This window comes from Panulirus ornatus, chromosome 1 (assembly GCF_036320965.1).
Source record: "Panulirus ornatus isolate Po-2019 chromosome 1, ASM3632096v1, whole genome shotgun sequence".
Taxonomy (NCBI): Eukaryota; Metazoa; Arthropoda; class Malacostraca; order Decapoda; family Palinuridae; genus Panulirus; species Panulirus ornatus.
In genome coordinates, this window is record NC_092224.1 from 36,070,992 (window position 1) to 36,213,880 (window position 142,889).

Consider the following 142,889-nt stretch of genomic DNA (forward strand, 5'->3'; position numbering starts at 1 on the left):
TCAAATTCAGGTAGGTTGCAAACCTTGTGGTTAGTCATCCAAATAGATTAAGAAGAGTAATGGTCCCAGAATAGGAGCCTCTGCCACTCGACTGGTGATCTAGAAAGTGTGTTGTGTCAGTTTCCAAATCAAATAAATAACGTATGTTTTTGGGTATTTAGAGGCCTGAGTAAACATAATGGAGGATGCTCAACCAACCAGCAAAGAAAGGGGATAATCCCATCACGTGAGAATGTAAAGACGGCGGTGGAGTGGTCAGTGTAATCACCTCTTTGTTTACACTCGTCTTGGGCTCATCACTTCACATTCGCTGCTATCGAGTTTTTGAGACCCGTGCGTTGTCCGCATTTACCACTGCCTCTCTTTTTATTCCATTCATCTACCACTCTAACTCTTTTAATATAGTTCTTTCTGTATTTTTCAATACTTTCTACCTTAATTTCATGGTATGTCGCTGAGATCGCTCTATTCCTGCATCTTTCGAAGACGCTCCATCATAGTATATAAACCATGGGTTCGACTCTCAGGCGGTCACGAATCCTTTGTCTCGTCCGACGGGCAACGGTTAAGTGGGTTACCGACTCTGCGGGCAGCAGCAACCGTTCCTGGGTCCCATCTGGGTGTCGCCAAGGAAGTAAGGAAACACACCACCTGAGACACACACACAGGTGTCATACCGGAAAATACTGGCTTTTGGAGGTTTTGGCGCGTTCTTCAGGCAAGCGTCTAGAGATCTCGGAATCGAATCCTGGACAAACGTAATTCACTTTCATCTATTATATATATATATATATATATATATATATATATATATATATATATATATATATATATATATATATATATATATATATATATATACTGGATGTGGAGCCAGTGCTTGGCCAGCAGCGGTAGTGAGAGGTCTTGCCAAATCCCTCTCTTGCCTTGCTAACTCTGGCCTCCGTCTATCGGGGTTCACTCCCACATGCACCTGCGCAACATCTCGGTTCCGTCCCTTTGTCTCTTCCTGGGTCTGCCTCTAAGGTCCCCCCACATCACCACTCGTTCAAGCTTTTCTTATTTATTTCCTTCCTTCCACTACAGAGGAGGAAAATACTGAGTGGATATTTTTGTTTTTATGCATTTCCCGAATATCAGTTCTCTGTCATTAGCATGTACGTGTGCACCAATTATCCGTCCTGTTCTGATTTTTAGCTCTGGCCAAGATTGAAATTCAAATTTGTTGGTCTATCATATTTGTGTCATATATATAGATATATATATATATATATATATATATATATATATATATATATATATATATATATATATATATATATATATATATATATATATATATATAATTTGACGATCACAGTACTTCGTGATTATCTTTAGAATGGGAAATCGCAGTTTGGTAGGAGTTCGAATAATCTGTTCTTAACAATACTCATCATGTTTCACGGAGGAAATCCGCCTCATCAGGTGTAAACAATTCACATAGTTTCAAATACCAACACATGCACAAAAGCCTTACATTCTCTTACCGCCATACCTGAGTTCTACTCTAACATGGAGGTAAGAGGATGCAAGGTCTTTGTGCCTCTGTTGGGATTTGAAACTATGTGAATTGTTTACACCTCATGAGACGGATTCTGAATAAAGTATCTGAACTCCAACTGAAGAGCAATTTTCCCTTTAAACACACACACACACACACACACACACATATATATATATATATATATATATATATATATATATATATATATATATATATATATATATATATATATATATATATATATATGTATATATATATATATATATATATATATATATATATATATATATATATATATATATATATATATGTATATATATATATATATATATATATATATATATATATATATATATATATATATATATATATATATATATATATATGACATGTAAGGGGCATTACCTTGTCAGGTGGGAGTCAGCCGGGATAGTCAAGTAAGATATATGATCACCAGAGATCTTATATTCATTCCATTGTCATATATCAGGATATCTGAACTCCTTTTTTTTCAGTCCTTGGAAAAGACGTTATACGATAATATCCCATTGTACGAAGAAGCCGAAGATGCGAACAAAATCAGTAAATAAAGGATTCCTAAAGCTTGTTTTCCATGCATACCTCACCGAAGCCTTGTCTTCCGTGCCACGTGAAAGGCACTACCATGGTTTGAGCCTCTCTCACCTTCTGTTCCGCCTTGTGCTGGATTGAAAAAAAAAAGCCTTATTTAATCAGCGGCCATATCTGTGAGAGGCAAAGTACATGTACTGATTTGGTGTGGGCTTACAGTTAATTCTTAGTTTAGTACTATTTAACATACCTAGCTGCTTTTAGGAATGGAGAGGACTGTTGAATGTTCTCTGTCCACCTACAGGAGATTTATTGCTCTTTCTACTCCCCATTCATGTACATGATCTTAAGTCATCTCCCTCACAGAGTAGCTTAGTCCACCTCTCGCCTAGCTGGCCGCCAAAATAAACGAAAATGCTCCACTTTAAACGGTCTGTACATCCTGTCATTTGCTTGCTCACAGTCCAATATCAAATACAACTGGTTTCTCTTACTCATTACCACTCCGAAAACTATTCGTTCGTAAGATGTCTCATAATATAGGCTTCGCCCGTGTTAAAGTATAGTTTAGGTTATCGGGAGATATGTTCCTGTAATTAAGACAGCACATCTTACTTCCCTCCTTTTGTAATGACGGTCCTACCCTAAATATCAGTAGTTTCGCTAATTTGATCAATTCTATCTATTGTTTCTCCTTTGTTGCGTGGCCGAAAACTGTAGATTTATGTACCCTTGCTTTGTGAACGCTTTCTTTCTCTCTCTCTCTCTCTCTCTCTCTCTCTCTCTCTCTCTCTCTCTCTCTCTCTCTCTCTCTCTCTCTCTCTCTCTCTCTCTCTCTCTCCTTTACAAGGGACGGGCTTATTTCCTCTCTTGGATTACGACATCCCTACGAGAAACAAAGTGTTAGCTCACGAATGGGTTCGTACCCAGGGTCCCCTGCCGGCCGGGACGACCTGCTATCTGTTACACCACGACCATGACTTGTCACTTGGCAAGGGTATCCCCCCTTGTCTGGCAGTGGTGTAGTGCTCCTATGAGTGTATTTCCCCACCTGTCTAAACACACCCAGGAATGTGTGTCGTTGCCCTTAATGACACTCACAACACTGCACCGTCGCCCTACGTCCTCACCGGTTATACCCACATGAAACAAAGGATTCTCTAATACCAAAGAATCGAACCCAGGGTCTTCATGCCTTTGTGCTGACCAATACACCATGGCCAACTTTAGTCTCCTTAAGATGGGATCAACTCTGGGACACACATAGTTATATATATATATATATATATATATATATATATATATATATATATATATATATATATATATATATATATATATATATATATATATATGACCACAGGCAGAAGTATAATATTTGGGCATGGACGTCAATAGCCAGCAGGAATCCCAGGGCAAACAATGTCCCCTACCTCCCCTGCCCCTCTCTTTTCAAAGGATTGGCCCAGCAACGTTCTCTCTCTCTCTCTCTCTCTCTCTCTCTCTCTCTCTCTCTCTCTCTCTCTCTCTCTCTCTCTCTCTCTCTCTCTAACTTTTTTGCAGAACTTACTATAGAGAAAAATCTCAACTTTGGAAGCAACGGATTCATACACAAAGCAAGATGGATCGAGTGCATGATGTTAAAAATAGCTGTAAGCGGTGTTCGATAAATTCAAGAACTCAGGACCGGAGCGGAAAGCTACTCTCTCCCTTCCCAAATTATCCCTCTCATCGGGCCTGTATCCGAGGATGGGTCAGAGTGAATGTCACCTACGTAGTTCCTGCGTCTCGTTAACAGCTGGATCGTAGCGGGAGGCTAGGAAATCCTTGCCTCTTGCAGACTCAGTCGTCTGTTCCTCGTTGCTTCCTTGCCAAGGCGGGAAAGGCAAGCAGGTACAGTATAACAAATATATAGATATATAGGAAGGTAGATTATCCCTGGGGATAGGGGAGAAAGAATACTTCCCACGTATTCCCTGCGTGTCGGAGAAGGCGACTAAAAGGGGAGGGAGCGGGGGGCTGGAAATCCTCCCCTCTCGTTTTTTTAATTTTCCAAAAGAAGGAACAGAGAATGAGGCCAGGTGAGGATATTCCCTCAGAGGCCCAGTCCTCTGTTCTTAACGCTACCTTGCTAACGCGGGAAATGGCGAATAGTATGAAAGAAAAGAAAAAGGAAGATAGATAGATAGACAACCTGTATACGCGTTTGTATATTCACACACACACACACACACACACACACACACACACACACACACACACACATATATATATATATATATATATATATATATATATATATATATATATATATATATATATATATATATATATATATATATATATATATATATTCTCTGGGGATAGGGGAGAAAGAATACTTCCCACGTGTTCCCTGCGTATCGTAGGCGACTAAAAGGGGAGGGAGCGGGGAGCTGGAAATCCTCCCCTTCCGTTTTTGATTTTCCAGAAAAGGGAACAGAGAAGAGGGCCAAGTAAGGATAATCCCTCTAAGGCTCAGTCCTGTGTTCTTAATGCTACTTTGCTAATGCAGGAAATGGCAAATATGTACGCCTTCGTCTTTCAAAGTCTTTTGATCTCCTGTATAGCTCTAACCTTCCTGCATTTTCAGTTCCCGACCACTCAAAATATTTTTCATTCCTTCCTTCCATCTTCAGTTTGGGTATCCCCCTTTTCCTTTTCCTCTCTACTTCCGATATATGATATTAAGCTCTATGTCAACCTCTCCTCACTTATTCTCTCCGTATGTCCAAACCATTTCAACACACCCTCTTCAGCTCTCTCAACCACACTCATCACCACACTTCCCTCTTACTCTTTTATTACTTACTAAATCAAACCGTCTCTCACCACACATTGTCCTCAAACATTAATTTTCCAACAACTGCACTCACTCCGCACATCCTTATCTTTAGACCATGGCTTGCATCCCATTAATTCAGAGCAACCTCAAAATGAAAGTCTTTCCATGTGCAAACAACCACACAATTCCATGGCTCACCAAGAACAGAATGTCCTCATCTCCACAGAAGTCTTCAATCACTCTTTATACCCCAGACAGACAAGAGTCCAGCTTACATCCTCCATCCACTTCCTCAGTAAACTCAGACTTGGAGAGGATATCTCAGTGGGGTAGACGAAGTCTGGTTAAGTTTAATGCCGCCAAGACCTAGTTTCTTCCCATCCCTCTATCCAAAACTCCTCACAACTCTCGTCTCTCCTTTGACGGTTCTGTAATTCAACCTCTTAACTCAGTGAACCTACCCAGTATCACTGTAACATCCTTTCTCACTCTGAAACCCCACATTACGGAAATAGCTAAGTCTGCCTCTAAGAAACTGGAAGTCCTGTTTAGGTGACGAAACTTCTCGTCTTCTGAACTGTTGGTCCGTTTATGTTCTCACATCTGGCTGGAGTGGTTCTTGCTCTGCATCCTTACTTTACAGACTTAACTCAAAAGCTGTCCAAATTATAAACTCTCCCAGACTAACTTCAAAACTTGACCTGCTTGCCTTACGCCACAATGTTAGTTCACTTTCCCTCTTCTATAGGGATTACTTTATTTTGCGCCAAAGAGCTGGCTGCTTGTGTTCCCCCACCACTAACTAGACCATGCAATGCTTAGCAATCTGCTGTATCACATGATTACAGTGTGACCTTTGGCAACTCGAGGGTTGGCCGTTTTGATAACTGTTTCTTTATCTATACCTCGAAGCTTTAGAACACTCTACCTTGTCATGTCTTTCCCAGTAAGTATGACCAGGCACATTATAAAAGATAGTTTTTCACTTCCTCCGAGATTCGTAAATACTTTCCCTTTTTTTTTAATCTTTCATACTTCTCTCTATATTTCAATGAAGGCCCGGCCTTGACGTGGACTTTTGTCCTTGACTGGAGCCTCCAACGTAAAACACTGACCTTCAACTGCCACCCATTGCACCATTCCTACTGCCTGGTACTCGTAACAGTGTTCACATATTGATCCTAAACTGTCTGAATGGTGCAAAAATCTCATTGTCATGAGTGACAAAAATTCAACAAATCGATTAGATAAAAAGTACTAAGCTTGAGAACTACAAAATCGCCTGTATGATCATAGAATAAGACGGGGGATCCTCAGAAAATACCATGCCCATTTAGAATGTGTTTTATGTGTCCATAATTTCAGGCGCCCATTTCCACAAATTCGCCATTTTCAACACGACTGGCAGCGCTTCTAATGTAGGCTCATCACTCAGTTATGTCATGTGTATAGATTCTGTCTGTTCAAATGGTAAATCCTATGATCCTCGATTACTTAAGAAAGGGGGGTGGGGAATCAATTTGACCAAAGAAATCATGCCAACTTACCTCAACAAAATTCCATTGCGAACTGTTACATAAAACTATTTCGCTTCCAGCCTCACTTCTCTTATGAGGTTTAGGTAGAAAACATCGTGAGCCAGTCTGAACACAATGGGTTACTCACACTTTGAAATTCCTGGAAATTTTCGAGGACTTTTTCTGTTTCGAGCAGCATATTGGGAAACGAGAAATCTCATTCCGTCCCTTGTGGGCAGAAGAAATCTCTAAATCGTAACAAGAAATATTTGTATTATCAGTATATGAATATATCCATCGATTCATTCTCTTTAATGAAGTTTACCAAGTATCTACCAAAGGAATTTATATATTCAAGAATAATTCACTTGGGAAAGTTTCCAGATAAATTATTCATTTTCTCTTGTAGCACTAAGAGCACGATAGTTTGCAAGGGTAACTAGTATATCCAGAACTGGTGACTACACTTCAAGGTGATGTGCTCTAGCAAACGAGGAGGAAGCAGCTCTGACAAGGGTAGGTGAAAACTTTCTGTAAGTTAAGAAATTATTCAGATAAAGAGAATGACAATGAACAAAATTTTTGCATCCAGCATCATGAAAGAGTCGGCCCCAAACCACACACTGTCTTTAATAAGCCGATGTCTTAGTGGGAAAAAAACTCAAAATGATAACGAAGGCGGGTTGAAGAGACTATTCTGATAGGATGAACGGCTGAAACTGGTACCTTAATTCAATTCCTCCTTATCAAACCAAAGATAAACGTCTACATTTCTCTTCTTTTGACCTCTATTCTTTCCGCCTGGGGCCATTTGATGGTTCAAAAGCAATTCTGGTCAGAGTTAGATAACTTCTAAGACGTCAAAACACTTATATGTGCTGCATCTATAGAATCACCTGCAGAGTTATGCGTCAGCAGGTCGGTACAAAGTTCAAAACTGAGTGGAGGACTGATCCCAGAAAGTTGGAGATTGGTAGTGGAGTCTTAGTTTTATTACCTACGTCACCCACCACACATCTTCTTCAGAGGCTGGGGCCTTTTAATCTATATATCTTTGTTTTGATTCTAAATCATTCATTTTTGCCGTGGGAGAGGGGAGTAAATCGCCGTCAACGATCATCGGGTGGGTGTTAGAGGCAGGCGAAGAAATCCACTTTTAAAGAAGTGTCTCTGGGGAGACAGTAGGAAGACCACCTATAATGATGAGGCTTTTGTGAATATTATATTGTCTACCGAGGCAGAAGGGGAGTCTGATATTGTATCAGTATGATTCGACTGGCCACAAAAGGACCCAAGAGTCTTAGCGACTTCTGATGTAGATCTTGGAAAATTTTGCTTATGGAACAGACGGAGGGAGGAAGCCCAGTTTCACTTAAAGCATCGTTGGTGGAGGCATTAGTGGAGATGACCAATGTAGACAAGAAACTCATCAGCGATGAGCCTGGAAGGCAAAAATCATACTTCGTTCTTCTACATAACTGATAAGAAGTTAAAAACGAGACTGGACTGTAAAGTGACAGACTTAAAAACCATCAGATAGTCACGGAATCCCAAACAGCTCCTCTTTGGCCAGGGTAACTAACCATTCCTGATGGGGTGGAGTTACTTTGGCATAGACTGTCGGTGTCTGAACAGCATCTTATTCCCAACGCGGCAGGGATGAAATCTCTCTCTCTCTCTCTCTCTCTCTCTCTCTCTCTCTCTCTCTCTCTCTCTCTCTCTCTCTCTCTCTCTCTCTCTCTCTCTCTCTCTCTCTATCTATCTATCTATCTATCTATCTATATATATATATATATATATATATATATATATATATATATATATATATATATATATATATATATATATATATATATATATATATATATATATATATGGTTTATTGGTGAGTCCCTGAGCGAAAAGATCACCAAGACAGCCTTATCAGGTACTGAAGAAGGAGTATGGGAGTTCAATATATTCCTCCAGCAGTGTTTACCCTGATGAGTGGGGAGCTGATAGGCGGGACGTCCCTTTTGGATAACTACTAAGATATCTTGATACACATACACAAACGCGGGATAAGTGGCCTGGCAGTCCCAGCGGACCTACTGATTACCGATCAGATGGTCTGGTGTTACTGATATCATAGGGTATAAGGTTGAGGACCCAGAGATAAAACACCCCAGGAGTATCTCTCCTGGCAAAGATTAAGGATGTCACATAAGTGCAAGTAAGGCCTCTCTGAGACCTTACGCGCTACTACAAAGACCTGATTCCCCAATTCAGCCAATGACTATACACGTATTTAGTCTTTTCCATTAAGCTACTGAGGCAACTTTGCATATCTGCAGTACATTCTTTTACATTTACATTTTTCTTTCACGTGGGATGGTCATTATGAAAACAACGAATACTCCAGGTAAGATTAGATGGGGGAATTAGAAGCGTAAACTTTCCATAAGTGTAAAAAAATATATATATTTTCGCAACCACCCTATTCTGGCTACTCCAGATCCTACTGAAGATGTACAGACGTGTTAAAAATGGATGCCCCGAGCCATCTCTCCCTAGGAACACAAAAAATTACATTCAATACTTCACGTCCGCCGGACGTTTTGTGTCGAGGAAGGCAGTATATAACGACTGATTAGGAGAGATAAGTTGTGTAGACTGTCAGGAAGTTCGAAGAGGTTTCGCATGGATTGTCCTTCGTGTTAGAGAGCAGCTGCGAACTATTTATATAGTCACCAATATTATTCCGTTCCTTTCTGTCGTTTCTGTACTTGTGGGAAGATTCAAAGACCACTGACGCACGCCTCTGATGCATTCTGAACAGTTAAGAAGCCTAGGATGTTTGGATGTGAATGACGTCGCTTGGACAAATCATTCGCATTGACAAATTCATAAACATGTCTAGGATTTCCAAAATCCAAAACCTGTTGATTGTGCTTGTATGTGACTGGCTATTATGAAGCCCTGGACAGCGCAGCTCTCGAGGTGCAGTTACAATCAGGCTTGACCAACCCAACCTACAGGAAAACTTGACAAGTGCGCAGGAGGTCCAACCCATTTTCATGCAGTCCACCCATGTACCATGTTTTCACTACTATGTGTATGCACACACACACACACACACACACACACACACACACACACACACACACACACACACACAACCTAGCCTAAGCCAGGTACCCATTTGTCGACCAGCCCCGAGGTATGGATGATCATCTGGGTTGGTTGTGGACCGACTGCTGCTCCAAGAAATCCAACCAAAACGGGTACTACCCCGTGTAAGCCCGTGCTGACTCATGGTCAGTGGCGTTAACCACTGCATCGTGTGTGTGTGTGTGTGTGTGTGTGTGTAATACATATTAGTAACTATCTATACGTAGTTTGCTAATTTCATGTTGTCGTCTGATTGCTCTCTAGCCCTACATCTCCCGACGAACTGTTCAATGTTCATGTCATCGATCTATCTTGGAAGCTTAAAGGATGTATCTAAGTCAACCTTCTTAGGTGGGTAAAGCAGTTACTCTAGCCATTCCACGTAACTCATCTCTCTCAATTCTGGTACCATCTTTGTTGACCTCCTGTGGACCGTCTCCATTAACTCTTTGCTTCTTTAGGTTCGGTGATCTGACGAGATTTTTTTATGCTAGTTTTGTCGTTTTTTTTTTTGTAGGGTATGAACAGCTTGCTGAATATTTTCCAGTCCATATACTTGAGAGCTATTCTGATATTTGTCAGCGGACAATATGGATTTCTAAAGTTATTCTGATATTTGCCTACAGATAGTGTGTCTTTTACAAAACGCTATTCTGATAGTCGCCACCAGACTGTGTGTCGCCTTAACTATTCTCCTAATCTGGGACTTTAGGGATGATGTCGACTCCCAAAACCTTCTCACACAAAATCCTAAAGCTTAATGATTATATTGTGCGTCTGTGGTTATCAAGAATGGGCAAAACGAATGGAATGGAAAACTCTCCCGTAATACAAAAATAGTATTTACACACATGAATTCGACGCACTTGCACGTACAATACACTCGGCAAAAAGAAAAAAAGTATCGTCCCGGATGGGTACGATGAATATCGAAGTGGGCGATACAATTCGTGTCGTCTCGGTAGGTTTTGTAAGCAAGAATGCGAATCAAATTCCCAAATAATGACAGTAGCCCCAATTTACAGTTATGTCCACCTAAATATGAAATCAGTATGATATCTATTGCGGCAAATAACAGGAAATGTCGCTAGCAAGCGATATATCACAATATGAAAGCAGGGTTACCAAGTGGGACCAGACGAATGGACATTTCTTAAAATACTTCGTCCAGGGTGTCATATTGTTTCACACAAAACGTGGCAACATACTTTTTACACACACACACACACACACACACACACACACACACATATATATATATATATATATATATATATATATATATATATATATATATATATATATATATATATATATATATATATATACACGTGTGAGAATTTCTTCTGGTAACACAAATACTAATGCATTGAGCCTCCGTAGTGCATTGTATAGCGTGGCGACCCAGCAAGGGACGAGATTACTTAAGTAAACACTAAAACTCTCCTTGCACGAACGTTATCAGTAATCATGGTGTATAGGCACTTAGAAAATTGAAGGGTAAGGGAAAAGATGATCACAGTTTTTAAGTTCTCATTCGGTGCAACCAATGATGTCTCGACAATGCAAATCTATTTAATGTGGGTACGAACCGATAACAGTGACTGAAGAAAGAAAAATAGAGATACTTCTACCGTAACGGGGTAATGGAGAAACTGAACAAACTAAGTGAATAACCCTAATGCAGAATTTCAAGACTATTTTGTACAATAAAGTTGAACGAAAAGTACTACGCCTGTAAGACTCCTCAGCCTCATACGAAATTACTATAAGTAATCACACTTATACAGACGTCCAAAAATACTTGCACATCATTAAATGCTCTAATGTGCAAGTAAATCTGAGGTGGATATTATTCTGAAAGGATCATAAATGGCATTTGATGACATAAGGATGCTTTGGTTAGTAATGCACCAACGTTTATCCCATCAATGTCAAACTTTTGTGACTAAACGGAAGTGACATTCTTTTTCATTTGCATCATGTCCCTAATCAATAAACGAAGATACTAATTCCAGTGCGCGATGGTAAACTGTCTGTCATATTTTGAAGCAAAGCTAGAGGAGAGTTCACTGAAGACAGTCAGGGTAAGATGGAATCAATACAACCACGCCCCCTGCATGCGCACCTGAGGAAAGAAAACTGTGGGAAATATATTCCCAAGTGAACAGTTCTTTTTGTATTCTATGTTATATAATCATGAGTAGAAAGTGTGTCATTCTTTCCTTTTCAACGGCACATAACTGAGATGCCACCATATGTACATGCGATTAAATATTGTATAACTTTCCTCCGTAATTGTATCTACAATGCTAGTGGTTTGTTTACGGCAGTGTTGCCGCAAGTAGTCCAGCACAGGTTAATGGAACACATTGCCCTACAGATTAGTCGGTGTGGTCCAGAGATAAGACTGCGTGGCTGTGAGTTCATGAATACATGACATCTGACCTGTTTTATTAATTTAAGGGCTTGAAATGCAGTTAGTCAGTGAATGAATGTCTTATCATGGCCTGCATGCAGTTAGCGCTTGCACTTTTGTTTACTATTGGCATGATGTTTGTTTTGTCATTTGTCTATTGTAACATTATAAGCTTCGAGTCCTATAAACAATATATTGGTTACTGGTACCAAAATGCTTAGTAATTGGTACTCTCTTAATGATACCGTTTTGCCCCTGTTGCCGTGATATACGAATATGTTCCTATCGAAGTTATGATAAGAGAGATAAGGCAGAGTTCGGTTATCTTTTGTGCCGATAACTCCTTAATGAAATCAAGGGCAGTTTGATTCAGATTAAGAAAGGATAACACCAGTGGCAAATAATTGTGATTACTTTGTACTTTGTTCTCTGGAAAATAATTAAATGTTGACTTTAAAGGCTCGTGTCACTGTCCGTGACTAATTAACATGAAGACAAGTGTATTTTGCTGTTGTCCCACAGGAAGATATAATCTCAGATGACTGCTTATTAAGAGTGGTCATGATCATTTGGATATTAAAACTTTCACAATTAAACTCGTGTGAAGCATGAAAAGCCCTTCTTTCCAAACAAATAGGTTAAGGTCATCAACTGCTTGGGAAAGTAGCTGGCATGAGCGAGTTACTCCTATGCCGCTACTTTATCAGGATATGCTGACATCTTTGTATCTGTTAACATTATTCCTGATTTAATGGTTTGGATTGGATATATACAGCCCCTGCAACATTACACACACATTCTCAACCCATGTCCACTGTGTTAAAGTGAAGCATGGATTGCCATTGTAATGAAAGTGCTCCTTACTTTTTTTCTTACTTTCACATTTCCTTAAGTCATTGTGACCATTGTCTCACCTCACCACCTCCATCCACGAAGTTTCATTGTGTCTGAGCACCAATCATACCTACAGTATCTTCATTTGAAATACCCTTGTCCCTGATGAGTTCTTTACCTACACTGTTAAATGCAAAATCTGTACTTCATTTGAAATTCCCTTATCCCTGTTGAGTTCTTTACCTTTATTGTTAAATGGAAAAGCTGTGCCTGTGTTCAGTACCCCTTAAAACAATATCATGCTTTGCTGTGGCAGGCATTCAAACCAATTGAACTGATACACATGTTGGCAAAAGCTTAGCATCTCAACATATAATAAACAGAGTGGAGATATATTATGCATGCCATTCATGACTCTTTAAGTCAGTGTCAAGACAAGGTTCAAAATTGACTATGTTAAGGGTACATCTTTTAGCACACTTTTGTGTTTATTATTGGGGTGTGTTCCCCTTTAGATACATCTAGAGTAGATAGTGTGATAAGGAATAATTAAGACTGTTGATAATTTTGAAATTGGACACACTTTAATTAGGTCATATCATATGCATTCAGCTTCTTATTTTTGAGTTATGATAGTGAGAAATGCATGAAATATGTCACTGTAAAGAGAATACTGCACTATCAAAGTGGGGACATAATAGGTAATGTAGTTGTGCCCTTATTTGAAGGTAATTGAAATTATTGATTTAATAACTGATCTTGTTTTTATAGGTACATCATCCGTACAAAAAACAGTTTGTGCTAGCAACCCCCAAGAGAGATCAGCTTACTGGATGTTGTCTCCACTATGCCTGTGTCGTCGTGCATGGAGCTCTTTTATAAACTCAGACAAGATCCTTATTGTCAAGCGCATTGTCGAGTTTCTCACAAGCTTAGCTCCTCTTACAACTTTGGTCATCATATTACTCCTCAGTTATTACTCATATCAGGTATTATCATAGTCTCATTAGGAGTGATATCTTGGGATTGTTTGTACTTTTTTACCCTGTGTTTCATCATTCATTAATAGTATTGCAAAGAATTCATTTATCATTACTGTGGATGAATAACCAGAGACTGTATTGATGTATAGAATAGGTCTTCTACAAATGATTAATATGCTCCCTCATAAGTATGCCTCACCTGTTTGGTCTTACACCTTATCAAAGCAAATATAACAAAGCTGCACATCAAACAAAATAGACCACAGAATATAACAATGCTGCAAATCAAACAAAATAAACCACAGAATAATCAGTGGCTATTTGGCAACCATGAACAGCCGACACTTACTCAGCAAAACAAAAATCCTCCCAGCACAATCCCTTCTTGATATGTTTGGCACTCATTTATTTACAGCAGCAGTAGACCCTTCCCATTCCATCAACTCCATAACCATCTACCAAATCTGAAGACGAAATAAAAAGCTTACCCCCACCTCACATGCCTTTCAACCTATATTCACCAATCCCCACCCCTCAACAACTCAACATTTACAAAACATACTCATCAAAATTACTTGAACAATTACCTTCCCAACTCAGTCTTAAGTACCACCCCACTAGACATACACACATCTGAAACCACACTCCCTAGACATGTAAGTTACAATTTCTCATATGGGATTGGGACGTTACCCATTCCTACAACAGTACCAGTGCTGATTTCACATATTCCAAGACCCTTCATGTCTACAATACAACTACCATAATGAAGTCACTGAACACATAGTTCAGCTGACCTGCACTCTTATTCATATAGACGCACACACTTCAATATGCTTTGTGACCTCTAGTTCTGGTAAGTGGATATAGCCAGCTCCCTGAGCAATGCAGGAGCACCATATAGATAGAAGGGACTGATAGGGTTGGAAGTAAGAAAGTTATATATTATTATCAATTATTATCATTATTATATTTGATGGCCATTTCCCATGTCAGCAAGGTAGTGCCAGGAAACAGACAAAGACAGACCCATCCATTCATATACGAACATATATACATACATACACTTATACGTACATATACATAAATGTACATATCAACATATACACATATACATACATGTACATAGATACACATGTACATATTCACACTTTCTTGCCTTCATCCATTCCCGGCATCACTCCACCCCACAGGGAACAGCATCACCTCCTGCACCAGCAAGGTAGCACCAGGAAACAGACAAAGAAAAGCCACATCCGCTCACATTCATTCTCTAGCTGTCATGTGTAACGCACCAAAACCTCGGCTCCCTATCCACATTCAGCCTCCACTGACGTTTCCATGGTTTATCTCAGACATTTCACATGCCCAGGTTCAGTCCATTGACAGCACATCATTCCCAGTATACCTCTTTGTTCCATTTAACTTTATTTCATGCATGCCTTTTACCCTCCTGCATGTTCAAGCCCCAATCACTCAAAATCTTTTCAATCCATTCTTGCACCTCCAATTTGGTCTCCCACTTCTCCTTGTTCCCTCCACCTCTAACACATATATCCTCTTTGTCAAACCTTTCCACACTCATTCTCTCCATATGTCCATACTATTTCAACACACTTATTGTTCAGTTGCCCAGCACTTTCCCCAAGTAGGCACACACAATATCACTATACTTAATGACCTGTGTTCCTGCCGGGTGGATGATGTCAGTTTCCCCAGTGCAGTAGGAGCCCCCCAGAAGATAGAAGGGACTCCTAGGGGAGTAAGTATATATATATATATATATATATATATATATATATATATATATATATATATATATATATATATATATTTATATATATATATACTTAGAAAAGCAAATGGATTTGTATGTAGCAATTATGGACCTGGAGAAGGCATATGATAGAGTTGATAGGGATGCTCTGTGGAAGGTATTAAGAATATATGGTGTGGGAGGCAAGTTGTTGGAAACAGTGAAAAGTTTTTATTGAGGATGTAAGGCATGTGTACGTGTAGGAAGAGAGGAAAGTGATTGGTTCTCAGTGAATGTAGGTTTGCGGCAGGGGTGTGTGATGTCTCCATGGTTGTTTAATTTGTTTATGGATGGGGTTGTTAGGGAGGTGAATGCAAGAGTTTTGGAAAGAGGGGCTAGTATGAAGTCTGTTGGGGATGAGAGAGCTTGGGAAGTGAGTCAGTTGTTGTTCGCTGATGATACAGCGCTGGTGGCTGATTCATGTGAGAAACTGCAGAAGCTGGTGACTGAGTTTGGTAAAGTGTGTGAAAGAAGGAAGTTAAGAGTAAATGTGAATAAGAGCAAGGTTATTAGGTACAGTAGGGTTGAGGGTCAAGTCAATTGGGAGGTAAGTTTGAATGGAGAAAAACTGGAGGAAGTAAAGTGTTTTAGATATCTGGGAGTGGATCTGGCAGCGGATGGAACCATGGAAGCGGAAGTGGATCATAGGGTGGGGGAGGGGGCGAAAATCCAGGGAGCCTTGAAGAATGTGTGGAAGTCGAGAACATTATCTCGGAAAGCAAAAATGGGTATGTTTGAAGGAATAGTGGTTCCAACAATGTTGTATGGTTGCGAGGCGTGGGCTATGGATAGAGTTGTGCGCAAGAGGATGGATGTGCTGGAAATGAGATGTTTGAGGACAATGTGTGGTGTGAGGTGGTTTGATCGAGTAAGTAACGTAAGGGTAAGAGAGATTTGTGGAAATAAAAAGAGCATGGTTGAGAGAGCAGAAGAGGGTGTTTTGAAGTGGTTTGGGCACATGGAGAGAATGAGTGAGGAAAGATTGACCAAGAGGATATATGTGTCGGAGGTGGAGGGAACGAGGAGAAGTGGGAGACCAAATTGGAGGTGGAAAGATGGAGTGAAAAAGATTTTGTGTGATCGGGGCCTGAACATGCAGGAGGGTGAAAGGAGGGCAAGGAATAGAGTGAATTGGATCGATGTGGTATACCGGGGTTGACGTGCTGTCAGTGGATTGAATCGGCATGTGAAGCATCTGGGGTAAACCATGGAAAGCTGTGTAGGTATGTATATTTGCGTGTGTGGATGTATGTATATACATGTGTATGGGGGGGGTTGGGCCATTTCTTTCGTCTGTTTCCTTGCGCTACCTCGCAAACACGGGAGACAGCGACAAAGCAAAAAAAAAAAAAAAAAAGATATATATATATATATATATATATATATATATATATATATATATATATATATATATGTGTGTGGTTTCGGTGCATCATGCATGACAGCTGGGGACTGGGTGTGAATGAATGTGGCCTTTAGTTTCTTTTCCTAGCGATACCTCGCGCATATGCAGGGGAGGGGGTTGTTATGTCATGTGTGACGGGGTGGCAACGGGAATGAATAAGGGCAGACAGTATGAATTATGTACATGTCTATATATGTATATGTCTGTGTGTGTATGTTTTTTTTTTTTTTTTTTTTTTTTTTTTTTTTTTTTTTTTTTTTATACTTTGTCGCTGTCTCCCGCGTTTGCGAGGTAGCGCAAGGAAACAGACGAAAGAAATGCCCCCCCCCCATACACATGTACATACACACGTCCACACACGCAAATATACACACCTACACAGCTTTCCATGGTTTACCCCAGACGCTTCACATGCCTTGATTCAATCCACTGACAGCACGTCAACCCCTGTATACCACATCGCTCCAATTCACTCTATTCCTTGCCCTCCTTTCACCCTCCTGCATGTTCAGGCCCCGATCACACAAAATCTTTTTCACTCCATCTTTCCACCTCCAATTTGGTCTCCCTCTTCTCCTCGTTCCCTCCACCTCCGACACATATATCCTCTTGGTCAATCTTTCCTCACTCATTCTCTCCATGTGCCCAAACCATTTCAAAACACCCTCTTCTGCTCTCTCAACCACGCTCTTTTTATTTCCACACATCTCTCTTACCCTTACGTTACTTACTCGATCAAACCACCTCACACCACACATTTTCCTCAAACATCTCATTTCCAGCACATCCATCCTCCTGCGCACAACTCTATCCATAGCCCACGCCTCGCAACCATACAACATTGTTGGAACCACTATTCCTTCAAACATACCCATTTTTGCTTTCCGAGATAATGTTCTCGACTTCCACACATTCTTCAAGGCTCCCTGGATTTTCGCCCCCTCCCCCACCCTATGATCCACTTCCGCTTCCATGGTTCCATCCGCTGCCAGATCCACTCCCAGATATCTAAAACACTTTACTTCCTCCAGTTTTTCTCCATTCAAACTTACCTCCCAATTGACTTGACCCTCAACCCTACTGTACCTAATAACCTTGCTCTTATTCACATTTACTCTTAACTTCCTTCTTTCACACACTTTACCAAACTCAGTCACCAGCTTCTGCAGTTTCTCACATGAATCAGCCACCAGCGCTGTATCATCAGCGAACAACAACTGACTCACTTCCCAAGCTCTCTCATCCCCAACAGACTTCATACTTGCCCCTCTTTCCAGGACTCTTGCATTTACCTCCCTAACAACCCCATCCATAAACAAATTAAACAACCATGGAGACATCACACACCCCTGCCGCAAACCTACATTCACTGAGAACCAATCACTTTCCTCTCTTCCTACACGTACACATGCCTTACATCCTCGATAAAAACTTTTCACTGCTTCTAACAACTTTCCTCCCACACCATATATTCTTAATACCTTCCACAGAGCATCTCTATCAACTCTATCATATGCCTTCTCCAGATCCATAAATGCTACATACAAATCCATTTGCTTTTCTAAGTATTTCTCACATACATTCTTCAAAGCAAACACCTGATCCACACATCCTCTACCACTTCTGAAACCACTGAAACCATATATATGGGGGCCAGGTGAGGATATTCCAAAAAAGGCCCAGTCCTCTGTTCTTAACGCTACCTCGCTAACGCGGGAAATGGCAAATAGTTTAAAAGAAAAAAAGAAAAATATATATATATATATATATATATATCCACTTCCGCTTCCATGGTTCCATCCGCTGCCAGATCCACTCCCAGATATCTAAAACACTTCACTTCCTCCAGTTTTTCTCCATTCAAACTCACCTCCCAATTGAATTGACCCTCAACCCTACTGTACCTAATAACCTTGCTCTTATTCACATTTACTCTTAACTTTCTTCTTTCACACACTTTACCAAACTTAGTCACCAGCTTCTGCAGTTTCTCACATGCAGCAAAAGTGGATCATAGGGTGGGGGAGGGGGCAAAAATTCTGGGAGCCTTGAAGAATGTGTGGAAGTCGAGAACATTATCTCGGAAAGCAAAAATGGGTATGTTTGAAGGAATAGTGGTTCCAACAATGTTGTATGGTTGCGAGGCGTGGACTATGGATAGAGTTGTGCGCAGGAGGATGGATGTGCTGGAAATGAGATGTTTGAGGACAATGTGTGGTGTGAGGTGGTTTGATCGAGTGAGTAACGTAAGGGTAAGAGAGATGTGTGGAAATAAAAAGAGCGTGGTTGAGAGAGCAGAAGAGGGTGTTTTGAAGTGGTTTGGGCACATGGAGAGGATGAGTGAGGAAAGATTGACCAAGAGGATATATGTGTCGGAGGTGGAGGGAGCAAGGAGAAGAGGTAGACCAAATTGGAGGTGGAAAGATGGAGTGAAAAAGATTTTGTGTGATCGGGGCCTGAACATGCAGGAGGGTGAAAGGAGGGCAAGGAATAGAGTGAATTGGATCGATGTGGTATACCGGGGTTGACGTTCTGTCAGTGGATTGAATCAAGGCATGTGAAGCGTCTGGGGTAAACCATGGAAAGCTGTGTAGGTATGTGTATTTGCGTGTGTGGACGTGTGTATATGCATGTGTGTGGGGGGGGTTGGGCCATTTCTTTCGTCTGTTTCCTTGCGCTACCTCGCAGACGCGGGAGACAGCGACAAAGTATAAAAAAAAAAAAAAAATATATATATATATATATATATATATATATATATATATATATATATATGCGCCCTTCAGTGAAGTTCCCATTTGCTCCCTAGTCTTACGCACTTTATTTACCTCCTTCCAGAACATCTTTTTATTCTCCCTAAAATTTAATGATACTCTCTCACCCCAACTCTCATTTGCCCTTTTTTTCACCTCTTGCTCCTTTCTCTTGACCTCCTGTCTCTTTCTTTTATACATCTCCCACTCAATTTCATTTTTTCCCTGCAAAAATCGTCCAAATGCCTCTCTCTTCTCTTTCACTAATACTCTTACTTCTTCATCCCACCACTCACTACCCTTTCTAATCAACCCACCTCCCACTCTTCTCATGCCACAAGCATCTTTTGCGCAATCCATCACTGATTCCCTAAATATCCATTCCTCCCCCACTCCCCTTACTTCCATTGTTCTCACCTTTTTCCATTCTGTACTCAGTCTCTCCTGGTACTTCCTCACACAGGTCTCCTTCCCAAGCTCACTTACTCTCACCACCCTCTTCACCCCAACATTCACTCTTCTTTTCTGAAAACCCATACAAATCTTCACCTTAGCCTCCACAAGATAATGATCAGACATCCCTCCAGTTGCACCTCTCAGCACATTAACATCCAAAAGTCTCTCTTTCGCACGCCTGTCAATTAACACGTAATCCAATAACGCTCTCTGGCCATCTCTCCTACTTACATAAGTATACTTATGTATATCTCGCTTTTTAAACCAGGTATTCCCAATCATCAGTCCTTTTTCAGCACATAAATCTACAAGCTCTTCACCATTTCCATTTGCAACACTGAACACCCCATGTATACCAATTATTCCCTCAACTTCCACATTACTCACCTTTGCATGGGCGCAAATGGGGAGGTGATAACAAGTAGTGGTGATGTGAGAAGGAGATGGAGTGAGTATTTTGAAGGTTTGTTGAATGTGTTTGATGATAGAGTGGCAGATATAGGGTGTTTTGGTCGAGGTGGTGTGCAAAGTGAGAGGGTTAGGGAAAATGATTTGGTAAACAGAGAAGAGGTAGTGAAAGCTTTGCGGAAGATGAAAGCCGGCAAGGCAGCAGGTTTGGATGGTATTGCAGTGGAATTTATTAAAAAAGGGGGTGACTGTATTGTTGACTGGTTGGTAAGGTTATTTAATGTATGTATGACTCATGGTGAGGTGCCTGAGGATTGGCGGAATGCGTGCATAGTGCCATTGTACAAAGGCAAAGGGGATAAGAGTGAGTGCTCAAATTACAGAGGTATAAGTTTGTTGAGTATTCCTGGTAAATTATATGGGAGGGTATTGATTGAGAGGGTGAAGGCATGTACAGAGCATCAGATTGGGGAAGAGCAGTGTGGTTTCAGAAGTGGTAGAGGATGTGTGGATCAGGTGTTTGCTTTGAAGAATGTATGTGAGAAATACTTAGAAAAGCAAATGGATTTGTATGTAGCATTTATGGATCTGGAGAAGGCATATGATAGAGTTGATAGAGATGCTCTGTGGAAGGTATTAAGAATATATGGTGTGGGAGGCAAGTTGTTAGAAGCAGTGAAAAGTTTTTATCGAGGATGTAAGGCATGTGTACGTGTAGGAAGAGAGGAAAGTGATTGGTTCTCAGTGAATGTAGGTTTGCGGCAGGGGTGTGTGATGTCTCCATGGTTGTTTAATTTGTTTATGGATGGGGTTGTTAGGGAGGTAAATGCAAGAGTTTTGGAAAGAGGGGCAAGTATGAAGTCTGTTGGGGATGAGAGAGCTTGGGAAGTGAGTCAGTTGTTGTTCGCTGATGATACAGCGCTGGTGGCTGATTCATGTGAGAAACTGCAGAAGCTGGTGACTGAGTTTGGTAAAGTGTGTGGAAGAAGAAAGTTAAGAGTAAATGTGAATAAGAGCAAGGTTATTAGGTACAGTAGGGTGAGGGTCAAGTCAATTGGGAGGTGAGTTTGAATGGAGAAAAACTGGAGGAAGTGAAGTGTTTTAGATATCTGGGAGTGGATCTGGCAGCGGATGGAACCATGGAAGCGGAAGTGGATCATAGGGTGGGGGAGGGGGCGAAAATTCTGGGGGCCTTGAAGAATGTGTGGAAGTCGAGAACATTATCTCGGAAAGCAAAAATGGGTATGTTTGAAGGAATAGTGGTTCCAACAATGTTGTATGGTTGCGAGGCGTGGGCTATGGATAGAGTTGTGCGCAGGAGGATGGATGTGCTGGAAATGAGATGTTTGAGGACAATGTGTGGTGTGAGGTGGTTTGATCGAGTGAGTAACGTAAGGGTAAGAGAGATGTGTGGAAATGAAAAGAGCATGGTTGAGAGAGCAGAAGAGGCTGTTTTGAAGTGGTTTGGGCACATGGAGAGAATGAGTGAGGAAAGATTGACCAAGAGGATATATGTGTCGGAGGTGGAGGGAACGAGGAGAAGAGGGAGACCAAATTGGAGGTGGAAAGATGGAGTGAAAAAGATTTTGTGTGATCGGGGCCTGAACATGCAGGAGGGTGAAAGGAGGACAAGGAATAGAGTGAATTGGATCGATGTGGTATACCGGGGTTGACGTGCTGTCAGTGGATTGAATCAAGGCATGTGAAGCGTCTGGGGTAAACCATGGAAAGCTGTGTAGGTATGTATATTTGCGTGTATGGACGTGTGTATACGCATGTGTATGGGGGGGGGTTGGGCCATTTCTTTCGTCTGTTCCCTTGCGCTACCTCGCAAACGCGGGAGACAGTGACAAAGTATAATAGATAGAATAGATATATATATATATATATATATATATATATATATATATATATATATATATATATATATATATATATATATATATATATATATATGAAATGATATGGTGTGAGACGGGGGTTAATTGTGTAAAGAATGAGTGCTAGAAATGCATTGTTAGCTCAGTTTGATTGAGTGGGCAGACCATAGTTAGCTGAAGTGGTTTGGACACAGGGAGAGCCTGAACAAAGAGAGACTTAGTAGTGGGATCTATGGTTTGGAAGTGGAGGGTGAATTGAACCACTGTGGTACATAGAAACAATGTGCTGTCAATGAGCTGAGAGAGGTGTGAGAGGATCACCTGTGACATGGGGAACCAGAATGGAAGTGTACGACAGGGAGAGGAATGGGGAAGAATGTGTGGATTGGTGTATGCTAGGGAGACATTTAAAGACAGGGTTAAGTGGAGTCTTTTACAGTGGCCACACCTTTGATGGGAGCTCCAGAGGGAACAGACATCAAATATGGATAGGTAAATAGATGGGATGAACTAAAACAAGATAGATGAATAAATGGAATAAACTAGGGCAAGATAAATATATGGATAGGAGAAGTGGGAGACCAAATTGGAGGTGGAAGGATGGAGTGAAAAAGATTTTGAGCAATCGGGGCCTGAACATGCAGGAGGGTGAAAGGTTTGCAAGGAATAGAGTGAATTGGAACGATGTGGTATACTGGGGTCGACATGCTGTCAGTGGATTGAACCAGGGCATGTGAAGCGTCTGGGGTAAACCATGGAAAGTTTTGTGGTGCCTGGATGTGGAAAGGGAGCTGTGGTTTTGGTGCATTATACATGACAGCTAGAGACTGAGTGTGAACGAATGTGGCCTTTGTTGTCTTTTCCTAGCGCTACCTCGCGCGCATGCGGGGGGAAGGGGCTGTCATTTCATGTGTGGCGGGGTGGCAATGAGAATGAATGAAGGCAGCAAGTATGAATTATGTACATGTATTATATGTATATGTCTGTGTATGTATATATTATCCCTGGGGATAGGGGAGAAAGAATACTTCCCACGTATTCCCTGCGTGTCGTAGAAGGCGACTAAAAGGGAAGGGAGCGGGGGGCTGGAAATCCTCCCCTCTCAGTATTTTTGATTTTCCAAAAGAAGGAACAGAGAAGGGGGCCAGGTGAGGATATTCCCTCAAAGGTCCAGTCCTCTGTTCTTAACGCTACCTTGCTAATGCGGGAAATGGCGAATAGTATGAATAAAAAAAAAAATAAAAAAATGTATATATATGTATACGTTGAAATGTATAGATGTGTGTGTGTGTGGATGTGTATGTATATGCATGTGTATGTGGGTGGGTTGGGCCATTCTTTCATCTGTTTCCTTGTGTTACCTCGCTGACATGGGAGACAGCAACAAAGTATAATAAAAAAGAAAATAAATGAACTAGGATATATGAAATGGTCAGTTTAAGCTATTGGATTAGTCCATGGGGCTTGGCTGTGGATGGCAGATTCCTCTTTCAGTCCAGCATACATGACAGCTAGAGATTAGATTTGTGCAAATAAGGCCATTTTTCTTTTGACCTTGAAGCAGGAGAGGCAGTTTATTATTAAAATGAGTTAAGATGTGTACAGTATATGTATTTTTTTTCTATTGTTATTTTTGCTGTTTTCTATTCTGATTATTTATAGATACATCTGTAGTTGATTACTTAATTTGTCTATATGTACAGTGTATATATGCTTTTATAATCCATACATTTTATTCATATATACAAGTTTTTATCGAGGATGTAAGGCATGTGTACGTGTAGGAAGAGAGGAAAGTGATTGGTTCTCAGTGAATGTAGGTTTGCGGCAGGGGTGTGTGATGTCTCCATGGTTGTTTAATTTGTTTATGGATGGGGTTGTTAGGGAGGTAAATGCAAGAGTCCTGGAAAGAGGGGCAAGTATGAAGTCTGTTGGGGATGAGAGAGCTTGGGAAGTGAGTCAGTTGTTGTTCGCTGATGATACAGCGCTGGTGGCTGATTCATGTGAGAAACTGCAGAAGCTGGTGACTGAGTTTGGTAAAGTGTGTGGAAGAAGAAAGTTAAGAGTAAATGTGAATAAGAGCAAGGTTATTAGGTACAGTAGGGTTGAGGGTCAAGTCAATTGGGAGGTGAGTTTGAATGGAGAAAAACTGGAGGAAGTGAAGTGTTTTAGATATCTGGGAGTGGATCTGTCAGCGGATGGAACCATGGAAGCGGAAGTGGATCATAGGGTGGGGGAGGGGGCGAAAATTTTGGGAGCCTTGAAAAATGTGTGGAAGTCGAGAACATTATCTCGGAAAGCAAAAATGGGTATGTTTGAAGGAATAGTGGTTCCAACAATGTTGTATGGTTGCGAGGCGTGGGCTATGGATAGAGTTGTGCGCAGGAGGATGGATGTGCTGGAAATGAGATGTTTGAGGACAATGTGTGGTGTGAGGTGGTTTGATCGAGTAAGTAACGTAAGGGTAAGAGAGATGTGTGGAAATAAAAAGAGCGTGGTTGAGAGAGCAGAAGAGGGTGTTTTGAAATGGTTTGGGCACATGGAGAGAATGAGTGAGGAAAGATTGACCAAGAGGATATATGTGTCGGAGGTGGAGGGAACGAGGAGAAGAGGGAGACCAAATTGGAGGTGGAAAGATGGAGTGAAAAAGATTTTGTGTGATCGGGGCCTGAACATGCAGGAGGGTGAAAGGAGGGCAAGGAATAGAGTGAATTGGAGCGATGTGGTATACAGGGTTTGACGTGCTGTCAGTGGATTGAATCAAGGCATGTGAAGCGTCTGGGGTAAACCATGGAAAGCTGTGTAGGTATGTATATTTGCGTGTGTGGACGTGTGTATGTACATGTGTATGGGGGGGGGGGTTGGGCCATTTCTTTCGTCTGTTTCCTTGCGCTACCTCGCAAACGCGGGAGACAGCGACAAAGTATAAAAAAAAAAAAAAAAAAAAAAAAGTTTTGTATGAATATTTGTATGTATGTATATATTTGTGCATAATATTCCTGTCTATCCACAGCTTCTGGAAGCTAGTGGTGTGAACACTGTTATCGTGTATTTCTTCTCCGTCGAAATTTTTGGAAATTGGTTGCTATTTTTCTGCACAAAGAGCTACATTGACAAATCTTCAGGAAATAGGTAGTGTGTTGCTCTCAGTCAATTTTGGTTGTACATGTCTTAGATATTGTTTATACTAAACTTATTTTCTTTCCTTTTGATTTTTTTATGAACTCTGCATGTTTCAGGAATTTATTAGACAGTGAGTATTCATACCCTATGGCTGAGAAAAATAATTGCTTTTACTGCCACAGGAACCTCTGAAATGCATGCTAGACTTCCATGCAGCTTCATTCAGTTTGTGTTGTAAGTATGTGAACTACACACACATAATACAACATGCATTGACATCGTACAGAAAACTAGATAACTGAAAATGTGTCCAAAGCAAGGGAAAATACTTTTTATGATAGCCATGGCACATGCAGCCTAAAGATCTTTTTCAAGTTTTCCTTTTTCTTTTATCCATTTGTTTATCTATCTCTCTATCTATCTATCTATCTGTCTTTCTATCTCTCAATCTTTCTATATCTCTGATGCCTATTTCCTCTGGGAACTCCCATCAAGGGGGTGCCCACAGCAAAAGTCTCCACTTATCACTGTCTTTACATAACTCACTTGCATATCCAATCCATGCAATTTTCCACCACTTTTCTCTTTCCAGTGCTCTTCCACTTTGTTTCCCCTTTTCATAGGTGGTCTTCCTCTCACACCAACCCCTGTAATTACTCTCCTTTGAACTACCCATCATGCACTCTTCCCATTTACCCAAACCACCTCAAAGTATTACGTTTCACCCATTCTACCACCCAAAGTTTATTCCCTGTACATTCCCTTCCTTACCACATCTCTCATACTCCCCATTATTTCCTTCTTCATTCCACCTGGTCATACCACATGCTCCTCTCAAATAGCACACATCCACAGTCTGGATTCTTGACCTCTGTGACTCATTCCATATCCGTGTTTCAGGTGCATAGGTTAGGATTGGGGGGACTTTGCTGTCCCCTTAATCCTTGCCTCACTTCCATGCTTACATCTGTCCTTTTTTATTTGATTAAGGAACCCAATGACTTCTATCCTGTACTGCTGTCTCCTTTATCTCTCCTTCCATATCACCAAACTTACTCAAGATAACTCCTAGATACTTCCTTCACTTACCTCTTCCAATCTTTCTGCCCTCATATTTATAACACTGTTATAGATATGGAATGCTTTATGGGATATATGGTATTGGAGACAACTGCTGGATGGAGTGAAAGCCTTCTAGAGAGGAGCAAATGCATGTGTAAGAATGAATGGAGAGTTGAAAGTTTTTGGATACATTTAGGTGGGAGGCATGGCTGTGTGATGTCACCATGGCATTTTAATACATAAATGGATGGAGCAACAAGAGAGTTGAAAGCAAAACTAGGCAAAAGGGGTGCAGAGATAGAGTGTGGCAGTGAGATACGTTGGCTAGTAGCAAGCCTTATTGCAGATGGTACTGTGTTAGTTTGCTGAGAGGGAAGAGGAGTTGTAGAAGGTTGTAAGTGTGTTTTATGATGTGTGTAAGTATAGATGATTGAAGGTAAATGCAAGTATAAGTAAAGTAATGGTGTTTGAAAGGAAACGGAGTGAAAGTATAGATTTTGTAAAACCATATAGAGTGAAAGAAGAAAGTGTACTAAATTGTGCTTTGAATTTTGGAGAAAAAGACTGGAAGAGGTGAGAGTATTTAGGAGCTGTCTTGGGTAAGTTTAGTGATATGGAAGGAGAGATAAGGGAGAGAGCAGTATAGGATAGAAGAGTCATTGGTCACTTGATAGAATAATGAAGGGTAGAGGTGTAAGTATGGATTAAGGGACAGCATAGTCCCCCAACCCTGACCTATTCAGCCAAAACATGGACATGGAGTAGAATAAGTCACAGAAGTCAAAAGTCCAGGCTGTGGAAATGAGCTATTTGAGAAGAGCATGTGGTGTGACTACATGGAATGAAGAAAGAAAAGAAGGGGTGTATGAAAGATGTGGTATGGAAGGAATGCAAAGAGAATGAATTGTGGAATGGGAGAATGGGTGAAATGTAATACTTTGAAGTGGTTTGGGCATCTGAAAAGAATGCAAGATGTGGAGTTTACAAGGAGAGTGTATGACAGTACAATTAAAAGGGTTGGTGTGAATGGAAGTTCACCTGTGACATGGGCACATAGGGTAGAGAAATACTTGAGAGAGAGAAATAGTGGAAGAATGAGTGGAATGGTGTATGCAAGGGAGGCATGTAAGGACAGAGATAAGTGGAGACTCTTTTGCCATGGTCACCCTTTGATGGGAGTTCCCAGAGGAATGGATGTCAGAGATATAGAGAGATAAAATACACTTTCATCTTTCACTATATATGGGTTTTGCTAAATCTATACTTTCAGTCTGATTCATTTTAAACACCACTGCTTTATTTTTACTTGCATTTATCTTCAATTGCCTATGCTTACACATATCATAAAAGACACTTAAAACTTTTTGCAACTCCTCTTCACTCTTAGCAAACAATACAGTATCATCTGCAAACAGGCTTGTCACTAGGCACCATACCTTGACCCCACACTCCAGCACTGCACCCCTTTCCCAAGTTTTACATGCATCTCTCGTATCACCCCATACATTTTTTTTTTTTTTTTTTTTTTTTTTATACTTTGTCGCTGTCTCCCGCGTTTGCGAGGTAGTGCAAGGAAACAGTCGAAAGAAATGGCCCAACCCCCCCCCCATACACATGTATATACATACGTCCACACACGCAAATATACATACCTACACAGCTTTCCATGGTTTACCCCAGACGCTTCACATGCCCTGCTTCAATCCATACATATACATATACATGTTAAAAAGGCATCACATAGCCCTGCCTTACACCCACATGTATAAAAAACTTTCACTGAACTCTCCATTCACTCTTACACAAGCATTTGCTACTGTGGAGAAGGATTCTTACCACTGAACTCTCCATTCACTCTTACACAAGCATTTGCTATTGTGGAGAAGGATTTCTTACCATCCCATATGTCTTCAACACATCCCATAAATCATTCCACTCCACTCTGTTATACGCTTTCTTCAGATCCATAAAAGCTACATACAACTTCTTACCATTGGCTAGATACTTTTCCATGGTTATTTTCATTACAAAAATCTGATCCACACATACCCTTCCTTTCCTAAAATTCCCTTACTTGTCACTTTTCTGAATTCATTCACTTCCATCTCTACCAATTAACACCCTTACATACACTTTCCATGGTATACTTAACAGACTTATTCTCCTATAGTTGCTACATACATCCTTAGTGCCATTTTCACTGAATAAAGGAATGATAATTGCTTCCACCCATTCCTTAGGCACAACCTTCTGTTTCCATGCTAAATTACATATCAAATGCATCCAAACTATCACACTTTCTCTTTAGTACTTCACCATTTCAGCCATAATCCTATCCACTCCAGGTGTCTTTCCTACCATTAGCCTTATTATTTCTATAGGCCCTTGCACTTATATCCTTATATCCTTTTCCTTCCCTCCTCCATACCCATACATATAACAAATGCTGATTCATCTTGTCTCACATTCATCAGTTCTTCAAAATACTCTTTCCATCTTTCACTTACTCCTTTTGATTCAGCAATTCCCCCTCCTTATCTCTCACATTAACATTTCCACTCTTACATCCATCTTTCTTTTTTTTTTCACCTCCTCCTAATACAATTTCTTCTTTCTTTTTCTTTCAAACTATTTGCCATTTCCCGCGTTAGCGAAGGTAGCATTAAGAACAGAGGACTGGGCCTTTGAGGGAATATCCTCACCTGGCCCCCTTCTCTGTTCCTTCTTTTGGAAAATCAAAAAAAAGAAAAAAAAAAGAGGGGAGGATTTCCAGCCCCACACTCCCTCCCCTTTTAGTCGCCTTCTACGACATGCAGGGAATACGTGGGAAGTATTCTTTCTCCCCTATCCCCAGGGATACAATTTCTTATTTTTCCCTAAAGTTTTTACTCAACTTTCTTCCAGAATCTTCATCTGTTCTTTCTTTGCTTTCCTCTATCAGCTTCTTAATATTCCACTTACACATCTTATATTCCTCTCTACTTTGCTGACTTTCCACTTGTACATTCCTTTTGAGCAATTTACTGTATGCCTTTTTCTTGTCTCCCACAGCATTTCTAATTTCATCCATCATTTGTGCATTTTCCTTTTTATTCCTAAATCTCATGACTTGTATTCAACTACAAATTCTGCAACTTTTGACAGTCTTTCTGTAAACATTTTAAGTGCCTTATTCACACATGACTCTGTCCTCTCATTTACTGCACCTCCATCTAAACTTTCAGTCACCTTCACTACTTTCTACAGTTTTAACCATAACTGACACGAAAACTAACAACACCACCATTGTCACCATCACCACTTCCTCTACAATTTTTGCCACAAGCACTATTACAGTACTACTATTACTAACACTGCTATCACTGCCACTGTCACCACCACTACTACCATCATCATGATCACAGTCATCACCATATCATGAACCACATTATTCCAGATATGATAAATTAAAAGAATAGCAACAAATACTGCAGATGCTCTCATAATATTCTGTCAGTTTGTTCACACTGCCTCTTTCAGGGCTTGTGATGGCATTATTGCTATGAAACTTACTTACTTATCCCTGCATGTTTAAAGATGGTACATTTCCATTATTATTTGTAGATTGCCAATAGATTTCTTCAGTCATGTGGGTCTTTCAGGTCAAGATGTGCTTATGCTTTCTGGCATAACAGGTTACCATAGCTGCAACAACTTCAGCTACCTTATGCTTCTTAAATTTTGACTACCTTACGCTCCTTAAATTCTGACTTATTTAAGGTACTGTTGGGACTAAAGGAGTCATTAGGCCAAAAACAACAACATAGCAACATTAATGTGAGTATAAAAACATTTGTTTCCTATCATGGAAATTTAACTTCCCCATGCATGGTGTTAGGTTATAAGGCAAAGTCCAAAGTTATCTGTGTAGTACACTTAAGGGATGTTCACCTTGTAGTTTTATTCTTTATTACATTGCTTTGAATTCCCCATGCACAATATTAGGTTATGAAGCAAATCCCAAAATTTTATGTGTATGTCATATATTGTTGATGTTCACCCATTAGCTAATTCTGATATCCCTGTTCACAGGTTATAAGGCAAACTCCAAAGTTATCTGTCATGGCCACATATAAGATGTTAATCCAGTAGTTCAGCAGGATTTCTTTCCATTTACCTGTGTTTGTATTTATTTTGAACTGAGTTATTTCATTGGTGCTGTAGTAGTCAGCAGAATTAGGGCTACAGAGTGAAAAATTACTGTTATGTGTATTATTTATTATAAACTATTCAAAATATATTTGTTTGTTTTTTGGTTACCTTCTTTTTGGCCATAGCCAGTGATGATTTCTTAGACAGTATCTTGGATATACTGTCCATTTCCATTTCTGTGTTCAACAATATTTTTTTAGTACCATGTTCCATTATGATATACCTTTCTCTTATTTACCACTAAGATGACAACTTGATTTTCTTATAAGTATGGCAGCCAACTTGGTCAAATACCCTTTTGACCTATATCTGCTTCTTGATAACAATAAAAGATTCAGGCCAATATTATAGTTTCTTTGGGACACATACAAAAATTTATGTGCTAACAGTTGTGCTTATATGATAACTTTGTAGCTCTCATTGATCAGAAAGTTGTATGTTCATTTTTTGTTGATTTACATAAATTGCTCTGGTGATTTCTCAGAAACTGTTCTCAGTTGAAAAGTTAAACTTGTTGGAATGTCATCTTGAGGGCATTAGCAGCCAGAATCATCTGGCTGTGCTTGTATGATCCAAGCTGACTATATCTCCTTATCCTAGTCTGGGATACGAGAGCAAGGTTCTCCCTGTAGATTATTTTACTGCTAGGAATAATTCATCTTGGTCCCACATCTCTTAACATTTTTGTGATTTCAGGCCACAGAGCTTTTTGCAGCCCTTTTTCATTTAACTCTCTTCAGACATGCCTTCATTTCTATATAAGAATATTCCAGCACTCACTCATTAGATAACTGGGTAGATAACCATCACTTAGTCATCAAATATACCATAATTGATCAGCTGTAGCATGCTAATTGTAACTCGGTGTTCTCTGATACAAACATTATACTTGTATATATTATAGTGCATGATGTACTGTTAGGGTTCTCAGTGCAAAGTAAATTCTAGGAGTTACACAAGCTACCTGCACACTCCCACCCACATTCATGTACTGTGCTTACTAACTCCCACATTTTCCTACCTACACACCCACTTATCTATTATTCCCACCAAAAACATTGATTTTTTCTTTCACTTTAGTGGATACAACAGTCGTTCTTGTAGAAATCTAAGTGAAATTCAGTGATGTCCAGAGGAAATGATGATATCAGCTGTTACTTATGTGTATGCTGTTAGCATCGATGTTATTTTTGCTTATATTGCCTTCTCTTCATTACATTCTGCTGCTCACCATCATCCTGTGGTAATGGGGTTTTGCAAGAAAGTGTTGAAATAGAGATTGCAAATGAAATACGGTGATTATGTTCTAGATATAACCGAAATGATGAGGCAACCCCTTCCTCTTTTCACATGTTCACATACAAATATACTCTTGTGCATGCTGACAATGAGAAACTGTTTATTTTAAACATAGTTATTTTCTCCAAATGTAGTTGTATTACCTAATTTCTTCTTTAAGCTTTTCAAATAATCTGGAGAGGTGAAAATATAATGCTTATCTTACTCATGTATTTTTTGTTCCAATTTCTGAATTATCTTGAGCAGTCTTTCCATTTCTGAAATAGTCCTAATGTTCTTAACTTCTTTATTTTTCCATTCATCCCTACTTTGGGCTTTTTCAGAGTCATATCCATTAAAATCCTTCTATTTGTAGTACTTGACAGCAGCATTGGTTTGAACTTAGTCTCTAATATGATTGGCATGTAAACACCACTAGCAATACTGCTGTGAAATATGGGCATATATTGTCCAGAAATTTAAAATCTTTCTTGAAAAGTGGAAATTGAAAGTTAATATATTTTGCACCTTCTTTCTCATCAAATATATGTTTATGTTGTCAGTTTATTCAGAAAACTTGTTCAAGTACTGCAAGAAGATCTGAATTATAAACTGATGATTAAATCATGAGGATACTACCCATGCTGATTATACTTGTCAATGGGCATCCAGGTCCTTAGCTATCCTGTCTCTATTTGTTTTTTTTCTAGTTTTGTTATGCATATAGTTGGTAATGAAAAATGGGCAATGATTTATTCCCAGAGATATGTTGGCAGAGGTAGACCTATCAGAGAAATTGTAATTTCTATGACCTTTGAAAGAATACAAAAAGGATAGCTATAAGACAGTCATATGTTTGATGCCTTTACCTTCCTTGAGCTATAAGAACCTCCGATTCCTTTTTCTAAATGGGTATTCTGTAGGCAGACATCCTTACATGTAGGGCCATGTTTGGATCCAAATTCCATACCTTTGTCTTCAAGATGAATTAATGTCTCTTGACTGAACTGCACTTCTGTTTCTAGAAGCAATAAGCAAGTTTTGTATTGCCTGCTTGGTACAGCAGATTTCTATGGGTCATTTTTCCAGCATCATCTGCCCATACAATCTTTGTTTGTCCATCCATCATCTGTCTGTCCACCTGCTTTCCTCAGGCCTTAGTTTAATGAAGATGCACTTAATTTGATCCATAAGAGTCAAGTAAGATGCATCAGACTTAGTACTTTACTAATGCAGTTTTTCCCAACCTCTAGAGAATTGAATTGCTTAAGACAACATAAATTTAGATTTTACCCTAGTGATGCCCTTAATAGAAAAGTTTAAACTGGAACTTAACCTGGTTCATGAATTGATGAATTGACCTGACCCATAAAGTTTAGGGTGAATGCATCAAACTGTATGCCTTTAACAGTTGCTTCCCAGTATCTAAGGATATGCATAAGACCCATATCTGTGGTTTGGAATCTGCTTGGTTTTGTTTCTTACAAAAAAGTTTTATGTGGAACCTAATCTAGCTCAAAACTTGAAGAAATTTGCTCCTTTAGCTTTGGATCTTTAATAAAGATTTTATATTTTTTTCCAAATTACTATATTTCCACCCATTCTTATTTTATTCGCAGTAATTAAGCAGCAGATTAGGTGACACAAGTGTTCCACTAAACATCCTTCTTGTTCGTTTAAAGAGATTCCTTTGAATATTCATTCATTTTGCAAAAAATGAGTCTTCTCAGGCTGCTAGTATAGATATGCATGTACATGTATCATGATATTCCAAAATGATATGCAGCAGATCTCTTGAAAATTACACTTGAGAGTGAACTAGCTTTACACACTGCAGAGTTTGCCAAGAAATACCAAAGTTGCGAAAAGCTAAAGACCAACAGACTTACACTGTATGACTATTTCATTAATATCCCTATAAAAAGATTATGATAGTAGAGGAAGTTCAAGAGATGGAGCAACATGAATGTACAACTCCCTCCTCTTACAATACAAACAGGTTTATCTTCATTTCTGTTCTCTTGGTCTGTCAGTTTTCTAGAGAATTTCCAAATGCTGCAGGCATGCATAAATGCAGACTGTATGTGAATCACTCCATACCACTCTTCTTGTGTAATGCCCATTCATCAAAACATTTAACAACCACATTAATAGTAAACATCCATGATGCACTCCCATATTTATGTCAGCCTATTCACTTACCCAACAGTGGGTAGAAGATTTCCACACTGAATATCTTTAGGTCAGAAGTATCCAGGAATTCCCATCAAAATGGAGCATGAATCTCCAAAGGTCACTTTTTTCTCTCAGTGTCTTGCCAACACCCACACTATTTATTCCTCACTGTTCAATTTTTAAGTTAAGATGGCAGTGCTGCAAGCTATAGCATGTAATGCCACAGCTTACTGCTTAAGTGTATATGAATATGTCAAATACCACAAGCAAAACAATAAAATCTCCCATAAAAGTGCTGAAGCGAACAAGGAAATACAAAAAATTAATGCCAAACTTAATTTATCTTTTTAAAGGTAAGATTACAAGCTTCATATTTCAATCATAGTGCTGATCCACAGTGGTACCATGAACTGGAAAAAACCTACATACTCACAGGAAAGATCAAAGAAAAATCAAAGCTTTCATTTATTTTTCAGAACCTGTACTTGGGGAATGATATGATATTAGTACTAAGAGGTATAAGTTTGTTGAGTATTCCTGGTAAATTATATGGGAGGGTATTGATTGAGAGGGTGAAGGCATGTACAGAGCATCAGATTGGGGAAGAGCAGTGCGGTTTCAGAAGTGGTAGAGGATGTGTGGATCAGGTGTTTGCTTTGAAGAATGTATGTGAGAAATACTTAGAAAAGCAAATGGATTTGTATGTAGCATTTATGGATCTGGAGAAGGCATATGATAGAGTTGATAGAGATGCTCTGTGGAAGGTATTAAGAATATATGGTGTGGGAGGCAAGTTGTTAGAAGCAGTGAAAAGTTTTTATCGAGGATGTAAGGCATGTGTACGTGTAGGAAGAGAGGAAAGTGATTGGTTCTCAGTGAATGTAGGTTTGCGGCAGGGGTGTGTGATGTCTCCATGGTTGTTTAATTTGTTTATGGATGGGGTTGTTAGGGAGGTAAATGCAAGAGTCCTGGAAAGAGGGGCAAGTATGAAGTCTGTTGGGGATGAGAGAGCTTGGGAAGTGAGTCAGTTGTTGTTCGCTGATGATACAGCGCTGGTGGCTGATTCATGTGAGAAACTGCAGAAGCTGGTGACTGAGTTTGGTAAAGTGTGTGGAAGAAGAAAGTTAAGAGTAAATGTGAATAAGAGCAAGGTTATTAGGTACAGTAGGGTTGAGGGTCAAGTCAATTGGGAGGTGAGTTTGAATGGAGAAAAACTGGAGGAAGTGAAGTGTTTTAGATATCTGGGAGTGGATCTGTCAGCGGATGGAACCATGGAAGCGGAAGTGGATCATAGGGTGGGGGAGGGGGCGAAAATTTTGGGAGCCTTGAAAAATGTGTGGAAGTCGAGAACATTATCTCGGAAAGCAAAAATGGGTATGTTTGAAGGAATAGTGGTTCCAACAATGTTGTATGGTTGCGAGGCGTGGGCTATGGATAGAGTTGTGCGCAGGAGGATGGATGTGCTGGAAATGAGATGTTTGAGGACAATGTGTGGTGTGAGGTGGTTTGATCGAGTAAGTAACGTAAGGGTAAGAGAGATGTGTGGAAATAAAAAGAGCGTGGTTGAGAGAGCAGAAGAGGGTGTTTTGAAATGGTTTGGGCACATGGAGAGAATGAGTGAGGAAAGATTGACCAAGAGGATATATGTGTCGGAGGTGGAGGGAACGAGGAGAAGAGGGAGACCAAATTGGAGGTGGAAAGATGGAGTGAAAAAGATTTTGTGTGATCGGGGCCTGAACATGCAGGAGGGTGAAAGGAGGGCAAGGAATAGAGTGAATTGGAGCGATGTGGTATACAGGGGTTGACGTGCTGTCAGTGGAGTGAATCAAGGCATGTGAAGCGTCTGGGGTAAACCATGGAAAGCTGTGTAGGTATGTATATTTGCGTGTGTGGACGTGTGTATGTACATGTGTATGGGGGGGGGGTTGGGCCATTTCTTTCGTCTGTTTCCTTGCGCTACCTCGCAAACGCGGGAGACAGCGACAAAGTATAAAAAAAAAAAAAAAAACTAAGAGTTATGTGAAAAAAGAGACTAAATAAGGAAAAATGCCTCTCACTTGTCCCACCTATACCTAAGGAATGAGGTCCCACACCAAACCTACCAGGCCTGTGCTATAACTTCAAGTGCAAGGTTAGGAGAGAGGTCTATTGGGTCAGATGTAAGACCTTTTTCATTTATGTTAGTGGGTCAGAGGAGAAGCCTTGTTTCTCATCTAGTTTTATATATATAACTCTTTACATTGGTTCTGAGGCAGTCTTTTTAAAGAGGTTCTGACAAATAACAAAACTTGGGAAGATGTTTCATTTGTCAGGTGAGTTATGAAGACTGCTAAAGTAATATGGATTCTAAAATTATGACCATCATTGTAGCAATCCAAAGCATTGTCAGAGTAAACTTGCCATGAAATGATCTGCAAATAGCTTGGTAAGAACACTATAGTAGGTGATGAGATCTACAAATGTCATAAAATCATTCAGAAAATACAAAAAAAAAAAAAGATATAGTACAAATATCCTTTTGGTAGGAGAGAAAATTTTGCCTCTATATTTCCTGGATGTCATAGAAGTCAACTAAAGGAGGTGGGAGCAGGGGGCTGTATTTCAGTTTCTAAAAGACAGAACAGAAGGAGCCAATCAGGGAGTACTTATCCTCCTCAAAGGCTCAGGCTGGGGTGTCTGAATGTGGATGGATGTAATCAAGATGAGAAGAGAGGAGATAGGTAATATGTTTGAGGAAAAGAAATGTGGATGATCTACCTCTGAGTGAAACAAAGCTCAAGGGTAAAGGTGAAGAATGGTTTGAAAATGTCTTAGGAGTATAGTGAGAGGACAAGAACTAAGGAAGGAGTAGCAGTATTTCTGAAGCAGGGGTTGTGGGAATGTGTGAAAGAGTATAAGAATTTTCTTGGCTGATGTGGGTAAAAATGAAAGTGATTGGCGAGAAGTGGGTGATCATAAGTATTTATACACCTGGCAATAAGAGAGATTATGAGGCAAATCTTCTGGGAGCAGCTGAGTGAGTATGTCAGTAGTTTTGATGTAAGTGACTGAGTATTACTGATGGGTGATTTAAATGCAAAGGTAAGTAATTTAGCAGTTGAGGGTATAACTGGGATGCATTGGTGGAAATGATGAACAACTTGTGGAGCTGTGTGGTGAAAAAGGACTGGTGATCGGTAGTACCTGGCTTAAAAAGAGGGAGGTACACAATTATTCATATGTGAGTAGGAGAGATGGTTAGCAGGCATTACTGGATTACATATTGATTCATAGGCATGTAAAGTAAAGACTTTTAGATTGGATGTAAATGTGTTGAAAGGAGCAGCTGGTGAGATGTCTGATCTCTATATTGTAGAGGCGAGGGTGAAGATTTGTAAAGGTTTTCGATAAAGAGGAAAACATGTCGTTGAGAAGGGAGAGGTGAGAGTAAGTGAGCTTGGAGAAGAGACTTGAGTGGAGGAAAGATTGAGTGTAGATTGGCAAAGGGTGAGAGTAAATGAAGTAAGGGGAGTGGGTAAGAAGTAGGAGATATTTAGGGAAACAGAGCTGGCATGTTCAAGAGATGCATGTGGAATGCGAAAGGTGGGGAGTGGCAGATTAGAAAGGGTAGTGAGTGGTGAGATAGAGATAAAGTTGCTAGTGGTTATATAATAATGAAAAAGATCATTTGGTTTCTAAAATGGCAACCATCACTGTAGTGTCACAAGCATTGCCAGAGGAAACTCACCATGAAATGACCGAAAACTACACAATAAGAATGATAAGATCTCTTACAAATATGCAAAAATGAAATGTCATACAAAGAATATGAATATCAAAATGTAGGTGCATTTTGAGATGGTATTACAAACTGCATTTCCTAATATAATTTTGCTCTTTGAATAACAACCATTATCATAACATCATCAAGGATTGCCAGAACATTGAACATACTAGTGAAATCTAAAAATTACACTGGGTATATGAAATCACCACAGTTGAAGTTAAGAAATGTTCAGATCTCAATCTGGGTCAATGGTTAAATTGGTATCTGTAATTCATGATTTGCATACCTTATGTTGGTCTCAAGGAAATCAGACTGGGGATTTTGTACTTGTATTACTTTCACACATGCATTGCTTCAGCTGTAAAAATTCTTATAGAATATACATACCTATTAACCATTTATCATAATTTGCAAAGTAGGATTCTAATGAGATTCCTTATCCACAGTGAATTGGCACCTGGTCTGTCCCATGATGACTGCAAACAGCTTCGCTACTGTCCAACATGTAAAATCTATAAACCTGAGCGCAGTCACCATTGCTCCTTGTGTGACCGGTGTATTCATCAAAGAGACCATCATTGCTTTTTTCTAGGAACATGTGTTGGAGGATACAATCTTTGCTATTTCATCCTGTTTTGCTTTTATGCATGCATTGGGTAAGTTCACTCAAATGAAAACATATATGCTGTTTGAAAAATATTTCAGTAAAATTGGGTTGGGGATTCCCATTACTGCAAAAGTTGCATGTGGCCTCAGATATCTGGCATGTCTTCAGCTACTTGCATGTTATTTAGATTCATTTGGCTGTGAATGTAATATGAGAGGAATGAATGTAAAGAGAAAGGAATGGGAGAGAAAACATTTTAGGGAAGGGTAACTTATGTAAGTTAGTTTTTTTATGACAAAAGTACAGGGTTGTGGAACATTTAAGTGGGATGGATTGAGGTGAGTGAGATAAGTCTTGTTAATTTGTCTAGGAAAGGTAGTTTTGGGAACTTTGATGAAGAAGTGCTTTGCAACAGATATGGAAGCTTTATGGTAGATATGAAATTCATTTGTAATAGGTTTGAAATAACAATATTTGTTGCATGTGCACTGAACAGTGATTCAGAGGAAGAAGACAAGGATATTTTTGGTAGACAAACAGAAAAAGCAACTGAGGAAGTGGTTCTGGGAGATAAGCTCATTTTGATGGATGACATCAATGAATGGGTAGAAGATGGTGAACGGACAGAGTTGAGTTTAAAGTGGTCTTACTTATAAAGTCTACCAGGCAAGCTTCAAAACATGACCTACTTGCCCTATGTCGCACTATTGGTTCACTCTCTCTTCTGTAGGTATTATGTTACCAAGAGCTGGTTGCTAGTGTGGCCCCACCACTAGCTAGACCATGCAATACTCAACAAGCTGTGGTTACTGTGTCCATTGGCACCTCAAATGGGGGCTGTTTTTTATAACTGTTTCCTTCCCTGCATCTTGAGAGGTGTATTGACTAGATTTTTGCACTCATGTAGACAGCAGAAGGTTTTTGATTTCTGGGTGTATGTGAATGACTCATGAATGCTTTTAAAGAGCTTCTCCAATGGAAATAGTGTTTTTATATGAATGATTGGTGGCATGAATGAGTGTTTCAAACTAAATATTAAAATGTGTCAAAGTTATGTATTACCACCATAGTGGTTTGATATAGTTATGGATGGAGCATTACTTTAAATGAGAATGAGGTAGAGTGATTTCACTGTACTGTGCTACTGTACCATGATGGAACAGATTGCAAGATACCACAGCTTTTTTATGCAGATAATGTTGTTCTATAAGCAGTCAGAGGAGTTGGATAAAATGGTAGATTACTTTTATGACTTGTGCAAGAAAAGAATGTTGAAAGTGCCCCATGTGAACCCAGCCACTCAAATGTCTTTGTGATGTGAGGCCTGCCTTGTTCAGGTTAATTAGAAAATGCATGGAATGGCATATGGGAGGGAGGCATGGAAGGACACTAATAAGTGGAGACCCTCTTGCCATGGCCAAACCCTTGATAGGAGTTCCCAGAGGGAATGGGCATCAGAAATATAGATAGATACATTAGAAAATACCATTCCTAAAGAGTTGAGAGTACTGAGTTTGAGTAAGCTTTGCATTTGTCCTACTGCAAAGCCATGATTGAAAAGTCATCCATATATGTCAGACCATTCACCTTCACTGTAATGATAAAAAACACTGATGCAAACTTACACTTTAAAGGCTATAGCAGCAGACTGCTATCAAACTACTTGCTGCATGGTAGTCATGAATGAACCACTGAAGAATAGTAAAATAATGAGTGCAGAACAGACAACGGAAGATGTGGCTGTGGTCAGTAAAACCATATATTTGGGTTCATGACAATAACCTTGTATCTTGAGATGTTGGCAAATTTATCATGGATGCAGGCACAGAAAGTGACTAGCCACAGGGCAGTACTGGGATTAAGCATGTTATTCTCATAAAGAATGAAGTCTGTCAGTCTCTCTCTCTTTCCTCTCCTAACTGGGAAAGTGTGTCAGTGAGAATACAACATAATTGGGAAGAAGGAGATCAATCTGATTGGAACCCATTAATGTACTCCCAGTAGTTTTGCATGCCTCAAATAACAGAAGATTAGAAAACTATTGACTTGATAAGGGAATGATTACTAATGTTGGCTTGTAGAGATGGAATGGACATATAAAAAAATCTAAGTTTGTATTTGAGAGATAAGAACTTTGCAGACATAGGTAAAGACCATGTCTCTAGTGAAGGGCAGAGTTAGGGTGTACTGTACATATGTGTGATAAGGTAGATGTTTGTATGGCTTTATCATACCAAAACAGTCTTTTTTTTTCAATTTTCTATGAACACCCTTATATGAGAAAAGGAAATGGCTTTTGAGATACAGAGCAACAGATAGACAGTAGATGTATATTTTTTTTTTTTTTTTTTTTTTAATACTTTGTCGCTGTCTCCCGCATTTGCGAGGTAGCGCAAGGAAACAGACGAAAGAAATGGCCCAACCCCCCCCCCCATACACATGTATATACATACGTCCACACACGCAAATATACATACCTACACAGCTTTCCATGGTTTACCCCAGACGCTTCACATGCCTTGATTCAATCCACTGACAGCACGTCAGCCCCGGTATACCACATCGCTCCAATTCACTCTGTTCCTTGCCCTCCTTTCACCCTCCTGCATGTTCAGGCCCCGATCACACAAAATCTTTTTCACTCCATCTTTCCACCTCCAATTTGGTCTCCCTCTTCTCCTTGTTCCCTCCACCTCCGACACATATATCCTCTTGGTCAATCTTTCCTCACTCATCCTCTCCATGTGCCCAAACCACTTCAAAACACCCTCTTCTGCTCTCTCAACCACGCTCTATTTATTTCCACACATCTCTCTTACCCTTACGTTACTCACTCGATCAAACCACCTCACACCACACATTGTCCTCAAACATCTCATTTCCAGCACATCCATCCTCCTGCGCACAACTCTATCCATAGCCCACGCCTCGCAACCATACAACATTGTTGGAACCACTATTCCTTCAAACATACCCATTTTTGCTTTCCGAGATAATGTTCTCGACTTCCACACATTCTTCAAGGCCCCCAGGTGCTTTATTATTGTGAAGTAAATTCAATGCTTTTGTTTATATTACTTGATCATGATAAATCATAAAGGAATGGTATTTAGCACCACACATTCCATCAATATAACTAACTACTTCTATTTATTACAGGTGTATTTATGCAGCAAGTTTACTTCATGGTTATTACTCGGGGACTTACTTGCGAGCGTTTTGGTCATCTGAATTTCTGTATTATTTCTACCCCGTCACACTTATCATGTGGTTATTGGGAAAGGTAGGACATGATCTCTGTTGCTTTTCTCAACATAGATGAATTAGTAATCACACATGTTTTTTGTCAGTCAAGGAAATTTAGAATAGAAGTCAAAAGATGTATCAAGCAGCTACTTAGTTACTGGCATCAGAGGGACCTTTTTCATATCACACTCCCACTACATATGCACAGTTGCTTCTGGTTCTACTTCATAGACTGAGTTTCCCATACTGTTCATAAGTATGTCAGATCCTGATGTGCTATTGAGTAAACTATACAGGTGATATGTTTAGGTCTATAAAAATTTGCTTCAATTAGACAGTTCATGCACTCTGCCACAGTACATACTTATGCATGCCCTGGTTTCTGTTGATATGGAGTTTGAGTTTTAGTTACCCTTCCCAAGTTATTGGCTTTTTAGTTTTGCAGCTAAGAATTACTCACCCCATTGGAGTTCACCCCTCACCCACCTCATGGTTCACTTCCACTTCCATTTCCATGGTTCCATTCACTGCTGTGTCCACTCCCAGGTATCTGAAACACTTCACTTCAACCAATTTTTCTCCATTCTGATTCATGCCCCAACTAACCTCTCCCTTAATCCTGCTACACATAACAACCTTTTATTTATTCATATTCACCCTCAACTTCCTCTTTCCACACACTCTTCCAGACTCAGTCAAAACTGCAGTTTCTCACCTTCCAGGCCCTCTCATCCCTTACAGACTGCATACTCACCCCCTCTTTCCAAGACTCTCACATTTACCTCCTTCACTACTCTATCCATATGTAACTTAAACAACCATGGAAATACCACACGCCCCTACTACAGACCAACCTTCACTTAAAACCATTCACTTTCCTCTCTCCTACTTGTACACATGCCTTACGCCTCTGATAAAAACTTCTCTGCTTCTAGTAGCTTTTCTTCAAAATGTGTTTTCTTAAGACTTCTGCAAGGCATCTCTATCAACCCTATCATATGCTTTCTCCAGGTCCATAAATGCCACGTACAAATTCATCTGTTTCTTCAATTATTTCCCACTCATATTCTTTTAAAAGAAATGCCTGATGCACACATCCTCTACCACATTAGAAACCATAACTTGAATATATTTTGAAGTGTTTTTTTTCACAGTGCTTCATCATTGTCTGATTTTTTGGCATCTGTTTTAATTACTATCATTCCATTCTTTGTTCTGTGGTAAATCAACCATAGTTGTTATTGTTGTCAGAATGCATTAAACTGATCCCTGACGTGTTTGTTCAGAGCAGTCACTTTCTTTTTCATAGAATCTTGTGGTTATATACTTAGATGCCATCGGTTCTGAAATTCTGGTTTACTTACAGGCACAGTTAGCAGAAGTGGGGTGGGTGACGCTGTTGTACGTCTCTTCAGCAACGGTCGTATTTACTGGATTTTGTGTAGTGCAACAACTAGTGTATGTCCTGAGAGGTCAGACTGCTTATGAGTACAACAAAGTAAGTAGATAAGGAATGCTTCCATATTTGCTGAAATAGATAAGCAAATATAGTCCAAGCTTGATTATCCATTTTAATTGAGTACTGGATATTTCCAAATTATCAACAACAACAAATATCAAGTTCACTTTAAAACTACTGCTAATTTTAAAAGAAAAAAAATGGCGTGGAAGCTGCATGGTTAGTGCCATTCTGTTCTTTTATTAACCACTCTCACTTTTATGAGCTGATAGTAATTATCAGTTTGTATTCTGATTTATATTTTTATTCCTGGGCAGCATTTTAACTAAAGAATTGAAAGCTGAAAAAGAGGGTAGTTGTTTGACCCAAGGTTAGGTGTCTGGCAATAGGCAGAGTGTAAGATGGACAAAAGTGATTACTTGAATAGTGTGTGGGAGGGTGGTGATCAAGGGAAAGGTGGCTTGTGCACAGTATCAAATTAGGGAGGAACAGTGTGGCTTCAGGAGAGTAGAGGATGTGTGGACCAGATTTTTACTTTGAAGAATATGTATGAGAAGTACTTGGAAAAAGAGAGCAAAATTATGTGACATTTATGAATCTGAAAAAAAATTGTATGATTGTGTTAAGAAAGTGCTGCAAATACACAGGATGAATGGGCAGTTACCAAATGTTACTTAATGCAGTAGGGATTTTTTCCAGTATGTTAAGGCATGTACACGAGTAGGAAGGGTGATGGTGGGCATACATCAAGGATGTGCAATACCAAATTGGTTACATAATCTGTTTATAGACAGTGCGACGAGGGAACAGGATACAAGGATCTTAGAGGAAGAGGCTATTCATTGGTATGCTGGGGGTTCAGGTGTATGGAAGGTGAATCTTCTACTGTTTGCAGGTGACAGCTGTAGTGATACACTTCGGAGAAACTCCAAAAGCTGCTGGTAGAGTTTAGGAGAGTCTGTGAAAAGAGAAAGTTGAGAGTGTCAACAAAATTAAGGTAATAAGTTGAAGTAGAGGGATGAGAGAGGATGATTTATGTAGAAGTGTGAATTGGGAGGACCTGGAGGAAGCGGGTTGCTTTAAGTACCTGGAAATGGATGTTTGAGTGTGTGTGATTAGGTTGGAGCTGGAGGAAATGGAATGCCTTATGTACTTGCAAGTGGATGTGGCAGGGAATGGGAAAAAAAAGTGAGTCATAGGGTAGGGGAGGGGGCTAAGTTCCATGGTGCATTGAGAAATGTATAGGAATAAAGAGTATTGTCTGTAAGGACAAAGTCAGATTTTGTTGAAAGTATGGCTTCATCATTGTTGTATGGATGCAAATCTTGGGTCTTGAACACAGAAGAAAGAAAGGGGACATGTTATGATGAATGCCTGAGGAGAATACATGCTGTGAGGTGACAGAAAGCACAATTTGATTGAGAGAACTGGCCAGGGTTGGCTGAGATAGTTTGCATATATGGAAACAATGAGCTAAGAAAGACTGCTTGAGAGGCTCTACATTTCAGAAGTGGAGGGATGAAATGGGAGGGGGAAGCAATGAAGGGGATAGAAAGTTGATAAGAATGAGGTTTTTGATGTATTAGGGCCTGGACATTCCGAAAGTTGAGAGACCTGCATGAAATAGAAGGAATTGGATCATTGTGATACATGAGGGGCAATATGCTGTCACTGGACTTAGCAGGCATATTAAAAGGCCAGGGTAAATCATATAATAGTCTCTAGGGTGTAACTTTAGATGGTAGGCTTTGGTTTCATTATATTTTTTTCCTGATACTGCCTCCCTAAGTTGGGAGAAACAGTAGGATGTAAAAGAAACTCATCATTATCCCTCCCTATCCTCAGAGATGTGATTATTATTAATTGGTGGGGATGGAGATGAAAGTCTATTATCCTCATATTTTCAACAAGAGTAGGCAGCTGGAAATCCTCCCTTCCACTATTGTCATTTTCTAAATTTAAGAACAATAGAAGAAACCAAGTAAGGATTTTTCCATGGATGCTCAATTTTATTTTCCTAAAATTATTTTTTTCTAATGTGGGAAAGGCAGACAGGTATTACAAAAGCAAAACTGCAATTACTGTTGTTTTTACAGACAGCTGCATGATTGATTTGTTCCTGGTAAGGAGTATGGTTGGTAGTATGTATGATGTGGAGTCTAACTTGAAGGTAGGAGGGAGTTTGTTAGATCATATGACAGTAATTTGTAGGATGAAACTATTTGTCAATCATTCCCACTTTGGTCAAGATGCTTTTGAGTGAGTTAAGTCTGTGGCATCTCATTTTTGCAAAATATTTTTGTCTTCAACACAGGTCCTCAGTGGCTTTTAAGGAAATAGTTAAACTAGGTCTTTGCCATCTTTTATGATATATTCTTCTATTGGAGGGAGATATATTGCTTTAGCTTTGTTCTCTTCTTCCTCTTTTTCTTCCTAACAAGCACCTTCTTGTTCCTGTTTATTTAATGAAGATGCATTTGACCTGAACACATTGTAAAAGGTGTTGATGTGAAGGGTATATTGAAGCTGAGGATGTAATGACAATGGCCTTTGACCAGACCCATAAGCATGCAGTGAAGATATGTTTGTAATGAAGGGGAAGGTGTAGGGAAGATTAGTTAGGATAGTCTTTGACCTGACCTGTAATGGAGCACAGAGATAAGATTGTAGTGAAGATGAGGTTGTAGAGAAAGAGGCTCTCATCTGACCCTTATGGGTCAGGTTGGAGGCTAGTGATATCAAAAACATACCAAATATAAAGGTGTAGTGAAGATGGCCTTTGCCTAGACCTGTTACAAAGGGTAAAATGAAGATAAGGATCTAAAAAAGATAGCCTTTGACGTGATCCATGAAGTAAGTTCAAGATCATTAAGGGTATTCTGAAGATGAGTTTAGTTGTGTCTTTCTTTGTAGTGAACTTAGTGGTGAGTGAAAGAGCAGAGGGAAAATACTGCATTCATTCACAAATTTTGACATTTCTGGTCTCTGACTCTTTACTTGAGGTTGACTAAGATGCCTTTTTATTCTAAGTTTATGAAGTTTTAGGGTAAGAGGTTGCTTTATTTATATACTATGGGAGTTTTGCATTAATCTTTTGTTGGAAGATATTATATCAAGTTCTTATTAGGGCTGGATATTGAGAATAAGGTCAGTAAGGTAAATTTTTTAAGGAAGAGAAAAAGAAAACATACACTTTTGTAAAGAAGTGATCATTGATTATGCTGTATAGATCGTGTAAAGAATTTATAATCCTCATGACTGTATATATTAGAATTCTATGGAATTTAGAAATGAGGGCCCACAGATAACGGTCTGAATATGTCATAACCTTGACAGAGTATACCTGGTGCAGGTTCTAGGTGTTATTTGTCTGTGATATAGAAATATATAATATATAAATAATTTGATAAACTGAACTGAAATAGTTGCTTAGGACTTTACAAAAACCATTCTTCCTTAAACTTTTCAAAAATGGCCAACAAATATTAACACCTTCATGAGTACATTGTTGAAACCCATTTGTACTCAAGCTTATAAAGTTTACTAATCTAGTTTCATGTATTGATTCATGATTAGCAGTGGCTCTATTAGATCCACTGTTATTGTAAAATGTTCATAGCTTTTCAAGCTATCCCATGATATGATATTTAGTTGTTACCAACACCATATAAATACTCAAGTGATGTACTAACACTTCCTTATCTAATTTCTGTAATATTCTCATGTTCTGCATTAAGTTCAGTAGCTTTCCTTTTGTAACACTACACTCAGAACTATCACTCATACTCCTTTAGGATGCCATTATAAGGAAGGAATTCACTGAAATGTAACACAAAATGCTGAGGAAAGCATGGAGCTTAACTATCATGCATTCAGATAGCAAGAACAATAGTATATGCTTTAACAGTAAATGATAAACATAGCTGCTAACTCCAGAAACTCATGATCCAGTTTGGTGGTAATTTTAAATGTGCTGGGCTACTGATTTTGGGAGTTTTTTGGTTTCAGAAGGTCAGCTTTTTGAAATTTGACTCACACCTTAGTTTTCTTCTGCAGCTAATAGTGGAAGTTCATTACTTAGCTGAAAGCTCTTTTGAGTGGAGCTTTAAAGCTGTTGTTAGAGACAGATTTTATGTTTGGTCAGGGTTTGCATCATGACAGTATTTTCCACTCATAGAAAATGCTTTGACTGAAATGATTTTGTTCATTCAAAGACTAGTTCATTATTCAAAGATAAGAATTCACCATTGATTAGATGAACATTGAAGGTTCTCCAACTTGAAGTTTTATAGCAGAGTGCATAATAGGGAAATACTCAAAACTTACAACTTATTGCTTAGTTTGAGATAATCAGTTTCAGAATTAAAAAGAATTTTGCTGATAAGTAAATTCGTGGCTGGGCTGGGATATCAGTAAGGCAACAGTATCCTCAACAGACCTTAACTTGGACATGTTTATCTTTATTTTGGTACCTTCAGATATTCTTATTAGGTAGATCCTCCTCCTATGCAGGCCATTTTGATAAAGACAACATAGAGTAGGCAAATGCAGGAATTTGCTTGGAAAATCAGCATTGAGATTGTGAAAAGTATGTTTTTAAGGTAATCTTCATTTGCCCTTAGCTGTCATCCAGCCCATTTTCCCCATATAATAGTTAAACCACCTCTAATAACCTCTGTGATAAAACACTGGCAAATGGCCTTGTCTAGACAGTGAAAAATTTTTCATTAATGTGATCATTGGAAGTGGGCAATATTACGTTTATAGATCTTTTAGGTAACAATGATGAATTAAGAATGTGTGAAATTGTGGTGCATTGGATTTACCCTTTAATGTATTATCATCTTTAAGTAATCTATTCATCTACACAAAGAATGAGGTGTTTGCTTGATTCTTTGTGTGTTTAGTGTTGTGAAATTAAAGTTCAATGTATGATTTTACTTAGCAAGGTGAATTCAGAAGGAGCAGGTACCAAATCTGAATTTTTTCATCCATATGATGTCCAGAAATGTGCTTCTGATATCTTTATATTACAGGGTCTGCTTATGGTACATCGATCAGCATTCCACAACTTTTTACATGTATTTGGCCGCTATTGGATTCTTCACATTCTCATCCCTTTTCCAAGGCGGCGCACAATCACTGACCCCCGAAGCTTTCTTAAAATTGTTTGAGGGTGTGCAGAAATGTATGTAGCTTGTTAATGACTGTTTTGATTGCACTTGATTGTTCTGTGAGCACAGTATTACTAAATATTCATAAAACCTAAGTATTGAAGTATATGGAGTTAACCATTGCTCTGATACTGTTGGATGAGGAGTGATGTAAAAGATTCCGAGCAGTATTTTGTAAAAAAAAAAAAAAAAAAGTCCTAAGCAGGTAAGGAAAAATGTATAAATTTTCTTCTTTTATTTATAGTTTATGCCTGGATTGATATTTATCCTCTCAAACACTCGTGCTGACATTTTGTGGAAATTAGCATAGTGCTTGAGATTACCTTCCATCCATAATGATCTTCCACATAATCTTCGGCAGCTGGCATCAGTTGAAAATTGATATCTTCACCTTACTTTAAATTTATTGATATCATATTTCATGCTGTAAGTCATGGATGTAAGTTTTGTAAATGGTTTTATTGCAAAATTTGCTACACAAACTATGTTGATTATGAGTATATATATGCATCATTAAGCTTTAATGTGCCACTATTAGAAAATATACAAACATCTATTTTTGTTTTCACATACAGATACTTTGTAGATCAATATAATACATATCATAACACTCGTCAAGAACTTTAAAGTTCATTTTCAAAGCTTATTTTGATATTACTGGTTAGCTGGAATTTGACAAAAGAAATTCAGTAATATGGGAAGAAAATGCAAAACAACAGTCAGCCCCTTTCACATGGATAAAATTTTGTTATAGGCCCTGTAGTGTCCTAGCGTCTTATTTTGAAAGAAGATTCTCATCACCCAAACATCATCAGAATTTTTATTTGCTTTGGAGTACCTCTTACTTTTCATTGATTGCAGAGTGCTAAGATACCTAGATAACACCAAACTTGTATAAAAGGAAAATGGTTAACTCAGAATTACACTGTATTTGCTAAAACATATTCCTCATGATCACTGTAATTAGCCCAGGATCCCTTAATATTGGAATGCCTGTACTAATGTGATTTTCCTAGAATGCTTTAAAGAACCCATAAAGGCCCCTGAATACCACCAAAATTCTGTTAGGATGCTCATTTTGTGTCATGTTTCAAAGGTATATGGTTGAACTTTAGTAAGCAATTCCTTAGATATATGATATCACGTACTTTGATTGAGTTTTTTCCCATGAAGAAAGTCATCTTTTACCACTGGCTGGGAAAACCTTGTTTCATCTTCTGCATTGTTTTCACCTCATGACTGTCACTTTTGGTCTTTGTAGATATTGAATCTGTATTGCTTTTTTCTTAAGATATGAGTAGTAAGTATTGATCTATTTTTGGGACATTATCGACTAGCTAGGCTAGTCAGGCATTCACAAGTTGATTATATTGTTACAATGGACTTCCATGATTTGCTTGTTATACACTATTCTTTTAAGTTTTGCTTTGTAATTTTCGTGTTACATGTTCAAGTTTCATGGATTTTAGATAGACACAAATCAAGGGTTTTCATTTTGGCAACATCTAAAGACTTACCTTGTGGTTTACTGTTTGACTTAGCTAGTCATAAATGTATTATATATTGTGTTGTAGCTGAGGCACCTTGAGTATGGACCTTTGAACTGATGGTCCTACCTGAGGCATGCATGTGTTTGTCTTGTCCTTACAAAGTATTGGTGTCAATCAGAATCCTGAAATGTTGGGACATTAGTTCACCCAGTTCAAACACATAGTTCCTGCTACAGCTACCATTTTTTGATGTGTCTGTGTGACATATATTTCTGTGGAAATCATCCCATAATGCTTCATCATTGATAATGGGTGGTGGAGACTGACTCTGAGTTCTAAGGTGTACCAGTGATACAGGAGGAAAGCAAATTGGAGGGTCCAATCTAAACTCAACGGTAAATCGACTTAACAGTATACTGAAGACTTGAATGAAACAAAACCGTAACTTTTGTTTTGAAAAGGCTCCGATGGATCATGGACAAATAGCTTTGGAAGTTGCATGAGGCTCCAAAAGGAACTTAATTATCTGTTCTCAATTTAAAAATAGCTTGAGCTCAAGTTGTGTCTCTGGCTGAAACAGAACATTTCCTTTTGGCTTGACTGCAGTAAAACTTTGGTTAATAATTTTTGAAACCTATTCAGAAATTTGTTGTTTTATATTTAAGGTCCATAGTATTCTAATTCTCTTTGGGACTCAAACAAACCAGCTGTTTATTACATCATCCCTTTCTTTTCCTTTATCCTATGTAAAACACCATATTTTGAGACCTAAAAGTAATGGACCAGAGGCACAGACTACAGTGGATTATTAGTGATGCCGGTTGGTGGCTAGGAGGTGTCATCATCACCTCTGCACCAATGACATTATCCTCCTCTGGGGAATGGTTATATGATTGTTGGGTTTCTGTGAACAAGCATAAGCTGATGTCATAAATATCTAGATAGTCAGTGGTGGTGAAATCCTGGTAGATACACTCTATTTAGTGGGCAAAACTGCTTGGACCCTCATGTGATTAAATGCATTTTTTGCTGTTTATAGGTGGTCTGCCTCCATTATAGGAATGGTTTTTCACTCTTTAGAACTTGCATTTGATACTCGGGAGTAGGTAAGTGTTTTGTAACTGATTTGCATTTGATACTCGGGAGTAGGAAAGTAGTTTGTAAGATTTCTTTTTTTTTATTTAGATTACACTATATATCAAGCTATATCAGCTTAATGTTTAGTTGACTAATAAGTAGAATTTAAGTTGGAAAAAATATGTCTAATCAGTATTTTTCAGTGAATTTAAGATTTACAGGCAAAATAACTGTTCTGACAGGTGGCTATCAGTAAAGTGGCAGCCCCCATATGGAATATAAATGAATAACCAACAATTCATGCTGCATTACATTTAAGTAAATATTCTGCTATCACATGATACATTAAAGTTTTGTAGAGTAAATAAGCTAATTGTTGATGAGACTATCAAAAGCATAAAGCTTTCCTGGCATCAGTACATGCAACAATATTGATTTCAGATCAGTTTGTACAAAGGAATTGCATCTAAATGTCATGTTAAGACTGGTTACATTGCATTACATAAAACTTTACAGATTGAATTGAATACATGGTAATGTTACTTATACTAAAAACAATATTCATTTAACATTAAGGTTATATATATGCTTGAGAGACAAGTGAGTTATAAGGATTCAAACTCAAGCAATATTATGATATTGCAGTAAGACAAAATTTTGAAGTTATTGTTATTGTGACTGTGTACTTAAGTGTAAAACACAAGTGAGTTATAAGGAATGAGAATCTAGTTCTAAACTTAACACAATCAATATGATTGAATGTAAAATATATGGGTTATAAGGTATAGGAGTTAAACCGAATGATTTTACAATTTCTTAAAGAGGTATTGTTTGCTAAAGGTTATCCATACATCTTTGAGAAATCTTGAAGGAAGGACTACTTTATAGATTTTGGTGTTATTTTGATGCATTTTATGGAACACAGTGGAATTCTGGAGGAGCTCCTGGTATTCCAAGGCATTTTGGTATTAAGGGACCCACATAAACCTTGGCTAAGTTTTGACAGGGTTATTCATCAGGTAAAACTGGCAAAAAAATGTATTTTCTTAATTTCTTGATTTTCTTTAGATATCTCATAGAAATGATATGTTGTCAAATGAGTCAATTTTTTGATAATGCATATTCATGTAGTGTCAGTAGAGATACAAATATGGAACTGCTTCCATTACATAACATATCTTCGTATCTTAAAGAGTTAAGAAGTTGAGCAAGGTAGGAATGATAGAAAAAAAAGCATACAGCATGAAAACCATTATCCTAAAGTAATGTATATGTAGAGGTCAAAGATTAAAGACTGTTGATACATGTAGTACTTATAATTCTTCTCTGATTTCAAAAATCTTGCCTTGCCCAACACCATGTGGGAGCTGGATGTGTAGTCTGAGTATCAAATAGGTGCTTTAGTGTAAGTTATCACTTTACAGTGCAGGGATCTTATTATAGTTTGTCCTTATTAACTAAAACTGTTCTTTATGCATTATTATCTTCTATCTTTCATTAGTAGGATTTGTAGAAAATTCATATACATAAGTGTTGCTGGAATCTTCCTGCTTGTAGTTATACTGCGAGTGGGAAGTCAGCCTCAGCTAGGCTGTATCATAGTCATTGGATGGAAAGAGGTACAATCTTATGAGGAGCTTCACACTCAAAAGCACAGCCTTGAAGCTGCAGAAGCCCAATTAAAGGTCCTTGGACTGTATAACAGAAATAATTAAACTGGATACATATACCATGTGAACACAACAAAATTACCATAGTAACCTACACTACAGCTTCCCCTCATCAGGCACATATGTGATTTACACTGAAATGACAATGTTATGAAGCAGTGCAGCTGTAGTTTGGAGTAAGAGTATTTTGTTTTGTTAAGGAAGCTTTTTAAATGTGACAGATTCTTTGCCCAGAGTTTAAAAACAGCACAAGAAGAGATAATTGATATACCACTAATACTTTGTGTGGAAGATCTTTTGAATTTCCATTGCAGTTTGAAACAGCTGTCAGTATTGCAATCAGAATTCATGCCATAAATGGTATGAGAATTTTAGTTGTTCACTAAGTTATTTTGTGCTGTTAGTACAGGCACACCACTGATTTTCCAGCAACTGATGGTTCGGCGCCTCCTTTAGTCTGGACAAAATTACGTGAGGGAACTTGAAATTACCACGGCCACCAGAGTAATTTACTGGGAGGTCACAGATGGTGTTGTGTGTAGGGCGTGCTTATTTACATTCTTTACACTGCACTTGGTGGTGATACCGCAAATCTGTGTGATTCTTAGCTTATTTTGCTTAAATTTAACCATAGCTCTGGCTTCTAAGACATATGAGAGTGTCAGTCGTGGTGTCAAACATAAACACCAGTCCATATCGATCCAAGATCAAGTAGAACTATTGAAAAAAATGGACCGTGGCTTTTCGGTGCATAAGCTGTGTGACATCTACAGTATTGGTTCATCAGTTGTTTATGATATAAATAAGCAAAGGGAGAAAATATTGAAATTCTATGCAGACAGCGATTCCAAGAAGCAAATGATGATTAGAAAAACTATGAAAGATGGTAAGAGTACTGAGAACAATCGAGTGATGATGCAATGGTTTCGACAGCATTGGAGTGATGGAGTGGACTTGTCAGGTAGCATGATAATGGACGAGGCTAAGTTGTACCACACAATGACCATTTGGCAATTACCCTCTTCTCTCCCCCTCCCCCCCTGTAAATATTTTACACTCAGAAAACTTTTTTTTTGCCAACTTAAATTACAACATGAGCGTGACTATAGTGAAGGATGGATTCAAAGATTCAAGAAGCGTCATGGAATTTCCATGAATAAAGTGAGTGGAGAAAAGTGGTCTCCCTACCACAAAGGAGCTGCCAAGTATGTGGACATATTTGCAAAACTTGTAGCTGATGAGTACCTCAGTCCTGAGCAGGTGTATAAAGTATTTCATTTATTTATTCAATTTACATTTAATATTTGTTTAATTTAAATTTCTAGCAGTCCATGGTATACTTAAGACACATGGGAGATGTATAATTAGTGGGTTAGAGGTGTGTTGATGAATTATTATTACGTGGCCATGGTTGGTCCAGCAAAATGGTTAATTCAGCAAGGCTTTGGAACCAAGAGTGCCAAAAAATCGGTGGTGTACCTGTATAATGAGAAATCATTTATGGCTTTAAAGAAATTTTGACAAAACTTCTACTGCAAATGAATTATTCAAAGTAGATTCCTCACAGTTATTTGATTATCTCATTGTTTTAGAGAATGATTCTTATTCCTTTTATTGTAAAATAGATTTTTTCTATATATCCTGTAATTATTAGTATGGTGAAATGCAACTTCACATCAGTTAGTCCAGATTTCTCTATGATTTCAGCACCTATAGCATACATATTATAAGCTTGATAGTTGAGCTGTGTTGATTTGTAATTTTAGCAAAAAAAAAAAAAGGTCTGTTCTGCTAACAGAGAATGACATTTATTCCATTTGTGTTTGGTGTTATGGAGCTTTCATTAATTCAGTAGGGTAAATACCAGATGATTGTATGATGATGATGCTATGCTTTTTTTTTTCTTTTTGTCCTGCAGTTCCTAGAAAAGAAATGTTGCTAGTCATGATGAAGACATTTTGTTTTGGCTTTACATTCCATCCCTTTTCATCACTCATATTCAAAATAACCCATTTTGTTTTGCTGAACCATTACCATTGCAAAATCATAAGTATCATGTGTAAGGATGTATTGACAACTAGATGATGTGTGATCAACATTGTAATTGATATGTACATAATTATATGTTTCCCGAAGTATGACAATGGCAAATTGATGAGAGTATTAGAGTGAAAACTCTTATCATATAAACAGATTTTATACTATAAAAACAGAGGCTAGGTCTCTTTTGTTTTTATTTAGAAAACAATCACTTCTAGTCACGTAGGAGTAAGTTAATGAAATAAAAAAAGAGCAAGTAACTTAGCTTGGAGCATATCATGATTTGTAATACCACTCCTATACTTGTACTTTAGAGATGGAGTTTTACCACTGTTTGGTTTACTGGATCTTTACAGTGAAAATGGAATTTTTCTATCAACAGTCAGAAGAAATGGATCATAGTATAAAGTGTAGGTACAGATACTAGAGACAATTTATATTTTTATCATAAAAGCCACTTTTTGACAAAGCATGAAAGGCAGGCATTGCAACAGTTTCTCTAAGCACACTCTGAAACACATATTGTAATTCACTCAGCACACTTGCACCATGATTATCATAGATGTTTGTGGACATAAATATCCTTGTCCAACTGCACAACAGCATATCATGGAGTTTCATGTACTGCACAAAATTATTGTGACAAAATATTCTTGGGTTAATTGTATACTAATGCTGAACACCCTCTAATGGAAAAAGATGTGTTTAAGATGTTGATTATTGTGTATAAGAGTTGTTTAAAGGTTTATTCCAATACTTATACATTTCCCTTTTTCATTAGAGAATAAACTAGTTCTCAGAGATTTATAATACATTTTGCAAGTCCAGTACAAGAATTACAGATGTTTTTGCATCGTTAACATATGTCAGTGTACATAACAAGATATATTTTTCCAGAAATAGGCGAAGGAGCTAATGCAGCTGAAGAGCATAGTTTTATTTAATTCTTTTCATCAAAGAAATGTATTTAATCCTTTGGATGTGCATTATGCTTTCACAGGCATATCCTATTGATTCAATTTTTCTTTTAGAAAATGAAGGTATTACTGCAATTTCACCATTAAAAGTGAAAGTACTGTTATATTTTTTACTACTTTTCTAACAAAGAACCATGAGGTTTCTATACTTTGCATTTGATTTCCTTTGGAAGCATGTTAGACGATGAAAAATATATTTCTTTTATCTTAAAATTGATACATATAGCAACCCAAGCTTATTTGCCCTGTTCATTTTGTATGTGAAAATTTTCTTTTATAGCTATGAATAGAATATCATAAACTTCTGCAAAACATTTTAATCCAACTTAGAATGCTAGAAACTACAATAAAGAGCAAAACTGAGATGTCCCTTATAATATTGCTATAAAACACAGAATCTGATGCCATTCCTGCTCAGTTTCCTCTGTTGTCATTAGTCTCTTAGTTTTCTTATTTACATTGTCTTAGACAGAATGGGAGAAAACTTCTAACTAGAAATGTCAGAGTTCAAGGGACACCAGTCACGGTTAAAAGAATACCACCTTTCATCTCTCATTAAAACATTGTAAGTCATCAGAACATTTTCTTTCATAGAGCAGAATTATAAACAATATATATTCATAGAACATATTATAATGTTTATAACTTACCAGATCTATGGTGAAAATGCCAAGTATATGTAAACTTTGAAATCTGCCTGCACTGTGACCATATGGGCTACAGTTGACTACTAAGTGTTCATCATACTGTTTACCAAGTGCATCTGGAGATGGAAGGCCTTATTAGGTTATGGCTTTCACTGCTTGATTAAAAAAACAATGGAGGTGGCTGGAGTACAGGGAAAAAATTTTGACAGTGGTACACTACAGTCAACCATTGCATTCAATTGTTTTAAATCTGGAGTTGATCAGAGCCAAGCAGCACATCCAAAGGGTTAAGACCCCAGTTTACCAAGTTTGAGTTGGTTAACTATGTACAGATCTGCAGGGATTTGGAATCAGATTGGAATATTACCTTTAAAAAAATGTTAGTGCTGTGTTGTGCTTATAGCTATATGAGGATATATTGATTATGCTTCTTACAGTCCATATTTGATGTTACTAGGTTTATGTCTGCACTACTGAGAGATGAACCTTGCTCAATTCATATATATTTAGTTTCCATTTATTCATATAACACATGGCTTGACTCCCTCCAAACGTCACAAACTTGTATATCCTGAATTTCTCAGTGAAGCATTGTCAACACTGCTGTGATATTTTTCATATCATTCCTTTAAGTATATTGTATATAAAGTATATTAGTTTAATGAATATAGAATTGTTTGCACAAAAGCTAAAAATTTATTTCCAAACAAAGTATGTGTAAATATTTAGTGAATTTACTTATATTTACAAAAGTCATACACCTGAACCCCACGCACAGTTAGGCTTGCATGTTTATAGTGACATTTCAGAATATTAAGTCTTGTTGTTGGCATTGGTGCTTTTATCTTAATCTTATATCTACACTAATGTTAGCTTTTCACTTACTAAATGTTCCCTGTTAATGAGATGTTTATTAGTGTCAGCACTAAGACCTTTTTAATCCAAGGCTTGCTAAGTATTGGTGATGTTGGTTTGAACATTACATCATTTTGCTTTAGGTTCATTCATACTCCAGTTTATATGAATTTAACCCCTTTACTATTCTGTCATTTCTTAATTTTTTATTCACAGCCACTTCTCCACATGATTATTGAATTAATTTATTATTCAGAAAGCCATTTAATTCTGGGTTAATCCTACTCCAATGAAAATATTTAATCCCTTTGATACCATTTCGTGGTATTAGTGGACTTGCTCAGCTTATTGCAGTACCACAGGCAAGAAGCCACCTTTCACAAGTCTGTATCATTGTCAGCAGATGGAAGAAAAAGAAGAGTACAACAATAGTGAAGACCTTTTTGCTCCAAAGGAGCCTGCCCACCTTACCCTGTTTTTGTGTGCAGTGCATCTTCAGAACCACAGAAGCCCCATAAAAGGTATCTAGGATTACATAGGGATCTCTCTTTCATACATGTTCACCATGCCCAGCCTGAGTGTAGTAGTCACCAGAAACAGGCAAGAGGCTTAGAAGGAAAATCCTTGCATGGCTCCTTCCTGTTCCTCCTTTTGAAAAGTAATAACACAGAATGGGAGGTTTTCCGGCTCTCCACACCTACCCCTTTTATTCATCTACTGCCTCATACAGGAGCTATATCATTATTATTCTTTCTTCCCTGTCCCCAGAGGTATATTACTCTTAGTGATTATAATGATCATGAGAATAGCACCGTTATGTTGTGAATTAGTTGATTCTTACCCTTATGTGTTTCATTCTATAGACAGGCTGGATGCAAAAACTGTCTAGAACAAATTGCTTAGATGTGATTTTGATGCCTATGTAAAGCAGACCTTTCCTTGTAACTCTGTATGTCAGTAAGGACATTCTCTGAAGAAAAAGGGTAAGAAGAATTAGACTAATTGTTTTTAACTAATGGTTCTGAGAGTAATAACATAAATGATGGCATGTGATTATATGGATATGTGAAAATATTGAAGCAACATCTGAAACAGTTCATGTTATGCATTCACAATCCATAAAACAAGTTAATTTATAGATCAGGCTGGGTACCCAGTCTGGATAATGCTGTATATTGTGGGGAGATGGTATCCATAAAACCAGTTCATTTACGGGATCAGGCTGGGTGTATGGATAATACTGTATATTGTGTAGAGATGGTAACTGATAAGCTTTTTCAAGAATTTTACTTGTAGAAGTGGACAGCAGTGTAAAAGATCAAAAGAGTGTATCAGATTGAGCTATTAAGATAATTTGGTCTGTGTATAGTAGAAACTACAAGATGCAGTGGGAGACAGAGAAGGGAGCAAGTATGGAAGAACGTAAGCATATGTATTCAGACCAGAATTTTCTTGATATTAAAGGATCTCTATATTTTGGTAGCTTGTATGTCCCTTGGTATTATTCTTCACAGTTCATGGAGGAAAATCCATACCTTAAGATTCCAATAGCTTGGACTAATTAGGAGTGACCCCTGTTCCAGGTTAATGTAAACTTAAATGAAAAGTTTCACCCTACAGATAATGTAGTATGTCATGTGGAGAACTGAATATATTCCTGTTATATGCTTTACACTTTGCAGACAAAAACAGATACACCGAAAACACACACAAATAAAAAATATAGAGAGAAAAAGGCTAAGGAGGAATATAGTGGAGTCCTGTGTAGTGAATTCGTTGATAGTCATATTTACACCAAACAACAATTGCAACTTTAAAACACAGTTTATGATAAGTATACTTAAGAAATATATCGGAACAGTAGTTGAATTTTACACTGTGGTAAAATGATCAGTGAAATTTGCACTAATAAGCCTACATTACACTGTAATCACTGTTCACTCTCAATATTATTCTAGGACTTTTTGATTGGACTTAAATAAGTTAATTGAGCTAACAGGTTGTATATATGCTCAATCCTCTGATGTTAATGGGAGTAGACTCAACAAGGTAATTAAGTGGGTAGTTCTTGATCTACATTGTGTTCCAAATGAGTGTTACACAGAAGGATACCACCTGATAGATTATGTACCATTAAAGATACTATAGTTAGTTTAGGATGATGCAGTCAGAACTTCCGAAGGATTCTTTAGACACAGAAACCTCGTAATCATGCCAAGGAAGTTTTATGGGTAAATTGCTATTGGGAAGGTGAATAAAATTACAGACTGCAAGATCAATGATTGGCAGAGGATATTTTAGGAAATTTATGGATGCTTAGATCAAATTTTATCTGTGATTATCACAGATAGATATATAACAAAAGAAGAAAGTAATATTCAGCATTCATGGATCTAGAAAAAGCTCATAATAGATGTGAATGGAATGCATTGTGGGAGTTTCTGAAAATTCATGAAGTACTAGTATGAGTACAGTTGTTAGAGGTAACAAAATCATTATGCCAAAACCAAAAAATATGCTCTACAGTGGATAGTACGTGAAGTGAAAATTTTGAGATGGGCATAGGATGGAGACAGGACTGTATGGTTTCTTCTTGGCTTTTCAAAACATGTATAGATAGGACCATGACAAAGATGAAAGCAAGAATAAGAAAAGAAATAAAAAAATTTGTGCTGAATAGAAAGACTGTCATTAGTGACTTACACAAGTAATTGTTGCTAGCAGAGTCAGGAGAATTACACAAGCAATTGTTGCTAGCAGGGTCAGGAGAAATTGTTTAAATTAGTGAATGAGTTTACATTAAGTGTAGAGGGAGGAGGTTTAAGGGTTCTTGCTACTAAAAGCAAGGTGATGGTTTCAGAAAGGAGGAAGAATATAATGGTAGCTTTTAAAGTGCTAAGCAGAGTAGAAAGAAATAATGAGCAAAAGTTCAAGTTTCAGGTGGATGACGAATTGTTGAAGGAGATTTGAGAATTTATGCTTTTAGATTAGATACCGTATAAGCATGACCTAAGAAAAGAAAAAAGTGAGACAAGCCAAGGAAGGAAGGTGACAGAATCCTAGAGGGAGAATTGTGAAAGGGAAAAATGTGACTGTGAATATATAAAAATAGGACTACAGAGCAGACAGTTATAGGAATTGGGATCCCAAAATGAGTTATTTGAGGGAAGCTTGCAGTGATAGCAGATGGGATGAAATTAGTAATGTCTACATTTGTAGGATATGTGGTGTGTTAGAGAGAGAGAGAGAGAGAGAGAGAGAGAGAGAGAGAGAGAGAGAGAGAGAGAGGAAAAAATGAGGTGTAGTGTTGGAAAGTGAATGAATATGGATGTGTTTTGATCATTTGGAGAGGATACATGACGTTAGGTTAGTAAGGAAAATACATACGAGTGGGAAAGAAGGAAATAGAGTGAGGGAAAGAGAACCAACATCAAAGAAAGATAAAAGAAGGGAATGCTTTGGGGAGATGAATTGAGAAGGTGTTTGGGAATGGAGTATGCAAGAGAGGTATGTTTAAATAAGGCACCATTAAGATTCTGCTATGATCCCATTCCCACATCCAACCCCACCCTGAGGGAGTTAATAGGGCAACAAAACATAAAAGATATAGGTCTATAGATAAATACACAAGTCTCATATGATATGAATAATTGGGGAATGATCATGCCTTTTTGATCAATATAATTTGATACTCAGTTGGTTTCCACAGTGATAGAGACAATAAGAAATAGCTACACCCAAGATTAATCAAACGTACAAGTATGTGAATTTTTAAGTGCAAGTATAAATCAAAAATAATAAAATGACTTTGGTAGATTTTTTCACAGTTAATCACCATTTTCTGTGTAGGAGATAGTGCCAGGAATATATGAAGAATGGCCTCATTTGCTAACATATGCACTGTAATTGTCATGTATAATGAGCCTAAACCAGAGTTCCCCTATTCAAAGCCAAGCCCTTTCTGAAATCTGTAAAACAACATCTGTTATCAACATTTGCAGTTGATTATGGTTTATGTAATAAAAAGAATAATATATCAGCCATAAATGCTCATAGCACCAAAAAGGATAAATTAGTTTGCTCTGTCACCTGGAAAATAAAAAAAAGTGCAATTTTTGGCATAAACGTAAATTTTTCTGTTTCGGCTACAACTGAGTAACACTCATTTCATACTCTAATATGTACAGTATTCTACCTATGTATCTATGATATGCATTTTATTGATTTGTGTATCTGTTGTTTTTAACTCTGATTCTGTTTATATGGAGTGGATCACATACAAACATGAAAGCCCCTCAAGTGACTCACTCAGATCTTGTGTGATGGCCTTCATTGGGACGTTTTGCCTGTACCATATCAGTCATTATATAAAAAAAAAATGTGATTTGCTCAGACAAACAAAGTTTGCACTTCTTGATAATTCATGTAGCACAAGTTTATTCATAAATGGAGCTTTATGTCTCCATTTTCCAAACTAATTCTGTAAAGATGCACATGCCATGGAAATGAAATTAAGTTCTTACTTAAACATTTCTTTCTGGAGGCATATGTAAATGTAGATATAAATTCACATTACTTATACCAATACCATCATAACTAATCTCAAAGTTTTTAATCAGTTTTGGCCAAACAGCACACAGATAGAAGATTCAAGTCTGAATATCCATAGTCTGATAACATCCAAATTTTGAATGCCTGTGCATTTAAGATTCCTCTCTAAATTATGCATGACATTCCGGAGTCACTGTTCTGTCTTCCATGTGCTGGAATAACCTATGCCATCGCTTCATCACTGTTTTCTTAAAGTCAGGGCAGTAGTGCTTTGGATTCTCGTGAGCTGTGCCAAAGTATGGTGCATAATCTTTTTGAAATATCACAATCAGTAAGAAAAAAAATCTCCCACAAAAGTGCTAAAGTGAACAAAGAATTAGAAAATAAAATTATTTCAGATACTAATGTCACCTATTTTTAAAGACCATTCAGAACACAAGAACAATATAGAGAGTATGTAAACAAAACTAAATGAGGAACAAGGCCTAATGCCTCACCCACCAATATGTAGGAAGCAAGGGTCTCTAACCAACGCACCAGTTACCAAGGAACACTGCCTCTATCCAGAACCCACATGAGAGGGAGACTTGTACATACAGATAATATTTAAAGGCCACACTAGCCCCTTAGTGAAAGTTACAAGATACTCAGATGTCATTATGGGCCCACTGGAAGGATCATTATTTGTAATCTGAAAAAATCTATAATTTGAGCAATCTTAGAAAATACTCACCAAAAATCTGCTTTTGATCTAGATCATGAAATATAAGCAAGAAGTCTGATGATATTCTAAAGTGTATTCCTCACAGATGAATAATTAATTTGGTGCACTTTCAAAAACATTTAGCATAATTAAGATTTATAGCATAGGGTGGGGGAGGGGGCGAAAATTCTGGGAGCCTTGAAGAATGTGTGGAAGTCGAGAACATTATCTCGGAAAGCAAAAATGGGTATGTTTGAAGGAATAGTGGTTCCAACAATGTTGTATGGTTGCGAGGCGTGGACTATGGATAGAGTTGTGCGCAGGAGGATGGATGTGCTGGAAATGAGATGGTTGAGGACAATGTGTGGTGTGAGGTGGTTTGATCGAGGAAGTAACGTAAGGGTAAGAGAGATGTGTGGAAATAAAAAGAGCGTGGTTGAGAGAGCAGAAGAGGGTGTTTTGAAATGGTTTGGTCACATGGAGTGAATGAGTGAGGAAAGATTGACCAAGAGGATATATGTGTCGGAGGTGGAGGGAATGAGGAGAAGAGGGAGACCAAATTGGAGGTGGAAAGATGGAGTGAAAAAGATTTTGTGTGATCGGGGCCTGAACATGCAGGAGGGTGAAAAGAGGGCAAAGAATAGAGTGAATTGGAGCGATGTGGTATACCGGGGTTGACGTGCTGTCAGTGGATTGAATCAAGGCATGTGTATGGGGGTGGGTTGGGCCATTTCTTTCGTCTGTTTCCTTGCGCTACCTCGCAAACGCGGGAGACAGCGACAAAAAAAAAAAAAAGCACACTAATGTTGGCAGTAATAATGAATACTTCTTTTCCACACTTCGGTGTTTTTCAAATGTTCTTGGTATTCTCATATCAGTTTGTTTTACTATTAGTGCATTTTTTATACGTAATTGAGTTTCCTGCACTGGTGAGGTGGTGCTAGGAGCTGATTAACAGTGTCCTTACTTGCACATCTCCAAAATCTGACTGTCATGAATAAATAACATGCTTAAACAAGAGTGATTTGTAAATATATGCAGTATAAGTTGCAAGGAGGAAATGGGTGAAAGATTTTTTTTTTTTTTTTTTTTTCCAAAGGAAGGAACAGAGAAGGGGGCTGGATGAGGATGTTTCCTCAAAGGCCCAGTCCTCTGTTCTTAACGCTACCTCGCTGACGCGGGAAATGGCGAATAGTATGAAAGAAAGAAATATATAAATACCACAGAATCAAATTGGATTCTTGCTGAAACATTACCTTTTGTTCATCAATGATATTGTTTATCAATACTATATATGGAATGATTCTGATTAAGGAAAAAATTTGGGTACAAACAAAATCAGATTAGTTACAATATGCATACCCATGTAGCTCACATGTCACATCACAGAAATAAGATTCCTAGGATTACGAATTATTTATTCAGCTTTTAACCTTCCATTGTTTACTAGTCGTGGAGTCGTCAAAGTGTGTTGTACAAGTACTATCCTTATAAACTTCAAATAATGTCTCACTCATTTCCATGTTCTGTTTCAAAGGTTTAGACTGTACACATTATCTTGAGTGTTTCACATACATTGGTCTTTGACACTGTGAAGGGGTTAGAATTATAAAATCAATCTTAATTGAAAACTCAAAATGTTTTGCGTAAACAAGCATTTAATGATGTCCTTTAAGATAATGTTATTCTGTCATTGTCCTTTTCTTTTTTTATTATTTGTAAATAAGATTAGAGTATGATTTGCTGCTTCTCTTATGAAATATAGTAATGATACATCACTGTCACTGCCTTCAAGTAAGTGAAGTAATTGAAATGAATAATACTTTAGGTAATGATGAATACTACATTTAACACAATGAAAGAATAATCTAATTTAATTATTTTCTCAAGAGACTGGTAGTTGGGGAAGTGTGGAATAAATTCATTTTTTTGAAATGTATTTTGTTTGAAGGTATGTTTTAAAGCTTCACCCAATTTTTTTGTTGTTGTGCATGTAATCAGACTCTAAAACTGTGCTTTAGATTAATCAGTATATGATTAGCTTATTATCAGCAAAACAAGAGTAAATGATGCATTTATGCACAGTTTATTAAAGTTAACACCAAAGATGTTTTTCCACATTTTCCACAGTGAGTATGGGTACATGGAAGAGTCAAATATTTTGGCTTTACAATTTTTTTTTTGTTAGATTAGAAATGTTTGCTTCTCCTTAACACTGTTATCATTTCCCTTGCCTCTCTCTCTCTCTCTCTCTCTCTCTCTCTCTCTCTCTCTCTCTCTCTCTCTCTCTCTCTCTCTCTCTCTCTCTCTCTCAGCACAAGTTAGTATGCAGTAGAAAGAACAAAGAAACTATTAGCAAGATCTTTAACTCATAAACATTGGGAGTCATCAAATGAGCACAAATTTTCCTAGGCTGTTTCTGAACAACCCACCAATATTTTGACATTTGTATGACTGCTAAGTGTCTCTTGGTTATTAAGGTGCTTATTGCAGAGACCACCACTCTCTGGAAGTAATTTTAAATTGTATTTGTGTAAATGAAATTGAATACTAATGAAAATATATGTACTTATGTGTAGATAGTAACTGAAAGAGTAGTAAGTGTCATTTAATACTTTCTAATACTTACTACTTCCATTGAGGGAATTATGCATGATCTTTGGGATCATCTCACAACCACATAAGTAGTGACAGCTTGCTTCTTTCTACATATCATGGATGTTGACATGTTATTTCTTTTATATATACTGACAAGAGTCTTTACTGAATTTGCAACAAAGGTTCACCCCCTTGCTTTCCTCCACCAACACTTCACCAGCCCCTAACTGCTAGCCCCTCACCAGGAACTCTACACATTGGAATTAGGATTGTAATAAGGCCTTGTAAATTGTTAACCAACTTTTTTGTACATATCCTTTACTTTCATATGTATTCCTTACATCTCATAACAAGAAACTTTCTTCATCTTTTCTGCTGTCATTTAAGGGTTAATTAGCTTGACAAGAGTACCGTTACATATAATGAATTAGGTGAAAATAACAAAATAATAATAGACCAGCTCCAAGAAAACTCAGCACTGGGTCCAAATGAAACTGAGGCTCTTTACCAAAAAGACAGATACCAGTTGCAGAACTTATATCATTATTGAGATAAATCCTGGATAACAAAAATACTTTGTTGTGGTTCATAAATTGAATAAGTACCATCAATAGACAAAGGAGGACCTAAGCTGCTATAGAAATGGTGTAGATGTGAAAGTTTGACATTACCTGTTTTCAAAGTCTTTTAAAGGAGTGCATAAGAAGTACATAATAAAAAGCACCAAACAGAAATAAGGAAGGCCATGATTTGTTCCATGCAAAAATACACAAGCTTAGTCACTGACTCCCTTCCTTATGTATATTAATTTTATACAACCCAGGACCCCTTTATAAGACTGTTGCAGTTTCAAGGCTGCACTGAATACAGGAGCAGAGTCATACTGGGTTCCTTTGAAGATGACCTCTCACTTGTGGTGTAACCACTTGTAGACAGTCTGGTCACACAATCACATGAAAAATGTAGAAAGTTGGGGTTTGAGTTTGAGTGTGTACAAGAGGAGAAAGTTGAGAATAAATGGAATAACAGAAAAGTTATGAAGGGTAGCAGGGGAGAGAGACAGGTTGGTTTGGGTGGGAGTTTGAATAGAAGAAACTTGGAAGAAGTAGTGTGTTAGATACCCGAGAGTGGATATAGCAGGAGATGGAACCATAGGTGCTGAAGTAAACCATACAGTAGGTGAGGAAGCTACAATTCAGGTTGCACTGAGACGTATATAGAAAGGGAGGCCATTGTTTGTGAGGGTAAAGATGGGTAGTTGTCTTTGTAGAAACATGTGGCTTTTTAAAAAAAATTTGGTGTAGCACTTTGTTGCCAGTGAGCTGAAATATCAGTAGAAGAGCTAAACTTTCTCAAACAATGGCACCCTAGGAAAACCTTTACTCCATGGCATTCAACTAATTAGAAAGCTATTGACCTCACATTCTCCAACATCCAGTATGAATGCATATAGTAATAACTGGTATCCATATGACTGTATCTGGCATGTTTCAGGCCACTTTCAGAGCCTCTTGAAAATGAAAGACAGCATGCTTTTATGGAAAGGAGGTCATGTGTAACCAACTCTTCGAGTTTTACGAAACCATGAGCTCAGTCCACAACAAAAGGGAGAGCTGGGTAGATTGTCTGTATCTGGACTGCCAGAAGGATTTGACACTGATTAAGATGATGGATCACTAAGCAGGAATAAGATGGAAACTCCTACAATGGACAGAAAATTACTTTTGTGGGAGGGAACAAAGGATGCAAGTTAGAGAAGCCAATTCCAGATGAGTTGAGGTGACCAGCAGAGGGCCACAGGGTTCATTTCTGGGACCATTACTCTTCTCTATATCAAGTGGCTTGCTTGAAGGTATGAAATCATATGCAAATATGTTTGCAGATGATGCAAAGGTCATGAAGGAAGTAAAAAGCAAGGAGGATTGCATCAGTTTACAAGGGAACCAAAACAGACTCCAAAGTTGGTCTGAAAAACAGTTGATGAAATTCAACCTGAACAAATGTAAAATGATGAGGATGGGGCAAAGTAAAAGATAGCCTCAATATGATTATCACATAGCAGGAAATAAACTTCAGAAGTCTGTAAAAGAAGAGGACTTAGAGTTGACATCATCCCTAACATGTCACCAGAGTTCCATAATAGGAGAATAGTTAAGAAGACAAATTGTCTGCAGGTAAATATCAGAATAACTTTCAAGTATATGGATAATGAAATATTTAGCAAGCTATTCATATGAGATATAAGGCCAAAACTACAATATATTTCTCATGTTTGGTCACCACACCTAAAGAATCACAAAGAGCTCACAGAGAAGGTTCAGTGGAAAGCAACAAAGATGATACCAAAATTAAGGGAGCTAAGCTACAGGGAAAGACTAAAGGCTTTAAATTTACCCACATTGGAGGAGAGAAGACTAAGGTGTGACCTGATCACAACCTTCAAGTTTTTAAGAGATTAATGATGTGGACAGTCGATAGTTTTTTGAGAGATGTAGGGATAGAGCAACCAAGGAACATAACATGGATTCAAGCAAGAAACTTTTTGATAGGGATGTGATGAAATACTTTTATAAGAATGGTGGATGAATGGAACAGATTGACTGAGGACATGGTTAATGGAGACAGCATGCATAGATTTAAGATGTTGTATGACAAAGTGCTCAAGAGATAGGGCCCCCACAAGTGTAAAATTCCCTCCCCATTCAGTACAAATAGGTAATTAGATACCTGTTTAGTGATGTTATGTGCAGTTTCTCCTATTAAGCTTCAGCTGCTCCCTACCATCTCAGGACTCACACTCATTACTTGTGCTGACTTTATCTTTGGATATTCTCTATTTTCTACAGCTATTGCATTTAGTTCCAGCAAAATTAGTGGACATTCTTTCTTCTAGGATAGGGGTGAACACAGCAGATTTCATTAGGTCTTCAATAAAAAGCAAAACTTTGTAAGTGACTAGAGAATGGTGAGAAGCATACTGATTTAATGAGAAAATATAGTGTTGGTTCATGAGAAGTTCATAACATTAAGGCTCAACATGAACAGTTATTCAAGGATTAGCTGAATCAGAAGCTGTTATGAAATGAAAGATTCTTTCAAGACTATATTAGAGTAGCTGGACACCATACTGTATGAATGATTTAGGTTGGAATGATCTAAAGATGCACCAGTTTCAGATCCAGTGCTGATTGAAAAGGCTAAAGATTATTATGATGAAATAAATTTGATTGATCATTGCATTATCTGATGGAACTGCTTCACTGGGCTGTGTTTCTTAATCTATGCTTCTGTGATTTATCACAACTAAGTTAGTTGACAAAATCAAAGATGGCCTAGATTAGCTGATTTAACCAAAGCTATCTTTCTTGACCTAACCGAGTAAATGCTATGCTTCCCTGTATTTGACTACCATTTTGCCAGTATCTTTACTTTAGTTCTTCCCTATACTCATTACTTTTCATGTCTTTCTATTTCTGCTTTACCCCTGTGTGCTTACCAAGGGAACCCCTAGTCCTTGTAAGTCATTATTTACAATGCTGTCAGTTGTCATCTTTATTCACATGATAACCATACCAATAAGTATGGTATTTGAAACTAAGTAAGAATAGTACATACCTACACAGCTTTCCATGGTTTACCCCAGACGCTTCACATGCCTTGATTCAATCCACTGACAGCACGTCAACCCCTGTATACCACATCGCTCCAATTCACTCTATTCCTTGCCCTCCTTTCACCCTCCTGCATGTTCAGGCCCCGATCACACAAAATCCTTTTCACTCCATCTTTCCACCTCCAATTTGGTCTCCCTCTTCTCCTCGTTCCCTCCACCTCCGACACATATATCCTCTTGGTCAATCTTTCCTCACTCATTCTCTCCATGTGCCCAAACCATTTCAAAACACCCTCTTCTGCTCTCTCAACCACGCTCTTTTTATTTCCACACATCTCTCTTACCCTTACGTTACTTACTCGATCAAACCACCTCACACCACACATTGTCCTCAAACATCTCATTTCCAGCACATCCATCCTCCTGCGCACAACTCTATCCATAGCCCACGCCTCGCAACCATACAACATTGCTGGAACCACTATTCCTTCAAACATACCCATTTTTGCTTTCCGAGATAATGTTCTCGACTTCCACACATTTTTCAAGGCTCCCAAAATTTTCGCCCCCTCCCCCACCCTATGATCCACTTCCGCTTCCATGGTTCCATCCGCTGACAGATCCACTCCCAGATATCTAAAACACTTCACTTCCTCCAGTTTTTCTCCATTCAAACTCACCTCCCAATTGACTTGACCCTCAACCCTACTGTACCTAATAACCTTGCTCTTATTCACATTTACTCTTAACTTTCTTCTTCCACACACTTTACCAAACTCCGTCACCAGCTTCTGCAGTTTCTCACATGAATCCGCCACCAGCGCTGTATCATCAGCGAACAACAACTGACTCACTTCCCAAGCTCTCTCATCCCCAACAGACTTCATACTTGCCCCTCTTTCCAAGACTCTTGCATTTACCTCCCTAACAACCCCATCCATAAACAAATTAAACAACCATGGAGACATCACACACCCCTGCCGCAAACCTACATTCACTGAGAACCAATCACTTTCCTCTCTTCCGGTTAGTAATTTCTTTCAGTTCCAAAATGCTTTAAAGAGGACTGTGTGTACATTACCCTGCTTTAAATAAGAGAAGTAGTATCCCTTTAAAGAAAAGTAAAGTCATGATAGCTAGAATGCAGTGCATTATACATTTTCTTAAACAGTATTATTTTGATAACTGAGATACAGTATAGATTTACATTATTTGAAAATTTTAATGCTTATCACAGTGAAATGAAAGGAAAAATCATTTCTAAAAATGGCTCTTTAAATCAATTACATGATATGTGTGAAACTGGATCACCAGTTACAAAGAAAAGTTCCTCGAGAGTAGAAATTTGAACTAATATACAAATTGTTTCGGTCTGTAGAGTTTATGCTTTCTTTTTACCTTTTATGAATAATCTTTTAATTGTTTGGACTAACCATGAGTGGTGGTGGAGTCTGCTCTGTTGTGTGTTTCTACTCTATTCATTTAGAATGTGCTAAAGAAAATTACATTGGTAACAGTAATATATTAAAATCATAAAATGAAGGTAATGAACTAGATTATACATACAAAGTAGGGGTTCAATAATATATATATATTTTCAAGATATATCTTTAAGAGAAATGAAGATGATAGAGTAAAAGAGATGCAAATAAAGCATTTTAATATCTAGAGAAATACTCACATTGGGAAGAAGACATCTTATTTTGAGATGTCTGTTAGCAATAGGTCTTTTATACACAATATGATTTTATAAGCCATAAAATGTACCTTTGGAATATGGAAGTATAGAATAGTGGATTACTTAAAAGATAGATTTTATAAGAAAAACAATAAACAGTAGATTGCCAATTTAGAAGATACTTGTGTATATTGATTTAATGAGTCTGTTTTACTCATTGTCATAGTAAAGAACTGGTAAAGGATTAAATAAAAGGGGTTATTACTTGAAGCAAAATGTGAGGATATGTGTTGAGAATATTCATGTCACTGTAAAAAGAGTCCTCACAAATTGCCATCTGCTATTTTGAAACAATGAATATGCAAGCAGAGGATTACTTTTGATGGCCTGTGTCTTATCAATATGCAAGCAGAGGATTACTTTTGATTACTTTTGATAACCTGTGTCTTGTCAATACGCAAGCAGAGATTTACCTTTTATAACCTTTGTCTTGTATGTATGCAAGCAGAGGATTACTTCTGATAACATGTGTCTTGTCCTTTTCAGTATATAGGACAGTATTTTGGTGTTTAGTGCAATAACTTAGCACACATAAAAGACTTTTCATGCTCTACATTGTTCACAAATCAGAGGAAAACATTTCTGTTAAGAAATGAGAGGGCATGTATTCTTAGGCCATTATATTTATTTTCAGCATCTGAAAAATTGTACATAGGATGATGGAAGAAGGATTGTGAATATCATAGTTTGCTTCAAGTTGATTTCTGTTTTTGGAGTACATATCCAAATAACCAAATTTTAGTATTATGCAAAAATGGTATTTTCATAAATTTATGAATATGTCATGTAGTTTTGGATCCTTCATTCTGCTAAAGGCACTTCATTAAGTTCTAATCTATATATTTTGAAAATTTTAAAAAGCACATTGCTTTTTAGTGAGATAGCACAAGGAAACAGACGAAAGAATGGCCCAACCCACCCACATACACATGTATATATATATACATGTCCACACATGCACATATACATACCTATACATTTCAACGTATACATATATATACATACAAAGACATATACACGTACATAATTAATACTTGCTGACTTTATTTATTCCTGTCACCATCCCGCCACACATGAAATGACACCCCCTCCCCCCACACATGCGCGAGGTAGCGCTAGGAAAAGACAACAAAGGCCATATTCATTCACACTCAGTCTCTAGCTGACGTGTATAATGCACCGAAACCACAGCTCCCTTTCCACATCCAGGCACCACAAAACTTTCCATGGTTTGCCCCAGACGCTTCACACGCCCTGATTCAATCCACTGACAGCCCGTCAATCCTGGTATACCACGTTGTTCCAATTCACTCTATTCCTTGCACGTCTTTCACCCTCCTGCATGTTCAGGCCCCAATCGGTCAAAATCTTTTTCACTCCATCCTTCCACCTCCAATTTGGTCTCCCACTTATCCTCGTTCCCTCCACCTCTGACACATATATCCTCTTTGTCAATCTTTCCTCATTCATTCTCCCCATGTGACCAAACCATTTTAATACACCCTCTTCTGCTCTCTCAACCACACTCTTTTTATTACCACACATCTCTCTTACCCTTTCATTACTTACTCGATCAAACCACCTCACACCACATATTGTCCTCAAACATCTCATTTCCAACACATCCATCCTCCTCTGCAAAACTCTATCTATAGCCCATGCCTCACAACCATATAACATTGTTGGAACCACTATTCCTTCAAACATACTCACTTTTGCTTTCCGAGATAATGTTCTTGCCTTCCACACATTCTTCAACGCTCCCAAAACCTTCGCCCCCTCCCCCACCCTGTGACTTACCTCCGCTTCCATGGTTCCATCCGCTGCCAAACCCACTCCCAGATATCTAGAACACTTCACTTCCTCCAGTTTTTCTCCATTGAAACTTACCTCCCAGTTGACTTGTCCCTCAACCCTACTGTACCTACTGTATGTGAGTGGGTTGGGCCATCCATCGCCTGTTTCCTTGTGCTACCTCACTAACGCAGGAGATAGCAATTAAGTATAACAATAATAATAATGATAAACTGTACCAAGATAATTACAGTAATGTAGGAAATCTTCTGCTCTGTCAAAAATGAAAGACATCTGAAGCCAAATGGCACTAGTAATTAGCAATCATCTATTAACTTGACATATATTTCAATCAAGAAAAGATTAAGTTATACAAAAGCAAAAATAGCATAAAGAGTACCATAAACATGAAATTCACTTTCATTATTAGCATTTCTTATCTTTTGTTTGAGCTCTAGAAATGTTACTGAAGTGAAAAGTCTGTAAGAAAATGTCTGTTTGACTTTATATTAGTTCTTTGATTCAAAGAAAATGCAGTGATGAGTGTTCTTGATATCATATAAAATTAAATCACTGAATACCTTGAAACAGTAGTTGATGCTTAATACCAGATTCTATTTCATCAAAAGATATCAAAGAAAAAATCCATAGCAGCAAATAATATGAAAATTCCTGACATGACTTTAAGCACATGGGAATGGGGAAATGTAACAAGTACTTACTTGAAGCAGCAGATTTCAAAAGAAAAAATGATATAGTCATGTGCCATTCACATAAGACATGCATGCATATAACATGAGGATTTTTTCTTCATGGTACCTGATTAATGGTGACAGCTTTTACTTAATTTCCAATGAAAAACAAATGGTGTTATTTAGATGTTACAAACTACAACAGTGTGAAAGTATTACAATGAACCCTCATCCATATGACATCCTGGGGAAGGGGCTCTCAATTCAGCCTAGAAATTGAGTTATCATAGCCTCCCACATCCCAGAAGAACCCCAGTATACTAGAAAAAAGTATTTGAGGTATACTGCACCTGTTTAGGTGTATGTGTGTGTGTGTGTGTGTGTGTGTATTTTTATGTGCATTTTTCTGCAAGCTTTATCTGCTGCTGCACTCAAACTTTTGTTGTGGTATGGTACATTGCTATCCCTGCATCCAAAGATGGTGAATTCTCTTTTTTTGTAAGGCTCACTTACTTCCTTCATACTCCAATGCTTGAAGGAGCTTTTGAACTCCTAGCTTGATTGCATGTTTTTCATCACTTACTTAGAAAATACACTCAGGAACAATAAGTCTATCTAAAACTGGGTCATGAGATCACATTCCTCACCAGTTTTTGGTGTTGCAATGTTACTGCTGACTCAAGACAAAAGAAACCACAAGGTGCACAAAAGTAAATCCATGCAGCAGTTATAATGTTTGGGGGAGGAAGTTATGGCTGTGAAACATGTCACTTGCCCAAACAACCACTCTGGAAATTAGCTTTTTTGAATGAAAACATTTAATGTTTGATGTTTGAATTATCAAACAGTTGAACAGATGAGGGATCATTGTTCTTGCATTTTGATATTTTACTAAAACCACATGTACATACATGCTTTTTGAGGATGTGGTTCATCATCTGAACTTCAAGTTATGTAAATGTCTGATAATGTCATTCATCTTTGGAACTTTAAGCTAGTTAAATGTCATTTAAGAATTTCATGTGTATATGTACCTTGTGAGCAAACTTTAAATGTCTTGACAAATGACATTTGGCTGATGATTCATTAACATCACTGCCATCACATCAGATTTTTTGTCAGTAGAGATATTTCCCACATTTGGATTAGCCCTATTCTTGACTTTATACTTAAAATTTTTTTAAAAGCCTAGATCTATAATGGCATCTCATGTACAACAGAAATATAAAATGTCAGTTTGTAAGTGGATTTTGGCTCATTGTATCTGGTTTATTTATTTGTGTTAAATTTCATTGGTTCTTATACCAGTTTGCAATGTTAAAGGGTATGCTTCAGTGTCCATCTTTATATCTGGTACCTGCATTTTATCAGAATTCTTCAGCCTTCTAATGATTACAGAAGTGCATTTTGATACTATATTTGATTGATATGGGTTCTCACATCAAGAGAGTCTGAATCCATACAAGGTTTGCAATACTTTTTAATCTCTCCATTTGAAACTGCAGTAAAGAAGTTTGCTATTTTGTATAAACAGGTGCTCTCCTCATATACCCTCATTTAGTATGAATAATGCATAGGAATGGCTGAGTGCCCTCCTTGTGCACAGGTATAGGAGATATGCTCTGATAAACCCACATACATTCAAGGATATGTACATGAACATTCATTTATGCATGAGTGTCGCAATTTTGATACACGACTCTCAGACAAATAGGGGAATCAGTAAAAACAGGAGGACTTCAAGCACTCAGAAGTTTTTACCAAATCCTAGGATTTTTCATGCTTAGGGTATAAGGTGTAAGTGGATCATGGAGTTGGTAAAGTGTACATCTTTTAGTTACAGAAGGTCTTTTATATGATAGTTTCGAATTCCCACTAAGTATGGCTGATTTCATCTTGGCATTTTACTGCCAAAGGAAAGTAAGAGGTGATTTTCCTAATTTTTTCCTTGATATGATATGCACAATTAAAAAGAATGTGTCTAAGTACTGGGAGAAGATCCAAACCAGGAGGAAGTATATGGTGGGAAAACTATTTAAAACAAAACACCTATGAAGGGGAGGTAGAGAAGGAGGTTGGAGTCTATTATATGCATACAGATATTGAGATATTGAGAAATTGGAAATAAAGCATTGGCAAGGTAGGTAATGACATACAGGAAAGGAGGGGGGAAGATGGAAAAAGGAATTAAGGATTAGTTCAATACAAGTTGTAACACAGACACAATATGGTGGAGAAACAGGAGTCAGACTGCTTTAAATGAAGAAAAGCAAAAAATGAAGACAAGAAGGAAGGTCCAGGAGGTGCAAGCTGGATACACTGGTGTTTCTTATTCATTTCAATGACAGTATGAAATTGAATCATACCTAAATGTGTTTGTTAATGATGCTAGAATTATGAGAGTACAGTGCAGTGCAAAGAAACCCCACAAAAAATGCAGCCATAGTCAGATAAATGAAAGGGTAGAATGTACTCCAGGCAAATGGAGAGTAATGAAGAAAGGAAAGGGAGTGAAGAGACCAGACTATGGCTATCTTTTTGAAGATCATAAGTTACAAGAATCAAACTATGAAAGGCATTATGGGACTGACATTGTGCTGACCATGTTCCTGGAAAATGATATAAGGAGGTTGGTGAGGGAGGCAAACCTTATTTTAGTTGTGAAATTGTCCTCAAATGGATAGACACTGAGATATTCAAGAATATATGCATGAATCCATATGACTCAGACTGGACCATTCTTTTGTAGTTTAGTTTTCTCACCTTGAGCAAACACAAAGAAATGTCAGAGATGGTCCAAAAGAATGCAACAAAATGGAACAAGATAGGAGTGGTACGATTTGCTGATAGAATAAGGAAGCTCTTAACCTCCCCAAAATGGGGTAAAGGAGAATTAGGTTAAGTTTGATACCTATCCATTCTCTGGCTGTCATGTGTAATGCACCAAATCCACAGCTCCCTACCCACAACCAGGCCACACAGACCTTTCAACGGTTTAACCTGATTGCTTTCTATGCCCTGGTTCAATCCACTGACAGCATATCAACCCCAGTATACCACATCGAGTGAATTCATGCCCTTCTCCCTCCTGCATGTTCAAGCTGCAGTTGCTTAAAATCTTTTTTCATTCCAACTTTATATATCTCCAATTTGGTCTCCTTGTTTTTCTTGTTCCTTTCACATCTGACTCTTATATCCTCTTTGTCAATCTGTTGTCACTCCCTCTTTCAATATGTTCTATTTCAGCACACCCTCTTTAGCTCTCAAACACACTCTTTTTCTCACCACACCTCTCTTTTACCTTCTTTTTACTTACTTGATCAAACCTCCATGCACTACATATTGTCCTTAAACATCTGATTTCCAACACATCCACCCTTGTCCACACAGCCTTATCTACAGCTCATGCTTTTGCATCTATATAATATTGTTGGGACTACTACCCCTTGAAACAAATCTGCTTTTGCCCTCAAAGATAGTGTTCTTTCTTTCCACACATTCTTCAGTGCTCCCAGAACCGTTGTCCTCTCACCCATCCAATGACTCACTTCTGCTTCCACAGTTCCTTTTGCTGCTTTGTCCACTACCAGGTATCTAAAGCACCACTTCCTCCAGGTTTTGTCCATTCAAACTCACACCCCAAGTAAGCTTTCCCTCAACCCTGCTAAACATAATAACTTTGCTTTTATTCACATTTACTCTCAACTTCTTGATTTCACACACTTTTCCAAGCTCAGACACCAGCTTCTGCAATTTCTCAGTTGAACCTGCCAACAGTGCTATAGCATCATCAAACAAAAAAATGACAGTTCCTTGGCCCTTTATCCCCCATGGACTACATACTCGCTCCTCTCTCCAAGACTCAGTTTTACCTCCTTCACCACCCCATCCATAAACAAACTGAAAGGGCCATCGTGACATCACACAACCCTGTTGCAGACCAACTGTCACTTAGAACCATTCACTCCCTTCTCTTCCTACTCATACACATGCCTTACACTCTTGATAAAAACTCACCACAAGCAGCTTTCCTTCCATATCCTATATTCATAAGACCTTCAGACTTAATCATATGCTCTCTCCACATCCATAAATGCCACATACAAATCCTGCTATTTCTCCTAAGTATTTCTTGCACACATTCTTTAAAGCCAACATCTGATCTACACATCCTTTACCACTTCTGGGATCACATTGCTCCTCCCAATTTTGAAGCTCTGTACATGCCTTCACCTTCTCAATCAGTACCTTTCCATGCATCTTACCAGGTACCTTCAATAAAATAATACCTTTAAGTCTGAATATACAGTGGCACTATATATGCATTCTGCCAATCCTCAGGTGCCTCACCATTATCCGTACATACACTGAAAATCCTTAACAATCAATTGACAACACAGTCACCCCCACACTGAATAAATTCAACTGGAATACCATCTACTCCAGCTGCCTTGCCACATTTCATATTACATAAGGCTTTCACCACCTCATCTCTCTTCACCAAACCACACTCCATGACTCTTTCACTTCGCATACCCCCCAGACCTGCCACCCTATCATCAAAAACATTCAACAATCCTTCATCACTCCATCTCCTCCTCACTTCATCACTACTATTACCAATCAATTCTCTTTTTTTTGTATATTATCAACCTCTTTCCAAAACATCTAATTCCAATTAACTCTCTTGTTTTTTGTATATTATCAACCTCTTTCCAAAACATCTCATTCTCCCTAAAGTTTACTGATGCTCACTCATCCCAACTCTTATTTGCCCTCTTTGTCAACCTCTGCACCTTTCTCTTGACCTCCTTCCAGTTTCAATTATACATCTCCCAATCATTTGAATTATTATGCATCCCCTAATCATACTTCTTTATATATGAAAATGATACATACATTTACATGTACATAAAGAAATTATATGCAGAAATTTTCGACACAGATATGAGCTGGTATTGTCAAAGATTTCTGTAATATTGACTATCTGACATGCTCACCACACATGCTTTTTATACAAACAAATCCTTGAATGTGTTGATGTTATGAAGAGAAAGCAAAAGTTTAATTAATATTATCATATATCCACTCTTTTCTAAGACTCTGAATGAACCTATAATCAAACTGATGTCATGTTATTAAGGAAAAATATCAAAATCTTATACCTAATTCTTTCTGATATTGCTGGCTTTAATATAGAATGCTTAAGAAAAGTGATAATGTACTCTGTGTCACTGATATACCCACCATACAGTATTAACAATGTGAGAATTTGTTATTATTTGTTATCACATACTAAATTCATTGAACATACTTTTATATGAAAAACTCTAAAAGTCATTTGAAATAATGTTCTTCCAAAAAATCATGGAAAATTCTAACTTCTCTACCTCTGTGAAGCATTTTGCATTGCTGGTTTGTAACGGCTTGTAATACAGTAATACATCACTTTACCAGACTAATCATAGCATCAGGCAGTCCAGAACATCAGAGATTTTGGTATAATGAAACTATAGCCAGGGAAGTACACTCCCCAACCCTTTTAGTACATACTGAAGCCTTAATTTACATATACCATCACAGAATATACAGAATACATAATTTGCTTCTATATTCCCCCATGTCTTTAGATATCAATGGTTTCCATATTAAATACATATTAGCACATTGCATATTAACAAACTAGATATGGTTTTGAAATTGTAGTTCAAAGAAATTCAAATTCATCTCTGAGAGGTAGGTTTCAATAGAAAAGTGGATGACTGCAGTTGTTAGTCATAACACAGGTGGACAGAGGGTATGTTATGACCAACAAAAAATTTTGATGTTGCTATTGCACAGTATTTGGTAACCTGATCATTTTCATTCATCTTTGATGTGTAATGATAATCCTTACCACTAAGCTTCAAATATACTGTGCTATTGATATATATATATATATATATATATATATATATATATATATATATATATATATATATATATATATATATATTTTTTTTTTTGCTTTGCCGCTGTCTCCCGCGTTTGCGAGGTAGCGCAAGGAAACAGACGAAAGAAATGGCCCAACCTACCCCCATACACATGTATATACATACGTCCACACACGCAAATATACATACCTACACAGCTTTCCATGGTTTACCCCAGACGCTTCACATGCCCTGATTCAATCCACTGACAGCACGTCAACCCCGGTATACCACATCAATCCAATTCACTCTATTCCTTGCCCTCCTTTCACCCTCCTGCATGTTCAGGCCCCGATCACACAAAATCTTTTTCACTCCATCTTTCACCTCCAATTTGGTCTCCCACTTCTCCTCGTTCCCTCCACCTCCGACACATATATCCTCTTTGTCAATCTTTCCTCACTCATTCTCTCCATGTGCCCAAACCATTTCAAAACACCCTCTTCTGCTCTCTCAACCGCGCTCTTTTCATTTCCACACATCTCTCTTACCCTTACGTTACTTACTCGATCAAACCACCTCACACCACACATTGTCCTCAAACATCTCATTTCCAGCACATCCATCCTCCTGCGCACAACTCTATCCATAGCCCACGCCTCGCAACCATACAACATTGTTGGAACCACTATTCCTTCAAACATACCCATTTTTGCTTTCCGAGATAATGTTCTCAACTTCCACACATTCTTCAAGGCTCCCAGGATTTTCGCCCCCTCCCCCACCCTATGATCCACTTCCGCTTCCATGGTTCCATCCGCTGCCAGATACACTCCCAGATATCTAAAACACTTTACTTCCTCCAGTTTTTCTCCATTCAAACTTACCTCCCAATTGACTTGACCCTCAACCCTATTGTACCTAATTACCTTGCTCTTATTCACATTTACTCTTAACTTTCTTCTTTCACACACTTTACCAAACTCAGTCACCAGCTTCTGCAGTTTCTCACATGAATCAGCCACCAGCACTGTATCATCAGCGAACAACAACTGACACTTCCCAAGCTCTCTCATCCCCAACAGACTTCATACTTGCCCCTCTTTCCAAAACTCTTGCATTCACCTCCCTAACAACCCCATCCATAAACAAATTAAACAACCATGGAGACATCACACACCCCTGCCGCAAACCTACATTCACTGAGAACCAATCACTTTCCTCTCTTCCTACACGTACACATGCCTTACATCCTCGATAAAAACTTTTCACTGCTTCTAACAACTTGCCTCCCACACCATATATTCTTAATACCTTCCACAGAGCATCTCTATCAACTCTATCATATGCCTTCTCCAGATCCATAAATGCTACATACAAATCCATTTGCTTTTCTAAGTATTTCTCACATACATTCTTCAGAGCAAACACCTGATCCACACATCCTCTATATATATATATATATATATATATATATATATATATATATATATATATATATATATATATATTTTTTTTTTTTTTTTTTTTTTTTTTTTTTATACTTTGTCGCTGTCTCCCGCGTTTGCGAGGTAGCGCAAGGAAACAGACGAAAGAAATGGCCCAACCCCCCCCCCATACACATGTACATACACACGTCCACACACGCAAATATACATACCTACACAGCTTTCCATGGTTTACCCCAGACGCTTCACATGCCTTGATTCAATCCACTGACAGCACGTCAAACCCTGTATACCACATCGCTCCAATTCACTCTATTCCTTGCCCTCCTTTCACCCTCCTGCATGTTCAGGCCCCGATCACACAAAATCTTTTTCACTCCATCTTTCCACCTCCAATTTGGTCTCCCTCTTCTCCTCGTTCCCTCCACCTCCGACACATATATCCTCTTGGTCAATCTTTATATATATATATATATATGTTTGTGTGTATGTGTGTGTGTGTGTGTATGTGTGTGTGTGTGTGTGTGTGTGTGTGTGTGTGTGTGTGTGTGGTAGAACCTCAGTCCAATTATATGACATTCCAGACGTGCAAGTGTCCGGTAATTTGCTGAACTACTGTATAGTTATTACAGACCTTCCCATTTTGTAAGACAATTATTGTATTGTATTAAATTGCACGTTTTCAATTTGCTACACTTTCTCACTGATTAATAATGTACTTGATGTATGATCTTGTTTTTTGGAAAAATATACATTAGAATAGATAAAACTTGAGATGATGTATCGTTTTATGTCCTTATCTTACCATTGACTTTTTAATACATGAGGTATGACAATATCAGTTGTAGTTAAAATTCCAGTATACAAAGAGTCAGGATATTAGAACATATCATAACAGTCAGTGCAAGCAGCAGGCTGCCAAAAGTATCTGTTGTTGTCTGTAACACTCACATGACAGGATGGAAGAAAGTGCCATATGTTGCTGTTTCTATGCATTAGTGTTATATCTGGTGTGATCTACAGTCTCAAGGTAACCAAGATTAGCATTTAATACTATAAAACTTACCACTGTTCGGCTTTTACCTTTAGCAATGAATAACCAAAACAAAAGTTTAACTCATTCCAGTTTCACTCAGTTATGATACATCTTACTGGGAGGTACTCCAGAGAATATTCTGAAAAAAGGATGTGACATTAGCTTCCCTTACCTCCTGAACTGAATGTGAGGAATGTATGAATCGCTCATCAATTAAGCATTTCCACAACTGACAGCAATTTTACTTATCGAAACATATATCACTGCTAAGTCAAATATCAAAATGTTTCTTGAGGGGTCTCTAAGTTGATTCATACTTTGAATAGATAAAGAATTGAATTGCATTTTATGAATTATTGATCAACCAAGTTATATAGCAAACCCTCTACCTTTTGTATATTTAAGCATGGAATATAATATGCTGCAATAAACACTGTGGAGATATAATATGCTGCAACAAACACTGTAGTTACCAGTAGAAAAAGTTGACTGTCCAATTAAATCACTGCAGTGTTCAGAACACAAGAATTACTAAACTAATATTTTGAAAACCAAGTGACAGTTGTGCCTCTAGTTAGAAAAAAGTTAAAGTATTAATCTAGAAGTGTAGTTAAATGTATTATGCAGTTTTGATGCTGTTCAATGATAAGTAATATTACCAGACTGCTAGGGTTACAGTGCTTTTAAGTGAAAACATTCTGTCAATGAAGATGAGATAAAGGGTGTTCTCAATGTGTCACATCATTTACCGCTTCTAAGAACGTTGTAACAAGCAGTGGCTTCATGAAAAACATAGACTTTCAAGTGTTTAAGCAAACATGTAATTCCGCATAACATACCTCTTAGCAAGATCTTATTCAGGAAAATGCTAAAAGTTTATTTGAAGACATAATGAACACCTGAAGAGAGTGGTATCTTCGATTAATGTTTATCATAGTGACTGACATGGCACGGCAACTACACCTTTTAAGCAAAATAGTGTTTGGTCAAAACAGATAACAGAAGGCCCATTGGCCTATGATGAGGTTTTCTGATAAAGTAAAGATAAATACAATACTAACAACATATCTCTTCTAGGTACATGAGGTTAGGATAATCAGTTATTAGTGATAGGTAATTTAAATGGGAAGGTGAGTAATGTGAGTAATGAGGGTATAATGGGGGGGGGGGGGATGGAATATTCAGTAAAGTGGATGGAAATGGTGAACAGCGTGTGGTGCTGTGTTCTGAAAAAAAAATCTGGTTTGAAAAGAGGGATGTATACAAGTATAGTATGTGAGTAGGAAAGATGTTAAGCAGATTATTGGATTACATATCAATTGATAAGTATGTAAGAGAGCGAATTTTGAATGTGAATGTGTTGAGAGGGGCAGTTGGTGGGATGTCTGATGACTATCTTGTAGAGTTGAGGGTGAAGATTTGTGGAGGTTTTCAGAAAAGAGGAAACATTATCAGTGGAAAGGAATGGTGATAGTAAGTGAGCTTGAAAAAGAGACACGTGTGATGAAATACCAGGACATATGAAAGGTGGGGAGTTTAAAAATGGTAGTAAGGATTAAAGTTGCTAGTGAAATAGAGGTGAAAGGGCAATCTGTACAGGAAATGAGTGCAGGAGGTCAAGAGGGAGGTGAAGGGGTTAAAAAAGAGGGTGAATAAGATCTGAGGTAAGTATGTCGACTTTACGTAGAATAAGATGTGTGAAAAAGAAGAGAACAAATGGGAACATCAGTGATGGGCCAAAGGAAGAAATGATAACAAGTAGGGATGAAGTGAGGAGATGGAGTGAGTATTTTGAAGGACTGTTGAATGTGTTTGACGATAGGGTGGCTGATGTATGGCATAAGGGTCAGGGTGGTTGGTGAAGTGACAGAGTCATGGAAGGTGGTTGGTGAAGAGAGATGTAGCGAATGCTTGACGTTAGATGAAATGTGGCATGGCGATTGGAGTGGATGGTACTGCGGTTGAATTTCTTAGGAAAGTGGGTGACTGTGTTAATGATGGATTAGTTAGGATTTTCATTGTATGTATGAATCATGGATAGATGCCTGAGGATGACGTGAAAAAATGTTTTGAGTGCTCAGAGCCTCAACATGCAAAAGGGTGAAAGACAGCCCCCGGATAGAGTGATTTGGAACGTTTTGGTTTACACTAAACCAAACCAGGGTATATGTGCAGCAGCCAGGAGAAACCACGGGAAAGTCTGGGGTCTGGTTGTGCTGAGGCCGCTGCGATCTCTGTGCATTACAGATGACATCTACAGAATGAATGTGAGCGAATGCAGCCTTTCTTCATCTGTTCCCGGCACTACCTCGCTAACGCGACAAGAGTGAACAAATATAAAGAAAAATCTTATCTGTTATGTAATGAGTAATCATATAAAGGTAACCTTTATATGATTACCCTTGCGAGGTTCTGCTGGATAAAGTTCATGAACAGTCTATTAAAGAGCTAAGAGTTGCCATAAACGACAAGCTGGAGTCTGAAGACCTGACAGAAAAAAAAAAATGCAATACTGAATAGAGTAATGAAAAGTGATAATGAAAACTTTCACCATGAGAGAAGGTAAAGCAGTTATTGCATTACCAATTTAACACCATTTTAAAAATCTTGTGGAAGCTCCCATATAATGAAGGACCAAGTCACTCTTACCTTGAATATTTATGACTGGAGTTAGACTTTCTCACAGAAAGCAGTGGAGGTTGCAGAGGCAAATTTAATGATACACTAAAGCTGAACGTAATGATCGTAATCCGTGTGAAGTAATCTTTGCATTTCTAAATCAGAAACTAAAAGAGTTATTCGGTTAGGCTAACGAATGTCGATATGGAGGAAAAAAATATTTACTTTATGAGATATGATGAATACGTCCTATGTTAGCAATCTGATCTAATTTGTATGGTTAGTTTTCTACAACTGGTCACGATACTTGGGTTACCCCTGAGAGCGTAACCTCACATTTTCTGTCTTAATCGAAATTCAAAGTATAGTGAATGAATACTTTTAGATCTTTTGATTAAGGTTTAGGGGTTCGCCACTCATAGTATCAACAGAAACGAAGAAATATCTTATTTCAATACACTACAATACAGTAACATTTGTTGATGTCAGTAAGAAATGTGAAGGTTGTCGCTGACGTGACATAAATAGACCTCTGGCGGAACACATTTTGTTTCGGCAACATTTCACTAATTTTCGAGTTGAGAGCTTACATTTATCAATATCATCTGCTCAGTATCCATGAACAGGTCTCTTTGGAAAAACAAACGCATAAGTTGATGTCTATTCTCTTAAATGATATTGTTCGTTAAGGGATTTGGTGGTCGATAGAGTGGAAGTGACAATACCGGCAACTGACTTTTCTTTTTAGTATCGTTCAGGAGCCAAGTTCCCTGTCCACCCCAACACGTGCGTCTTGTAATAGCTGCATCACACCTCCTCTGCTCACCTACAGTTGTAGCTGTAGGGAAGTAGAAAGGCTCACGTGTGTGGTGTCGTGTCATCTCCAAGCGTCATCTACACGTTGCTGAACTGCTGGGAAATAACACTCGCTACACATCACCATGAACAGGTGAGTCAGTCATTACGTTATCTTGTTATGTATGACGACATCGAAGGCAAGCTTGTGCCCAGCATGATTATTTAATATAGTTTATTGACCACAGTTACAGTTTAAGCATTACATGCAGTCAATAAAGTATTTACAGTATATACTGAGATATAAAAAGAATACAGATAACTGAAGTCCACAACATAGTAACATAGTAAAAGTGATTAAACAACATTGATAAACACTGGGAACAACAAACGAGCAAAACACTATTTGAACAAATAGTTTATCATGAATTAGCCCACATGACAAGGGGAATAAATTTATTGGAAATTTATTAAATTGCTGAAAGACAGTTAACAGATACATGCTTACTCCTAACCTAACCTAACCTAGCCCAACCCTGAGGACTGTTTTGTGCCACAGATCAAGATGTGATGTGTTTTTCTTTATGGGATAAGTAGATATCAGTTGAGGGGTATGTGGTACATCCAAGGCATGGGAGTTCCAGTGAAACCTTGAACCGGCATTTGCAAAGTCGAAGAGACAGGTGAAGTGCAGAGTGAAGACGAAAGACTGTAACACTATGATGAGGGGTCGTAGTTTCAAGCTCGTGGATGACTAGTGGTAGATTGGAGTTCAAAATTATATTAGGAGCAGGAAGATGATTATTTACTGTATGTCGAGATATTACAGCATGGATATGTTTTGTTTATGTGGTATCTCCCAGTGGTGGGAGATCTGTGAATGCTCATGTTTTTTCGATCCTTAACCAAACGCATCCACGCACCCATGTTTCTTCCTATCCACCGACCTGATCAGTCTATAGCCAACCGTCCAGCTGATAAAGCCGCTCAATCCGGCCCCAATGTTCTCCTCTAATTCCATTTAAGATGATTCTGCATCTAGTTCTCCTCCTCTCATATCCTCCCACTTGAACTCCTGCCTTCTGTGTATCCCTCGCTCAGGGTCTTCGGAGTACTTTCCCAGCTTCAGGTGGACACTAGTGCGTACGGCTCAAATGTCATCCCGTTCCTCGATTCCTCATGCAGTGTTCCTCAGAACTAGCTCAGATCCTAGCTCACCTACTTTGTCTCCGTCTCAAAACCCATACTTTTCCTTCTTAGAGGCATTACCTGGTGCAGCCCATCCCTAAGAAAGATGCGCGTCACTGTCTGAACCTTCCCTTGCGTTGGCAGTAGAGACAGGCGGGATAGTCTCATCATGCGACACATTAAGACTTCCGTTCTTGGAAGTGTTGTGAAAGGATCGGGACAGTGGTACGTAAAGAAAAAGAAATTCTCATTTAAGGATATTTACAAGCTCTGCTCTGCTCCTTTATTTTACCTCCATCTTAATGAAAATAAAAAAAAAAAATCACTACAGGTCTCTTTCAACTCGCACACGTTAAAGCGTAGTTTCGCATACGTGCACACATTAAAGTGTAATACTTTTATTATCCAGACGTGTACCCTTAGTTGCAACTGTACGGGAGCTTTGCTTGTATCTGGCAGTATAGCCAGACTCAAAGGCGATGTTTAGAGTAGAGGGATGGTTTACATAGTTTATGAATAGCTCTTGGCCATCTGTGTTGAATCTTTTATCTTTTAAGGCTCCAGCTATGAACAAAAGTCCACATCAAATACGGGCCTTAAATGTAACATAAAGATGTTAATAAATGGAATAGGAGAGACGAGGAAAGTACTTAAGAATTTTGGAGGAAGTGAAAAAGCTTTCTTTCAGAATGTTCCAGGGAAGAGATGAGAAGATAGAAAGTTCCAAAGCAGCTTTGAGGTGTAGGGAAGAAACAGTCATCAAAACGGTTCACCCTTGAATTCCCAACGAACGCCCAGTGATCATGTGACACACCCTTATTCTACCAGTGATGGGTACGATGGACTTGGCTCAAGGCATCGTCTGTACAATGCGCCACAGGAACGGCGAATTTATTGTGCACTCGTACCAGTTTTGTAGGCTGTCGCTCAGAAGGGTATACAGATTGCACAAAAAGTCTACGGACTGCGTGTGTATGACGAGCGAGTCAGAGTTGAAAGGCACTTCAAATTTCCCGGTAAAACAAAATACATTCTGCCTTGCTCTGTTCACTTCTGGAAAGTCGTTCTAACTACGAATCCAACAGACTTCACGAAACTGTAACAGATTCATAACCACTTCAGTGTAACAGGTCCAACAGAGAAGGAAGTCTGCTATAACTTCTCACTAGTTGAAGATCCTCTTCAAAGCCTAACTGGCTCTAGAATAGCAAGGGAAAGTCCAAGATCACCAGTCTTTCTATTGCTCCTTTAACGTCAATGAATTTCTAAGTTCCTCAGACCTAAGTCGCTGGGAAACTTAATTCAAGAGTCCTAAGTGTCCTCATGCTTCTCGTAAAGTGATGATCATTGAAACTAAATCAACGGAACCAGTAGCAACTAAGCGAGCTTCACTGAAAGTGGCCTACGTCTTAAAACTGCATATCGGTGCATCCCCTATTGGTTATGATAGTGTTAAAGGCATACATTTTAATCGCTAAACACTACATTTGAACCCTAGATTCACTTTGGGCTAGTAAATCAGTTAGTAAGATGTTACTTCTCTGTAATTCAATTATTTTGTTTCGCATGTAAATATACTTCTTAATCTAATTAACTTGTTCTGTTTTCTAAATGTCTTAGGTCTCATGTTCTTGAAGTTATGTATTCTTTATGGTTTTTTCCTTTTATCATTTCTTTACCGTGTTGTTTTCTGCCTAAAAAGTCCTGCTGTATATGGACTTTGAAACAGCTGTTGGAGGTTACATTAACGATATTTAGGCGAAATGTGTAATGGTGATAATGTTGTTCATGATCCATGAAGGGTGACGCTGGACTTCGTCCACTACCTAGAGAGTTTGTAGGTTCAAATGTAGTTATGTAGCGAGTTATCTAGTGACTACATTTGCAATGCACACCGAATGACCCCTACAGCTTCAACTCTGTCCCTCAGGATCTGTCTGTGTCTCACATACCATCATAATTTTTTATAGTCTGCGAGTTCTTTGGACACTACAGACGCTACACCATTCACTAACTGACATTTACTCGTTCAGCTTGTAGGAATATGCTTTACCCTGAGCAGGAGTGGTTCATGTTTGTCTGTGGTACAGGAGCGAACAGCCGAGTGAAGGGGTCGAGTTGGACGAGTATCTGAGGAAGCTGTGCTCGGACGTGACCCTCCACAGCCCCAAGGATGGCTTCTTCAACCACTACGTGGAGCAGATCGACGCCCAGATCTCGCACCACTTCCTCAAAAAGTTTGGAAAATTGGGGAGCGATGAAGAACGTCTCCGTACGACATGGGGCGTCAAGGTTGGTCCAGCTTATTGCTAGCCTAGCTAGTCTGGTCTGTGCTCTCGTGTTGTACCATTGTTATGATAAATCACAGTATTTACCATTTCACTAAATTGGAAATATTTTCATCTACAACTGTATACTTATTAGAAACACTCATCAACAGTTCCCGAGAGTTTCCAGTCCCACTGAAATGGTTATCTGTATGTGTGTTTATCCAGCCCATCCACACGCTGAAGGTGCAGAGCTTCTACAAGCAAAAGAGCAGGAAGGTGTCCGAGACCCGTCGAGCGGAGGGGAATCGAGCGTTCCAGGAGAAGAAGAACCAACAGGCCCTTGTGCTCTACTCCCAGGCCGTCATGCGAGCTCCTCATGACGACGGTGAGGCCTCAGCTGGGTCGTGATTTTGCTGTCGCAAGGCTTGCCATATCTCCGCCCGTTCTGGCCGTGACCAGGCGAAAAGGACTAAGATGATATCCCCCTTCTTGGAATACTCATTTCGTTTAGGCAAATCCGGACACGTAATGTTATATTCTGCATATATATATATATATATATATATATATATATATATATATATATATATATATATATATATATATATATATATTTTTTTTTTTTTTTTTTTTTTTTTTTTTTATACTTTGTCGCTGTCTCCCGCGTTTGCGAGGTAGCGCAAGGAAACAGACGAAAGAAATGGCCCAACCCCCCCCCCCCCCATACACATGTACATACACACGTCCAGACACGCAAATATACACACCTACACAGCTTTCCATGGTTTACCCCAGACGCTTCACATGCCTTGCTTCAATCCACTGACAGCACGTCAACCCCTGTATACCACATGACTCCAATTCACTCTATTTCTTGCCCTCCTTTCACCCTCCTGCATGTTCAGGCCCCGATCACACAAAATCTTTTTCACTCCATCTTTCCACCTCCAATTTGGTCTCCCTCTTCTCCTCGTTCCCTCCACCTCCGACACATATATCCTCTTGGTCAATCTCTCCTCACTCATTCTCTCCATGTGCCCAAACCATTTCAAAACACCCTCTTCTGCTCTCTCGACCACGCTTTTTTTATTTCCACACATCTCTCTTACCCTTACGTTACTTACTCGATCAAACCACCTCACACCACACATTGTCCTCAAACATCTCATTTCCAGCACATCCATCCTCCTGCGCACATCTCTATCCATAGCCCACGCCTCGCAACCATACAGCATTGTTGGAACCACTATTCCCTCAAACATACCCATTTTTGCTTTCCGAGATAATGTTCTCGACTTCCACACATTTTTCAAGGCTCCCAAAATTTTCGCCCCCTCCCCCACCCTATGATCCACTTCCGCTTCCATGGTTCCATCCGCTGACAGATCCACTCCCAGATATCTAAAACACTTCACTTCCTCCAGTTTTTCTCCATTCAAACTCACCTCCCAATTGACTTGACCCTCACCCCTACTGTACCTAATAACCTTGCTCTTATTCACATTTACTCTCAACTTTCTTCTTCCACACTTTACCAAACTCAGTCACCAGCTTCTGCAGTTTCTCACATATATATATATATATATATATATATATATATATATATATATATATATATATATATATGCTGTATGCGTGTATATGGGTGCGTGTGCATGTGATATGTCTTTATGTAGATGTAAATGTTTGTGTGTGTGTGTGTGTGAGAGAGAGAGAGAAGAGAGAGAGAGAGAGAGAGAGAGAGAGAGAGAGAGAGAGAGAGAGAGAGAGACTGAAAGACTTACAAAACATTATGGTATAGGACTAAACAACCTCTGTATTTTCTTGAAAATAACTGATCATGCTAATAGCAGATCTCCTTTTGGATAAGACGAAGGTTAATGACACTTTATGCTTGGCTAAGGGTTATTAACACAAAACTCTTATACTGTAAGCCGTAAATCAACTTTACAAGGGGCACCATTACTCGCAATAATACACTTTGCCTAATATGTCTTGTCACTTGATAAATTTCTATATATTTTTGGGCTGTAAGCTGTATACTGATAAGGTAACTGAAAGGATCTGGATGATTTTGGGTAAAAAAAAAATGCATTATCTTCAACCTTCCTTAGCGACAGAGTAAGGTCCTTCCTCCACCCCAGCACGAACATGCCGACCAAACGATTCGATACACAAACAGCATCTTTAAGTCTGCTGTAGTTTCTATTGTAGTTTCTGTTTTATAAGTCTGTTATAGTGTCCAGTCTAGTTTCTATTTCTATGACTTGTAATTTCTACTCTAGTCTACGTGAGTCTTCTAGTTTTAGCTTTACGAGGCTGCTAAATTTATAAGTCTGTTATAGTGTCCAGTCTAGTTTCTATTTCTATGACTTGTAATTTCTACTCTAGTCTACGTGAGTTTTATAGTTTTAGCTTTACGAGGCTGCTAAAGTTTCTATTCTAGTGCCCTGATGAGGCTGCTATTGATTCTATTCTAGATCCTATTCTGACGAGGCTGCTATTGATTCTATTCTAGTCCCTGACGAGGCTGCTATTGATTCTATTCTATTGCCCCGACGAGGCTGCTATTGATTCTATTCTAGATCCTATTCTGACGAGACTGCTATAGTTTATGTTTTAGTTACTATTTCTCAGACTCACTTATGATTGCTATTAGTAACTCTATTTACACAGATGTGTATGTGCTGATGTCTTGTCTGCTTTCCAGGAGCCTCCCTGGCTCTGGCGTACGCGAACCGATCGGCCGTGTTGTTCCACATGAAGCAATTCGAACTTTGCCTCACTGACATTGAACTCGCCATACAAGCCAGCTACCCATCAAACCTCATGTTCAAGGTAAGCCACAGAATCATGTCCGAAATAACAGTCTGATGAATGATATATAATATCTTGTTCATCTCTCATTTTAGAATTCTCGTCAGTGAAGTAACGTAAATTTTAATAGGCTTTGCGAATCAAGCCAGAGGTATTTAACGAGATGAAAGAAAATTATGAAGGCAAAGCAGTGTATGCAATACGGTAGACATGGGTGCATTTCTGTGGCAATACGTCAATAACAATAGCTAGAACAAGTACAGCAAGGACAGTAACAATTACACTACAAATATTTTCTTGTTGGATCAGAGACTGAAAAAAAATCGGATATTGTTCCTTCGAGATTAACTTATTATGCACGATGATGTTGATCATCTGTAAAGCACTTGGTACTTAACATCTATTGGTAAGAGCCCGTGAAACTAACCAAGACTTTAAAGAACTCTTGAGCGAAAAGTTATAGTGACAGTGACGAAGGCGTTTATGAAGAACTGCATCGAAAGTTTCCGAAAGAAGAACTTTCATTGGAAGACTGAAATTCCAGCGCCACCGGAATGGGAAATGTAAGACGTCGTGAAAAACGCTAATGTGAAACCTCTGGATGCAAGAAGGTTCTAGGAACCAGATGGCGCCTCCCCATTTGTACTCTGGGAGTGCATCAAAACCCTTAACAAGTGAAACAGTGGGAGAACGAGTGAGTCAAATTATAGACTGAATACCCGCAAGATTGCCAGGTAAAGGGCCAAGACGGACCACCACTCTAGTACATCCACGCTACAAGGATTTGGTTGGAATAGGGAGAAAGAAAAGGAACGAAAAAGAAATCAAATATGATTACAAAAGCACACTTCGATAACCCCAGGTTCCGACGGAAATGTTCGCTTGATGACTAGATACGATAATCGGCTAGGCTTTGTGCCCGTGAGCAGTCTGAAGACTGTCGGAGGTCGCTTTTACCTCCTGTAGCTTCTGTCTTCACCAGTGACCTTCACGTCAGATTATTGTCATTTAAGATGACCACAGATGTGGCAAGATAAAACGATTTGGACCCACGTTACGTTTCCCTTGCGAATTGTTATTGTTCGGGCGTGGAGCAGCACAGTGGCTCCCAACTGGTGTTAACTGTACCAGTAATGGTACGCGAGAATCATCCAGACGGGACGTGGCGTAGTGGTTGCCGTTGTAAGCAAGGAGTAAGGTTACATTAATGTGTTAATGAATGCCATGTGTGTAATGTTCCATGTTCAAAATATATATGTTAATGAATGCCATTTATGTAATGTTCCATGTTCAAAATATATTTCTGTGTAGACTAAGATGGTGAGTTGACACAAACGAGAGTTTTTGAGGTTTTATTTGTCTAACGTTTAGGCTTGCGCAAAGCCTTCTTCAAAAGAAGCCGAAACGTTAGACAATTAAGCCTCAGAAGCTCTCGCCAGTGTTTACTCGACATCCTATTCCACACAGTTATAATGAATTATTCGTATATTTCACAAAGTTCAAGATTTTACATGTAATATGGTATGCAAAACGGGCGAAAGACAGGTTGATGGTACAAGACTCGAAAAGTCTGGGAGCTACTGGTGCCTCGTGTGTGTGTGTGTGTGTGAGGGCGCTCCGGGCGGTGCGGGTGTCACATTTCGACTGACTTGCCCTCCAGTGGTCTTCGCCATGCCCATGGTCCCTCACTACCACCCAGGTTTACTTTGTGGAGAGGAGTGTGTTTCGTGGAAATACGTTAGTACTATATAGACAATCAGCGAACCTTTCTCCTCCAGCAAATGTGAAATGATGTTCAGGCGAGTTTCAGAGACCGAAAATAATATTTCAGGTCCTGGACCGACGCGGGCAGTGTCTCCGGCAGTTGGGCCAGCACAACGACGCCCTACAGGCCTTTACCGCTGCCTTCCAGGCCCTTGGCACCGCCGCCTTAGACGACAAGAAACTGCAGTCGTGGAAGAAAGACATCAGCGCAAAAATTCGCCTATGTCAGGAAAAAGACAACAATGGTTTGTCCTCACGAAGTATGAAAGTAGTTTACCTCCTGCTATTGTACTCCACCGAGAAATTACTAGTAATATAGATAGTTATGAAGAGAATTTTCACTAATTAATTATCTAATTATGTCTCCTTGGCACACGTTCTCTAGGCGAGCCACCACCACCTCCAAAACAGGACACGGGAGCCGCCGTGTTCGAAGGACCCAACTCAGCCTTACCCAACGCCTCCGCTGCCATCAGTATCCAAGTCTCGCCAGATGAAGGTAAGTGATCATATTTCGTTAACTTATTACACTCTCATGTTGTCTAGGGCACCAAGGTAACAAAGTCTTCTAAGGGAATCATGCGTCTCTACCTTCTGCCTTCCTCCAGGACTTGCAGTGCCCTTGCTTTACCCCATAAGTAGGTGCAAAGTTAACGATGATGAATATATTCCATATGATATATTAGACATGAGGCATTCAAGAGAACTGATGTAGCATCTGTTCTTATTTCATATATATACACACACAGACATATACATATATACACATGTATATAATTCATAGTCTGCCCTTATTCATTCTCGTCGCCACCCCGCCACACATGAAATGACAACCCCCTCCCCCCGCATGTGCGCGAGGTGGCGTTAGGAAAAGATAACAAAGGCCACATTCGTTCACACTTAGTCTCTAGCTGTCATGTATAATGCACCGAAATCACGGCTCCCTTTCCACATCCAGGCCCCACAAAACTTGCCATGGTTTACCCCAGACGATTCACATGTCCTGGTTCAATCCATTGACAGCACATCGACCCCGGTATACCACATCGTTCCAATTCACTCTATTCCTTGCACGCCTTTCACCCTCCTGCATGTTCAGGCCCCGATCGCTCAAAATCTTTTTCACTCCATCCTTCCACCTCCAATTTGGTCTCCCACTTCTCGTTCCCCCCACCTCTGATACATATATCCTCTTTGTCATGGAGAGAATGAGTGAGGAAAGATATATATATGGCAGAGAAAGACTTATAGTTTATGATTCTTGTGGATTTCACATATTTGTTAAACTTATCCATTGATTGGTGACATGCCTATTTTAATCGATACTTATAGCTTTATCTAAATGCTTCAAAAGGTAAATATATTCATCTGTGTTTATAGCTATATACCAAATTAAATATGCATGAGGAAAATGAGAACTTCAGTAGTTTTGAGTGTGTCATTGAGGTTCTGAGGGTCGTGCTATTTACACTAATGAGGTTCTGAGAGTCGTGAGGTTTTAGAGTTGTGTTATTTACACCTGTGATGTTCTGAGTCGTGTTGTGTACATATGAATTTATGTGATTCATCTCCTTTGCCCCAGTGAGTTTTGTAAGTCGTACTGTTTACACAATTGAGGTTTGAGATACGTGTTGTTTACACTAGTGAAGTTCTAAAAGCTGTATTGTTTACCCTAGTGAGAGTCAGGGGAGGGGAAGGGTACGGGGTTGCCATGAACGTTATGGTACAGTATTGGTGGTACGCAGGACGGTACGCAGTGGTGACTCGAAACGTTCCGGCGGGACAGGTGCTGATGGCAGAGCGGCCCTATGCTGCCATCCTCATGGACAACAAGAGTGGCACTCACTGCCAACACTGCTACAACAGGTACGTCACTCCTCTTCCAACAAGACGACTGGCACTCGCAACCATTACTGCTACAACAGGTACGTAACTCCAAGTGACACTCATTGCCCTCACTGATACAACAGGTACGTCACTCTTCCTCTAACAAGAGTGGCATTCGCAAACACCACTGCTACAACAGGTACGTCACTCCTCCTCCAACATGAGAGGCACTCTGCCACAGCAGGTACGTCGCTTCTCCAACATGAGTGGCACTCTGCCACCACTGCTACAACAGGTACGTCACTCTTCCTCCAAAAAGAGTGGCACTATGCCATCACCGATACAACAGGTACGTCACTCCAACAAGAGTGAAACTCACTGCCACATGTACGCCACTCCTTCACCAACAAGAGGAGCACTCGCTGCTACAGCAGGTACGTCATTCGTCCTCATCGTCTGCGTTGGGAAGATGTTCTGCCACTAAAGCAATATTATACTTATTTCGTGCCTGTGTATGAGGTTTCTGTACAAGCCCTGAAAAAATGCTGAGCCAATAACTCTTGGTCAACGTTTAGCTCATTAGCTTCCTACTGCCGCATTTGCCCCTAACTTTCGAAATATGAATTTTGACACACTGTCTTAGCCTTTGAGTGCAAAAGTATCCTCATCAATCTCAAAGTGCGTATCCATTGGTCATTCGTCTATACCTAATTTAAGTAGTGATTAATAAAGTATATGTGAATGTATCTTCAACAGGATCTTACCAAATTCTTGGTTAGATTTATTTTATAGAGGGATTTCCCATTTTCATGTCCTAATGATCCCGCTCAGCTGTTCCCCGCTCTTGAATATAGTGTCTAGGAGTCAGTAGGCAGAGACAAACAGTTCTTCATGCGCTATGTGTAGCAGTAAGCAGGCAGAGCAAGGCAGGGAACAGCTGGTGTGTAGCGGTATGCGGCCAGGAAACAGCAATACCACACTTTTTGTCTGTAACAGGAGTCAGCAGGCAGGGTCTCTTGTTTCGTGGCTAGGCTGGTGTCGGCGGTGCCGTGCCGCTGGTGTTCGGGCGTGGCCTTCTGCAGCCCTAGGTGTCGTGACCTGGCCCTCGCCACCTACCATCGCTGGGAATGCAAGTTCCTAGACCTCCTGAAGGGTTCTGGAGTATCCCTCAACTGCTACCTCGCCCTCAGGGTGGTCACTCAACACGGGCTTCCCTTCTTCAAGAAGGTGAGAGATTGTTTACAGTTTCCATGGGTCGTTTGTTTCTCGCTTAGTCATCACGATCTAATCAGTATTGACCACAAATTAGTAATGAATTTGCTTGAGATTCGCCTGATATTCTCTTTATCATCACCTTGGCCAGGAATATTACACAGTAGAAGCAGTTAATGACATTTTCCAGATTCGTTTCCACGTCCCATTACTTGGAGAGTCACTGTTAAGCAATATGTGATAGGCTTCCCTTGGTGTTCACGTATCCAAAGGTTTTTCAGTTCGTTTTTTTAGATCGGATTTTAATTTTTGAAATTGCAATCAAAGTGTCCGATGAAAACAACATATTCATAGTTTGTTGGGGTGTTAGGTATACCATTTTGTTCTCAATCCTGTCATATATGTTGCTTTACTGCCTCCGGTGGATACTGGTGTGTGTCCATAATCTTGTGCGTGTGTCCTCGGCAGCTACGTCGCCGCCTGCAGGAGCCAGCCACGTTGCCCACGGCCTCATCCCCTCACCGGCCCGATGACTATATGACCTTCTACCACTTAGTGGGTCTCGAAGAGCAACGTTCGTCCAAGGACTTCTTCCAGCGCTCGCTCGTGGCCACCTTCCTCCTCAAGGTGCTACAGCGGGCTGATTTCTTCGGTAAATGGGATGATGAAGGTAAGAAGTCAGTATTTAGATTCATACACTTAGATTGGATAACTTTCCTCTCAATCGGAAGAGAATATTCAAGATATGTTGTTCGGTTACTGCTGAGAAAATTTCTGTTAAGTACAACATGGAAAGGGACATCTGCACTCGTAGGGGCCCCATCTTTCGACTTGACACGCACGGTAGAGGAAGGCTAGAAATGATTGCGCCAGTGTGAGGCGAGCATGAAGGTTTTTAGGTGCGAGATGAAACAGTGGCCGTACTTTACAAATATTGCAGTTGTGGTCTCCGTCCTTTTTTTGTGACAAGTGATTCGATGTCTGAAAAGTCTACATCCAGTGCTTGATTTAATGATACCAAATATAAATTAGAATGTTTGAATGATAACTCGTCTTGCTGATATTACCCTAAAATATCTTGATGTATGTATGTAAATTGTACAGGAACAGTGATTTTATATGCTAGGTGGACGTGGCTGGTTTTCTGAGCGCTTCGGGAACCCCATAGAATGATCCTGAAGCACTAAGAAGTAACTTTGATCTTGAATTCAGCTATGATTTGTGGTTGGTGGAAATAAGATGTCTAATTCGGTAATACGACCATCAAAGTATTTTCAGAATATAGGAGTCGGTGTACCGGACACGTTAGGTGATATTTTAAAAGATTACTTTCCGCCGACCTCGATCAACCTGTTGTGTAGGCCTACCTGTGTGATCTTAATGTAGCCAAGAGCTTTATAGGCAATGGCTATTTCTGACGTGGCCTGAACTGTAGGAAACGTCCTTTATAACGTACAGTTGAGGCAGATCGAAAAGCTAAATGAACGAGGTCCATTTTGTATATGGTGCGTTGATATGGCCCGATTATAAGTAGAACAGCAGCACACTGGAAAGTAACAAGCGGGAGAGCAGCAGTTATGGCCTTAGACACCCTTGGAAAAGTGCACTGTTAGGACTGCTTGGAAGTGCTTTAGAGAGGTCAGGATCCAGGATTAAGTAGCTGGAAATGTGGTGATGATGTTAGAATCCAGGATACTGCTGCTGGTAGTGTGCTAGTGACGTCAGAGTCCAGAGGAAAGCTGCTGGAAGTGTGGCGATGATGTCAGGATCCAGGGTACAGTGGCTGGAAGCGTGGTCGTGACGTCTGGATTTTTTACAGGCAAATAGTCACTTAGTAGAAACGGTCAAAACGTTTCTATCTAACTCCCAGTAACCTGAGATAACTACTCTGTATGTTAACATCTGTTAATCTTACATTACATCCTATGTGACTGGAACGAAGTATAGTAATAATACTTTATCTAAAATCGCTGTACTGGCTTCTCTGGTGGTGGTGCCTGGCAACCTTGCCAAGAGCCGCCTCGTCGGGTTCAACTGAAACTTGAAACGTTGACGGGGAGAAATATTTTTATTTTTTTCTCACGATAGAAACGATTCAGCGTTAATGATCTGTATGTATTAATGACTAGTATATCCAACATTCACATACACGTGAGGGAAATCATCGTATGGTGAGGGATTTGAATTTTTCAGATTTCTATTTTTGTTACATTTTGTGAGTGGAGGTTTTGGGTACGCGAGGTGGGAGAAGCATCAGGTCTGCTACCAGCACGACCTGCGACGGCTACCGCCAGGGTGATCTGGTGGCCATGCACAGCACCAACTGCAGGATACGTATTGCACTCATGATCACACTGACATGAGTTAGTCATGTCACTAAATCATACTGACAATAACTCATGTCATTAATCATTACATATTTAGTTTTGTTTTCAGTCATCGTCATATCACTTCCTCTTAAAGCACAAAATGTCATCCCAGTCACTCTTAGATGACTCCCAATCATGTCAACTGTTGTCACTTCACTCATCATATCATCCGTTGTCTTAAAGACTGTCACGCTGCTTGCTCATTAGTCACTGTAATATGAGAGAAACATAAGAGGAAGCAGAGTACTGGTAGAATGTCGGTCTATCCACAACAGGAGCCCCTGATAAGGACCTGACGGAGGAGGAGCTGCTTGTAGGCGGTCTACTACTGCGACACCTTCAGGTTATCCAGTTCAACGCTCACGAGGTTAGTTGAAGTGGTCTGTGGTCTCATCTTGGTGACCAGTAGCTGAGGATGATGGCTGTTGAGGATGGTAGATTGAGGGTCAGTGCTCTGCTTCCTAACCCCTAGTGCATAAGGGCACGACCCTTTTCACGGGAAGGACGACTCTTGCGCTCGATGATATGACCCTTGAGCGCTTGGCAATCATCCGTTGGATAAGACATGGAGGACGTGTTGCGGAATGTCTTCAGCAATCGCCGTCGGCCGTAGTGCCTCTTTAGGGAGTAAAATAGCCACGGTATCACCTTTCGTCCGGCATAGCCTAGCATTACCCTCTCAAGGAATTTCTTCCCCGGACATTACCATGTCCGCCTTCCTGTAGCTCATTCTTTTTATATATTTTAGTTTTCATATACTTACTGTATTATATCCGATGTTGACTTTCCCAAAACAGAGGTCAGTATTTTGTATTATTTGTTCTGTAATAATTGTTTCCTTTAAGGAAATTGATTTCAAATATATGAATGCAGGTCAGCGAGAAAAACACAGTGACAAGAAAGATCCACTGTCATTGAGAACTGCTAATGGGGTTTGTGTTTATTCTGGCCACAAGCCAGGACGGTTTCACTTAGATGACCTACACCATCATGTGGCTCTTGTGTGCCAAAGGTGAGACACCTTTTAACAGGATGGTTGGCGTGCGCCCACCTCTGGCCTTGCCTCACACTACCCTAGTCCTGTATCATACTTCCGTAGCCCTGCCTCATAATGCCTCTGGTCCCACATCATACTAACGTAGCCCTGCATCATACTGTCCTGTCCCTGTCTCATATAATTCTGGTCCAATCTCATACTACCTGTGGTCCTGCATCATACTACCTCTGGCCTTGGATCATACTATCCTGGCTTTCCTACATACTGCCTTATCCCTGCCTCATACTACCTTAACTTTCCTCCGAACCTGCTCAATACTCTTAACCGTTAGCTTCCCACACTTTTCCTTTCCCCTGCACCCCACACTGCTCAAACTCTTCTCTGTTCCTATCCCACACTAAGGACATTTACTTCCTCCACACTCCCTCTACCGACACAAGTTTGTCAGTTTTCGACAATACATGTTTTGAGGCATGCGTTTCCGAAATCCACCTGCTTGTGGTTACACCGCGAGCGAAAAGTCACCTTTAGCAAAGATTTATCGGTCAGCTGAGGAAAGCGAGTATAGATAGCCTCCAAAAGAGTCCATCACATCCCTGCTTCTGATTGTAGCGTTTTCTGAAAGCTGCAGGAGTCTAGTAAAAGATGACAGTTTTTATATAGGATGTTTTTAAGGCTGATAGTTTACATATCATTAAATTGTCGTGTTATGCCCACACTATTCTGGCCTCCACAGCTGAGTGGCATGTCCTTCGCTGGCGGAATGAATAACTACCGCGAGACCAAGAGCGTCTTCCTGGGTTTGGCCGTGTACCCCACCGTGGCCTTCTGCAACCACTCCTGCTTCCCCGCCGTCACCAGGTAATACCTATCGCCAAAATGTCGAATCATGTAGTTAGCAAAACTGCATTACCGTCTGTCGAGTATTACCGCTACCTTGAATATTGATGATGAAATTAAACGTCAAGGTTTTTTCCTCCATCTTCAAAGATACTTCGAAGGGGATAGAATGGTGATCGTGAGCCTGCGGCCGCTGAGGCCTGGAGACGTGGTGGCTGAGAACTACGGCCCCATCTTCACGCACCAGCCTCGTCAGGAGCGTCACCGCAAACTCCTCTCACGCTACTGGTTCAAGTACGTAATTTTGCTACTACAGTTACTTACTGTAACTACTACTACTATTACAACAACAACTACTACTACTACTAACTAAGGATGATGGATAATGATAATGATAATAATTTTATGTGTGCCACTTCTCGTGTAGCGAGGGAGTGCCACACCCATCCACACTCTTCTTGTCATGTCGAATGCATCCACAATCAAGCTCCTCACACCTTACCGTGATTTCCCGACCTCTTCACATACCTTCCTTCATTGCACGTCGTCCCCAGTATACAACATGGATTCCGTGCGCTCCGTTGCTTGCACACTTCACACCCTCTTGCATGCCCAACCCCCATCCCTTAGAGCATCTTTCACTCCATTTTTCCCTCCCAGTTCGGCCTTCCCCTTCTCCTAGTCCCTTCTAATGCGCACATTCTCAGTAACCCTCATCTTCTGCATATGTCTAAACCTTTTCAGCGCACCCACTTCAGTTCTCTCAGCCTCACTCGTCTTACTGTCACATTTAATCATTACCTAATTATTTTCTTCTCCACCGACCTTCCTTACATTACATACTGTCCCCTAGCTTTTCATTTCCAACGCAGTCACCCTTTCCCATATGTTTTAGCCCACGCCTTGCGTCCACACATCATCTACGGAACAACAGTATCATCAACCATTCCCTTACTAATATTCGTTTAATGAACAGAATACAGCCAAAGGGTAAAAGTAGACGCAGATAATACATTAAGCACGAAAACGTAGGGCTACAAAAAAGGAACGTGGTAACTTTAACACAAAGGTGGATAATTTACAGTCTGGTAATTATTGATGTAAATAATGGTAGTAATAGGGCTACACGAGCTCGTTTGGCTTCGAACCAGCTTTGATGCCGAACTGCAAACTCGGGGGCGAGGGATCTCCAGTGGTAGGAGTTAATGGTAGCGAAAAAAGAGACAGCTTTCATCCCAAACTTATGGATGATGTCCGGGTGATGGTTCGAGAGAATCGGTAGGGTTAGTGTGTTAAGCATCTTGGTCGAGATGGTGTGATATGGACCGAGGATCATCTCTCATGCCTTCTCTGCACCTTCATCAGGAGGCTCCTCTTGGTTACCTCTGGTTGGCCAGACGAGGGTAGGTATAGATGAGTCGAGGAGGACTGAAAGGTGTAGGGAGGGAGTCTAAGTCTTTACCTCTGCACTATGGTATATCATGCCTCTAGTCCAGGCACTGAGCAGGTATAATCACTCATGAAGAGTAATTTCGCTACATTAAATCAATTTTTAGGTGATGTTCTGGTTCGATATGGGAATGTTGGATTTGCTAAGGAAAGTTTGTTCTGGATAACTACATTCACTGATGAGTAGTAGCCTAGCCAGAACGGAGGAATATTACTCGTTACATGAATTGATATTACTAAAAGAAATTGCAAGAGTTACATGCATTACATCTGACACAGCTACATTATACCGAAGGAATTTTACACTTCTGATTTTAAAAGTTGGTTCCTCAGTGGATGAATGGCTCGTTCAAACCTTTAAGCATGTCTTCGTCTTAAGAATGTATCGGTCAACGTTATTTTCTTCATACGCAGTAATTTCCTGCTGTTCGTTGATCCCAGCCTGTGATCTCCCCTCCCTACAGATGTGGATGTGAGGCGTGCGAGGAAGACTGGCCTATCTACGCCAATATGGCCGACCGAAAGGTCCTTCGCTGCCAGAAGTGCAAGTCGCCTTTGCCGCCTCGTGGACAGACCCAGTCACACGTCAAGTGCCGGGAGTGTGGCTCCTCCAACAACGCCGTCGCAGCCTTCAAGACCGTCGAGCAAGCGGAGAAGTGTAAGTTCTGCGAAATTACTGGAGTTATGTTTGATCAGTATGACAACTTTCCCCAATCTTTCTCCCCTTTTTTCTCTTCAAACACACGTATACATGCATCACCATGCATGCATTCATGTAAATATGTATAAGTACACACGACCCTTGAAGCGTATTGGTCACCTTTGTCATGTCATCCTATCAGGCCTGTGTTCAATGTCAAGGTAACAAGGCGGCTCACAGCCAAACCAGCTGGTCGTCCTTTTTGGGGCTGGTCGATGAATTCTGTGGGGGAGGGCAATTCTAACCCCAATTACACACAAATATTGATAACACTTAACACGAAAGACTAACGAGTATTTTAGCACCTGGTAAAAGTAATTTTAAAGTTTAATAGGGAAAATTTTCAATTACACCTATGGGAAAGCAAGGAAACTCGGATCGAATGCTTGTCGTACAAGATGTACTCATCTCACCGTAGCGTGACATGAAACCTTAAAACTGTAGGAGGGAAGGATCGATCATGAGCTGACCACGTTAAGAGCAATCGACCTCCGTTGTGTATCGGTTAGCATCCTGACCATGACGCAGTCACGGGCCGGCTGCCCAGGGTCGAGCGCATAGGTATTGGAATACTGGTTGTGGCCGACGGTCCACTGTCTTTTGGGTTATATATATATATATATATATATATATATATATATATATATATATATATATATATATATATATATATATATATTATTCCCTGGGGATAGGGGAGAAAGAATACTTCCCACGTATTCCCTGCGTGTCGTAGAAGGCGACTAAAAGGGGAGGGAGCGGGGGGCTGGAAATCCTCCCCTCTCGTTTTTTTTTTTTTTTAATTTTCCAAAAGAAGGAACAGAGAATTGGGCCAGGTGAGGGTATTCCCTCAAAGGCCCAGTCCTCTGTTCTTAACGCTACCTCGCTAATGCGGGAAATGGCGAATAGTTTGAAAGAAAGAAAAGATATATATATATATATATATATATATATATATATATATATATATATATATATATATATATATATATATATATATATAATTCAATTGCCCGTTCCGTCTCTGCCAACATAAAAGATAAATCATTCTGGTTTTTGCTCTTTTCAGAAGTTAAGACCAGACCCTAAATGAACATACCTACAAAAAAATAAATGAAAATAACCCAAAGACTCCAGATAATTTTTCTTATTGAAGTAGTGATTTTTGAGTAAAATCAGATCCCCCCTAGGCCTTTGTCTGTGTACACCTGTACGTTTTATTAACAGTGGGTCGCTGTGAACAAAGATCTGGACGAGGAGGTTGGTCGGGCAAATCCAATCGAGAGTGACTAGGCTATAGTTATTTGAACGTGGACGAGAGACGCGGGCATCATCAAAACGAGAAGTGAATACTAGACAGCCAGAGATAATGTCATGTATGAAAACTGGTTTTACTGAAAATTAGGTCCCAGTTTAAACCACTTAGAAAATTGGTAGAATTATCGTCGGGAGTCCGAAGATTCAAACCATGAACAGCAGGAGGGCGGAGCATCACAGATGGTCATATAGCTTTACCTTTCTAAGTAAAAAACACTTTACAAGTTTCTGTTAGTTATCACAGTGTGTGTGTGTGTGTGTGTGTGTGTGTGCTAGGTTTGTTCATCACAGTGCTCGGGCATGACATAAGGTCCGCAACCAGAAACAGCTTCATCGACCAAATAATACTGTAAATAACCCGACTGGACATTCAACTCTTAATGGTGCAGATGAACTCGGTAACATTAAGTGAAATACCGAAAAGAGGATTACAGAAAAGGACCGAAAAGGAAGCTTTATTTACTTACGTATTTAGTCAGAATGAAATGAGCTTAGGTAAGGAGCCATTACTACGAGACTCCATCATCGACCTAGATTAAGGCGCTGTATTATAATCTCCAAGTGGTGCACGAGGACGTTACCCGATGCTCTGTTCCCAGATTACGTAAAAATATAATATCACGTCTGGTCGGTTGATTGCTTGATTGTTAACTGCTTGGGGTCTATAAGGCCGTCAGTGTCAACAAATAATCACAGCTTACCAATATATCATGAGCGCCATGCCTTCGTTGTCAGTGATAGTTCTAAGACCAGATATTATTATCTCATTTATGTATTTCTTGATGGCGTAACGGTCATTACGACTTAAGTGTGCTCAGTATTTTGTAACAGGATGTTACACAGATTTTGTCATCATGATTGTCTTTCCCCGTACGAATGTGGGTGTTCCCAGTCGAGTATCATGAAGTTACAATCCACTGGTAGAACTTACGTCCGAAAGGGACTCTTCTATCTGCCTCCTTGTTGTGCCTTAGTTATTTTCCATGAATATTTGATCTGGTTCATCAACAGTCATCGTGGGATGGTGCGCTAAGAAAGCAATTATGTCAGGTTTTTCTCATGTTGATTTCCCTCATTATGTAGAGATCCTGAAAACTTAGGGTGTCTTTTACTAAAAGGTCCCAAACCCCTTCCTCCTCCTCCTCCTCTGTCTTTTACTAAAAGGTCACAAACCCCTTCCTCCTCCTCCTCCTCCTCCTCTGTCTTTTACTAAAAGGTCACAAACCCCTTCCTCCTCCTCCTCTACCCTCTCTTCCCTTCATGGCCACTGTGAATCTTCCAGGTAAATGAGATGTGTTTCCATCTGAGTTAACTTCCCCTGTACAGCTACAGCTGCAAGTTCCTATCCCGAGTTCACATCCCCTCAACAGTTCCAGTAATGAGTTCCTATCCCGAATTCACTTCCTCTCAACAGTTTCATTTATATCCGGATCAACTTTCTATATGTTGCCTCTTGACTCCAGTGTTTCAGCTTCGTGTGTCGCCACAACTACAGCTCCTATACTACTGATCTCTGGCCTCTATGTTTCCTCTGGTAGTTTTTGCTTTTTTGTAGTTTTCTTACACCTGCTTTATCTCGCGTCTTTCTTGGTCTGTTTTTTCAACAATGAGCGTCCTGCAAAATCCCTGATGATATGCTAGTTTCTGTACCAGTCCTAAAGTCCACCTGGCTTTTATACTCCTTTGACACATGCTCTTTAAAGGTCTACCCCCTTCTGTCTCAGCTACATTCTCTTATCCTTTATTTTTGCTCTGTTTCCGGGACTATACTTCCAGTACCTCACGTATGTATACTTCCCATAATAATGTTGACTCCCATGGTTGTCTGTGAGCCTCATCCAGTCCAAACACCATCGCCATCCTCCTTTTTCACAAATCATCTGACCTTTCGCCGACATCAGTTCTTGGCTGACTTCTGCAGATACTGTTCACTCGCCTCATTCTGATTTTAATCAGCAATGCTCTCTTATACCTTTCCCTGCTCCTGCGAGAAGCGCAGCCTCGAACTGTCCCCGGCAACTGTGTCGAGCCATGGGGTCGCGCCCAAACATTTCACACATTCACACACATCTTTTTCTTACTGAGAGATGATGGCCTGGTCACCACAGCAGGGAGGAAGAGTAACCAAGTTTACCCATTTACAGTTTATGTGGCTGCTTGTAAGCATATGGAAGAGGGACAGCGGGAGGAGGCCATCTCATCCTTCACGCGTTTCTTGGACGTCGTCAGCGACCTGGTGGTCCCGCCCCTCAGGGAGATGCACCTGGCCATGCAATCCCTCAGGCTCCTGATAGCCTCCAGGGGCACCATCCACACCTATGACATCCCCACCAAACGCTAGCGGTGCCAGTGAAGGGCGATATCCACCTCTTGACATCCCCACCAAACACTCATGGTACTATTGAAGAGCGTCGTCTCACCTTGCGTCGGCCCCTAATCAAACGCCCACACCATCACCCTCTTCGACAGGAAGCCTCCTCCATCGGTATTATTCACACCGTCGCTGTCTCCAAATAGCAGTAATTGTAGCCATCTAGTGAGTCTAAGGGAGTAGTCCAAGCCCCTGTTCCCTTTCAGCTCCCAAGCCCTTCCCTTGACTTCTTGTTGCTTTCACATGTACACCTCCCAGTCACACGCACTCCTTCCCTGCAGATGACGTCCATCCCATCCGCCGCCAGTACTGGTGGAATAGGGACGAACTGGTGACGTTTTAGGGTATCATCAACTGTGCAGCTCTCCCAACAACCAGAACTGGGGACCATCCACATCCTCACCTTCCTGGGGTATTAACCACACATTCCTTCACCCTCCTGGGGTATCAACCACACACGCCCTCCCCTTCCTGGGATATCAGCCACACACACCCTCACCCTCCCGGGATATCAACCACACACATCCTGACCTTCATGGGGTATCAATCACACACACCTTCACCTTCCTGGGGTATCAGCCACACACCCCTTCACCCTTCAAGGGTATCAGCCACGTGCCCCCTCACCCCTCCAGGGTATCAACCACACAACCCCCCCCTCTCCTTACTGGGATATCATCCACACGCACACATCATCCTTGAGTATCAGCCACACGCACCCTCACCTTTCTGGGTTATTAACCACACACACTTTCACCTCCTATGGTATAAACACCCTCACCTTCCTTAGGACAGGAACCACAGATACCCTCAACTTCACAATTCCTATTTTCCTTTTCCGACATTTGCAGATCTGTGAATATCTCTTCCATGTTAGTATGAGTCTTCCATGTTAGTATGATTAGTGACCACTAGTATTATATTCTCCCCATCGAATATAATAACCTCTCCAAGCTTAGAACTTAAAACTCTTCCTATTAAGCAATTGGTATAGACAGTCTAATGCTTTTGTGGTTCTTGAAGTTGGAAATTTCCTACACTTTGTAAAAACTGTTTCTCTGTACAAACACTGTAACATCATGAACTTTTGAATAAAAGGCAGTTTTAATTAAATCTACTTATATCCAAATATTACGTAGATATAAGCGTATGAACAATGTTGTTTCTATTTTGGTCTTTCATACCATGGACTTATTTCCTCCACAAGTTGTAATGATGGAACCTCTGCCCGCGTCGGTCCTGTCTCAATCTAGGCTATCTATTAGATAAAGATTATGATTTCAATCCGAATTTTGACTCACAACCAGGCGCATTATTGGACAATAACTGCGATTGTGTCAGTCAACAACTTGTCTCACAACCAGTCTCAGTATTGATGGTTATTATGGTTGCCTTGTTGCTTAGGTTAATGTAGGAGTCCTGGCAAGACATGGGGGGTCCCTTACAGGCTTAAGGTTTTATGACTTGTAAGCAAATCAAACATTTTTCGTTACATTTTTACTTTGACATTTTCACGAAACTCCAATGAAAGTACCTTAATACAGACAGTATTGATCATACAAATATTTATGGGACTTGTGGCGATCGTTCGGTTATCGGTTTGCAGTATTAGGTAACGATATTGTCACATTCTGTCCCAACCAGGTCCATTATGAACGAAGATAATTGCATGTATCGTCTGTGAACGGAGCTGTTATGGATATTGGTGATAAATGACTAGGTTCACACCACGTTACTCTAGCAGGCTGAGTATTACATCATAATCACTGTATGAATCCATATCTTTGAGCTGTTAGGTAATCACTTACTCTCATGCATCCCTTAATTTGTAAAGAAATCAACCTAACCAATTGAATAAAATTTGATGTTTTCAACGAGATTCCTACATTATTTTAAGTTGGAAAAAAAATCCTTCCGAAAGGTTATTCAGGCTAGATTGAGTTGGATTGGTTTGGTTACGTTAGACTAGCTAATTTCTCCCATCATGATAACCTAATCTCATCAACCTATTCTTCACTGAAAAATGGAACTCCGTTTTGTAAACCTAACTACAAGAGGTACCTTATTATTGCAATTACTTTTCCCGCGTAGATTAAATAGTTAAATCCACAAATAAAGTGGCGCGAGAAAAGAAAAGAATTTACTTCTATCTTGGTACGGGCAGTGGGCATCACTGACCTTAATTATGATTTTAACGTTCATCTCTATTTCTGGTAGAGGTGGCGCCCACGAAACAGGATAAACGCATGCGAATATTATGGTACAATTTATCAACACTTACTGAATGGGCATGAAGGTGAAGCAGGAAGGTGGCTATTTTTTCGTAGGCGGAGGAAGATCCTTGTACACAGCCTAGTCGTCTGCTCCAGCGATGCTTCTGTCGGATGAAAATATTAACGTGATTCATCTGCCTAGAACGGTTTTCTATACTACACACAACACATAGCACCTCAGCTTTAATCTCAAAAGAGAATTACCAAATTGTTTGTTGAAAATTCTTGATGCAATCATTGTTACCACGATGTAATATTTTGTGAATAGCAAGAATGTATAGCATGTTTAGTGTTCAAAGTTAGATTTACTTGCCATTTAGGATTATAAGGCAACTCTCTGACTCTCATCCTCCCTAAATGAAGTGTTTAACTTGTGTGAGTAACATTCGCCCTCCTGGACATCCCAACCCATCAGATATTCCCCTCTGACAATTCCCCCCTGGATATTTAATGGGAACGCTCTTCCCTTTCCTCTTTCTCAGAGTACAAAAATGATAAATGCCTTTAATATACACGACAGTTAGAGACAAGAGTACACGGGCAGCTGAGGCCTTCGTTCTCTTCTTCCTGACGTTACCTCGCTGAACTGGGAAAGTCAATTAGGTTTGGAAAGTTCATAAATCTTTAGGCTTTCATATTCATAAAAGTGAACCTGGATGCCTCTTTTTCTTGCATAATAAACATGGAGCCTTTGCCGGTACAGCCAAGTACAGGGTCACATCCTTATTCACATACATCGTAGATCTGAGCCATCATACAGCAGAGGCAGGCCACCATCATTCCAAAAGAATAGATATTGTATCAAATAGTCCAGAATTGAGGAAATGCACTTCGATTGAGATTTCATTAGGATCTTTGATGTTTCGGATTTTATTCAGACATCATGGTTACCCCGATACAAAATACTATCATCCATGACCAAGAGCGTGTAAGTTCTCTCATGTGCAGATAACTTCACAGATGCATCAAAGCGCCAGGTCATTACATGAGCAACAACAAAAATACAAAATTACACCACGTTACCAGAAAATTGGCTCTCTCTAAACAGAATAGTCTGCAACCCCACAGAGATATGACTCTAATCTGTGTCTCCCACAGAGGAATAATTGGTCAACTATTCCCATCCATCAGAATTCCAGCCACAGTAGGTACCACATATGACACACAATCACCTTCACACAAACAAACATCAACTAAAGGAATCATAAAGAACCCGAAAACCATTTGAACACACGAGGAAAAAAAAAATAATCCATCATCCTCTGCAAACAACTCATCCGCTCCATCTTAAACTACGCCTCACCTTGCCTGGTCACATCCACCATCTCAAAAGCAAGCATAACAAAACTACGAACCGCACAAAACCGAGCACTTTAAGAAATCAGGGGTTGCACAGTAACCAAAATCACGCAACACCAGCACAAAAGATAGAAACATGTTGCCTGTGGTAAATAATCTACACGGATTTAGGTATCAATGGTACAACCACTTTGTTACCAACTAAAATGCAGCGCTTTCGAATCTATTCACCCGCTGATCACCACGCGTTTATTTTTTTTCTTAAACATACACGAAATAAACGCTGATCCCGTGGGCTTTGGTTATTTACACAAACTATTTGAACCTACGAATTTGTGGACTACCGTAGCAAAGGAAACAAGTGCTAGACAAAAAAAAATGTAAAGCACAAGAAACCAAATCACAACTAAGAAATTATCATTATTATCAGTATTATCATTATTATTATTATTATCATTATTATTTCTTTTCGTTGGTAAACTCAATCATGGAGGCACATATTCGGACACGCTTTTCTGGAGAAAGAATGGAGACAGGTAATATAAACTCGTCGTCTAAATCCTACGACAATATAACACTGAACTCTAGAAGTAAAATCGAGGGTCTGATGATCGATTTGTGTCGGTATTGCCGGCAAATTTATTGAGCATCCCTGGCTCATCCTGTGAGCGGTAGCGCAAAATGATTACAGAGGTCACAAAGGGTCTTTGTCAGGCCCCATTTAGAAATCTATAACACTTACAAAAGTGGTTCATTACATGAGATTCATTACAGACATTACATAGTCTTTTATATGTTAAGTTTTACCGACGTGAAAACAAGAACCCAGTCTTTACTTTGTACCGGTGATTTTCCAGCACACTCAACGCTCTTACGCAGCATGAGTTCTCATAGATCTGTTCACTACGCAGTCGTATCTTGGAGGCCTCCAGAAAGACGGGACATAACGCAAATACGACCGGGAGTGTCCGATGGCTTGCGACGACTTTCGTTAACTCCGTCGCAAACTCAAGTGTCCTCACTCTCCATCGTTTACACCCAAAAATACACCATCTCGAGTTCTCGCAGGTATACTGTGACACTATTTCCCATCTAGTATACTTCGATAATGTGAAGTTATTGCGAAATATAACAACAGAACTAAGCAGTACCTCTTCCATTGTCGACGTCTTTTATCACAAATTCAAAATTCTACTCAAATCATTACTATGCCATGTATCAATTTACCGCCAGAACTTCTCAATGGCACGAATTTCCTTGAATAAGAGAAAAAGGCGATCACAAATCTGAGGAATAAAAATGCGGCCCTGCGCTCGACAGTATTCATTTCGAATGTTAGTGGCAACAATGCTTTTGAATTCATCACTAAGGGTTGAGACGCAATAGAGAAGACTCAGACACCCAGTAATGATAGCGGTAAAACCTGTCGATGCATCAAGTTCTACACGCTATGAGCTACACATGTTTTTCTCCGAGTATGAAAACTCAGCTGGAACTCACGTGCCCGTTCTAACAATTCACATGCACAGTGATTGAATAAGTTAACCGCTACACGTCTGCCATGGTATAACCTAGCCTACTTAATCATATAACCTAACCTACTTAAAGCAGTTGTATCAATAAACTTCAGATTCTCACAATGTAATCCTCTTTGGTGAAGTGTCATTAGGACATAGCGTATCCCTACAATTCAGTTTAATCGTCTAATGATAACATGCTGACTTCAAATGAAACGGAAGCGAAGTTGCGCAAGGTCCTATATTAAAAAAACGAACATCATCATATAAATCAATTTCTTCATCATTTACATAACAAATAACACCAGTGAAAAGATGAAAAGACAAGATCCTGTGTTCTAGAACGAACACAAAATTTCGTGACAACGGTAAAAGAAATTCCCTTGATGTAAAACGAACACAACCATGCATAATAATTTGGTCATCACGTAGATGACAAATCTTCTACTCCAAAATGAACGCTAGCTATAGTATACAATCATCTTTTTAATAAGAAATAGAACAGTCTTGGAACATATATTTCAAGGCACTTAACAGCTCTAACGTCCTCCCATCCAAAACCGCTACATTACTGATCGCTAACACACATAGAATTATAAAGTTTACACTTCAGTAACATATCATAGACTCCACCACCCTATGTAAACACTACATCGAGGAAACCTATTAACACTGTACTGGCCTAAAACAAATATTGACCCTCTACCATTCAATGGTATATTCCACTTCACCAGACATACACCAGTCTGAAACTACTGTCCCCAGACATGCACCAGTTACACCATCTCTTCTGAGCTTTGGATACCACCCATCTTACCAAAATGGAAACGCATCACAAGACCACTTATGCCCAAGATGCAGCTTACACACTAGACACCTAATCATCAATGGTTCTGCACTCGACCCCACAAAGAAAAACACACTTCTCACATTTCTCGAATTGTGGAGCTAAGGGAGTCCCCACATAAGCTTAGGTCCTGGGCCAGGAATGTAAGGTAAGGCAATCATATTTGACGTCCTTGAATATTTGATCCCCAAATCTCGAGAATGTGTCCATACTCCATTCAGTGTAGGCTGATCTACAAGAGTAAGGGTAAGCTACCTTTGTTTCTTAAGCTACTTCTGTTTCCTCTACTATATCCTGGATGGTGTGAATATCACAAGAATTTGTGAAGTATGATTGCCACCAAATGGTTTTAAACTGAATAATAAAAGGTCCCGTGATACAAATCAAATTTCTCAGTTCTGAGAGAGTACACAGAGGAGCATGAGATGGCATAAATGAACATTAGGCTACAGTTGGGCCATCCTTGTGGACAAGTTACCAGCGCCAGTGGCTTAACAATGAACACTTGAAACATCACTGAATCATCCCTAAGTATCCACTGCTTCATAACATTAGCAGGAGAGAGAGAGAGAGAGAGAGAGAGAGAGAGAGAGAGAGAGAGAGAGAGAGAGAGAGAGAGAGAGAGAGAGAGAGAGAGAGAGAGAGAGGAGCCCAAGTACATAGGACAAGAATTTTAGGGCTAACGCGTAACGGTTACCCCATGAAACTTACAAGTTCCTACGAGGAATTTTTGCCTCGGTGAGAGACAGGATGTGATGACGAGGAGGAGAGGTTCTATAAATGTCGGATGTTATTCATTAATTCACGTCTTTTCGTTCATCTGTGAAAATGTCAACATATGTATCTTCTTGGTGCATCATGAAATATCACATGTTGAAAAGAAATATCACACATGCCTCGGAATTCAAAATTAATCATCTTTTTCTACTCTTTTCTTTGGATGTGTTTGACGAACTTTAGTTTGAGGAATAAATCCTCTTAAATGAATCTATATTTTGAAACTAAGTAAATTTTCCCGTGATTTTTTTATATTTTTCATTTAGGCCTTCTTTCATGTGGACTTTCTATTTTTCTATCAGGCTCATTGTACGACTGCTTTTCCTTGAATGTAAGGATGTGTCGGGGAATCTATAAGATGTGCAAGACGAAAATAGTCCAACTCATCCTTCCCGGGGCACTGTAGGATCGACTCGGGTTATAGGACGATTATATACCATATACCTACTTACGGCAACTATGCCAATGAGAGGACTGCCATTTTAAGAACATATGGACATGGAGGGGAATCTTTAATATGTTTAGAACGAACGTACACCAACTTACTGCACTGGGCTCATTATAAGGTTGCATCTATAACATGCATAGGACGAAAATAGACCTTTCTGGTCTTTGTAACTGAACATTATGGACTCCCGTGGTGTAACGGTTAGCGTTCCTGACCTTAATTGTTTTGGACAATCACATGTTTACCAAATGGCGTCCTAGCTTCGTCTCTTGGATGTATATCAACTGACTGTTATATTTCTCTCTTGTGTCTCCCCTGATGATGTGATTATTGCACGAAAGTGCACATGGGAACTTTTCGTGTTTCATTTTCCCCATGGACTCATTGGAATATCTTGATCACGCGCAAAATTGTGATCCTTTCCAATATATATATATATATATATATATATATATATATATATATATATATATATATATATATATATGTATGTGTGTGTGTGTGTGTGTGTGTGTGTGTGGGTGGGTGAGTAAGTGGGTGGGTGTGTGTAATAAGCGAAGTTAGCCGGCTGATGTTGGTAGGCTTGCGGTGTGGTGGAGGGGAACCTGTCCGGCTGGTTGGTAGCATGGGGCACGCACATGACGTCTGTAGACATCAACACATCTCTCACGTGGGGTGGAAACTTTCCAGTTATCTAAGCAGGTATGTGGCCGAGTTGTGGAACAACGTTTTATATGGTGGTTAGTCACAGATTGTTGTGATGTTATGGGGTATTCCTGGCAGTGAGGCTATTGAGGACTTTTAACGGCAATCAGAGTGTTGGCGACTCGGCGTTGTTTGAGGGACGCTATCCGTGAGAGGACGGCACCATACCCAGAGTAATACAGCAGGTTCTGGCCTACATTGTGTCATGGACGGCCGCACTGAGGTCAATGGATCCCCTGGGGAGAAGTGTGCCATATGAGAGCTATCCGGTTCTGTAGAGTGACATGTAATCTTCCAAGTTGTAGCTAGACCGCGTGTACGGTCTTATCAATTTAATATCTTGAACACCAGGTTTTAATCTTTTTTTTCGACTGGTGGTTACAGTTCTACGTTGACGTCTCAAATGACCTTGAAACTTAATAGACGTATCGCTCAAATAACTAACCAAATAATCAGCCTACGAAATACTTTTGTGTAGACAAGTGTAAATGTGTTGTCCAACAAAATCCTTGTCTCAATTTGAGCAACCACGTCAAGTGTCTGAGAAATTCATTTTGCGTGTGAAGACAAACAGGCGATAAAGTTAAGACATGCTCTATATCAATGTGTAATCCATTTCTTCGTATCACGTCTAGACTACAGACGAAAATATTGTTACAAATATTGTTACAAAACATCATTTTGATAGGGAAATTGGCACATCTAAAAATATCTGTTTACTACATTTATTATATGTGCAGTGTATCTTAAACTGGCACAGAATTTTTACACGTCTGCAATCTTCTATCACCTATGTTCCATTAATAGTTTAGCAGAAGATATTCTTTACGTTTATATTCTCTTGTGACCTGATGTGGGATTATTTCTTTAGACTCCAGCTGTAGTGTGCCATCATGTGGGCATTCCATCTTCCTTGATAGCTCCTCTCCATTTCCCAAATATTTCGGTGGAATTTTCCATCCTGATCCTCTCCTATGGCTCTTTAACTCTTCCCTAAAAGAAATCTAGGTGGGAGCGTAACAAGTGTGTATTCTTACCTAACAGCCTTTCTGGCCGCGTGTTTTATTTCTGTGTCATTATCTGGTCCCAGTTTTCAAAAAAAGATATGAACGACAAATTTATAAGATAAACAAATATTCTCTGCATGACTGCTCAATCCGACCTCAGACACTGAATCATTTAGTTCGGATAACTCAGTTGAGGGAACAACGTGCTTCTTAATGGAAATCTCAATTCTATTTCAACAATCCAAGCGTATGATTATGTGGAGTCGTGACAGCAGTATGCTGTTAGTCTGAACGGATGAGCTTTATCGTTTGCCTCCCTTCTGAGGCCAGTCGTTCATGACATCACGCTCCTCTCTGGCTTGGCTTTCAGTAAATGCATAGAAAAGAAAATGAGTGTTTCGTAAACACTGGTTCTTTGCCCCGAAAGAGGACTGATCGGCGGATGTAAACCATTTGTGTTCGTCATAGATTTTGACTTCGATTTTCTCAAATGTTCCCAATGTCAAAGAGGGCGTCTTTGTTTCCATTGTGTAGTAGTATTGCTCTTAAACTTCACTTGGAAGAATCATTGAATAGGCGTCAATCACGAGATTGGTAATCTTTGTTCACTGTGTCCCCAGACCTGCTATATCATTGCGGCAAGATCAACGTTTTGAGAAAAAAACTGCCAAACTTTATCGCGGTTTACTTCAGGGGCAGATTCCATTCGTTAAGTTTAAATCAAGATGTTATGCTCAATATTCTTCGGTAAGGCTGATTTTCACACTTGGTCACCGAGATCAGATGAACCTACAAGCATGGGCGAAGGATTTTCGTCTGATATGCATTCTCAAAGTCTGTACGAGGAGAAGACTGCTGAAAATCAAAGAAGAGGTTCCGGTACGAGATCTTTCTTCGAATGCAGCAGACACATGGCCCGGGGTACCTGATATAATGCCTCGTTTCCATTACTCTATCTGCACACATTTGCCATGCAAAAGTAAGTCAAAATGAATTGCAGGTTCTATTCATGTTGTAGGAATTCCAAGTGGCCTTTGCATATATACTTCATCCTGTCAGTTCACTGAGCTAAGCTTTCAAACACATGATTTACGGACAATGTGGAACCCATGATTTGTTGCGGTCACCAACCGTATATCTAAAGTAAGTACATATCCAGTATCCCTTATATTTGTTCAATCAGTCTCTACAATGGCATATCGTCGACAAGTGCAAGAACTTGGGTTGGGTGCATAGTATAAGCATAGTCTACTTCATACTTGGAACACAGTTAAAGTTGCGCTAGTACACTTTCGGCTTGAGGATAGGTACTAGGATAAATAATTGCCGGCCATCGGCTTGTGTAATTGCACGTATAAATTCACTTTTATACCTAATCTCTGTGTGAAGATGATTCAGAAATTGTTGAACTATTATGAGTCAGAAATTGTTGAACTATTATCACATCAAACCTGACGAGATAGAATGAGTATACATAATTTCTATGCAGATGGCAAGCTTCTATAAACCATTTCAAAATGAATTGGGCCTAGCAAACCTGTGGATAAATGGAGTAGCATAATCCATCTTGCAGTCTGGGGAACTGAATATTTAATGCCACGGAGGAACTATTCAGGCCTGGCATTCTTTTGAAGTAAACGACAATCAGTTTTCACGACCTTCCAGAAACCTGTATGATGTACCTTTTTTGACCAGTGGCTGAGGTAAGAAATGAATTGTGCTCGTGTAATAATACTTATGAATTACGTTTGTCTCTTGGGAATATCCTCATATTTCTGCTGGACTACGCTCACCTCTGGGCCGGGAAATCTCATTTCTAAAGCCTTTCCTTGGTTCTCAGTTGTTACATGAGTAATTTCTCTTGCTATCCTTCCAATCGTACACTCGTTCTTTACATCCGTTACAAGAACAAACATATTAAATCTAATCAACTCGCTGTCCAGTGTCGTATTTTTCTGATGTCATAAAGGTGCAAGAAATCGCAGCTATTGTCTCGAGCCTTGACTGATTTCTTCCCAGTTTTTCATACATACATAAGCTTCCTCAGTTATTTCCATCTCTTTGATTGGTTTGTCAGTTTTCGAAAGATATGTTGTGGTGTTTTCAACAGAAAACATTGTCTGTTAGGGATCTGTGCATAAGAATTTTTCAATATTTGAGATTATCCAAATCAATGGTGCTTTGGGTTTGAAATAGTTTTAGATTTTATTTCAATTGGGAACAACACAGACATGAGATTACATCAGACGTGTTCCAGTACCGGACAAAAATTTTCTAATTTTTCATGGCATATGTTGATAGAGATTCCATAAGTATTGCTATGTTATTTACATAAGTGGCTTGCTTGACCCTGTGGAAGCATCAACTGTTAAAAAGCTGCCATGGTGTTTTGTGTCTGTTTGACGTACAAGAAAATCTTCCCCCACACACTGTGATCATTTGAAATATTGAAGGAATTCAGTTAAAACGTTTCTATATCGACATATTAAACCCAGCTCAAGCAAAACCGTCAGCCGCTCTACTCGAAACCACTTGTTTATCTATTTGAATGTCTCGTCATTTTGGTTAACACGTCACAAACTTGTTTAAAGAACATTTAGAGAATCCAAAGATTAATTAAGGAACCTCCAATGGAACACAAGGCCACCATCAGCAGTAATCAGTCAGGTGCTATGATTAATTATCTCTATTCTTGTTCTCATTCTTCATTTTCTGTTCACCTGGTACGGCCATGGTTAAGGTATATGTTACCCAAGCCATGTCGGTCATTATGAAGAAAGAAAACGTTTCTCTCTCTCTCTCTAGCACCAACAGTGTTGGTATGTCCAATAAGACAATGTGATTTATGGGGGTCTATGTGGGGAGAATGGAAAATTCATGCCAGACAGTAAAGTTGGATTGATTGTCAAAAGAGAGTACTCAGAAATGTAGAGACAAGGCAAGAGAGTTAAAAAAGAAAGACGGTCTGAATGAGATGGCCCTAAAACACTAAGTAACGGAAGATAAGGCAAAATGGTTTAAGAACGGCGTGAAGTGACAGATGGACATTTTTTTTTATGACGAGTTTTCAAAACAAAGTTTGATAGGAATCAGTGTCTTAAAAGATTCAATTACAACTTATTATGCTACCGCCATTCATCATTTACGATAGCCCGGTACGGCAAGAGATGGCTAAAAGCCTACCTCATTCCTTACAGGAAAATGATTAGCTGGAAGTAGAGTGTAAGACCAGACAAGGCAGGAGGTTGTAGAGCATCTGTCAGGAAGCTTAGCCCAAGTGTAGGAGCAATAGATAGTAAAGCAGCGAACAAAAGTTCCAGAACTTATGGGAAAAGCTTACTAAGGCGACCCGATCGTCTTTCATTTACCACTGGAACCTTCGTGATACGTTGAGGCGCCGAAAGAGCTTTAAAACACCTTTTCGTCTCTAAATTCCCGGTTTTAGGAATTTCGTACACACCGCGTTAATGAGATGGCTTTGATTAGGGCATTCGGTTGCCTGTGTCGTCTGACCCAACAAAAAATAAACATTCGCCGCTTTCCGTGTAGCAAGATAGCGCCAGAAACAAGCTGAAAACAACCTCATTTACTCAGATTCATTCTCTAGCTGTTATGTATAATGCATCGAAACAAGAGCCTCTCCATCCATATGAGAAACGAGTGGTGTTACCGGACTCCACTTGCATGGGGTTTGCACAGTGAACGAAAAATCGCCTTGGGCAAGTTGTAACACTGTCAGTGGACGAAAATGAGTACAGCCTCGTCGGGGGCTTCTCCCTCCAAAGAAGCCCTTTATTTCCTTACCACTGATTGTCATGAAGCCTTAAAGATGCAGGGGCTCAAATAAGAGGGGGTCCTGGAACTGGGTGGTTGGATTATAAGACACAGTGGTGTATAGATTGGACTGTTTACAAAACGACCAACAGTTAATTAAACCCATCAGGTCTCTTTTTTTTTACACCAAATCATTCACGATCCTACATCTTAATTAAACCCATCAGGTTCTCTTTTTTACATTAAATTACTTATAATCCTACATCATAACTTCTAAGTTATATAACAGACTTTTCTCCAATGCATTCCTCTTAGTCATTCTCACTCTTATACGTACGTAACGAAGCATGAACTATCTTCGACCAATCTTAGAAAATTCATATTAAACAACGAACAGTTCAGTATAAGACCTACAGGCCGTTTCACATCCTTATTCTTCTGACTTGCAACGAATCCATTTACCACTCACTGTATCTTTGTTGTTCAAAATTAGCAAATGCATTTTCGCCCAGCTGATATTCTCTTCATTATTGAATGTTGTACACACACACACACACACACACACACACACACACACACACACAATGAAAATTACGTCATTTACAGTTAGATCAGTAATGATGATTATTATCGTTAACGTAGTGCAAATGATAAATCAGTCTAAGACGCACTCCCTAAAACAAAAGTTTTGCAAAAAAAGGAAGAGATATTCTTCAGTGATAAGAGTCTCCGCCCAAACTACATTCCCTCTGATAGAATAAGAGGGAAGCCGAATTACTGTCTGTTATCTTACCTAAAACCTCACAGATACAGGGCGTCATAGATTCTGAATCTACATAGTGTAACAGTGAGTGCTCCCAAGCATCATGGATCGTACAAATTCACACCATGAATCACGCAGCCTTCGATATACGCCAGGATACCAAAAAACAACAGTTTCTTAGCGAGACGAACACAGAGCGAGAATAACTCCTTCCTCGCTAGCGTGCAAAATAACAAGGATGCACGGTCGATAAATCAACAAGAGAGTAAGGAAAACATGAATAAATCCTCTGCATGACGGAGGAGTGAGGACTGGTTGCATCAATAACAAAGTCAATCTTATGCGAAATGTCGGTACACACCGATGAAGAATGACGAGGTAAATAGAGAACGGGCTCCCCAAAGCTAAGGTAAAGCGTGACAAATCTGTAACAACAAGCCACAGGAAGTGGTTTAGTACAGGGAAAGACTATTGTAATTGAAAGTGTGTGTATCATTCTGTTGACATAAGAAGTTTAGAAGAAAGTAGAACGGTAAGTATGTCATACTTTGAACTGGCCGTCACAGCTCGGGCAGAGTCTTCTGTATTCCGTATGCCATAGTATAACGCCACTTATGTAAACACTCCCACTTCTTGACCAACCTGGCGAAAGTTCCCGACACACGATGGCAGTCTTCTTACTTTTCTTCAGCTCACTAACTCTAAAAACCTTTAGCTTACACACACGCACGGCCTCACACATCGCACAGCACAGTCCTAAACAAACTGGCAGGGAAGATGTACATTTGCAAACTAGCGAGTGGCGAAAACCCTACCTGGGTTGAAACGGAATCGACAATGAGACAATTGTGTCGTTGCTTCGAACATATCCAAGTGGTTGAAACAAATGATGAAAATATGTCAAGAGACGAGGTTTAGGTTTAGGTCCTAAAGAAGGTTTAAGGGAGGTTCTTTGGAGTGTTCTTGGGAGATTGGTGATGAAAGAGAAGGTTAGGAAAAGAAAAGACTGGTGGAAGGGTAACCAGTTCCATGGCTCAACCCAGGTGCATTCAGGTGTCAACCTACATTGCTTCGAACCGTCAGCGATCATGCGGTAATTTTAGAAAACAGACCGTTTTCTTATTGTCGGTATTTCTTGCCTGTAGCTACTTCATGGCTTATATCAAAGAAGGCTTGGCCTTGATGTGGACATTGGGTGACAATTTGGGCGTATCAAGTGCTGGGGGTCACTAAAGACCGCCAGCGTCAGGTTATGTATACTCACTAATCGAAAGAAAATTGAACACTTGGAATCTAGATGATTCTTAGGCCATAAACCCTTTCATTCCATATATGGCTCTCGTTTCACAGAAATGGTTGAATGTTTTAGTCCTAGACTCGTCAAATACCAGGTTGAATCATGGTAGCCAGCAACGTTATAACCACCAATCGTATGATGTCTAACACCTTCTTCAGGAGTTCTAAGACCTCTCTCACTTGCACATTCGGAGATTCGGCAGTGTGCAGTTGTAGGCGTACAGTACAAATTAGAAATGTGAGTACTGTGTTGGAAGCGGGAATTGTTGTCTGCGAAAAAGAAAGTGATACATTTCCTGATGTGTTCCAGCAGACGAATTGTCTCCCATATATATATGCGACATTTTTTGCTGTGAGTTTATCTAACTCGTAAGATCTGTAAAATTCCATTTCTAGTTGAATTATATTACGCACTAGGCATTATTCAAAAACAACCATTGTTGTTGTTATCCACTTTGAATCGAGACTTTGACAGTTTCCACTCCAAAAAGTCACAATTCCCAAGATTGGTCTTTAAAAAAAATATCAAGGACCATAAAATACAAAGATTCTCAAATTTCATATTAACGACATCCATGTCACTAAATAAGGTACATGTCTTACCTTAACATGATGTAATTGTAGAAAAAAATAACTTCGTCATCACTAGGATCCTCGCTCGACATCGCATGGGTGCGGAGTTGCCATGTCCCTCCTTTTCCTGTCGACTTGCAGGTTCACGTACACCGCGTATGCCAGTGCCCATCCTTAAGTCATGTCGAGAGTTCTCACGCGATAGTTTTTTTTTTTTCGCAGTAGGCTATTGGCTACAGTGGAGACATGAATATCTTTTCTGCTTAGCTTTGATTATCATGTTACGCTGGAAAAACACCCCCTTAACACATGCAGAGGAGCTAGGTAGAGCTAAATGGCTGTACATAAAGTATGAAGGACTGAATATGGGCTTATTGTTTGCCCTCTTTACTTGTCCGTAATTCAAACTAAAAAGTTGTTGTCGTATCATTCGTGGTTTTTAGGGGAATCTTTAGCATACGATAAATCCCTCCACTAATCCTGCACCTCATCTTAGTCTTCTTTCGTGAGTGAAGGAAAATAAGAGCGCCAGTTTAATCCTGCAGCTTATCTGAGTCTTCTTTCGTGAGTGAAGGAAAATAAGAGCGCCAGTTTGACTTGGTTCTTTTCATTTTCGAATAACGTGCGATTTTCACTATTGGGGAACATTTTCTTCGTGGTTTCTTCCAAATGATCCACTTGAATGAAAAGTGCACTGCGTTCAGCCATCTGTCCTGACAACAAAATTTCATCCATGCTCGGGGTTCTTAATAAAAGGAAAAGAAACGATAGTGACAGTATTATTCTTAGCTGCATAGTTTTTGACGAAGCTTTGTCACTCATCAGTGCCGTTTTGTTACGTTTTTATTTTTCAGTTTATACACACACACACACACACACACACACTTCAGTATACACATCATTCGCATCCGATTTCACCCAATCCATCAGCTCTGGGGTCTGTCATCCATTCCGTGTTGAATGCCCGTTGGTACCGTAATCTGTGCTTTTTTCCATGGTGTACCTCTCTCTCTCTCTCTCTCTCTCTCTCTCTCTCTCTCTCTCTCTCTCTCTCTCTCTCCAGGTCCAGAATTCCCGGATGCATTCACGGTTCTAATGATACAGCAGTCTTATTCAATCACTCGCCAGTCCCACAATAAGTCTAAGGCATTTCTGAAGACAGGCGCGGAAAGGGAGACGGAGAGACCTTTCGAACTCAGGTCCTGGACGCCTGAGTGTTTTTGTGTGATCCCCTACAGCAGCTTTGTTTTGTTCATGCGCCTTAAGTCTTGCAAATCCTGCCAATTTCAGATCGCATTAGTGACAGAGGAATTCAGCATAAGTTATTTGCTTCAACAAGTGTCCTATCAAGAAAGTTCAAACCAAACTTAAGGAGAAATTTACATTAACGGGGTAATCGATATGCCATGTCGGCATCCGGTCCCGGACAAGAAGTACATGTCCATTAACGTGAGTGTGCCACATTCACGGATATGATTAGATATACATGGTGGTTGCATGCAGGGGAACTATAAAATGTAAACCAAATCAACAATGTAATTTCTAAACTTTTTTCTCATTCACATTATATACAACGTTTATTAATCATAGAAAATGCTTCGAAAATCCCAAGATCATGAGCATTTTGTTGATAAAATGCCAAGATCCCAAGACTGCACCTAAAATCCTAAGATATTGGTAAACATGCGAAAGAGTGGTAATACTGACACATAAGAGTGCGTTCTTTAACTAAAATGTGCAGTTTTTTTTTTTTTTTTGTAACTTTCTCTTCCCTCGTGTAAATAATGATACCCGCTGGCCAAATTCCCGAGCATTTTAATTCCATGACAGGCAGTCTCATAAGGATTAAAAGTCTACCCTTTAATAGCAAAATTGGTGTATTGGGTGATTACCGACAACGCAAACGGTAAATATTTCATGTCTTCTTTAGATCGGGGTTGTGGAAGGTTTCACGCACACAATTCAAGACTAAAGGTAACAGTGGCACTATGAAGTATATTTTGGAAAAAGTTGTAAAATGTGAAATACATTCTAGAATCAAGTTCTGAATATATTTATGCTCACATGTCCAGATTTTGTTGTGAATGCGATTATGTAAACTTGAGGAGCTGGTTTTCCTTCAAATATTGTTTACAGGATGAGACTATATTTGTTAGCGATCGTTTCCTTGTGTAATTTTTCCAACTTTCTGTTTATCCTTTTTACCTTCCTGGAACCGGTTAATGGATTACCATATACGTTTTGAATATTTAATGTTTAGTAACACAAAGTACAGTCTAATATTGCTCAGTTGAACACAAGTGATGTATAGAACAGCTTAGGCTACAGGTATGACAAAGTACAGTGCACAGAGTAGCCGTGTTGACGCTACGAACACATTTACACCGCGGACACTTTCGCATCCATCAGGTCAAAGTCGGATGGGATGGTGAGGTGTCATTACTGATGTCGGGTCCTTTTCTTTCCGGTTGTCATATCTGTAGTCGTAGCCGATCTTTAATTCACTTGATGATTAGGTGAAGGAATGATAAAGGAATATTGGACCGTACTTTGTGTTAGTTTTGTGATACTAAAGATGAAAAGCACAGATACGATGTTCCATTTCCTCCAGGATGTAAGAAGGAATGGACATGGCAGGAAACGGAACCATGGAAGCGGAAGTGAGTCATAGGGTGGGAGAGGGGGGGGATGTATGTTCTGGGAGCACTGAAAAATGTGCTCTACGAGGGCGAAACTGGGTATGTTTGAAGGTGTCATACCAACACTGGTATGAATGCGAGGCATAGGCTACAGATGAGAATGTGCAGAGGAAGGTGGATGAAATGTGATGTTTTAGGACAATACGTGGTGTGAGGTGGTTTGATCAAGTTAGTATTAAAAGGGTAAGAGAGCAGCGTGGTAATAAAAGGTGTGGTTGAGAGGGCTGAAGAGGGTGTGTTGAGATTTTTTGTATATATATATATATATATATATATATATATATATATATATATATATATATATATATATATAAGAGACGTAGCTAGGACGCCATTTGGTAAACATGTGATTGGACAATCACATGTTTACCAAATGGCGTCCTAGCTGCGTCTCTTCGTTGTATATCAGCTGTGTTGTATTTCTCATTTGTGTCTCCCCTGTCGATGGATTATTACACAAAAGTGCACTTGGGAACTTATCGTGTTTCATTTTCCCCGTGGACTCATAGGAATATGCTTGATCACGCGCAAAATTGTGATCCTTTCCAATATATATATATATATATATATATATATATATATATATATATATATATATATATATATATATATATATTCCTTTTCCATAGCCAGAGGTTGAACCATTATGTGACATTCATTTTTTCATTCATTTTAAGCTAAAAGTTTGTTTTCTAAATTGTTTCTTACATTTTTCATATGTATATATATGTATGTGTGTGTGTGTGTGTGTATGTGCGTATGTGTGTGTATGTGTGTGTGTGTGTGTATGTATATATATATGTATATTATCCCTGGGGATAGGGGTGAAAGAATACTTCCCACGTATTCCTCGCGTGTCGTAGAAAGCGACTAGAGGGGACGGGAGCGGGGGGCCGGAAATCCTCCCCTCCTTGTATTAACTTTCTAAAATGGGAAACAGAAGAAGGAGTCACGCGGGGAGTGATCATCCTCCTCGAAGGCTCAGAGTGGGGTGCCTAAATGTGTGTGGATGTAACCAAGATGTGAAAAAAGGAGAGATAGGTAGTATGTTTGAGGAAAGGAACCTGGATGTTTTGGCTCTGAGTGAAACGAAGCTCAAGGGTAAAGGGGAAGAGTGGTTTGGAAATGTCTGGGGAGTGAAGTCAGGGGTTAGTGAGAGGACAAGAGCAAGGGAAGGAGTAGCAATACTCCTGAAACAGGAGTTGTGGGAGTATGTGATAGAATGTAAGAAAGTAAATTCTCGATTAATATGGGTAAAATTGAAAGTTGATGGAGAGAGGTGGGTGATTATTGGTGCATATGCACCTGGGCATGAGAAGAAAGATCATGAGAGGCAAGTGTTTTGGGAGCAGCTGAATGAGTGTGTTAGCGGTTTTGATGCACGAGACCGGGTTATAGTGATGGGTGATTTGAATGCAAAGGTGAGTAATGTGGCAGTTGAGGGAATAATTGGTATGCATGGGGTGTTCAGTGTTGTAAATGGAAATGGTGAAGAGCTTGTAGATTTATGTGCTGAAAAAGGACTGATGATTGGGAATACCTGGTTTAAAAAGCGAGATATACATAAGTATACTTATGTAAGCAGGAGAGATGGCCAGAGAGCGTTATTGGATTACGTGTTAATTGACAGGCGTGCGAAAGAGAGACTTTTGGATGTTAATGTGCTGAGAGGTGCAACTGGAGGGATGTCTGATCATTATCTTGTGGAGGCTAAGGTGAAGATTAGTATGGGTTTTCAGAAAAGAGGAGTGAATGTTGGGGTGAAGAAGGTGGTGAGAGTAAGTGAGCTTGGGAAGGAGACCTGTGTGGGGAAGTACCAGGAGAGACTGTGTACAGAATGGAAAAAGGTGAGAACAATGGAAGTAAGGGGAGTGGGGGAGGAATGGGATGTATTTAGGGAATCAGTGATGGATTGCGCAAAAGATGCTTGTGGCATGAGAAGAGTGGGAGGTGGGCTGTTTAGAAAGGGTAGTGAGTGGTGGGATGAAGAAGTAAGAGTATTAGTGAAAGAGAAGAGAGAGGCATTTGGACGATTTTTGCAGGGAAAAAATGCAATTGAGTGGGAGAAGTATAAAAGAAAGAGACAGGAGGTCAAGAGAAAGGTGCAAGAGGTGAAAAAAAGGGCAAATGAGAGTTGGGGTGAGAGACTATCAGTAAATTTTAGGGAGAATAAAAAGATGTTCTGGAAGGAGGTAAATAGGGTGCGTAAGACAAGGGAGCAAATGGGAACTTCAGTGAAGGGCGTAAATGGGGAGGTGATAACAAGTAGTGGTGATGTGAGAAGGAGATGGAATGAGTATTTTGAAGGTTTGTTGAATGTGTCTGATGACAGAGTGGCAGATATAGGGTGTTTTGGTCGAGGTGGTGTGCAAAGTGAGAGGGTTAGGGAAAATGATTTGGTAAACAGAGAAGAGGTAGTAAAAGCTTTGCGGAAGATGAAAGCCGGCAAGGCAGCAGGTTTGGATGGTATTGCAGTGGAATTTATTAAAAAAGGGGGTGACTGTATTGTTGACTGGTTGGTAAGGTTATTTAATGTATGTATGACTCATGGTGAGGTGCCTGAGGATTGGCGGAATGCGTGCATAGTGCCATTGTACAAAGGCAAAGGGGATAAGAGTGAGTGCTCAAATTACAGAGGTATAAGTTTGTTGAGTATTCCTGGTAAACTATATGGGAGGGTATTGATTGAGAGGGTGAAGGCATGTACAGAGCATCAGATTGGGGAAGAGCAGTGCGGTTTCAGAAGTGGTAGAGGATGTGTGGATCAGGTGTTTGCTTTGAAGAATGTATGTGAGAAATACTTAGAAAAGCAAATGGATTTGTATGTAGCATTTATGGATCTGGAGAAGGCATATGATAGAGTTGATAGAGATGCTCTGTGGAAGGTATTAAGAATATATGGTGTGGGAGGCAAGTTGTTAGAAGCAGTGAAAAGTTTTTATCGAGGATGTAAGGCATGTGTACGTGTAGGAAGAGAGGAAAGTGATTGGTTCTCAGTGAATGTAGGTTTGCGGCAGGGGTGTGTGATGTCTCCATGGTTGTTTAATTTGTTTATGGATGGGGTTGTTAGGGAGGTAAATGCAAGAGTCCTGGAAAGAGGGGCAAGTATGAAGTCTGTTGGGGATGAGAGAGCTTGGGAAGTGAGTCAGTTGTTGTTCGCTGATGATACAGCGCTGGTGGCTGATTCATGTGAGAAACTGCAGAAGCTGGTGACTGAGTTTGGTAAAGTGTGTGGAAGAAGAAAGTTAAGAGTAAATGTGAATAAGAGCAAGGTTATTAGGTACAGTAGGGTTGAGGGTCAAGTCAATTGGGAGGTGAGTTTGAATGGAGAAAAACTGGAGGAAGTGAAGTGTTTTAGATATCTGGGAGTGGATCTGTCAGCGGATGGAACCATGGAAGCGGAAGTGGATCATAGGGTGGGGGAGGGGGCGAAAATTTTGGGAGCCTTGAAAAATGTGTGGAAGTCGAGAACATTATCTCGGAAAGCAAAAATGGGTATGTTTGAAGGAATAGTGGTTCCAACAATGTTGTATGGTTGCGAGGCGTGGGCTATGGATAGAGTTGTGCGCAGGAGGATGGATGTGCTGGAAATGAGATGTTTGAGGACAATGTGTGGTGTGAGGTGGTTTGATCGAGTAAGTAACGTAAGGGTAAGAGAGATGTGTGGAAATAAAAAGAGCGTGGTTGAGAGAGCAGAAGAGGGTGTTTTGAAATGGTTTGGGCACATGGAGAGAATGAGTGAGGAAAGATTGACCAAGAGGATATATGTGTCGGAGGTGGAGGGAACGAGGAGAAGAGGGAGACCAAATTGGAGGTGGAAAGATGGAGTGAAAAAGATTTTGTGTGATCGGGGCCTGAACATGCAGGAGGGTGAAAGGAGGGCAAGGAATAGAGTGAATTGGAGCGATGTGGTATACAGGGGTTGACGTGCTGTCAGTGGATTGAATCAAGGCATGTGAAGCGTCTGGGGTAAACCATGGAAAGCTGTGTAGGTATGTATATTTGCGTGTGTGGACGTGTGTATGTACGTGTGTATGGGGGTTGGGCCATTTCTTTCGTCTGTTTCCTCGCGCTACCTCGCAAACGCGGGAGACAGCGACAAAGTATAAAAAAAAAAAAAAAAAAAATATATATATATATATATATCTGTTTCCCCTTTCAGAAAGTTAAAATACAAGGAGGGGAGGGTTTCTAGCCCCCCGCTCCCGTCCCCTTTAGTCGCCTTCTACGACACGTGAGGAATGCGTGGGAAGTATTCTTTCTCCCCTATCCCCAGGGGTAAACCATGGAAAGTTCTGTGGAGCCTGGATGTGGAAAGGGAGCTGTGGTTTCGGTGCATTATTATATGACAGCTAGAGACTGAGTGTGAACGAATGGTGCCTTTGTTGTCTTTTCCTAGCGCTACCTCGCACACATGAGGGGGGAGGGGGTTGTTATTTCATGTGTGGCGAGGTGGCGATGGGAATGAATAAGGGTAGACAGTATGAATTATGTATATGTGTATATATGTATATGTCTGTGTGTGTGTGTGTGTGTGTGTGTGTGTATATATATATATATATTTTTTTTTTGCCGCTGTCTCCCGCGTTTGCGAGGTAGCGCAAGGAAACAGACGAAAGAAATGGCCCAACCCACCCCCCATACACATGTATATACATACGTCCACACACGCAAATATACATACCTACACAGCTTTCCATGGTTTACCCCAGACGCTTCACATGCCTTGATTCAATCCACTGACAGCACGTCAACCCCGGTATACCACATCGCTCCAATTCACTCTATTCCTTGCCCTCCTTTCACCCTCCTGCATGTTCAGGCCCCGATCACACAAAATCTTTTTTCACATCATCTTTCCACCTCCAATTTGGTCTCCCTCTTCTCCTCGTTCCCTCCACCTCCGACACATATATCCTCTTGGTCAATCTTTCCTCACTCATTCTCTCCATGTGCCCAAACCATTTCAAAACACCCTCTTCTGCTCTCTCAACCACGCTCTTTTTATTTCCACACATCTCTCTTACCCTTACGTTACTTACTCGATCAAACCACCTCACACCACACATTGTCCTCAAACATCTCATTTCCAGCACATCCATCCTCCTGCGCACAACTCTATCCATAGCCCACGCCTCGCAACAATACAACATTGTTGGAACCACTATTCCTTCAAACATACCCATTTTTGCTTTCCGAGATAATGTTCTCGACTTCCACACATTCTTCAAGGCTCCCAGAATTTTCGCCCCCTCCCCCACCCTATGATCCACTTCCGCTTCCATGGTTCCATCCGCTGCCAGATCCACTCCCAGATATCTAAAACACTTCACTTCCTCCAGTTTTTCTCCATTCAAACTCACCTCCCAATTGACTTGACCCTCAACCCTACTGTACCTAATAACCTTGCTCTTATTCACATTTACTCTTAACTTTCTTCTTTCACACACTTTACCAAACTCAGTCACCAGCTTCTGCAGTTTCTCACATGAATCAGCCACCAGCGCTGTATCATCAGCGAACAACAACTGACTCACTTCCCAAGCTCTCTCATCCCCAACAGACTTCATACTTGCCCCTCTTTCCAAAACTCTTGCATTCACCTCCCTAACAACCCCATCCATAAACAAATTAAACAACCATGGAGACATCACACACCCCTGCCGCAAACCTACATTCACTGAGAACCAATCACTTTCCTCTCTTCCTACACGTACACATGCCTTACATCCTCGATAAAAACTTTTCACTGCTTCTAACAACTTGCCTCCCACACCATATATTCTTAATACCTTCCACAGAGCATCTCTATCAACTCTATCATATGCCTTCTCCAGATCCATAAATGCTACATACAAATCCATTTGCTTTTCTAAGTATTTCTCACATACATTCTTCAAAGCAAACACCTGATCCACACATCCTCTACCACTTCTGAAACCACACTGCTCTTCCCCAATCTGATGCTCTGTACATGCCTTCACCCTCTCAATCAATACCCTCCCATATAATTTACCAGTGGTATTGCAGTGGAATTTATTAAAAAAGGGGGTGACTGTATTGTTGACTGGTTGGTAAGGTTATTCAATGTATGTATGACTCACGGTGAGGTGCCTGAAGATTGGCGGAATGCGTGCATAGTGCCATTGTACAAAGGCAAAGGGGATAAGAGTGAGTGCTCAAATTACAGAGGTATAAGTTTGTTGAGTATTCCTGGTGTGTATATATATATATATATATATATATATATATATATATATATATATATATATATATATATATATATTATATATGTATACGCTGAGATGTATAGGTATGTATATTTGCGTGTGTAGACGTGTATGTATATGCATGTGTATGTGGATGGGTTGGGCCATTCTTTCGTCTGTTTCCTTGCGCTACCTCGCTAACGCGGGAGACAACGACAAAGCAAAATAAATAGAAATATATATATATATATATATATATATATATATATATATATATATATATATATATATATATATATATATATATATATATATATACAAAGCACTAGCTTTGACACTTCTAACGAGAGATAACGAAACGCAGCCCAGAGTAATCGGCACTCATCATGCCATATTAATAAACCATGCATACCACATTACAGCTGTGAATATGTAATTCAATCAATGTGTCAGGTAAGATACTCTTCGCCAGCTGTTCATTAATAAAGTCGTTAGCCAGACGTAGGAGGGTTAGCTCATGAGCTCAGTCTGGAAAACACCATCTTATAGTATTTAGAACAGCGTCTGTTAGTTAGCAGTGGTAGAAAAAATCAGGAAAAATCTGTTCTGCTTTTATCACTAGAAAATCGGTCGTGGAATATATAGTTATAATGAATGAGAGTGTTCGGTGGGGAGCAGGTGGTGGAAGATAAAATTCATAGCGGGAGAAACATGCAAGAAAGAACAATGAAAGTTACATTGGCCCACTCTGCCTTACCATCTGTCCCCACCACCCACTCTGATTCGTCATGTGTCCCCATCACCCACTCTGATTCGTCATGTGTCCCCACCACCCACTCTGATTCGTCATGTGTCCCCATCACCCACTCTGATTCGTCATGTGTCCCCGCCACCCACTCTACCTTACTGTGTGTTCCCAACACCCACTTTGCCTGACATTGTGTCCCTATCACCCACTCTGACTCGCTATGTGTCCCCACCACTCACTCTGCCTTACTATGTGTCCCCACCACCCACTCTGACTCGCCATGTGTCCCCACCACTCACTCTGCCTTACTGTATATCCCCACCACCCACTATGCCTTACTATGTGTTCCCACCACCCACTCTAGCTATATGCACCTCCTACCCTCCTCAACCCCCCAATTTTTTTTTTTTTTTAGAGTGGTTAGAGGAAAGGAAGATGGGACACTGCCACCACATGTGTCCTCACGGCCTCCCCATGTGTCCCCTCCGCCTCCCTATGTGCTCCCATTCATACTACCTCATTATGTGGCCCCGCCCCCTGGCCGTGGTAGGACATATATACTTGAGGGCAGCAAGACAGACGTCTCAGTGTCGCTAACGACAACACTCGGAGCACAAGGTAAGAGTTAGCACGCCCAAGACATTTGCTCCCGCTATCGCATATCCCCCAGATACTTGGGAGAGATTCCAAATCTTTTCCACCCTTCCCAGAATATTTTTACGTATTTTCTTTCGTCTTCTGACGTCTATTTAACCTATTTCATGTTTTCCTTCTTCTCCATCTGGCCTGTAGGACACGTGCGTTGGTTCATAAAGTTCTGAATGTATTTTAAGTACTTGCACAAACAGACCTGTTTCCTCAAGTTGGTCCTTGGCACATCCAATATTTCTCCAGGTGCTTTTAGATTCATCCACTTTCGCTACCTTTCCAGTAAAATAAAATGGGTACTTGGCATAGACCAGTGTGTGTGTGTGTGTGTGTGTGTGTGTGTGTGTGTGTGTGTGTGTGTGTGTGTTTGCATGCATATATATATATATATATGGATGAAAAGATATGGTACATATATACAAGTTTAAGAAACGGGGCAACGCGAGTGCAAAACTCTCGTTCCCGTAACATACAAATAGTAATCACATTGTATCGCTAATTTTACTACTACTTGAGTCATTTAAGAAAATTTGCTCAAGATTATCAAGTGTTCTTGTAGGTTTGTACATCATCAGTGCAGATATACATATCTTGTCGCAGTTGAACATATCAAGCTTCATTGCACTACTAAACCAACCCCCAGATCGTCACACTATCTTGATGTTTCATGGCGTTCACTGTGAAACGCGTTATACTGGCTGGCACCCTTCGGCTTCCTCACCCTCCCCCGCCTCGATTGCACATACCTGAAGGAACTGTTATCGAAAAGCTTCACCTTAAACCACTGTCACTCACTCTAGTCCTTGTATTTATTTGCAGTTGCGAGCCGTATGCGTTGCATTTTCTTCGTAAGCAAGGTTTTGGCGGCTGACTTGCGGGAGGGAATGTTGAGGTCCTTTGGTCGGCGATGTTGAATGATTCTTTGAGAGACGTTTTTAGAAGTTTTGGATGGCTTTTCTTGAGTTTGGTGGCTAAAATACAGGGGTTGCTGCATTATCTCTCGTCTTACGACGTTATCTGTAGATCTACAAGTCTTTTGGGGGGCGACCAGGGATAAGTTTTGGTGGTACGATGATGTTTTCAGGGAAACCATGATTGCTAGCAAGTAGCCACCTGATCGTGCGTTCTAAGCGCCCAGTGCGCCTGGCAATCTCACGTGTACCCATATTTTCTTTCTTAAGAAGCTAAGTGCCTGCCCTTCTTGAAGCACAGGTGGAAGAAATATAACTAGCTCTTAGAAGCGAAATTGCCAAAATGAAGTGGCAGCCAGGTTGACTAAGAAAAGCAGACCCACCCTTAAAGAGAGCCTGAAGCACACTAAGGCAGGTCGCTCCTTGTTGGTGATGACAACGTTAGGAACACTAGTCTCAGTGACCACACGGACGGTGATTTCACCCTGAGAGCGTCATGTGCTTGTACTCATAACAGATAGCTGTGTATCACCCCTGTATCATGGACAAAGTTTTTTTGCGGCCGCTGTGGTAATCTCACACGCAGAGGACATGGGTTATTGAGACGGCATCCATATACGTAAAAAGTTGTATAGAGGAAATAATGCTCAAGAAATGGGGTCCCAGGAGCATAAGACTCCAACTCCACATGGAACCAATAAGTAACCACAAGTTTGTGTTGAATTCCACACACCCTAGGTAGGGAAAGCGTGGAACGACTGCTTGTGGGGAGGTTGGGCGGTGGCGCTATCAGCCACCTGATCTGCTTTTTTTTTTTTTTTTGTCTCTTCTTTCCTCATATCTTGGGGAGGGGGGCATTTGGGGCAAACCTGTGGCTTGGAATATTTCAACCATTCGTAACTGAAATAATTATCCGTTGCTATAGGAATTATGGTAATGTCCTCATCGATTCTCTTCACTTTGACAAGTGCGTCATTTTCCCCTGATCATCACCACAGCCCTTCCGACTATCATTATTTATTTTTCACACTCCAAGTACATGACCCCCTCGAATCCCATTTTACTCTAAACGTAGTTATTTTTATTTTTTTATTATACTTTGTCGCTGTCTCCCGCGTTTGCGAGGTAGCGCAAGGAAACAGACGAAAGAAATGGCCCAACCCCCCCCCCCCCATACACATGTATATACATACGTCCACTCACGCAAATATACATACCTACACAGCTTTCCATGGTTTACCCCAGACGCTTCACATGCCTTGATTCAATCCACTGACAGCACGTCAACCCCGGTATACCACATCGCTCCAATTCACTCTATTCCTTGCCCTCCTTTCACCCTCCTGCATGTTCAGGCCCCGATCACACAAAATCTTTTTCACTCCATCTTTCCACCTCCAATTTGGTCTCCCTCTTCTCCTCGTTCCCTCCACCTCCGACACATATATCCTCTTGGTCAATCTTTCCTCACTCATTCTCTCCATGTGCCCAAACCACTTCAAAACACCCTCTTCTGCTCTCTCAACCACGCTCTTTTTATTTCCACACATCTCTCTTACCCTTACGTTACTCACTCGATCAAACCACCTCACACCACACATTGTCCTCAAACATCTCATTTCCAGCACATCCATCCTCCTGCGCACAACTCTATCCATAGCCCACGCCTCGCAACCATACAACATTGTTGGAACCACTATTCCTTCAAACATACCCATTTTTGCTTTCCGAGATAATGTTCTCGACTTCCACACATTCTTCAAGGCTCCCAGAATTTTCGCCCCCTCCCCCACCCTATGATCCACTTCCGCTTCCATGGTTCCATCCGCTGACAGATCCACTCCCAGATATCTAAAACACTTCACTTCCTCCAGTTTTTCTCCATTCAAACTCACCTCCCAATTGACTTGACCCTCAACCCTACTGTACCTAATAACCTTGCTCTTATTCACATTTACTCTTAACTTTCTTCTTCCACACACTTTACCAAACTCAGTCACCAGCTTCTGCAGTTTCTCACATGAATCAGCCACCAGCGCGGTATCATCAGCGAACAACAACTGACTCACTTCCCAAGCTCTCTCATCCCCAACAGACTTCAGACTTGCCCCTCTTTCCAAAACTCTTGCATTTACCTCCCTAACAACCCCATCCATAAACAAATTAAACAACCATGGAGACATCACACACCCCTGCCGCAAACCTACATTCACAGAGAACCAATCACTTTCCTCTCTTCCTACACGTACACATGCCTTACATCCTCGATAAATACTTTTCACTGCTTCTAACAACTTTCCTCCCACACCATATATTCTTAATACCTTCCACAGAGCATCTCTATCAACTCTACCATATGCCTTCTCCAGATCCATAAATGCTACATACAAATCCATTTGCTTTTCTAAGTATTTCTCACATACATTCTTCAAAGCAAACACCTGATCCACACATCCTCTACCACTTCTGAAACCACACTGCTCTTCCCCAGTCTGATGCTCTGTACATGCCTTCACCCTCTCAATCAATACCCTCCCATATAATTTACCAGGAATACTCAACAAACTTATACCTCTGTAATTTGAGCACTCACTCTTATCCCCTTTGCCTTTGTACAATGGCACTATGCACGCATTCCGCCAATCCTCAGGCACCTCACCATGAGTCATACATACATTAAATAACCTTACCAACCAGTCAACAATACAGTCACCCCCTTTTTTAATAAATTCCATTGCAATACCATCCAAACCTGCTGCCTTGCCGGCTTTCATCTTCCGCAAAGCTTTCACTACCTCTTCTCTGTTTACCAAATCATTTTCCCTAACCCTTTCACTTTGCACACCACCTCGACCAAAACACCCTATATCTGCCACTCTATCATCTAACACATTCAACAAACCTTCAAAATACTCACTCCATCTCCTTCTCACATCACCACTACTTGTTATCACCTCCCCATTACTAAATGTAGTACACAAGCATTTCTGAACGAAATCGGTAATATTCCCCAGCGATTTAGGTGAGAGGAATGTTTAGTGTTTCATGCCTTTCGGGAGAATGAATATGGAAGGTTCTATCTATGTCGGTCGACGACGCGTGAGCCAGTGGACACGCTCGGACGCCAACCGCTCATAAGTACTTTAAAGAAATTGATCTGTATACCATAGTACTACCCGTTACGCTCATTATCATACCTTGTACCTTTCACGTTGCTGAATATCTCTGATTACCTGGGACGTTGTGGATAATGTTTATTTAGCATGGTTATTGATTATATAAAGGGGGGAGGGGGAAGGGGAATATGTTCTATGGACTGTCGCGTGTTCGTTTAGTGACATTACGTATAAGGAGAAGAGAGAGAGAGAGAGAGAGAGAGAGAGAGAGAGAGAGAGAGAGAGAGAGAGAGAGAGAGAGAGAGAGAGAGAGAGAGAGAGAGAGAGAGATGGTTTGTGGGAATACACTGAATGCCGTGCTAGAAGCGTGTGGAGAGCAATATGGTAAATATTGAAAATGCATTCTGATGCAAACTGAAAACTTTTTTGGCAGATTGATAGTAGTCCGTCCTTGATACTATGGTATTTAGACCAAGGACTCAAGGAAGAATTTGAAACAACTCTACTTTAAAGGCTTGTGAAATCTAATAAACTACAACTCTTATGACATTTCAGTAAGGCGTGTCTTTAGGAATTCTTGTCTCAAGCACTCACATAACTGGCAAGTATTGTCATCATGGACCTTGCACATAGTACCATAGGAAAAAGGTGATCCTGTATTTTGCATAAAATATATTTCCTTTCAGACATTATGGTTATGGGATTTCCAAACATATCCACAATGAAGGCATTAAGTAATGACATCTCTCCTTGTAATCATTATTTGTGTTTTATAGGGAGTTTTACACACGTTGCCCAGTCTTTTGTATGGTCATTGTCTTTGCTACGTGTGTATGCACACAATATCCCAGACTAAGGAATGGATGAACAGTTGGGCTGGATGTGGGCTGACTGCTACGCCCAGGATTCGAACTCAACGCTTGCCCGTGCTGAGTCTCGTGGTCAGTGGCTATATATTCACGTATGCGACGTGACTGTCAATTTCGCATTAATGAATCCCTCTTGGTATATCCAAGACTCACACAAGAAAGGCGGGAAAGCCCTTAGGGAGGGAATATTAGAAGGGAAACCCCCACTCCATTCCCCAACCCCCTGCCCTCCTCAAGCCCACCAGCCCCACTAACCACCACTTACCAGATGGAGTACCCCAGAAATTTCCATTACATACACATTACTGACATGTAGACACGCTAAGTCCTTCATAAAGATGCAGTGGAGTACTAGGTGTCTCAGCGCAATCGCTGATGGTATCTGGCACCTCACCAACGGTTACGAGTGGTAATACTAACATATTCTTATATCTAACTTTGCCTCTTCCTCAAGAAGGCCATCATCATCTTCCACAGTTATGCTTCATGTAGTGTGTTCACGAGTTCTAGCTTCATTGCCGAAGTTACCGTTGTTTTTAGATTACAATTGTTTGATCACAACTACAATTCTATTTTCAATTACAATTACAATATTACTGTAATTGCTTTTTAAATGAATTACAATTACATCAATCCTGGTTGTGGGTGAGCTTAGGGATGGGGGGTTGGAGGATGGAGGGCTTCCCCCTCGTGTTCCCTCCCTGAGGAAGAATGTATTCTGTGTTGTGTTGACTCGCTTGACGCTTCCACCTTTCCATATCAGTGCCTCAGTGTAGCTGTTCAGGGAGGGAATATGAGCAGCAGTAACAATTTAATTCCCATACTAAAGATCTGGAGGAAATCATTCGTATATAATTTTTGACAGTTTTTTTTTCTTAAAGATTTTTTGATGAAATATTTTATCTTCGTTAGATATAATCCCAATTGGAAAAATAGGAACTGAAAACAACATATCTTGATTGTATTCGAAACAAAATCCCTTATTTCCTCCGGTTTTTTTTTTTTTTCTCCTTCGTTATGCTCACACTCAATTTTTTTTTCTTTTTTTTTTGCTTCCGAGAACTAGTTGCTTGTGTGTTCCCGTTATCACAATCCTCTGCGTCCATGCAGCAGCCAGCACCGCGTCGACGTGATTTCTATGCGGCCGTTGGCAACTCAAGGATAGACCGATGCGCATATTCGCTTTTTTGCGCTCCACAAAGCAGTAAAGAAATAATAGACTCTTGTGGAGCATGAATTTTGAAAAGGTCCTCGACGAGACTGTACAGGGGCTTTCCCTCCGCTGACATAAAGCGGCTTCAAGTCCGCGGTGTAACCACTTGCAAGTAGAGTTCGTTAACGCCTGTTGTCGGGTGAGGAGCCATTTTACGTACCATCCCCGCGCAACTCTCGCGGGCTGTCGCTCGCGTCTGCTCGTGTCCCTACCACCACATATGTTCTGGCTGAAGCTTCTCACAGTTTGTGTGTGGAGACTGGCCACACGAGGACTAACCGTATAGATTCCTCCTTTCTTGTACTTTTACCTTCTTCATATGACTTTTTTTTTTCTTTTAAGAACTAGGTCTTCAAAGCTTTAGATAGTCTGTTATTTTTCTTAATTCTTTGTCTCATATTCTATTTTCTTGTCATCCAAGATGACTAGTAACTGAGAGGACTATGAGTACCTGAGTTGGGTGTGTGACCCAGCTGCCTTGTCTGGAACTCGAACCCGAACCCTTAAGACTCGAGTCGTGGTCTTGACGAGTACGATATTTATCATTGTGTGTGTTGTGTGTGGTGTGTGTGTGTGTGTGTGTGTGTGTGTGTGTGTGTGTGTGTGTTTTATATACTGATTTATTCATGTGACTGTGTTGCTTATCCGGTGATGAGAACACATCCCGTGCTAAAGATATTGTAATGAGACTGCCTGCGGGGGCAGTTATGTGCCTTAATGGGAACTTGTGCTGTATTGTAATAAGGTTATAGTCTTTTTGAGGTTTGTATGATGTATATATATATATATATATATATATATATATATATATATATATATATATATATATATATATATTTATTCATATATTTATATCTATTTTGCTTTGTCGCTGTCTCCCGCGTTAGCGAGGCAGCGCAAGGAAACAGACGAAAGAATGGCCCAACCCACCCACATACGCATGTATATACATACACGTCCACACACGCAAATATACATACCTATACTTCTCAACATATACATATATGTATACACACACAGACATACATATATACACATATACATAATTCACACTGTCTGCCTTTATTCATTCCCATCCCACCTCGCCACACATAAAATAACGACCCCCTCCCCCCTCATGTGTGCGAGGTAGCGCTAGGAAAAGACAACAAAGGCCCCATTCGTTCACACTCAGTCTCTAGCTGCCATGTAATAATGCACTGAAACCACAACTCCCTTTCCACATCCAGGCCCCACAGAACTTCCAATGGTTTACTCCAGACGCTTCACATGCCCTGGTTCAATCCATTGACAGCACGTCGACCCCGGTATGCCACATCGTTCCAATTCACTCTATTCCTTGTACGCCTTTCACCCTCCTGCATGTTCAGGCCCCGATCATTCGAAATCTTTTTCACTCCATCTTTCCACCTCTAATTTGGTCTCCCACTTCTCGTTCCCTCCACCTCTGACACATATATCCTCTTGGTCAATCTTTCCTCACTCATTCTCTCCATGTGACCAAACCATTTCAAAACACCCTCTTCTGCTCTCTCAACCACTCTTTTTATTACCAAACATCTCTCTTACCCTTACATTACTTACTCGATCAAACCACCTCACACCACATATTGTCCTCAAACATCTCATTTCCAGCACATCCATCCTCCTGCGCACAACTCTATCCATAGCCCACGCCTCGCAACCATACAACATTGTTGGAACCACTATTCCTTCAAACATACCCCTTTTTGCTTTCCGAGATAATGTTCTCGACTTCCACACATTCTTCAATGCTCCCAGAATTTTCGCCCCCTCCCCCACCCTATGATCCACTTCCGCTTCCATGGTTCCATCCGCTGCCAAATCCACTCCCAGATATCTAAAACACTTCACTTCCTCCAGTTTTTCTCCATTCAAACTTACCTCCCAATTGACGACCCTCAACCCTACTGTACCTAATAACCTTGCTCTTATTCACATTTACTTTCAACTTTCTTCTCTCACACACTTTACCAAACTCAGTCACCAGCTTCTGCAGTTTCTCACATGAATCATCCACTAGCGCTGTATCATCAGCGAACAACAACTGACTCACTTCCCAAGCTCTCTCATCCACAACAGACTGCATACTTGCCCCTCTTTCCAAAACTCTTGCATTCACCTCCCTAACAACCCCATCCATAAACAAATTAAACAACCATGGAGACATCACACACCCCTGCCGCAAACCCACATCTACTGAGAACCAATCACTTTCCTCTCTTCCTACACGTACACATGCCTTACATCCTCGATAAAAACTTTTCACTGCTTCTAACAACTTGCCTCCCACACCATATATTCTTAATACCTTCCACAGAGCATCTCTATCAACTCTATCATATGCCTTCTCCAGATCCATAAATGCTACATACAAATCCATTTGCTTTTCTAAGTATTTCTCACATACATTCTTCAAAGCAAACACCTGATCCACACATCACCACTACTTGTTATCACCTCCCCATTACTAAATGTAGTACACAAGCATTTCTGAACGAAATCGGTAATATTCCCAGCGATTTAGGTTGAGGGGAATGTTTAGTGTTTCATGCCTTTCGGGAGAATGAATTTTGGAAGTTTTTTATCTATTCGGTCGACGACGCGTGAGCCAGTGGACACGCTCGGACGCCAACCGCTCATAAGTACTTTAAAGAATTGATCTGTATACCATAGTACTACCCGTTACGCTCATTATCATACCTTGTACCTTTCACGTTGCTGAATATCTCTGATTACCGGGGACTTGTGGATAATGTTTATTTAGCATGGTTATTGATTATATAAAGGGGGGAGGGGGAAGGGGAATATGTTCTATGGACTGTCGCGTGTTCGTTTAGTGACATTACGTTTTAAGGAGAAGAGAGAGAGAGAGAGAGAAAAGAGAGAGAGAGAGAGAGAGAGAGAGAGAGAGAGAGAAGAGAGAGAGAGAGAAGAGAGAGAGAGAGAGAGATGGTTTGTGGGAATACACTGAATGCCGTGCTAGAAGCGTGTGGAGAGCAATATTGTAAATATTGAAAATGCATTCTGATGCAAACTGAAAACTTTTTTGGCAGATTGACAGTAGTCCGTCCTTGATACTATGGTATTTAGACCAAGGACTCAAGGAAGAATTTGAAACAACTCTACTTTAAAGGCTTGTGAAATCTAATAAACTACAACTCTTATGACTTTCAGTAAGGCGTGTCTCTTAGGATTCTTGTCTCAAGCACTCACATAACTGGCAAGTATTGTCATCATGGACCTTGCACATAGTACCATAGGAAAAAGGTGATCCTGTATTTTGCATAAATATATTTCCTTCAGACATTATGGTTATGGGATTTCCAAACATATCCACATGAAGCATTAAGTAATGACATCTCTCCTTGTAATCATTATTTGTGTTTTATAGGGAGTTTTACACACGTTGCCCAGTTCTTTTGTATGGTCATTGTCTTTGCTACGTGTGTATGCACACAATATCCCAGACTAAGGAATGGATGAACAGTTGGGCTGGATGTGGGCTGATGCTACGCCCAGGATTCGAACTCAACGCTTGCCCGTGCTGAGTCTCGTGGTCAGTGGCTATATTATTCACGTATGCGACGTGACTGTCAATTTCGCATTAATGAATCCCTCTTGGTATACCAAGACTCACACAAGAAAGGCGGGAAAGCCCTTAGGAGGGAATATTAGAAGGGAAACCCCACTCCATTCCCCAACCCCCTGCCCTCCTCAAGCCCACCAGCCCCACTAACCACCACTTACCAGATGGAGTACCCCAGAAATTTCCAGTACATACACATTACTGACATGTAGACACGCTAAGTCCTTCATAAAGATGCAGTGGAGTACTAGGTGTCTCAGCGCAATCGCTGATGGTATCTGGCACCTCACCAACGGTTACGAGTGGTAATACTAACATATTCTTATATCTAACTTTGCCTCTTCCTCAAGAAGGCCATCATCATCTTCCACAGTTATGCTTCATGTAGTGTGTTCACGAGTTCTAGCTTCATTGCCGAAGTTACCGTTGTTTTTAGATTACAATTGTTTGATCACAACTACAATTTTATTTTCAATTACAATTACAATATTACTGTAATTGCTTTTTAAATGAATTACAATTACATCAATCCTGGTTGTGGGTGAGCTTAGGGATGGGGGGTTGGAGGATGGAGGGCTTCCCCCTCGTGTTCCCTCCCTGTGGAAGAATGTATTCTGTGTTGTGTTGACTCGCTTGACGCTTCCACCTTTCCATATCAGTGCCTCAGTGTAGCTGTTCAGGGAGGGAATATGAGCAGCAGTAACAATTTAATTCCCATACTAAAGATCTGGAGGAAATCATTCGTATATCATTTTTGACAGTTTTTTTTTTCTTAAAGATTTTTTGATGAAATATTTTATCTTCGTTTGATATAATCCCAATTGGAAAAATAGGAACTGAAAACAACATATCTTGATTGTATTCGAAACAAAATCCCTTATTTCCTCCGTTTTTTTTTTCTCCTTCGTTATGCTCACACTCAATTTTTTTTCTTTTTTTTTTTGCTTCCGAGAACTAGTTGCTTGTGTGTTCCCGTTATCACAATCCTCAGCGTCCATGCTGCTAGCAGCCAGCACCGCGTCGACGTGATTTCTATGCGGCCGTTGGCAACTCAAGGATAGACCGATGCGCATATTCGCTTTTTTGCGCTCCACAAAGCAGTAAAGAAATAATAGACTCTTGTGGAGCATGAATTTTGAAAAGGTCCTCGACGAGACTGTACAGGGGCTTTCCCTCCACTGATATAAAGCGGCTTCAAGTCCGCGGTGTAACCACTTGCAAGTAGAGTTCGTTAACGCCTGTTGTCGGGTGAGAAGCCATTTTACGTACCATCCCCGCGCAACTCTCGCGGGCTGTCGCTCGCGTCTGCTCGTGTCCCTACTACCACATATGTTCTGGCTGCTGCTTCTCACAGTTTGTGTGTGGAGACTGGCCACACGAGGACTAACCGTATAGATTCCTCCTTTCTTGTACTTTTACCCTCTTCATATGATTTTTTTTTTCTTTAAAGAACTAGGTCTTCAAAGCTTTAGATAGTCTGTTATTTTTCTTAATTCTTTGTCTCATATTCTATTTTCTTGTCATCCAAGATGACTAGTAACTGAGAGGACTATGAGTACCTGAGTTGGG

At 39.8% G+C, this 142,889-nt stretch overlaps 2 protein-coding genes across 3 annotated transcripts; both read left to right on the plus strand.

Moving 5' to 3' along the window:
* Positions 1-11,920: 11,920 nt before the first annotated feature.
* On the plus strand, positions 11,921-65,721 carry LOC139748597 (palmitoyltransferase ZDHHC22-like). 2 transcript variants are annotated; one of them, XM_071661710.1, is made up of 7 exons: positions 11,921-12,027; positions 13,632-13,849; positions 25,575-25,693; positions 38,603-38,812; positions 41,923-42,046; positions 43,376-43,507; positions 48,505-65,721. In XM_071661710.1, exons 1-7 carry the CDS (start codon positions 11,970-11,972, stop codon positions 48,640-48,642), a joined length of 999 nt encoding a protein of 332 aa, XP_071517811.1. In that variant the 5' UTR covers positions 11,921-11,969; the 3' UTR covers positions 48,643-65,721. The 2 variants fall into 2 exon arrangements, with proteins under 2 accessions (XP_071517811.1, XP_071517821.1); XM_071661720.1 differs by lacking the exon at positions 11,921-12,027 and adding an exon at positions 12,338-12,432.
* A 19,137-nt stretch (positions 65,722-84,858) lies between these two features.
* LOC139748603 (SET and MYND domain-containing protein 4-like) lies at positions 84,859-107,122 on the plus strand. The gene is made up of 14 exons (XM_071661736.1): positions 84,859-85,051; positions 88,176-88,377; positions 88,581-88,740; positions 91,066-91,193; positions 93,004-93,181; positions 93,322-93,435; positions 94,682-94,802; positions 95,795-95,990; positions 96,444-96,645; positions 98,620-98,711; positions 100,078-100,202; positions 100,332-100,475; positions 102,095-102,288; positions 105,792-107,122. Exons 1-14 carry the CDS (start codon positions 85,044-85,046, stop codon positions 105,986-105,988), a joined length of 2,061 nt encoding a protein of 686 aa, XP_071517837.1. The 5' UTR covers positions 84,859-85,043; the 3' UTR covers positions 105,989-107,122.
* Positions 107,123-142,889: the final 35,767 nt, after the last annotated feature.

Bases quoted from the DNA above. Each gene is read 5' to 3' on its own strand.
- LOC139748597 (XM_071661710.1), top strand. From the start codon at position 11,970: ATGGAACACATTGCCCTACAGATTAGTCGGTGTGGTCCAGAGATAAGA. The intron at 38,813-41,922 runs GTAAGTTCACTC...TATTTATTACAG, and splicing joins TGCTTTTATGCATGCATTGG to GTGTATTTATGCAGCAAGTT. The intron at 42,047-43,375 runs GTAGGACATGAT...GTTTACTTACAG, and splicing joins TCATGTGGTTATTGGGAAAG to GCACAGTTAGCAGAAGTGGG.
- LOC139748603 (XM_071661736.1), top strand. The intron at 93,182-93,321 runs GTTTGTCCTCAC...CACGTTCTCTAG, and splicing joins TCAGGAAAAAGACAACAATG to GCGAGCCACCACCACCTCCA. The intron at 94,803-95,794 runs GTACGTCACTCC...TTTCGTGGCTAG, and splicing joins TGCCAACACTGCTACAACAG to GCTGGTGTCGGCGGTGCCGT.